Source organism: Macrobrachium rosenbergii, chromosome 3, assembly GCF_040412425.1.
Source record: "Macrobrachium rosenbergii isolate ZJJX-2024 chromosome 3, ASM4041242v1, whole genome shotgun sequence".
NCBI lineage: Eukaryota > Metazoa > Arthropoda > Malacostraca > Decapoda > Palaemonidae > Macrobrachium > Macrobrachium rosenbergii.
The window spans coordinates 11,081,059-11,222,566 of NC_089743.1; the positions used below are offsets into that span (position 1 = coordinate 11,081,059).

The window sequence follows — 141,508 nt, forward strand, 5'->3', positions numbered from 1 at the left end:
ATCGAGCCAGGGGGAGATCCTGTTGAACACCTCTACCAGGAGCGCCACCATGGTGATGTCGGATTTGCTTGCATCGTCTGTTACGCATGCCATACGGAAGTGTACTTCTGCGTGCAGGAACCATGATGTCGTGTTCTCACGCGAGAACTGAGGGAATTTGACCGCATCTGCTTTTGTCGCCGAGAGAGGCGTAATGACGATGCTCACGTGTTCACATTGCATTTCGTCTTCTGCCATCTTTACTGCTCACGCATCAAAATACGGGAAAATGTGCTGTGTTGAGACCATTAATGGTGCTGATTGTAGTGCCAAAACGTTCCCTTTGTTGGGTATGCCATATTTAGTCCGTTAATGGCAAGGTTTCCACCAGGGAAGGAGCTATCAGAGACCTAAACTTGACGCCATGTTTATTCCGTTAAAGGCTCTCTGACGGTAGGCTGCAGCCGTAGTTAGTCTGTTAATGGCTAGGCCAAAACCGCGCTACCTGTCATTATGGGGTCACCAGTGTGAGGTTCAAGAAAGGTCAGAAGTGAGACTGATTCTTTATTGTTTGCGACAGGTACTTATAATGCGGAAAGCGGACAGAAAGGTGGCGGGTGACCTGCAGGCCCCCACTGCGTCCGTACAGAATTGTGTTTGTTGAAAGACATAAAAGGACATACACAGAGCATTACAGAACATGTACAAGGCAGATATATATATCGGTGAATAGGCCATAGAATGATACATATAATGATACATAGAGAATCTGAAACAATAACAAGGACAAATACAACATGATTAATGTACAAATGTAGAGCGAAACACAAGGAACGGAGAGGCAGTTTGATGCCCTTACATCGGCACTATGATTTTATTTACATCCGCTCACTGCAAATGGCTGACAGGCTAACTGTCAACATATCGTCAACAATTTTTCGTAAGTTTGTGATAACAGACTGATAATTCGACTTGTTTTCAATATCTTATTATAAATAACAAAATTACGAAAAATTGCTTATGATACGTCGGCAGTTAGCCTGTCCGCTATTTGCAATGAGTGGATGTGAACAAAATCATAGTGCTGCCCTGGTGGCCTGTCGCGATACCACATAAACATTGTTTATTTATGGTAAATTTCATTTAGTTTCCTCTAAAGGTGAGTGTAAATTTACATATGATTTCATACTTTATTCCAGTATACTCTCACAATATTGTATTTCATGCAGAGAACCAAACATTTTTCCCTACAAAATCACTTTAAAATATCATTCAATAAATGTTTGATGATACAATTTTTTTTTTTCACAAAATATCCTTGTAAAATAAGGGTACGTCTCATGCAAGGGTGTGTCTTACACGCCGGCAAATATGGTACTTTTTTTCAGTGTATCATTTTTGTTCCTGAATATGAATACATTTGTTCAATCGGATACTTTCTGCAGTGATAAACGACGAATAGTATCTTTATTAAGAGATGTCTATGCAATACCAATGAACTAATGGAACTGTTAGGCGAAGACTTCTCTATTACTGTACTTACTGTATTCACTTTTAATTAATTTGAACAAAACACTGAGTACAAGACTATTTCCATCTATTAGCCAAGTAGCGAATAGTAATGTATATATAAGGTATAGTGCACATACAAACTATCAGGTCTACTGTAATTACAATAGTCATCTCTAACTGATTTGTAAGAAATTGAAAATACAATGAGAATATTTTTTTTTTAAACAGTTGAAGAAAAGTATGTGGTTTATATAAAAATTTAACCAGAAGAAATTGCTTTTTCACCTTTATTTGAATGTCTCAAACATGATTTCTAGTCTAATTAGTACTATACAAATATCCATTGCTATACAAGTGAGCAAAAGGCCTGTGAAGATAAATTTAATGTAACTAATAAAAAAGAATACTATAAGGCCTGAGAGTTAAGAATTCTACCTAAACTGCTTGCTGACAAACGTCCTAAGCTCTTAAGCGTTTCTAATACGAGTGATCAACAGATCCTCATTTAAGATCAACATTCTTTTCTTAATCTACATTTACTTACCATTGTGACTTAATAATAAGCTCAAGACCATGATACCAGATTTTGTCTTTTCTCAGTGATTCATTTCATAATCTGTATGTCTTATAAATTCTATAAAAGTCTTCAATCAACAATTTATATAATTTCTGTCTACATTATTCATCTATGCCTTTTACAATGGCATTGTTCTTTATAGTTAACTTGAGATTATATTGTACTGTAGTTTTGAACATTCGTACCTATAATGAATCTGTGCGCAAACTGTTTACTAGAAAGCAAAATCAGTTTCAAAAGTTCATACAAACTATTTCACGGATTCGTATGTAAGGTCCTGCCCCACATGCAGAAGTTCCAAAAACACTCTATGGAATTAGCTGGCCAATTGTAATATATAGAAATTAGATAAATTTTGAAATATGGTTTTTACAAGAAATCTTAATTTGTACATGCAAATCACTGCCTTACATAGCCTACACTTAGGAGCAAAAAGTGTGACTGCACACACACACACACACACACAAGCGAAAAGTGAAGTTAATTTCCCTTTGAGATTATGAGAGACCACTTAGTAAGGTAAGGACTCCCACACCTCTGGCCGAATCAATTCAGTATCAATCTTTGCTCTAGAAGAAAGTCATCCGCACGCTACCAAAAGGAGGAAGGGGAAACTTGGTGAAAGCAATGGTTTGTGTACAATTTTTAGGAGGTGGATTCTCTATACAAGTATCGATTACGATATTAGCTATACCAGTAAGTACTGCATATAAGATTTCGAACCATATTTTTAAAATATCTAAGAATTAAATGCTTGGGCTTACAAATATATTCCACTAAATACCTTACCCTGGTTAAGTTCAGGAAATTTCCAGTGCCCATTTGCTGGATAGCCTACCACAGCATATCGCTAAGATTTTTACACATCACCTCAAGTGTGGCAATACCATGTAGATAATAACCACAACATTAAACAAGTAAAAAATAAGCCGAATTTTCTTCGGCGCAATCGAATTTTCTGTACAGTGTATAATGCTGTATGAATCTCTCAGCCATGGCCCATTAAACTCTCAGCCGCGGCCCATGAAACTTTCAGCCATGGCCCGCTGGTGGCCTGTGTTGTTGGCACCTATAGTGGTGCCAGACGCACGATCATGGCTAACTTTAACCTTAAACAGAATAAAAACTACCGAGGCTTGGGGGCTGCAATTTGGTATGTTTGATGATTGGAGGATGGATGATCAACATACCAGTTTGCAGCCCTCTACCCTCAGTAGTTTTTAAGATCTGAGGGTGGACAGAAAAAGTGCAGATGGACAGACAAATAGCCACCTCAGTTTTCTTTTGCAGAAAAGTAAAAAGTATATTGTTGATGTAATGTGAACTAAGCCTAATCTAACCTAAAATAAGAACATTTATCAGCTTTGAGAACCTTGGACTCAGCAGTCCTATTTTCTTGAAAAGTTCAATATCAATATCAAAATATAATGAATAAAACCTTCCAAAAACACTGTAAGCGGTGCATGTAATCATGTCTTGGTACAAATAACGCTTTGCTTACCTTTAACACAGTAATCAGTTCCCTTATCATATAGAAGTAAGTGGAAAGCAGTATTTAATTATAAAATATCACATTTTTAATGTATATCTTAAGATCTTCACACGGTTCTGCCCCATCACAAGTTTACCTTAATGAAAACAGGATCATATAAAACTTAACGTAAAAACTTGGACCTTGCATTGGGTCTCAATGGACGTTTTCAAAAGAGAGTTGCACTGATGTTTTCACACTCTGATATTTTTATGATACACTATAATTTTTAGTTCCAAAGTACATGCATAGTAGAGAATAACAACCCAAGAATATTTTAAGAACTTCCCGTTTTGCCCAAATTTCCCCCAAATTGGCGGACTTCTTGACAAACACTGTGGTTTCCTAAAATATTACAAATTCCTAGAACTTTTGTTTTCCATTATGCGTTGGGGGAAAAAACTTTGCGGTATATGGTGTCAGATTAATCTGTGGTATGAATTTAACAATTTTATTGGTAGGCAAGATAGGGTAAGTTTCCTGATAACTGTAAGGAATAATTACTGATAAGAAAATTTAATCATATTTTTCATAATTGGGAGCAGAATGCCACTAGGTTTGTGTCATTAGTATACTTGATAATACTAAAGTTAGGCAATTCCTTCAAGTAATACAGGTACTCAGTACCAAATTACTAGGAATCCTATTTCTTCAGTCTTGTGATAATTCAACTGTGATGGAGCAAAGAGTTGCACTATTGAGTTCATAAATACATATCCATAACCCTACACACACACACACACACACACACACACACACACACACACACACAGGCGCACCCATTAAGTGTCCATTTCTCCTGTGAGCTACCCATGCTGAATATGTGTAATTTTCCTATAAGATTCTGCTGCATTGATAGCAAAATTTCATGAACTGGCCTTCTCAAAACGTTTGTTGGTTAAAAGACTCGTGAGACTCCAGGAGAAAAGGAAAAGGTCCAATCAAGATAAGAAACCTGTAATGGCATCCTCTGTCTATCTGGTTTGCTGAAAGCAATACCTAATAACCTAGTTATTGGTAATCTGTAGGATACAATTCTGGTGAAGAGAAATTTGAGAAGAGCCTACCTACAACTCCTGAAGACCTCAAGGATGGAGGGTTTTTTTTGAAGTGAAGAGTCAAAAAAGCCCTCTATTTTGGAGAGCTGACTAGGATGCCTTAGAGATTGAAGATAGAGGATATAGATTTTGATTAAACATTGACATGGCATAGGTAAAGACGATGTGATGACAACAGATCTGCTGGGAGGCAAAAGGATCCTGCATACCAGCCTTAATAGGCCTTTTCAAGTTATAATTTACTTAGGATTTTGGGTGCTATTTCCAGTGTTGTACCAGAATCCACAATTTCCAAGCCCAAGTCCACAACACCCATGACCAAAAACAAGTCAAAGCCCACATCACCCAAGACCTCTTTCATTTTTTTAAAGTTAAACTGACTAGTTTAGATTTATGGCTCTGTGAAATTAGGAATCTCGTACTTTTACAGACTATTTTACGTTTTTGGGTTCATGAAATTAGGAATCTTTTACTTAACTGTGATGCTTATGGAGGTGTGGATCCAAATGGTATTTTTCCTTATTTTATTTTTCTTTGTGAAACTTGCTGATTACTTAGCTGTAAAGTTGTCTGTTATTTTTTGTAAGTTAGCTAGAAGAGGATCTATTTTGCACTTGTTGGAAAATAACGAATTGCATTTACAGCGTGAAGACCTTAGTATGGAAAGTACATTAGGCCCTATTTGCGAAGTAATTTAAACATAATTTCAAGTATATGATGCTTATAAATAAGCCTCTTTTAACACTAAAAATGTATGTTTGATATGCAAATTATTTTTTTCTCGTTTTTGACAATAATCGTCATTACACTATTCAGAAGATATCCATGTTCATATGGAACAAACCTACAGGGGCCATTAACTTGAAATTCAAACTTCCAAAGAGTATAGTGTTCATTTAAAGAAAATACAGATGATAACAGAAAATAGAAAAAGAAGAGAAATCATAAGTACAAGGTGAACTGTTTTATGGTAGTAACGTATTGTGTCTTTACTGAAACTTTTGAGGTTCTAATTGCACAACATCCTCAGGGAGACTGTTCCACAGTCTAACATTTTGAGGAATAAAAGGCCTCTGGGACTCAAAAGTTTGACAGCATGGCACATCTACTACATAATGCTGCTGCTGTTCAACAAATTATCAACTGTAATGGCAAATGTTCTGTTAAAATACAACAAATGAAAAACTGAAAAACATGAGATCATCTACCGATGGTCCAAGCCATAACTGCTAGCATTAGGAAACACAAATCTACCACTGCCAACCACTTTATCTAAAAGAAATAAATCTCTGGAAGAAACAGACATCCACACCAGAGAACTATTCTAGTAAAGGTAGGAAAAATGGTCAGAACAGGCTGCACTGATTTTATCACTTAAAATTTATGAGGCCTTGCTTATAATACCTAACTTCCATGCAACATCTGCTAACGCTATTAGGTGTTTCTCAAGGTAAGAGGTGTGTCAAAAGTTACACCAAGTATAGTCAAAGCTTCAAACTCATTTAGCAGAGTTCCATACTTTCTTATTATTTATTTTATTTGTTGCCCATGTAAAGAAGTTTGTTATTTCCTTTGGTTGTTTTATCGTTTCTGGCTTTGTTGTTATAGTAGCGTTTGAGTCCCAGGAGGCTTTAGGAAGACACAGTGTAGTTTTCTTACTTCATTATCACACTAGTACGTCAAAATAACACTGTACATATACAAGTTAAATATATATACAAGTTAAGTAGTAAGAATACGAATTGAAGTGTGAGCCTTGCTTTCTTCTCAACCCACAACTGGTCAGACTCTTGGATCTTCTCTCTGCTTCTCTCTATCTTTTCTGTTCTCTCCTTCTCTTCCTTCCTTCCTTGCCTTCTTCAAGGTTTTTCAAAAGAAATGCCCATCCCATCAATAGGCGGGCAATAGCTTCTGTCTCTACTTGTTAGGTGTCTAATTGGCTGAGATTATCTAACAACGTCCCTCTGCGTGTAATTAGATGAATTAATCCCTCCTACGAAGGAGGGGACTTATGACGTCACCGGAAGTCTTAGTTCCCGGCGAGAGTGGAACAGAAAGCACACAGGTGAGACAGGTAAATATTCCTTAATGATTACCATAGATTAAACTTGTGCCCGCATTTTGGCTATGCCATCATAACACTTGCTGTTTCTTCTCTCTCTCTTCTTCTCTCTCTCTCTCTCTCTCTCTCTCTCTCTCTCTCTCTCGTTTCATTATTATTCCATTCTCTTTCTATATCAATGGTTCTCTTCTCATTTCTTTTTCTCTCTCTCATTTTTATGCTATTCATAATTAATATTCTCCTAGCTATCATTACATCACTCAGTCACCTACCAAACATTGTCTTCAATGTTTAATTAAACATAATAAAATGGATACAATAATAATTAAATTGGCAATAAAACATAATAATGGATATAGTAAAAACTGTTTCTCCAGTTGTGGAGGAAAAGACATAAGTTCATCAAAGCATTCTCAAAAACAATCATATTAAAATATCAGACACATCAAATTATAAGTATGTCAATTCACAAGTATATTAAATGAATATATGGACAAACATATGAACAATAAACATATGAAATCATTATTATGTAACAATTAATGTTAACACCAATTTTTAATTATTGTTATTATTGAGTTCTGTCAATAGCCCTTGTATTTTTCTGATAACAAGATTTCTCACTATTATTATAAACAAAATAACAGTAATTACCATTACCATTAGATTTACTAATGATAAAATTGCGGAGACAGTTTCTTTATAGTAGAAATATTCATCAACATAGTTCAAATTTTCAAGCTTCTTTAATTCTAACTGAGAAAACTTAAATTCATTTATTTTTTATGAGTAATTCTTATATGGCACATGCTTGTTGAAGTTATATGTTGTGAAAAGATGAGGTTCATAATATAATTGGTTTGCTGTCACTAACTGACATGATGCTGTAAAAGATTTAACATTTTTAAACCTTATTTCTGTGCTAATGTTGTGACATTCAATTTTAGCTACAACAGTATTTAGTGAAAATACGAAGATTTCTTGATCAATTATAAATGCTTCAAATGTTTTATCATAATTTGTGGTACATACATCTTTTTCTTGGTTTTGGTTTAACACAATTTCTTGAATACAGGGATAAGCATTAGCATTCTTATACAAGTTATCAAAATTACATATATATTCTTGTTCTTTTAACAGAATATATTCAGTAAATTGTTTTTCTGTGAAGAATGACAATAGTAGAGCGTGTTCTTCTAATACAAAATGTTTGATTGTTCCATTTTGAATGATTGTTTGATCATTAACAGTCATAGGAAATGGGTACACGGTGATTAATGTGTTTGTGATCCTAGTATTGAAAGGTACAAACTAAAATAATTTTATCATAAAGCACTTGACCTTTTAAGAGCGGTATTTTCTATTTCTGTGCTTAATTTTTTTAACAAGTGCATAACTGTGTTATTATCACCCCTCTGTAAGATTGATTCAATGTTCCTCTGAATTGCACTTAATGTTTTCTCACTATTTAACACTGATGATATGTCTATACTAATGATTCCTAAGTCTTTAATAATCATTTTGACTTTTCCATGTATTTTTAACAATGATTCCTTTCTTATCTCCACCTCTGAAGAGATGAGTCCAATTATGACTAGTGCTATGAGGAGCCGCATTTTTGCATCTGTAAGAACAGACTTTTATCAGATTTTCTTTATATATATATATATATAGGTTCACTACATACAGTACATTATATTTATGATATTTTCAGACCAACACCAATATACATATACATACACATATTTAACTCTGTCAGTTAGAACTTGGTTTATAAGTGGTTATTTGACACTTATTTATTTCGTAAAATTCATATATTTTCTTTAAAAGATCACCAGTAAGTTCAGCAGCATTATCAGAAAGAAGAACTTGTGGACATGAATGCCTTGTGATAATTCTAGATTTAAGAGCTTCTGCTACTGTGGCTGCATCTCTGTTTCTTACTGGTACGATTTCTACATATCTAGTTAGATAGTCTAAGAAGACTAATATTTGTTTATTTCCTCTAAAAGTCCTTGGAAATGGACCTAAAAAGTCCTAGTTACTACTTGGAATGGATTTAATTCCGATGGATATTTTTCAAGTGGAGCTTAAGACTTACGTTACCTTTATACTGATTACAAACTATACAGTTTTGTACAAAATTTTTGGCATCTTCACTACAATTTGGCCAAAAATAATTTCTGGTTATGATTCTGCTTGTCTTTTTAATTTCTGGATGTCCTGCTAACTTATTTGAATGTGAGTTCTAAAACTGCTCTGATTAGTGTTTTTGGGATGTATAGTCATGAACAACCATTCTTCTCTGTTGGCCTTTTATACAACAATCCATTTATTAATTGAAAATCAGGTTTTAAGGATTCATCTAGTATTAACTGTCCTACTATTTGTCTGATTTCTGCATCGTTTTCTTGTTGTATTTTTACTCTTTCTAAATCTAAATCTACTACTTGACAACTAAAACAAAAGATATTAGTGGTAATGTAAAGTCCCCACTAAACGGGTTTTCTGTGAAAAACCTCCCGTTTTCTACGGTGCCTTCTCACCTGACCCTAGGTCAGGGCAATCAGCCCTATTTTTACTATGTAATTGTACATTCATTACCTGTTCATTGTTGCCCTTGTATATTGAGTATGTGTCAGAGTATCTTTGTGTTTAATCTACTACTTTTATTGTCACGTTATCTGTATGTACCTGTCTTGTTTTGCATAGAGAACGATTGACCTCGGGTCACTTGTATGTCTTTGTACTGACGTCCGCACGCCGCTTTATAAGCGGGCTGCTTCCTCAATAAACTAGCAGTATTTGTCTACCTGCTCTTTCTTTCGCACCCTCTCACAGTGGTGACCCCCGGAGTGGTTCTCGGAGCCATTAACGGATCCAAACGGCGACTTAGTCTTGGCCCCATGAACCACCCCATGCCCCTAACAGACTAACTATGGTGCTCTAACAAAGCGTTCGGGCATTACCGACCCTCGTCAGCAAATCACCGGTGTCATTAGCGGACCCACACTGCACGCTCCCAAGCGTGTGTTGACGAAAGTGTTAACTCACACTCCAAGTGAAAGGGCGGAAATGAGCATGGACACAGACATTTCCTCCCACATACAAATAACTGCAAACCTCTCGGAGACAGATATCTCCCTCTCGCAACCCCCACTTGCGCCCTCCCCCACGCCAGTACCCGCTCCTTGCGCGATGCCCCTCCCAACGGATCAACCAAGAGCTCCCCTCACCATAAAGCTGCCGCCCTCACAACCTGGCATCATGGCTCTACAGGGTCGAGGGGCAGTTCAGGGTGGCAGGCCTGACTGACGAGGTGCTGCAGGCAGACATAGTGATCAACGCCCTACCGGAGGAGATTTACAGGAAGGTTGCCCCATGGGTGACATCAACTTCGAGCCCTGCCACCTACCAGCACCTGAAGGCCTCTCTCGTCGAGACCTGCTCCCTGCCAGTCTCCAAGAGAGCCGCCCGCTCCCTCAACCTCGCCATCAACCCCCGGCAGGACACGAACTTCCTGGAGACGTGGCACGCCCTCCAGGACCTCCTCCTCCTCCCCAAGATGTACAGCAGCGACAGGCACAAGGCCTGTCAAGGGAGATCCTCCTGCAGCAGCTCCTCCCGGAGGTTTGGGGTCAGATTGAGGAGCCCTACACCCTGCCGGTCGAGGGTCTCATCAGAATGGCGCAGCAGCTAACTGACTCCACGAGGGCAGCGAAGCAGGCATCACGGCCGCACACCCTGTCAACTGCCTTAAGTCCCCACTAAATGGGTTTTCTGTGAAGAACCTCCCGTTTTCTACAGTGCCTTCTCACCTGACCCTAGGTCAGGGCAATCAGCCCTATTTTTACTATGTAGTTGTATATTCATTACCTGTTCATTGTTGCCCTTGTGTATTGTGTATGTGTCAGAGTATCTTTGTGTTTAATCTACTATTTTTATTGTCATATTATCTGTATGTACCTGTCTTGTTTTGCATACGGAATGATTGACCTCGGGTCACTTGTATGTCTTTGTACTGACGTCCGCACACCGCTTTATAAGCGGGCTGCTACCTCTATAAACTAGCAGTATTTGTCTACCTGCTCTTTCTTTCGCACCCTCTCACAGTAATACATTTTTCTGTTTCTTCTTGAGACGTGGATAATGCATCTGCCAAGGTGTTAAATTTTCCTTGATATATCTGAATTCCGGGGCAAATTCTAATACACTAATGAACCATCTATTGAACTTCATGTTGTTGGTAAAGGCTCTCTTTTCAAATAAGTTACAAATGGGTTTGTGATCAGTAAGCACACTAACCTTATAACCTAAAAGTATGCGTCTAAATTTCTTTTGACCCCAATATAAAGCTAAACACTCTCTTTCTGTGGTACTATAGTTTCTTTCTGCTGGATTTAAAACTCTACTAGCATAATATACTGCCCTCATTCTAATTTTGGCCTTTTGCAGCAATACAACTCCTAGTCCTGTGCTTGAGGCATCACAAACTAAGTAAAAGTCTTTGGAAAAATCTGGGTGAACTAAAACAGGGTTCCTGGTCATTTTACTCTTTAGTGATTGAAAGGCTGTTTCTTGTTCATCTTCCATTCATAATTAACATCCTTCTTTGTTAGTTCTGTCAAAGGTTTGGCTGTAGTAGCAAAACGTTTTATAAAAGGTCTATAATAACCTACCATACCTAGGAACCTTCTAAATGCTTTCAAATTAGTGGGAGCTGGGTAATCAATTATCGCCTTTACTTTACCTGCCTACGTGCGCAGTCCATCTTCACTAATTACAAGACCCAAGTATTCTAGGGATTTCATTAGGAATTGACATTTCTTTAATTTTATTTTTAGTCCTACAATTCTTAATCTCTCTAGGACCATTTCTAATGTTCTGAGGTGACTTTCTAAGTCTTTGCTAAAAATGATTACATCGTCCGAGTATACTGCAAAATTTTCTATATCTCCTAGAATTTGTAACACTAATCTGGCAAATGTTAATGGGGCTGATGTGAGTCCAAATGGCATTACTTCAAACTGTAAATGTTCTTTATGTGTGCTGAAGGCTGTGAATTGTTTCGATTCTTCATCTAGAAGTACTTGCCAATATCCACTAAGCAAATCTAAGGATGAAAATATTTTGGCCCCTCCTAATTGAGCTAACATATCTTGAACTGAACTGTGTTGGAATTTAACTTCTTGTAATCTATTACAAGTCTCCAACTACCATCCTTCTTTGGAACAAGTAACAACAGGGAATTATATGGAGATTTAGAAGGAATTACTACTCCATCTCTTTTCATTTCCTCTATCAAATTATCAACTATGGGTCTCTGGCTTATTGGTAATCTGTAATTAGGAATAAAAAATGGCTTGGCTCCATCATCTAACAAAATTCTATGTTGTAGAACATTTATTCTTCCTAGTTTACCTCCTTCTATAGCTATTACATTTTTGTATTTCTCTAACACATGAATTAACCTGTCTATTTTTTTTGGAAAATCTGTTTTGTTTACTTCTGGATTTATTTGTGAGTTTTGGCCATTTATAGAGAAAAATGCTTTTTCTTCTACTGTTAGTAAAGGATTGTTAATAGGAATTCCTATGCAAAAGACAATGCCTGCGTATTGTGTTAGTATTATCTGAATAGTTTTGGACATAAACTTCGCTGTTATCGCCATTCATGTGGACGAGAGAATTATCCATTCTGACAAAATCTGGCAATTCTTCATTCAATAGAACATCCTTATCCTTTACATCCTCTTTTGATCTCAATATATATTTTTGTTAAACATTTTGGATACAAAGTTACTGTTCTGTTGAGTATAAATTGTACTTACTGCAAAATCTTTGTTGTGGGTATCATATTTTTTTCTTTAGTTCCTCAAAAAGTAAGAGCACCTTTGTTTGAATGGTCAAGTGTCATACGCTTTTGTATCTGGTCCCCCATCCACATGACCAATAACTGCTCCATTTCTTCCAAAGGCCCTGTCCTCTTCTTTGTTATAATCATGGAATGAACTGAAGCAGATGTCTTTATAGCTTCCATTATCTGTTTCTTGTCCTTAATGATGGTGGATACTAATGACTGCAATAGATGCTCATCACGAGTGATCACTATGACTGCCTTTACTCCAGCATGCTGGTTGATAATTATCGTTTTCTGCTCTACAGTAATGGAATGCCTCTTCTTCTTGGCACTACCAGCAGGAGACTCACTTGGGCGTTTGGCAGACATACTGATATGCACTAATTTGAGTTTTAAACAGTTTATACATGTGGACAAACACACAAAAATTGCACACGAACACTGACCTTATTTAACTTCGTAGACAGAAAGCACGAGTTAGGTCAAGTTAGGGAAAGAGACACGCCCATCCCAGCCTCTTGGGCCAACATATTGTACACCGTACGCTGACTGACTGTATGCTGCTGCCTGCGCCCGTCACATGCAAAATTTAAAAATATTTTCAAAATATTGTCATATCAGTATCGCATCATAATTTCAACAACATCGGAACTGCTTACTCCATCGCAAACTCGATTTATCGTAAAATGAACCATCGTAAATGGGGATGTACCTGTAGTCTCCTTACAAAAATGATTATGGAACCAACTGGTTACAATCTTGGTGGTGAACCAAGACTTTATCTAAAGTTTCAAATCACTGGGAGCCTATCCATCACCACATGCAGGACATGTGGTAGCTTTGCATATCCAACTACTACTGGTTTGCAACAAAGCCCACCAGTAGAATTTGCACATAAAGCAGAAATGCATTGCTTAGAAAACTTTTAACTGGGTAAATTCTTTTCGTTCTCTTCAGCCAAGGTGTTAGTGGGTAAGGAGAATAGAATTGGCCAGTTTCATCAGCATTGTAGATTTGTCCTAAAACAATACCTTTCCTTCTCATCAAATCTTGCAATGTCTGGCAGAATTTCTCTATTCCCTCCTTGAAGGTATCCAAAGCTTCACCATGAGTCTTCTTGTTAAAATCTCATGTCGAATTTTGAATCAAAACTGCCAACCTTCGGACACCTTAAAGTTCACAACTTTATACAAGCCTACGAACTTCATAGCTGCAGCCTTCACCTCAGCACCTCTTATGTTCACACCAGTAGCCCTTTATTATTATTATTATTATTATTATTATTATTATTATTATTATTATTATTATTATTAAAGTAGTTTAACCAGGCTACTAAGATGACTTTCAGCTCTCATAGGGCTGGCCCGAAGAATTAGAATAAAATGCGAGGTCCAGGCCTAAGGCCTAGCACTGGGGCCCAATAGGTCATTCATGATGAGGGAATTAAAATTAAATTAAAAACTGCTCATAGGCACATGCTCTCATACTTGAACACATACATACAACAATACATTTACTAATGCTTCCATTGGTATTCACTAAAAAGGTATATTAATATTCGGAATAAGTAATTTCTAATTTTTTTTTTAAATTCGACAGATCCTATTTAAAATTTTTTTTTTAAATTCAACAAATCCTATAAGGGTTTTCGTGCTTTTGTTATTTACTTATTTTTATACTTTATCAATTAAATCACAGTTCCTCATGAACATCAAAATTGGAACAACTGAAAATGTAAAAGATTCTGACAAAATCTCCTTCACTGATTTATTTCCAAAAGTTGGCAGTTGCTATTGGTCATACTTTGGACACACAACACATGTCTGACCATTATTAGCACCTTGCACTCTGAGCACTCGGGAGCCGGTCCACGTGGGCTGCTCATTAAGTGCCCATGTGTCAGATGAGTATGACCTATTCTGAGAAGTGTCAGGATTACTTGTGCATGTCTCTCTCTCTGATATGATGAACTCCATTTTTTAACACTAGGTTTTATTTGTTTTAATTTATTATTTTCAGGTTCTTCATTCCTTATATATTGCCATTTATGATACCCACCTTTATGTGTGTTACATAATCAGTAACAGGCATACAGTATTCATATTTGATCTTGTCAAGTGGGTTGCTTCTTTGGCTGCTTATCTGCCTCTTCATTTCCTTTGATCCCTACATGGGCAGGGATCCAACATATTTCTACATTTTTCTCATTATTATGGAGAAATCATTTAATTTGTTGTACATTATTTTTTTATTTGTAACTCTGAATAGCTTCTATAGCGCTTCTCAAGTCACTAAAAATCACAAAATTATTGAATGCTGTTTCTTTAATGATTTTTATAGCTGATGCAATTGCACACAATTCTGCTGTGAATACTGAAGCATTATTAGGTAGAGAGAACTGGTAAGTTTTGTCTTGGGACAATGCAGCATATCCACTCCGTGCGTAATGTCGACCTTTTCGGCTTATATGCTCTACTGTATGTTGGCTGGTGCATATGAGTAACTTTTGATAAATATTTCAGGTGTGTACAAATTCTCATTTTATTCATTGTCCAAGGAGGAGGTGATTTTACTATTAGAGGCACTTGTATATTTATATTCAGTGACTGTTGCTTTATCCAGTACAGTAAGGGTATGTCTATTGGCTTCCCAAGCAGTGTTTGAAAGTTTTTTAATGGGATTTAATGCTCTTTTGCATTTTGATTTTATGTATGTTATGTGGGCTTTCCAGTTCAAGTGAGTATTGAACACTAATCCCAAAAATTTTGCTGTTTGGCCAATTGGTATACTATGGTTTCTGATTTTTAAATCTATTTCTTCACCTTTTTTCCATTTTTTATTTCTATAAAAAATGATTGCTTGAGTTTTATCTATGGAAAATTTAAAAACTACAGATGAGGTTCATTCATCTATTTTTACTATACTTTTATTAATGATTCGTTCTGCATGTTTTATTCAAGATGCTGAATAATATATAGCAAAATCATCCATATACAGGTTACTTATAATTCCAATAGGTAGATTATTACTGATATCATTATTTGCTAAAGTAAACAGTGTGTCACTAAGGACACTTCCCTGTGGACCACCATTTTCAAATGGAAATTTTCTGGACAGAACATCATCAATTCTCACCTGAAAACTGCGATTTGTCAAAAAGTTTTGGATAAACCTAGGTAAATGTCCACCGATGTTGTTTTGTAAAGTTTTTAATACAGCATACCTTCATGCAGTATTGAATGCTTTTTCAATGTCAAAAAAGACAGCTACAGTAATTTGTTTTTGTTCAAAGCCTCTACGTATATGGTCTTCCAAGTCAGAGAGAAAATCTAATGCAGATCTGTTACATTGTGACCTGAACTGAGTGGGAGTCAGAATTTTATTTTCTCGAATGTGCCAATGAGAGTCAAGCATTCACCATTTTCTCTACTTTGCATAAGCAGCTTGTTAAAGAAATTGTTCTGTAATTATTTACATTACTGGGATCCTTTCCAGGTTTGGGGATAGGAATTATTATAGCTTTATGCCATCCATCAGGAAATAAATTTCGAAGTTGTAAATGATTATAAAACTGTCATGACTATGCCAAAGGTGCTAAGTGGCAGATCATCTCAAAACATATTGTCACCTCCAGGAGCAGATTTATTGCTGTTCGAGAGAGCATATTTCAATTTTTCCATATTATATTTTCTATTATAATATATATCTTCTATTGTTTCAAAATTTGTTATTAGTTCTATATTATTTTTCTTTGTGAGGAAGTGTTCATTTAAATTTTCTATCACTACTTACATTTGCTAAGTTATCTCCTGTTATATTACTTATTTCTTTTGGATGAAGTATTTACTTCCCATCTTTTAATATGGCATGTCTAGGTGGTTTAACATGGGTACCACTCATTTTCGTGAATTTTTCCCATATTTTTTGTATGGGAGTATTATTAGAGAGATCTAATACACATTTCCTCCATGAAATGATTCTTCCTTGAATTACTTCCTTTTTAAATTTTGCAGATATTTTGTTGTATAGAGGTTTTAATGTATCAATTTCTAGTAATAATACCGTCATTTTTTGTAAAGTTCCTTCTAATACTGGTAATGTTTTATTTATTTTACTGAACTTTCCATTCTAATTATCTAATCGTCTTCCTATTGTTTTATATTTATTAAAATTCTGTTAGCTTATCAGACCACCATGGAACTTTGTGTTTTGTTGGATGGGGTTTAGAGTTTGGTATTGCTTTATCAGCAGCATTTTTAATGAAATCAACAAGAAATTTATTAGTTTCATTATGGTCTTTTAAATACTGAACTGGTGGGGTATTTCTAGTGTGCATTCCATATTGTTCCCAATCTGCTTTATAAATGCTATTGTGAGGGACATGTTTTACAGGATTATTTTGTAATAAGGAAATTAATACTGTGAAATAACCACTGGTGTGCAAGTCATCAACTGTATTTCAATCTAATCTGTCAACTATACTTGTTGTACATACAGTTAAGTCTACTGACGAAAATGTTCCATGTGCTTTTGAAAAATATGTGCTAATTTCAACGTCATTTATACATAACATGTCGTCTGAATCCATGAACTCTTCTATTTTACTCCCTGTTCTATTTGAGTTTGTTCAATTACAGTCCCATATCTGGTTGTGAGCATTAAAATCGCCAACTATTAATATAGGTTCCTTGGTACTGTTAAGTAAATCTTTAAGTTTATCAATGTCGTAATTTTTATTATGTTGGTTGTATCAATTATAAATTATGTAATTAACGTTTTTATTCGTATTTTAATACTTGATATTTGCAAGTCTGTAAACTTTACTGATGGGTATTCTCTCATAACATACTTTGTTATGTATATACACAGCAGTACCTAAATTTTCTTCTTCCTCTCTAGATGTAGATACTAAGGTATATTTACCTACTGTTGAACTGTTTTGTTGACATGTTGTAAACATATCATTTGTTCATATTCCCTTAGTAATCGTTGTATTTCTCTCAAATGTAATCTGGTCTGTAGACCATTTACGTTCCATTGTATAATGTAATTACTGAAAATATTATTTTAATGCGTTCAAGTATTATTTTCTTTTTGTGGATCAGCAATTTGAATTTTTTCTAAAATTTTATTTACGACATTTATTTGTTTTTCTTTATAAGACATTAGGTGTCTAATTCACATACAGACCTTTTCGTGAATGTCTAAACTAGTAATTTCTTTATTTCTATATCTTACAAAATTTCGTATAGTGTTTGTTAAACTGTCTTTTGTTATGCTTTTGTTTTTGTTGCACAGTTCAATGAAACATTTATTACATCAACATGTGTTTTCATGTGTCGTTTTTTCGTTTACTCCTTCTCCCATTACATAATCATTCTTGTCAATGGTTTGTTCCTCTACTATTTATCTGATGTTCTGGGTATGTGTTTCCATTGGTTTTATTATTACTTTAGGAGAAAAAGGTATACTATATTTTTTGGTTTATGTTCTTTCTTCGGGTTTCCCGCCTTGAGTTTATTTGATGTAACTCTAATAATAGTCGGTTTTTTGGTCTTGGGTGGAGTTCTCTCTACAGGCCTTTTTTTTTTTTAGCTTCTAATTCATCATAAATTTCTTCTAATATTTCTGTGGTACTTGTATTATCTTCTTGTTTCCATTTCTCTTTATATCTGAAATGAATTTGAACAAATGTCTGTATACGTTTCTTGGTTCTTTGCTTTATTAGTTTCCTCTTGCAAAGTAGTTATTTTTCCTGGAGATTCATCTATCAGGGTTCTGTTACTTTTATCTATCTCCATTTTTATTTCATTCCTCTAACTTTTAATTTTAATTTGGCCTCTTTTATAGGCATTCCTGTTCTCTCCTGAAGTAATTTTAATTCTGTATTGTATATATAATACATACACTCCTTAGATCTTGCATGGTGATTTTGTCCACAGTTTTGGTTCACCACACCTCCCCTGTGGTATATTTGTCAGATCCACAAAACGCACATATAGATGTATTACGACAATTTTTCCTTGTATGTCCATACATACTACAGTTCTGGCACTGTAGTGGTTTTGGAACATACGGTCTCAGTTCTCTGCTTTGGCGCATAATTTTAATTTTTAAGAGAAATTCATAACTTTTAAATTTTATCTTTGCTATTCTCAGTGTTTTTCCATTACTCCGTCTACTAGCTATGTTGTATATTTCGCAATTTTGCACATTGTTGTAGCTTTTTTTAAGGGAATCCAGCAATATATTCTTTTCTGCTGGTTCTTCATCATTATCAGGGAGTACTATGGTACCCTGTACACTGATCATGTTGTCATGTTTTTTTATATGTACCTTTATATTATCAACAGTTTTCATAGTTAAGTAATTTTCCGATTGATTTTTTGTTGTGGTTTCTATCAACCGCATCTGGTCTTTTATTTGTCTGAATGGCTTTTCAGTAGTTGAATATCGATTCAACGCGAAGTTTTCTTTTTTCAATTCTGATATCTTCTTCCCCGTTTCTAATGTCAGGAATCTTGACCAACTTCCACTTCCAAAGAGGGAGTCGAAGTAAGTCAAGGTTGGGTCAAGATATTTTTTTTTTTGTACTAGAGCATTGGGTTCCAGTGTAATTACACTAAGATTTTTTTTACATTTTTCTAAACAGTTGTCAGAAGAGGTTCCAGCAGTCGTCAAATGCGTCTAGTTCGTACCATCAAAAGGCTCAGGGTACCTGAATCTTTTATTGTTACCTATCATAAAGATTGGAGAGGGAAAAAAAATTAACCTGAAAACCTTAAAAAGATATCATCAGCTTTTCATGGAGTTTATTCTTCCACCAATGGCACAAGTGAGAACCGACTCCCAAATGTCCGCGTTCCTACCCTACCCTACCCTGCAGGGGATGGCACAACATGATTAGAGTGGCACAAGTGTAAGCCAAACCCGTTTGCTAGGACTGAGAGTATTACAAGAATACAATCATCCCCACCCTAATTATGTTATGGGGCAAACTGATAGAATGCCAGGAGTCCTATCCCTAGAACCAGACCCCCCTGGAATCCGTGGTCCAGCCCTAAAGAATAGTTCCGCCTTTGAGATATCAAGCTTATAGCTCTCAGATCCAAACATTATTGGGCAGTTGATGGTCCTACCACAGCTCCCATTATTTAGCTTCGGATATAAACCCAACCCCAGCTATGATATCTTTTCCTATTTATCAGGTACAATAAATTTTACAAAAAGTGGAAAATTCCACAAAATTAGTCCAAAGGAATACATAATAATATATGAGACTCTTGGACTCAAACCCTGGAACAAATTCCTGGTGTTCAAGAGCCCCCTCACCACGTCAAGTTGGTCCCACATCGAGGGGGAGCAGCCCTTTATTGACGACACCAGATCAAGGTAGACTGGTCTATGGTCTATATCCTCATAATGGCCTTTTGCCATGACCTTGCAGGCTTGACTTCTGGTTGTCTTCTTCCTGACGTCTGCTGTGTACCTCTTCAGCTCGTCCTGGGAAGTCTTGATAGCATGCAAGGTTGACTGGGCAATGCCATATTCCTCCATTAATGTGACCTAGAACAACCTGCCTCCATTCTCCCAATGATTTCTAGTTTCCGTTGAAGGGTCAGCACCCTTCTCACTCTCTTAGGACGAGATGGGGCCATACAAAAAATTACAAGCACCACACACAACACAAGCAGGACTTCCAATTCTGCAGGCACTGCAATGAAAGCCACATGCTTGGGTTATATCATTGCATTAGCAATGCACTCACGAACAGTTCAAAACAAGTGACTGATCACGTACTACTATACAAAGAGGGAAAACGGTCTATGTTACCGAGTGCATTGAAACTTTCCGAATTAGTGTAAGATATGTTTATGATGCATACTGTATGCCTATCGCCCATTAAAAATAAAATTATCATAATGACGCATACATTCCTGCCAATAACGAGAAAAGCTTAAAAAAATGTGTGGTGGTCCAAACCTCACACCTTCTACCACACACTGTTAAACTGATGACATTCATATCAGCCAATAAAGAGTGACGTTGCAGGACGTGTTAAGTGACGCCGTGCTTATAAGCCAAGAACAATCTCCCTACATACCTCTTTCACTCTGTGTATGTCATAGCGCAGTAACCATTGCCTTTATTTTTTGCTTTGCTTGATTTACTGTACAGTATTTCATTACAAGTTTAGATGACTCTAAGTATGATTATCACACATATCATAACAATACACAAGAGAATATTTTATCACTGTTGATGTTTCATCTCTAATCAAAAATACTTAAAATGCAAATTTGTAAATGTTGGCAACACAATGCGATTTATAACTTGTCTCGATGCCATCAGCCAAAGCGAATTTGTGTGCGTGAGTGCTGTATATGCACACTCTAGGGATATCAAATGCATTTATCTCTGTTGGGTAGAAGTTTGATTCCTTTTTCATCTTTTATGTAGTGAAAATAAAAATAAGAATAGTGTAGCGTAAGATAAAAATAAATAAGGAAAGGAGTGACTGTGTTATAGGCTTTAACATAATGCGAAGCCTCAGTTGTTGTTCTCTCTCTTTCTCTTTCTATACCAAATCTCTCCTTATTTTTGCTTTATGCTTGGTGTATTTCAATACAGTTTACAGCACAGTACTGTACATGTCCTTTAATAAAATTTGGAATAAGCATAAACGTAAAAAAAAAAAAAAAAAAAAAGCTTTATCGAAGCCAAATGCCTGCCTACCCCTCTCCACCCATCCTACACTGCATTCTCCCCCACCCCCTCTCCCAGCCAGGGAAATTCCTTCCCTGCTCTACCCACCTTCCAAAACAACACTTTCTGTGTTGTGAGAACATGTAAACAGCCTTACTACTGCTACCCTCCCATGGCACCCAGCCATCTGACGCCCACCTTGGAAACTTTCCCAGTCCTACCACATCCCCAGACCCTTTCTGTCTCTATATTACAAGGATTTAAAAAGACTTTCTCTTGGGAATCCACATCAAATTACGTTTCAACTAACAGAGTTGACTGATCGTGAGTGTCACAGAAGAGGAAAAGAGAGAAGAAATTTAATTTAATACTGATTGTATAGTGTGGATGTTGAATGAAACTAACAAAGCTCTCTCACTGAACTGTATATTGTGCAACCTCACCAGGATTCAGATATTTCCCGATGTAAAAAAGTACTGTTTAAACTGGAGAGTATACACTATTTGAAGAAATCAATGACTTTTGGTCATTTTACAAAATAGTAATCTAAATATTAAATCATTTTTTATTTATTAACATTTTCTTCTCACAAGGAAGTGATATTCAGCCATGGAACTGCTAATCAAATGCCCTGGCCATAGAGGCATGTAGTAGCAGTGTTGTAAACATGGAATGAATGGCGGTATAACTTAATTCAACTGCACAATTTATATGAATCTTGTATCATTATACAATTGTGATTCTGTAATATGAAATACTTTCCAGCTGTACCACACCACCAATTCTACAAAAATTTCTTGTCCTCTTCCAACGTATGGAGATATCTGTCAAAAAGAATCTGATATTAACAATGACTTAAGCTTCACTGAATGATCTCTTAAGTTTGTGTCACTCAACCTACCTACAAACTGTTATGCAAAACGGCAAGGCTTAAAATTAACGATTTAAAATTGATACAGAAAACCCTCAGCAAGAACTCAGAGGGTTTTCAGAAGTTTCTAGACCAATATAATTAAGATTACTTAAAAACTAATAATATTCACCATTCTTCTATATGAGGTATCGACTTTTCTCCTAACCTTTAACCCATACATGTAATTTTTGAATTTCAGCAAGGTCCAACTCACAAAACCAGTTTACTACTCTATCCTAAACACAAAAGGTGCACATGGCTACATATGCTACTTGGTGGCTGTAACTTTGTTCCCAATGTGCATGACAATTTATTAAATTGTTTTACTACTGTAATCAATGGACAGTTAGCCTACAAATACAAATTTCCTCATACAAAATGTGTATACCATGATTCTCAATGAAAACTGTCTAACAGCCATTCCTATCATGTTTTTTTAGAGTGATGCCTAAATTACTTTGCTAGCTGCGCTAGATATTTCAACTACTTTTCTGATAACAACATGTATCCCTCACATTACAATTCATCCTTTAGCACATCACTTTAAGTGCATCCAAAGCTTATGCTGCTAACTGAAAAGACTGAACTAGAAACAATAGTGAGCGTGACAGCCTATATTATCAAGAAATATTTTCGGATAAATTATCAGTGGTATCAAAAATGGCGTGTCAAGAATTAAAATGTCTTAAGCCAAGAGTATTGCAGAATTCTTTTGTATAAGTAAGAGGGGATAAAAATTTAAGCAACCAGGACTGATACCAACTGTTGAAAAAATAAAGCTCTTGATTCTTAGCCCTACTCTGATGTCTTCCAATACTCTGAGGCAAAGTAAAGTCCCTGCATAGTTTTATGAGTCATCATCGTTATCAACGTTTTTGCTTTAGATTTTCTCTAAGCAGGTTCTCTCACTGTCTTTTCTATAGCCTGCCTCCAGTTCCTTCCGAAGCTACTATTTTTCTGATGAACTGGTCCTCACCTTTCCTCAACAAATATTCGAACCTTCTCAATCTTTGATATTTACGACCGCGTTTACAATAAAATCTTGCAGATATATTTTCATGCATAAATTACTCAAAACAATGGGTTAATTTTGATAAATTTTGGGAGAAAACAATGTTGGAATTCAATTCTGAATGAGAGAAAACAGCAAAATACCAACTCCTATTTACACTCCAGTGAGACTCAGTAAGTCTATCCGTAAAAAATTACGATGCCAACAGCTAATAACTAATACTGGATTTCTAACTTCATCATAATAATTTTATAAGTCATGAAATTCTAATACTGGACTTCTAACTTCATCATAATAATCTTATAAGTCATGAAATTCCTTATTATGATTTACAACTTACACATGAAAGTGCAATATACTATAGCTCAAAGCAATGGCGATAGCAGAAGTGAGTTATTGAAGAATAAGAGTAAACAGTCACACAAAATTGAGGAAAAGTATAGAGATAAAGAACAAAAATAAAGAACAAGCAATGGAGTGGCATGTTACTCAAGACTGTGGCGCTTAATGCAAGCACTGTCCATATGACACTGTCCATATGGCACTGTCCCTAAGGATGATCGCACACTAGTAGAACAAACGCAGAGCACACATGCACTATAGTGTTTAGTAATGGAAGGTGTAAGGGTATATAAATTCACATGCGGCTAAGTATAAAAAATTAAGTGCCTTAAACAAAAGCGCATTCCTGCTTTACATTTAAAAAAGGAACAGGGAAATGGATATAACTTAATCTACATGCAGAAAAGCTTTCTGGATATATAAAAAGATGGAAGTGCCATTACACATTTATATGCATAAGAGTTCTGGAACTTGAAAATCCATGAAAATAGGGCTATTTTTAATTGGTGCTCGAAGTGCTTTCAAATTTTCCACTTTTCAACTTACTATATTGTCACCAGAATTAAAACAACCAAGGCATGGTTTGTAAGACATCTTTTGTGCCAAAAAGTAATTTCTAAGTGCTATTGTGCATAGAAGTTTTAATGTAGGCTTACACTGCAAGGCTTCATAGTCATTTACCTTATGGTTGCTCCCCAATACACAGCATTAAAAAGGAAAAAGATGACAGGGATTAAAATCCTGCTTCTGATAAGCAAGGAAATATTAACTTTGGGAGACATCACTTTTCCATAGGCAAATTGCCCATAAGCATCAAGTGGAGGCTCATTCTTGTCATCCCAGCAATTGGTTTTCATCTTAGTCCCACGTGCATGGTCCTGTGGCTCCTGGACATTTACCCGGGTAACATCTGACTGAGTTTTACCTGAAGGGATGCCTCGGGATTGTTTTTCTTTCATCCCAAATATGCTTCTCTGGAAGATAAATATTTTCCTCATAAATCCAGCAATAACTTACAACTGATGCTATTATGGGAGTGCACAATTAAACGTTATATTAAGAGAGATTTTACTTTTACCCTTCCATTATCCTAACAGAATATAAAAATATGTCAATAAAATAAGGTTTCTACATCACTATCACTACTTTACTCAAGTTGCTGTGCTCCTAAAAAAGGATATCTTCTCAATAAAGCTTAGCTATAACAATAAAATCCGAGTGGATATTGTTTGTCCTCCCCCAGGTGACAGCAGGGGACTTTTTTTTATGACACAGCCACCCACCCCTGCAAACTGGTTTGTCAGCCCCGGGTGGGAGCAGGGTAGAAAGGGGGAACGGGAGGGTAAAAGAGACATCCACCCTCCTCCTACAAGCCTGTTTGTCAGCACATAGGATTCAACTAATTATGCAATGAATACAGCAGAAATTTGTAACAGAGTGCTAAGTTTTACACTGGAAGCTATTGAATTTATAGTTCCACCTTGGGTCTTGGAGTCTCTGGTATTCACTAGTTTCTGGGGTTCTAAACTGCTTGAGAACTATATTTTTTGGGTCGTTAGTTACATGCAGTTTAGTTTATGAGCCTAGGCTCCAGTCAGAGATTGCAGACTCGTCAAGGATTTTTAAACAAAGTTTTGCATTACATCGTTGATGCTATCGAGCATCCAATTAAACCTCTTTAGGAAGATCTCTTGACATTTATTATTCATTAATAACAATTATTATTCATTAATAAAAAATTTTTAGGAAACTTCCGAACTATTTTCCCCATTAGCTAGCTGTCTATGGAAATAATGTACCATTTAAAATTCTGAATTTACTTAGCTAGAAACCTCTAGCAAAAACGTCAAAAGAAAAATAAGGGACCGCCAGCTGATCATCTGGGATATCAACTGCATCCTTTTGTACTGTATATACTTTATTTACCAAAGTACAATTTATAATTCAAATCCCAGTTTCTCTAACCCTCCCTCCTATCCTTGAATTTATGTGTTCGCCAAATACTGTTTATCAAGACAGAACACCCCTATGTAATATTACGAACCCATTCATTTTCAGGCAGCAGGCAAAATCAACTTGTTGTACAGAAAAGTAAATGCACCACTAAATTACAGTAAATCTGGAATTATTCAAGGAATGTCTGGCTATCATTTTAAGGAATTTTTATCTCTTACAAGATTCCCACTCCATGGCGAGGTCTGTTATTTATAAAAAATTCATAATTATAAGCAGTGACTTCTTTAGAGAATTTTTTCCCCACAATCAAAGGGAAACGTAATACCCTCTGTATGGGATACATATCTCACTTTAACATTATTTAACTGTGGCACCAATCTCGAAAGACAAAATTCAAAATTTGGTAGGATTATCTTAGAGTAATCTGTGGCTATCTTTTCTTAGTTGCATTGGTCAGCATGACCGCATCGGGAGTAAAGTAAAATTGGTTCATCTGAGCGCCAGAAAGCCAAATTTAGTATTCTTCAATAATTATGTTCAGCTCATTAAACGAATGTTCACCATTATAGTTACCAAAGATCTAGGGCAATTTCTTTCACTCTTTTATCTAGGAGTTTGTCTTAGTTTTCACCCTTGGCAAAAGTCTTCTATATGTACTTCTTTTTCATTTTTGTCTCGCTTTAGTCATCTGGAAGGTTCAGTTTAGATTGCAAGTTTAGAAGTCAAAGACTGTTATAAATGTAAAGAGCTCTTATATCATGCGCCTTCTGAACTGACTTATTGTCATAAACCTGTTTACGAGAACATGCACAATTTTTTCAATCACCATTCTTGAATGATGACCTTGATGTAAAAATTCCTGACTAAAAAAATCAGTAAACCCAGAAATAAAAGCAAAAACAATACTAACGGGAGGGGGGGGGGGAATGGAGTACTACATGTCCTAAACTTATCACACTGGAATAATAAAATAACAGATAAGATAAGAGGACAATATCCTTACCCGAAATTGGATGTAAACTTCCAGCAACACCTAACAACCCTAGTTTGACCAAGGTATGGCTGAAATTATGTTACCTAAACAAAACTCCCCCAGAGAACTAAGAACTAAAAGACTAACCCTAGTGTGTACCGAGTTTTAAAATTTAGCACATATTTAAATGGCTACCATATAAAGAACCACGTTTGTATGAGTGACTGGTACTGGCAGAAGTGGTAAAGGCAGAAATTTTATGTACAAAGGTATCTTGGCCTTTAAATGCAGTCCATATTCCTGGCTACCTATTAAATGAACACCCAGCATCATCTGACCCAGAGTCAGTGCCCCGTAGGCCATAACTTTAAACTTTTAACTTTTTTATGAGTGATTCAGGTGGGCTTCATTCATTAGTACCAGTATAAAATTTTTAAGGTATACCACGGCCCTCAGCCAACTGAGTGCATTCAAATGCACTGACCATGCTGGCCATTTTTAACAAATACCTCGTCTACTGTGTAAGCCACACCAACCAATGCTCAGTTCATTGTAGTACTCCTGAAAGTTTATCATAATCTCTGTTTTCCCTTACAGTTAGCAGTTTTGGTAACATACATGAAATGCTGTTTCCTGTGGTAACATCTAGCCTATTCATCTAACCACAGCTGTAGATGTACACTATCATGTAAGGCACTTTAAGCCTCAAAGCAAGAGCCATAACTGTTCAAGCAAAATCACGGAACTTCTGTTATATTAATCAGCTTATGTGTGCATTTCATGTTTTCCATTTCCATTGTAACAGTCACTGTACCTCCAGCCTAGTCTAACTTCTTCCTGACTAGATTTATAATTGATAAATTAAAAAAGTAATGAACCTTTATAGTATTGTTAATTTCATACACTACTGACCTTTTACTAGCTTCAGTGGAATAATCATCATTATATTGTTTGGTGCCAGCACCTATCCTTATAATGGCTCCTCCCATTTTTCCTATCCGAGATGAGTGGCCTCAGGAAACGCTATTTATAGTTCCATGTTTTAAATGCCTCCATGCTCTCGGCAGTAATGCAACTGTTCTATGACTTTGGCGGATACTACATTCCCTCCTCTTATATTTGTATCACATTACCGAAATGTGTCCTAAATTAGTTCTTAGGAGTTTTGGTTAAGATTTCAAGTTAATATTTAACCACTTACCATCCAACCCATTCAAATCCCCTACCCATACCCATGATATTTATACAAACAAATTTTGTCAATTCAGTTTGTTTCACTATAAACCCATGACACTTATAAGAGCCCTTTTTTGTGGCCTGCAAATACCCCATTTACTGCAATTTTTTGCAGAGGCAGTAGTCCCATGCATTCACACTAGGATTCCATGTCCACAGCAGGCAACTGCCTTTTTTTTTTTATATGTATGCAGTACTGTCAACAGCTCAACAGGTACTAATACTAATTAAAATCATTGAATCATCTTATTCTTCTCTGTATAGTGATGACACAGGCATAGATCCAAAGAGCCCCAGCTATTCTAAAGGAGTGTGCAACTTCTCCAATGTCTCTGTCTTTCCCAGAGTGTTCAAGCGCCAGAAATCCATACATATTCACTTCAACACAGGACAGGCAGTCATACTGACCGAGACTGTTCCTGGATTAGTAGTAAAGACAAGAGACAGGCTAAGAAACACTCAAGCCAGCACAGGACAGACCCACAGTAGAAACATGATGGTCACTGCATCATTAGAAGTTTCAGGATTGGCAAACTGACTGTGGCACCATGAGACCATGACTGCACAGATGTTAGGAAACATCCTTCAGCACTGAGATCACTTGGTACCATGAAGGTAGGCACGATTTCCAGTGATTTTCAGTACAGTGGGAACAGGAGTTATGACAAACAGCATGCTATCAGGCAGCACTGTAAGCTGACCATGGATTCATGCCAGGAAGGCCCATACAGATTAGGCAGGACACAGATGAATAAGGGCCTTAGACCACTACATCCCAGCATCGTAATTTAAGGGCATCTTAAACATATGTTCTTCTCTATGACTGCCTTTCACCTTATCTTTCTTTTATATTCGTTGGGTGTATTATACCCTTCCCTATGGGAAAACTAGTTTTCAAAGCATTGCATGTATCAAGAACAAATTTATGGAACAAAGCTCTCAAAACATAAAAATCCAGTACAAAACCTTTCATGATCTTGTTGGCATAATCTATCAAGTGATAATCAAGCATGATAAAAAATATTGACATGTTGTCAGTTGTTACACTGCTCGACTGTCTTGTCATACCATATAATGCCTTTTTTTTTTTTTTACAAAATACTTTTCCCTTTATGGGTAGTTTATTTACATAAAGACATATATATATATACATACAGTAAGCTCTTGATTATCCGGATTAATAGAGGCAAGACCCTTTCGGATAAGGGAGAAATCCGGATAAACACGGGTGAAAAACTCCACTGGTGAAAAATGGCAACTCCACACCCCTACCCCCACCACCTTGTCAATACCACATAAGCATATACACTCAGTATGCTTATAAACAACAACCATCACACTTTCAAGTGAAAACTTTATGCACAAGGCAATTATCTACCTTTTACTCCCATATGTTCAACAAAATACAATGTATAAATACACTTTGAAAAAAAAAAAAAAAAACCCTTGCTTTTGCTCTCTCATAAATGACAATTTCGTAGGTAGGTAGCCTATCTGAATTTATCTACAAACTACCACGGTTTTATTACCATTAATGTATTTTTACAGCAACTTCTTTATCAGTTGTCACTGTACTGTATTGCCATACACAAGATATAAAATGTGTATGTATGAACTATTGGCCTAGGCTGGGTGTTACATTTACGGTATCCATTTGTATAAGCCAAATAGTCTATTACAGCTGCATTTAAGAACAAGGTAATGGTAATGAAACTGATATTTTACTTACTAAATCCATTTATGCTATATTATTATCATGTTATTATATCATCATTTTTTATTTATATATATAATCACTTCAGTTTACTGTAAGTCAGATAGCTAATTGGATTGCCATATCCCTAATACATGGGTTTGGACAGCAAGTTTACTTCTTTAATATAAGTTGAAATGAATGATTTTTTTAGTTTGGCAGTCATATTGGTCCTCCATCTTAGTTTTTATATATATGTAGTCACTGTAATATACTGTGATTTAAATAAATTTACTGGATTCGTAGATTCCCAAAACAGGGGTTTGGACAGTAAATTTACTTGTGTAAAATGGGTTAAAATACGTAATTATTTTTGTTTTGTTTGACAGCCATATTGATCTTCCATATTAAATTGTGTATATATGTAATTAAACTTTCCTCAATACTCTGTAATTCAGATATACTCCTTAGATTCCCAGATCACCAAAACAGGTGTTTAGACACTAAATTTACTTGTATAAAATAAATTAGAATGAATAATGGAGATTTTCATAGTATGGTGGCCATACTATGAAAATCTTGGATTTTGTGAGTGTATAATCACTTCAGTATTATGTAGATATGCTAATTGGGCTTCCAGATCCCAAAAATAAGGTGTTAGGCACCAGCATTACTTGTCTATTTTGAATAATAGGGTAACAGGCATTTTAAGGATTCAGGGGCTATTATAGACGCCATCTTGGAAATCAGACCTTTTGCATGGTCAGATTGTGGCAGACTTTTGATATGTTATTAAGCACACCTGATACTAAAACAAACAGTTGAGATACCTTTTGTAGCAATTTTTGGGGGTAAGGTGCTTTTTTTTCATAAATGCAGCCGACTAATACAAGCACAGTCTACTACAGTATGATCTCAGTAAATGAAATTTGCTGCACATACATAGTATAATCTACCGAAAATGAAATTCGCTCAGTAAGTAAAGCCTACTTGTATTTTCTTTACTTAACAAGATGGAATTACAGAAAAAAGGGCTTAGCCTAATGTTTACTGAAAATGCAAGTCGCATGATACACGAGATATAGGATGGAGTCATGTTTTGGGGACGAAATTTTAAGGGTTGCATGATACATGAGATCAGATGATACGCCAGTATATACAGGATATTCAATTTTTCTCACAATTTGAACAATTTTTTTATTCACATTCTTCCTTTAGCCTGAATTACGCCCAGTATTGCATCTTTCACATTGCACTGTAGATTAGGCTCTTTTAATATGCTATTTTCATGAGCATTATTCAAGAGGTTATCATTAATCGTCTGTTTTATTGTGATCATTGATTTCTCATTTTGTCTTATCATAGAAACTGTATATGTGTGTGTGTATGAGTGTATATATGAGTGTGTAAAACACAGTGTTTACATCTTTTGTACACAAGGCATTTCTCAATGATGATGTGTCCAAAGCAAATTCATTTCAAGAACACTATTAAAAAGTAGTTAATCAATCCAGAGGAGGCTTGGGTACCTCTCTCATGGATTCTACTACAAAATTAAGTAAGATGTAACTGGTTAGAATTGCCTTCTAGCCTTTGTTTTATTGAAATTAATGATTTTTCATTTCGTCTCACAATATCAGGGAAGCTTTACTTGTAAGCCTGTGTATATTTGGCATTTCATCTATGTTGATGTCACCGGTTTAGCTCTTTCTTCTTTAGTCCGACTCTAATATGATTATCACACATATAACAGTGCACAAGAGAACATTTTATCACTGTTGATACATCATCTCAAACCTAATGCTGACATTCACTGGCAAATATTTATTCAAAATATATATCCACTAACGCAACATTCGTCATGTTTTGACATGGTTACATAGCTGTTGCCAACATGATGAACTATTTATAACTCTTTTCATCCTTCCTAAATCAAAGGAAAGGAGTGTACATGTGTGTTCTTGTGTATAACTCTACACACACACACACACACCAGGGAATATCGTATGCGTTTGTCTGTCTCTCAAATTTAGAAAATGCAGTAAAAATGAGAATAGCATAAAATAAAAATAAAAAAAAGGAAGGGAGTGTGTGTTAAACACCCACATGCTAGGGGATATCAAAAGCGTTGTCTTCTTCAGGTTGTAAATTTGATTCTTTTTCATCTTTCACGGCAAGACCATGCTGTAATTATGGCACATATTTGGTTCCGGCCTAAAGGCAAAACAGAGAAAAACAAAAGGTAATAATACAGCATAGGTCTTGCCAAGTGGGAATGGTCACCTCTAGTCTTCCTTGTAATCTGTACAGCTATTGCTGTCTGATAGTTTAAGCACTAAATCAGGCTATGAGACCCATAAGAATATATCACCTGTTATTACATAAATTCTGTAAGGGATGAGCATGCTACAAGGAAACAAACACTGTAGGCAGTTATTATTCTTTGTAACGTTTCTTCTGTGTCTTCTTCACTGTCTACCTTTTACTTATCATCCATACCCTCAGGAGTTTTTTACACTTAACTGTTCAACTTCTTTAGCTCGGTCTTGCTTCAAGATTCACTCATCATTAAAAACATGTCCCTTAGTTCATCCCATGAACCTAGGAAACTTGGTGGTCTGGTTAAACGTTTGAATATAAAGATTAAAGAACAGTCATTGATAACTTGGTTGATGTAAGTCTACATTTGTGAAGACAGAAAATTTTTATGCAGGCTACTCTAAGATTTGGCAAATGACAACTCTACAAGCACAGCACCCATAATAGAACCTTCATCGCACTGCATCAACTTTATATTTTCATGACTGCTATATTTCAGTATTCAGCAGCATACAAATCATGACATGAGTTTAATACTGGACGCTATGGGCCAACATCGATCGATTCTGTTAAGTGCTATAACAAACCCAGTGTCGAACAATCGCATTTTCAGTTTTCCGTTTAGAATTTACGGGCTAACAGCTCATAACTACAGCAGTTACGAGATGAAAAAAGAAAGAAAAGAGAACCACTACCATTATACAGTATAAAGTAACACATCCTTACCATGAGTTTGTAGATACATGAGTCTTCACTAAATTCGGCCTGTTCTGAGAAGTCAATCAGAGTTTGCAGCAGAACAACAATGAAGATCATAACAATAGCGAAGAAGAGCCATATGTCGACCAGCTTAAAATATGATGTTTTGGGCAATGAATTCGAGGTCTGGAGATTTGGTAAAACATTGAATGAAGTAATAAATCACTTACATATAATTTATCGTAGCAAACTAAAATTACACACCTTAAACTTATTACTGCAATAAAAACCTGCTGAACTATCATCATCACCAGACTATTAATAAATATCAAAGTACACAACAAAACAGCGGCTTCTTCACAGAGGATTTATATATGTTTGTCATTAAGAGGTAAACAAAAAGTAAAAACATTGCATGATGTAGTGACGGTGTCTCAAAAATACGAAGTATTTAAAATGTGGAGTTCATTGAATCATGTCTGACAGTCTGTTATGCTAAAACAAAGGTCTCTGCCAATTACTGTAAACTTTACTGAATTAGATTTGGTTAGTAAAGCTCCCTTACAAGTTTATAACTACCTTGAAAAATCACATGATCATTCAATTCAAACAGTATGATTTCGCATTTAACAAAAAGTAGTATGAACATTTTAGTTATGGTATACAATGTAGTGGGGACAATGATGGATTTCAAATAAAGAAATCTCATTAGCAACTTTGTGGTTCAAATCATTTCCTAGTATCCCAATCAATTGACTAAAAATGAGACCGTCAGTTCAAAACTGACTTTTGAAAAAAATCTTGATATAGAATCGTGTATATGAATGGAAGACAAACTACTCCTTACAATAGTAGTATCTTAGTCAGAACAAAAAGTATTGTATGTGGGATCTGATTAGTGCTGCATGCAGTCAGCACCACGAACCAGCTAACCCGCAAACAGGAAAAGGAAAGGTACAATCTTTAGCCGAGAGTGGTCAACCTCTGAAGTGTGCAAACCCAAATCTGACATCTTTGACACAAAATTTGCTCAAGTGGCAACTGAATTTTTTGTAGAGTGTATAATTACGTCTTTTCACAAGCCTTTCAGTGTACTTCTAGTTGCCATATACATCCAAACACTTTCACGATGCTATCTTCAGCATCGGCAAAACAGACGTTTTTTTCCTCTTGTCTTATCGATAAATCAGCCATTACTTTTTCCAACTTTCACCAGTACATTACGACCCCCTATCTCATAACCGTTTTACTTAATAAACTTCAATAAAAGGATACCAAATTAGAGATGTTCTTTTATTGATTTAAATACCTTATGAATGATGCATATAAACTACATAGGAAGTACTATATAACGCTATTTTACCAGCATATCTAGATATTATAACAAGCAAAGACGAATCTTAACAATTTTTAGCAGAAAACATAAAATAAAAATCTGAGAAAGAAACAAATTTAGCCTATTTTTTTTTAACCATCAGCGAGACTTCTACTGCATAATTTGTAAAGGATATATCCTCTATTTTTTTTAGGGGGAGCCTCGGGTTTTGCATCCATATATAAATCTTCAGTACCACTTTTGGCAAACAAACTAGAGTTGCCCACCCCAGTTTTAGGCTACACTAACTGTCCCAGTATTACAACAGGTCATAGACATGAAAAGGCAAATCAGAAAGCTGTAGTGAACAAAGTAATTTGCTGTCAGCTATATCTCCTTGAGGGTAAAAGTCCTTTCTCATTAAGGTGGATTATTATTATCAATATAAAACTGTTTAACCAAACTACATGGTCACGTATGCACTCTCACACAGCTGACCAGAAAGATTTGTCCCATAGTAGTAGGCAAGATGGATCAAGACAGTTAGGTTGGGTGAAAACAAGTTAATAAACGAAGAATAAAAGATGGAATCAATAAAGCTAGAAATTTATGACTACAAAACCTCCATATCATCTGAAGTGCACTAAACGGTAGAAAAATGCAGGATACATCAGGTGCAGCCAGATAAAGTATCACTGTAAATTATATTAATGAGGTAGAATTAAACCGTCAGATTAGCTCTTTAACAGCTACATCAGCATCTTGGGGAAAAGGGTGTGACTTGTGCTCCAGCAACAAGGAACAAGATCATAGAACCCTTCGGAGAACCTAAATTTTAATAGACTACTTCTGAATGGTGACAATGAAGACCAAGAGGGGAAACCTATAGTTTCTATCAAATTCGTAGACGTTCAAGACAGAGCCCTTCTATAAGTCTCATTGAGACACTTACTCTCAACACTTTGACAAAATCCCTGTTTGGTTAAAAGGAACCCTAATTTAAAGTCGAGTTTCAAGGCTTGGGTTGAAAACGCCCTTGAGGCTCTGATGGTCCATAACCCGACTGGGAATGCTAAAGGGGTGACAATGCAGTGACTAATACAAATATTATTTGAAACGAAGTATTCTTTCTTCACTGTTCATGAGGAATTTTATACCTCTAATAACTGGGACAATAAAGAAGATGAGAAGAAATCAAGAAGAGAAAAAAGAGAAAAGAAGAAAGGAAGGTTAAGACAAAAAAGGGAAAAAAGGAAAAAATTAGGCAAAAAAGGAAAAAATTAAGCAAAAATGGAAGACCAAAAAAGGAGAATGAAATAAGCTGAATGAGGAATAAAAGGACGAGGAATCAGCATAAGGAGGAAGGAAAGAAGAAGAAAAAAGAGGAGTAAAAATAGACAGAAGAGGAAGAAAGAGAGGATATGGAAAAAGGAACAAAGAAATGGACAAACAAACTATAGAGGAGGAAAGAGGAAGGGAGGGAAGAGATGAAGGCGACGGAAAAAGAGGGTGCGGAATAAAATGGAGAGAAGGCAGAGAAGACGAAAATCAGAAGACTATGGACTTCACTTATTATTACATGGAATTAGTTGCCACTTAAGGCATTATACTTATAAATCTTACGTTGTAATGGCTATGGTCACTGAAACTCTCAAATTTATATGTTTGGTTGCAGATATAATTGGAATAAGAAAATAAACTACTGATAAGAGTAATATGAACATTCATACACTCACGTGTATACTTTACAAATATTGCTTATTGAAAACATAACATATATGGAAATTTTAAAAAACTGGCAATAGTAACAGAAAACCATCTCCTTCAGCAAACCTACAAATGCCAGCAGTTTCTATGCAAATCACTTTTGGTAACTTCAGAGGAAAGGATGTTGGCCCATCCTCTTGGCTATCGATAAAGCCACTTATCAGATTCACAATTTGGACACTCACCTAACATGTGCTGTACTGTACAGTGGAATCATTTCAAAATAATAGAGGCGCCCAACTGCTGAAGATCCATGAATCAGTATATCCATCCAGTTATTAGATGACAACTTTTTCTCACTGTATCCCTGTACACAGTAGGAAAGCTGATTGTCATTTCTTTTCTAGTTATTACCATGCCAAATCTCCAATAAAATTTTACTGAGACTCTCTCTTTTCTTCATTTATTTGGGAAGGGATCCTTAAAAGGCAAAGAAAGCCTTGATAGTTGGCTATCCTCTCATTTCATTGCACGGTTGCGTGCCTATACCCAACAAAAATTTGACCAGTACTTTCTTCTATTGCCTCATATACAGCATAGCATGTTTTGGCATGAATACACATTTTTAAGTGAAATTACAGTATAAAATCTAAATTTCTATTAGTTTTGCCTTATCTTAAACTTCTCTCTCTGTTAGATTTGGTTACTATACAGAATGTATAAACCACTAAGTTTGTGCAGATTTTCTGTTGCAACATCCAACGTTGAGGATTTGGATATTTTAAATTTGAGCGTATTTCCAGTATTTACAGTGGACCAGCATTGCTGAAGTCTTTACATGATTTCGCTACTTCTTAGTGCAAAGTTCAAATGCGTACTGAAGGTGCGCCTCCCTCCCAAAGCACTTGTAGCTGGAATACTTATGCCCGTATGCATTCTTGACAGTCTACACAGATTTTTTGGATATTATGTCTTTTATTACTTTTGTTACTGTACTTTCAGAATAAAACTAAAATAAGGTTTGTTCTACAGATGTATTGTGAAAAACGTGCTCGACAATTTTGATACAGTGAAGGTTTACGTAATAAACCTTCACTGGGAATAAAAGATGTTCCCTAAAGGGCTTCCAGCTGAGAAGTCTAGTTTAGTGTGAAGATTTAGTGTGAAGATCAATCTAACATGTCTTACATAAGGCTAGGATATGCTTTCAGAAACTCCCAGTTTTTAAAATAAGGTGTTCTGCTTTACACATCCATGGGGAAAACATTAATGCGAATATTTTTACCTTTTCAACAGAAACTCAGGATATTTTCAGTGATGAAAAGGGCTACCCTGGATTCATTACAATGTGATGATCATCAGTGTTTGGACATTTTCAGTCTTCACATGACATAGATAAAAATTCTTTTCTAGGCATTTTCTTGTGGCTAACATGAGAATTATATTTTAAGAACACACTATATATACCCATCTTGTAATGGCCTCCATCAGTCTTATGATGCATCTAGATATATGAAATGCTCACAGACCCTTAAGTCATCAGTCCGTGCCACTAGCTAGCCCAAGTCAGATGTTTGAATTCTAAAGGTAGCCTAAGGCGGCATGCCATCCACTTTCATCCCCATTCATACTTTAAGTGCCATCAGAACCGTGTAACAGTCCACGCAGAATTATTCAGCTAAGATCAGCCCAAAATGTCCATACAAAAAGATATGCTGGAAAAAAATGTCAAAAATGCCCTCATTAGTTTGCTTTGAGATACCCCATAATTCTAAGTTCAGTAATGGGAAATGAATATTGACATTTAACCCCTCCACCCACATATAGGAGCCAGGATTTGAAGAAAGTGACTTTCCACGTGTAATTGTAGTTCATGTGAAACTTAACATGTGTACAACAGCTCTCATGCTATAAATGCAGTTCAAAAAGAAAATAAGTCCTAAACACTCTCTAAATTAATCATTTTATATAAAAGATACTAAAAGAATATTATATCAATAAAACCAAAAGACTTCAGGGTATGAGTTAAAGGGCCAGATTGCAAAATACAATCGAGTTTTTATCTACAGGTATAGAAAAATAACTTCGACTTACTTGAGTGTATAATGAAGACAGGACAAGGAGTGATGTTAGAGCCACTTGAATTCTTGAGTTAAAATCATATGGATTGAAGAAAAAGGTGGCATAGGCGGTTATGATAAGAAATGTAGTTGGAATATAAAGAGTGAGCATGTAAAATCCATAACGTCGTCTGAATCGCACTTGCACTTCAATAGTTGAAAACTCCCCCTCTAGAATTGTCTCTGTGCTTACCTCACCTGGATAGAAAAGTAGATAAAATACTATATTGTAAATAGCCCATGATAACAGCAATGATAACAGCAGTGCCCACTGAATTTACAAAATTATTTGCAAAATTAAATCTTTCCTTAAATACGAAATCTTATTCTGTAAACAACATTTAGAGTATCAACTGGTTTGCAGAGCAAGTCGCAAGCTAAGCAGTGCCCCCTCTTTACTATGGAACTAGTGCTAACAGGTGGGTGTGTTTTAAAATATGAAAACATATGCAAGTTTACTGGTATCTCGAGCCTCTAATGGACTTTTCAGCAGACTGGTACAAGCCCAGAACCAAAATTTAAAAATAAAACTATTGCACGGCCGTTTTATGCTAACTGAAAAATTACAAAATATGTATTTGGATTATCATAAGAATGTTTTTTTAAAAATTAATGCAGACCTTGTATGACTCACTTATGGATTCAAATGTGATGGGTCATTTGATCCCTTTGAACAGCTGTATTGCCACTTTCATTCTACATTAATTTTGTTTTCTTTGGTCTTCTCTCACCTAATTGTTCAACTTTTTAGCTTTACCCTGCTCCACTTTTCATCCCTAACTGTAGAAAAAATCCCCAAGGAAAGCTCACTGTAACTCTTTAAATGACTCATGGTCTCATTAATCTACTTAATAATAATAATGCTAACCCTCATTTCAGCAGGAAACTGAAAAAACTTCATCACATACAGCATTTTAGCTACCTCATTTCAGAGAAAAATCAAAATTGATACTACTGATCAATCTAGTTTTGGCAATACATCTACCAATGAGAACCAATAAACTTAAAATTCTCAGTAACCTGTGGGGCTTCCTGTACCAGCACCCTGGTAAAAGATGTAAAAATTTATTGCAGTAAATGAAATAAAAACTTTGGAATATATTACTCTTAGGACTACAGTGTGCTATAACACCTGGAACTAAATAGCAACTAAATACACCTTGAGCAATGGCCGAAGAAGGATGGTGCATCACTACTGTGTATACCTGTAAGTTTGAAGAGATCAATTTGGTAATGAAATAACAGGTTTGACAAAGGAATAACTTATTTTTGGTAGTCGCTGTGAGTCCTCAAAGGGGGTACTCTTTTGGTCGCCCCCCCACCCCAGGGCTCCATAAGGCAGACCAACCAATATAAACAAAATCCCTTAGCTGGTCCTGGCCCAAATAGCGCCTTTGATTTGACGCAGTGATAGAGTACAAAGGGACTCAAGGCAAGAGGGTTTTTCCCTTGCCTGCAACATCTACCTGGTTTTCCAATTTGTCCTTCTCACACAGATGCGCCCAACAGCGTGCAGGCTGGCAGAAGCTCCCCACTGCTCACCTGGTCAGCGAAAGAAAAACACTCACCACAAATCCCCATGCCTTTCCATCAAGGAAAGCAGGTGGTAGTGGAGCGGGATAATGGGAAAAAAGTGCAAATGGTGATACAAGCAACAGATTTGGCATGAGAACTCTTATTATCCCCATAAATCAAAATCAACTTCCGGCCACCTCAGTATTTGGCTATTTAGAAGGTGGCTGACACCTTCCCAAAATGGTGGCAAATTTGCTGTATATTTCAAATATTTTCATAAGCCTATAAAAGTTGCATACTGTCCATATAATGATTGTGAATTTGTATTTTGGCATTCTTACTGTCATGAAGAGATAAAGCGAACCCATCTCTCTAATATGGCCACCATATGAACACCATATTTCCAAAATGGCCACCAAAGATAAAAATATATGTATCTCCTGAGAGAAACCAATATGTTTTGTGTATCAATTAGTTTTAGCAAGTGCAGCTGCGAAGAACTGTGCAGCTAAGTCAATTTTGTAGCACTTGCACCTGTAACGTTCCTTTTCAGCACATAATGAAGTTCTTGGCAAGATTTTGCTGCTATTGGCAAATCTGTCCAATACACAAACCAGGTGCCATCAATTTGTTGCCATCCCCAGTGTCTTGGACTGGGCAAAACTGGATGACATAGTAAAGACTGGCGCCAAATGTGCCCTGCTTGAAAGGCAGCTCTCTTGCAATGCTCTCTAAGAGCAGCCCTTGTAGAGGGGAATGCAATCATAGCTTTGCTTTCTTGCAAAGAGATCAAGTCTAAACCTCATTACATTTTTTTTTTTTTATGAAGATGCTTCTGTCATACATTAGCACCACAGACTCTTCATCTTCACAGCTGCTGGTGTTGAACTTAGTTTAGTGAAGGTGGGTGTAGCACGTTGAAACACAGTCCATCTTTGCCTGAACATCTTCCACTGTAAGGCAGGCCACCGTCACACCCGCTAAATGCATGGAAAAAGGGAAGGGCTGAGGCTTTTGGTTCCATGGCTGCTGCAATTTCATGGATAGGTATCCACCTCATGTCTTTTCCTCTACCAAATTTAATTCATAGTTTGTCCAAACATTGATGACAAGCTAATTTCAAATGGGGCCTGTCACTTCTGAGAAGCGTGATGTGCTGCCCAAGATATGGACACAGCATTTTCACTCCTGTCCGACAGCCTGACTTTCTCAAGCCATTCATACCTAAAAATATATTCCCAGTTTTTCTTGAGCTCATAAATGCAAGAATAAAAGAATAATAAAAGCATGTTATGATGATTTTAATTTAAGTCATACCTATAGAGTACTCAATAAGATTGGGTGGCCCTGTGTAATTAGCATTCCCGGGTATCAGCTCCATGTACGAAGTTGTAGCCGACACTAAAGTAAATCGAAGACCACAAACCTGAAAAAGATATTATTATTCACATAAGTAGCAGCAGCATGCATAAGCAGACATCCTATTAAAAAAGTAAGTACAATGTACCTAGGATACTTGGGAAGAGTACTCTTCCTTCCATGCCTCCAGAGAGGTATGGTTACAGGAGGAGTCGGAGCTAGTTCTGCCTTTAGAAATATATGAGGTATGCCGTGTCAAAATAGGGATTAGCAACATCCTAACTATTTTTTTATTTCATGGTGGATAACATGATTTCAACTATACCCTCTAACAATTCATAGTAGAGAATACCCAAAGAACACACTATGTACGACTGAAGAATGCCTAAAAAATCGTTTAGCCTTAATTCCCTCCTAAAGTGAACATTTTCTATTCAATGTTTAGCTGAGTTAAGTCAATAAACATAATCTTGTTTGTCTCATCTTCTGACTGGCGCAGCAAAGTGGCAAGCTGGGAAACAAAGTAAACATGGCATATCTCTCTGTCCCTCTCTCTCTCTCACACATAGCATATTTGTTCATTCATTCTTTTGTGTGAATTACAGTCACAGAAATTGCTCATTATTACCATACTCCCTACTTACTAATGCAAAGACGCTATTAGATACGTGCTTTGTTATATGTCCTTGGGAATTTAGTAGTCTGAACTGGAAGCAAAGGGAAAAAGAAAGTTTAGGAGAGAAACCATCTGGATGTTTTGGGAAAAGTGTGAGGTTAAACTCAGCACTGTGTACATGTTTGCAACAGATGGTAACACAAGAAATGCTCAGGATTGCAATAAATGCATGGAATATAAGATTTTTGATACCCAGTAGGTCGTAAAAAAGACCAAATGATGAAGGAAGGAAGTAGATGTCCACATTGTGATGAAAAGAAGAGACTTACGAGAGGTAAGATATTTTTGTTGCCTTCAGGACATACTACACTGTGAGGCAGGTATTGAGAGAGCAGTAAAAACATGAAAAACCTAGCAACAGCCTCGATGAGATAGAAAGAGGCTGTGAGACTACTGGTAAATAAAAATACCTTATTAGTAAAAACAGTTAAGAATTCTGATGTATACACAAAGCCTGTACTATTCTAGGCTGCAGAAACAGACACTGACAAAGAAAATGGAGATCTGAAAAGGCGTAGCTATAAAATGATTAAGATTCATGCCGATGGTGTGGTGCAAGTATCATATGCATGACAAAGTGGCGGAAAGAAGTCATGTCGAGAAATTGGAAAATATGGTGAGATCTCAGATGCGATGGTTAAAGCATGCAATATGTGCTGTTATGAACCGCATCTCGGTTCATCAGGTTCTATCATCAATTAGAGAAATGGACTGGAAAGACTGGCAGAAGCAGAGACAACCACGGGAAAAGGGGAACAACAAAACCAGCAAAACCTTATACTAATTTTATTAACATTACATGTCTCCATATTTACAAGTGAGTTAAGTCTGGCGTAAATCAATAAATAAATGTAGAACATCAAACAACCAAAGAGCCAGTAAAAAAACAAAGATGTAGCAAAACTAGTTAAAAATAAAACATTACCATCAAAACATCAAAATCAAAGTAAACACTCACGCTGCATCAAGAAAATACAAACATTTCCAGACAGCATAATGATTACAATTAGTAATTAACATAAATCCAAATAACTGAATCATTAAAATTAACAATCAAACAAATTATCATAAATACCAATTACACTGATAAATAAGCATCTATAATGATAATTAACAAGCTTCCTACAGATAATACGCAAACATCTGCAGAGATGTCAAGACCACTAAACAAGGGTCTGAGATGACCACCAAACAACTGCCGTGAAGTCGTCAAAACTGCCCCATGACGGCAAACAGGAACATCTCCACAAACCTGGTGTTCGCAGAGTGGTACGACAATAGTTGCTATCCCAAGAGATACCCTCCTCTCCACAGATGACTAGGGTTAGCCATCAACTCATCCTCCAGACTCGAAGTCGAACTCCACATCCTCAAAACTGTATCCAGGGCCAACAGGTATAACTACCTATCCATGCTGCTATGGTGTCTGGACCCTGACTCAGTGAGTGCCAGACTTGACTATACGCTGCAAGCTGAACAGACGTAAACTGTAAAAATAACCACACCGGGAGAAAGTGCACCCTCAACAAGGAACAATCGTTTCCACAGACAAAACAGGCACTAAACCTCACGGTGTAGTATGGTTCTCATCCCTGAAGACAAGGTATCAGTTCAGATCAGCATATCAAAATACCACATAGCATATATGACTACTAAAGCTAAGAACGTGGTTTAGCATGTAAATCTCTGCCTGAACTGTAACATGAATCAGTCCACCTGGTGACAGTGAACACCATCTTCTGGTCGTGTTGTGGCATAGGAGGAGGAAGGGGTGGTAGTAAAGTTACTTTTGTCTCTCCTTGAAGACCAAAAATAAACCATTACGTGAGCTAAACTGGTTTATATGCTTCCTCTCTAACAGAGGGCAGGAGAGACACTTGGTTATACTGTACTGAGCTTTGCTTCTCTGAAAGAGGAACCTTGAGAAATAGTGGCACAGAAGCTCTCAATGACATGTGAATCTGACCAGATTCATACCACAAAATTATTCATTACATATATAAACTGCTAACAATGCACATCCTTTAATAAGCTGTGAAGAACCAATGGAAAACTTAGTCTCGATGTTCTGTCTACCACTTTTTAAAATTTAATAAAGACTATGAAGGAACCAATCTGTGAAATTACTACACAATAAACTAAGTCGAACGTAAAATTGTTGGAGCTGGAAAAATAAACATCTAGAACTGTTATGAATATGCAATAAAGTACAATAATGCAAACAAAACATACTGCCTAAAATAATCTTAAAACTACTAAATCTCCATAGCCTTAATCTACATGCCTTGGCTAATCAGCAATTAAGTGAAAATTGATGCTACCTAGGTTGGATAAAGGAGAGCCTACTTATACATAGGGCCTCATTAAGCAGGCACCTATGCCTTCTTGACTGGCATCTGTCTCTAACAAGCAAGGGAGAGTAAAATCCGGGAACTTTCTGAAAAACTATCTGCTGCCACTTGCCCCATGAAAATTTTACATCATTCCTTAAAACATCTGTCAAGGGAGCTGAAAACGTGGAAAAACCTTTCACAAACCTGCAGAAAAATCCTGCATTCCCATAAATAACCTAACCCGTTTCTTCATTTCGGGGACAGTAAAATCTACAATCGTTCACTTGAACACCTTCCCTAGAGATGACGTGACCTAAATATGCAATAATCTTCTTCAAAAAATCACATTTGGCTAGTTTAACCTTCAAACCAGCTAAACTAAGTCTCCTTAGAACCTCCCTAAGCACCTCTAAATGTTCCATGTAAATGAAGACAGTCTTCCCTAACCTTGTAAAAGTCATAGGACTACCTGACAAACCAAAAGGCATTTGTGTAAACTCATAATGCCATTTCGGTATAGAAAAAGCAGTGAACTCCCGACTCTCTCGCTAAGTGACACTTGTAAAAACCCTTACATAAGATCAATTGATGAGTAAATATTTTTAACCCCAATTTCCACAAATAAATTTAGCAGACATGCAACCGGATACCTATCAGGAACGGTCTCCTCATTTAAGTTACGGAAATCCATACACACACGCAGATCAAGCCATTCTTCTTAGGCACTGCCAGCAGTGGAAAATTAAAAGGTGAGGAACTAGGCCTAATTATACCATCCTCTTCCCACTTATTAACCTCTTGCTCCACCTGTTCCCTAATCTTAAAAGGTATCCCGTATGACGGGACATAAATAGGCTTTGTGGCATCCTCCAAGCGCACCTTGCATTCTAACACATTAGTTAACCCTAACTTATCTCCTTTAAGTGTGACTATATCTGCAAAGTCAGCCAGAACATTACCTAACCCCTCTGTATATTCTTTATAATCAGCTTCATCTAAATGCTCCCTAAAAACCTTTCTCCTAACTTGCATTTCTGCCTCAGAAAACTCATTTCGCTCCCCTACAACAGCCACTGAATCAGTATCATCACCCCCGTATTCGAGATCAACCACGTCCCACAAACACGACCTGATCCTAAAACCATAAAATGCTGTAGCAAACCCCATATAATGTTCTAAATTAACAAAGAAAACTCACACAAGGAAAAAGATAAAATAATGATTTCCCAACAATTCGACAAAAAATCCAAAACTCTAAGGGAGCAAACCACACCTATATGGCCGCGTGAAACAGCTGATTGCAAAATGTAGTTCAAGGAAAAAGCCCCAAGTCTTTTCCAAGGGAAAAAACACATCAGATCCCCTTCAAGGTCAAGAGGAGGAAGAAGGAAAGGAGAGGAATCCCCCCAACCCAGTACAAAAAGTTCAGCCTCCCCCCACAAGGAAAGAAGGTGGAAAAAAAAAGAAATGGTCTGTTGCGATGCAATGCTCTAGCTGAGTGCACGTAAATCAGGGCATGACAGCCCAGAGCTATCTCCAAGCCAAAATCGCAACCTAAGCGCACCCCACAACCTGGTCCCCCTTACATACATGTATGCAATCAAAATAAAATGCGTTGCAGTCATAGAAAACAATTTAACATGAAAGCATGCAATATAAGGGAAAGTAAAAAACGATTCATAATAAGAGAAAAATATCTCACAAGAATCGTAACAGAAATCAAAATGAATATTCACACTGTATTCCTAAAAACGAAAATGAACACTTTCTTTATTTCATCCTCCCCTGCATGCCCACTACTGCAAGAGTACGCACACTCAAACACTTGCGCTGCACAAAAACAAACACACCACCATGTATATACACACGCCCACGCACATTATTATCACCTAGAGACAGCCCTTCGTTGGGTGAGTCGGTAGAGCTTCGGACTGTCACTCAATTCCCCCGGCCGGCTGATGAAGAGTTAGAGGAATTTATTTCTGGTGATAGAAATTCATTTCTCGCTATAATGTGGTTCGGATTCCACAATAAGCTGTAGGTCCCGTTGCTAAGTAACAATTAGTTCTTAGCCACGTAAAATAAGTCTAATCCTTCGGGCCAGCCCTAGGAGAGCTGTTAATCAGCTCAGTGGTCTGGTAAAACTAAGGTATACTTTACACGATCGAGTTTCACTATAAACCCGCGACGCAACGTATCTATAAACCCACTGAGTGTGATAAAACTGAGAAACGCAATTCTCCCAGCTGCTTCCAAGACCTAAAACTGCCGACCCAATCGAATATTCTTCTCAGTTACAGCATACCAACTGAGACAATGCTTCCCAAAAATACATTTCCTAATGACCTATGGATACCCCTATTGCACTTATAACAGTCCCTTCGGAGTGGGAACAGACCTTGGACCACAGCAACAGCTACTTGCCCTTTCACGATAAGCCACCGTCTATTTACATCTTCTAAAGATGTACCCATTTTTTTAACCACCTGAAGTTTTGCTGGTACCTGGCTGGCAGGGTGTCATTTCAGAATTTTGATGAGGCAAGAGAAATGGACTGGCAGTGACAAACCTAATCACCTAGTTTTTTTTTTTTTATTTTGAGCTATTTTATGTGCTTTTTCAGAGCACATAAAATGAATGAATGAAGAGACCAGATATAACTTAACGTGTTGGCACATTTGAATTTCGGTGGAATAATGGAAAACCAGCTGTTGTTGTTACTTCTTGAGGCTTGGTGGGGTGAGGGCAAGCTGAGGCTGGGGGCAACTTGAGTCTTGGGGGGCAGTTGCCCCCAGCCCCCCCTAAATGATGCCCCTGCTGGCTAGCTGAGGAACAAAAACTACAAACCCTCTTTATCTCTATCGGATCTCATAACTGACTAAGACCATTGAATTATATTCAAGATACCAAAAAATAGAATTTATTCGTCTAATTTAACATGACACTGGTGATTAAAAGAAACGGGTCACAAACCCTAGCTTCAAAATAAAATACGCAAATACAGAATGGAAATTTAAAACGAAAACAGAGAATGAATGGAAATTTAAAACGAAAACAGAGAATGAGAAATCAAAATAGAAATGAGTAACTAAACAGAAAACATAAATTAAATTCCTTTGTAATCATCCAACAATGCTTCCATAGGCGCAGGAGGTGGTGGTCTGTAGTCTGGTCAATTATTTCCGTATACAGGATTATGTCTTTTCTTGTAATTCTCTGGTTATGGGCAGTCCTGGCGTGGTTAAAGATGGCTCCTTCTTGGGCAGGGTAGGAAATCCTCTTGGAGAAACGTATGATGGTCATACTGATGCAAGAGCTCAGGCATCCTCGGATGAGGCATGTGTATCTGTAGACCACGCTGGTTTTCTTCAAGGGGTCCTGCTGAGGGGTAGCTGAACTGTACATATCCGCAGGCTGCTTGTCTTACTTTGTAATGCATGTAGTGAATGAGTATTATTGGGGTCAGCGGGGCAGACATCATCCTCGATGATGTTCTTGAGGGCACATTCATCTTCTTTATATTTCTGGTGGAATTGTCCTTTATAGAAGAGCTCTATTCGTTCAGGGATGTTGGGGCGAGGTTCCTGCCGGCACCATCTATCAATGTTCCTCTTGATAGATTCTTCTGTATTCCGGTTTGGATGTCCATTGTCAATGAGGACCTGGGCTACACGTTCCATTTCTTCGTGTGTCATTCCAGGAGGAGCAGTGTGAGAGGGCCCTCCTGACGTAGACGCTGATGGTGGAGTGCTTATACCTCTCAGGGCACTATCTCGCTCCATTCATACACATGCCCAGGTTTGTCAGCTTCATGTAGACCTTCATGGAGAATAGGGCCTCCCTTTGCTCAACAAGTTCATCAAGGAAGGGGAGGCAGTGGTCTTGGCTATGTTCGATGATGAAACTGAGGCAGCAGTGGTTGTGGAAACCAAGCCTCATGTTCTCAATTTCCCCTCGTGAATTGGCGCTGACCTGGTTATCATTAATATAGCACATGTACATCCTTGACTGGTCAATACTTTCGAAGACCCTCTGTTCCACCGTGCCCATACAGAAATTGGCGAAGAGGACTCCAAGGGGAGAACCAACCGCCACCCCACCCAACTGGGTGTACATATGGCCATGGTGGTTACAGAAAGAAGCCTTTTTAGTGCATATTTCCAGGGGGGTGTAGAGGGTATGCTCAGGGATGTTCAGGGATGGGGTGGTGGGTTCAAGACCATTTGGATGGTCCCATTGACAGGGACGTTGGTGAAGAGGGACTCCACATCCATCGAAGCAAAAATCCTCCGGGGGGGTCGCACTCTTGGGGCCTCAGAAGAGGATGGAGCAACAGACAACACCCTCCAAGAGCACTGCAATGACATCATCGATTGCCTACGTTGCTTGGGGGAGAAACATGTGGAAAAGAAGATGAGAACCATCACCAAGAAGCTGATCGCCCTTCATGGGGGCAAGCTACGTCTCCCACAAGAAAAAGAGGGACATATTAATCTTATGACCTATACTCAGACTCCTGAGAAGACGAAATCCTGAATATGGGCCTTAATTGCCACTATATCACCCGACTGAGGCCCTGGATAAGTGCCTTGAGATTGAATATCTCATGGATACTATCCAGAACCAAGGGGACCTTGGCAATCTCCGTACAACGGATGCCCTTCAACCTCTCCTGCTGGCTGAGGACCCTACTGACTGGGGCGACTACAAGAGTAACATCATCGACTGGCACCTGAGGGAGGCAGTGAAGCAGTTGAGGGAGAGGGAGGACATCACCGTTTGTAGAGCTGACAAGACTATCACTTTTGTCCTCATAAACACTGAGGACTATCATTAGAAGTGGACAAAATCCATAAGCGAGGTAACCCCCTGTGCCCCATCATTAGTCAGATTCCTGCCCGACATACCAGCTGGCCAAGAGGCTCAGTGCCATTCTAACCCCTTCAGTCCCGGACAGCCACAGCCTGAAGCCGTCAGCAGAGTACCTGGAGGCCCTAAGAGCGATGCCCCCCCTCCCCCCGGAAGATTTAGTGCTTCAATGGATGTGGGGTCCCTCTTCACGAACGGCCCTGTCGATGAGACCATCCAGATGATCTTGGACTGTGTACAGGGACCCCACCATCCCATCCCTGAACATCCCTGAGCATGCCCTATGTGTCCTCCTGGAAATATGTACAAAAAAGGCTCCTTTCCTCTAAACACCATGGCCATAATATGTACACCCAGATCGTGGGGTAGTGATGGAGTTCTCCTTGAGTCCTCTTCGCCAATTTCTATATGGACACTGTGAAATAGAGGGTCTTTTGAAAGTCTTGACCAGCCAAGGATGTACGTGCTACATCGATGATACCTTCGTCATTGCCAATTCACGAGAGGAAATCGGGAACCTGAGGCGTGCTTTCCACAACCATAGCTGCCTCAGTTTCACCACCGAACATAGCCAAGATCGCTGCCTCCCCTTCCATGATGAACTTGTGGAGCAAAGTGAGGTCCCATTCTCTATGAAGGTCTACACAAGGGAGACGAACCTAGGCATGTGTATGAACAGGAGCAAGTGAGTCCCCAAAGTGAAGTGCTCACCATGCCTCATCAGGAGGGCCCTCCACCTCACTCCTGAAGTGACACACTGCGACGGAAATGGAATGCGTAGCCCAGGTCATATGCGACAATGGACACCCAAACTGGAATACAGAAGAATCTATCAAGAACATCGATAGATGGTGCCAGCAGAAACCTTGCCCCAATGTCCTGGAACGCATACAGCTCTTCTATAAAGGACAATTCCATCAGAAATACAAAAAAGATGAACATGCCCTCAAGATCATCATCGAGGGTAATGTCTGTACTGCTGACCCCCATAAGGCTATTCATCTGGTTATTCACTACAAAATTAAAAAGACAAGCAGCCTGGTGATGTGTAACAATCCAGCTGCCCCTCAACAGGAACCCCCCTTGAAGAAAACCGACGTGGTCTGCAGTATATATTGCCTCATCCAAGAATGCCTCCCACTCCTTACATCAATTATGACCATTATATGTTTCTCAAGAATAATTGACCTGACTTCTGGATATACCATCTGTGCCTCAGGAAGAATTACACATTGGGAAGGAGAAGCCAACCCTCAATATTACACAGGAAACCTTTCTCCTCCCACAGCCACTGGGGAGACCCACACCGGCCCCATAGCGAGCAGCGAATCAAATTCTGCATCTACAGGATCAAAATTCTCCACATTCATCCCCAGCACTACAATATATATATATATATAATATATATATATATATATATATATATATATATATATATATATATATATATATATATATATATATATATATATATATATATATATATAATATATTTCCGCATTCCATCTGTCCTTATACAATATGAATATTGGCCAGTTGCTGACCAACATCGCTGAGCCTGAAAAGTGAATTATAAGGAAAACAGAAAAGATCCAGTAAAAGATAAATTCGCAAAATAAAGTCATCCTTTTCAACAAGACTTGTTTGAAAGAGGGTCTGCTTCTTTCATATACTTCCCTTCAGTTGCATGATCCCGCTGCCCAGTGAGAACCAGGCATGAGAAACTTCAGGAGGACTCTACTGCAGTGGCAAAAAGTATACCTTACTTTAACCAGACCACTGAGCTGAATAACAGCTCTCCTAGGGCTGGCCCGAAGGATTAGACTTATTTTACGTGGCTAAGAACCAATTGGTTACCTAGCAACGGGACCTACAGCTTATTGTGGAATCCGAACCACATTATGCCGAGAAATGAATTTCTATCACCAGAAATAAATTCCTCTAATTCTTCATTGGCCAGCTGGAAGATTCGAACTCCGGGCCTAGCAAGTGCTATCGAGAACTCTGCCGACTCTTCAACGAGGAATTTTGCAGTGGCAGCTGGATCGTACAGGAGAAAGTGGCACTCGTTGAGGAGAAAAGACCCTTCACTCCAGGTGGGAGACTCCTGCTGTTGCAGCAGCAGCATGAAGCAGCTCCTTTGAGTGCCTCAGAGAGGAGTGGAGCCAACAGAAAACGCCCTCAAAGAGCACTGTAACAGCATCATTGATTGCCTAAGTTGCTTGAAGAAGAAAGGTGAGGGAAAGATATGAGAACCATCATCAAGTAGCTGATCGCCCTTAACAGGGGCAAGCTATGTCTCCCGCAAGAAAAAGAGGGACATATCAATCTTACAACCTATACTCTGACTCCCAAGGAAGATGAAATCCTCAAGATGGGCCTTAATTGCCACTACATCACCTAATCAGGCCCCTATTAAGCACCTATAGATTGAATATCTCATGGATACTGTCAGAAGCAAGAGGAACTTAAAACTCATGCAGATGATACCCTTCAACCCCTCCTGCTGGCTGAGGCCACTTGCAGGCGCTACAAGAGTAACATCATTGACCAGTTCCTGAGGGGTAGAAGCAGCTGAGGGAGAGGAGGGTTTATCCTGTTCCATGACCGACAGACTGCTGCCTTTTGTTCTCAGACACGAGGACTACCATCAGAAGTTATGAAGCACTATTGGACAACACCAAATTCCCTAGAATTAACAAAATTCTGTTGGCGAGATCATGGGAGGTGAACAAGATCATAGAGATGGTCAACGCCGCCTCTAACGCCCTTCACCTACCACCAATCACAGGAGACTATGACCTGGGGTACATCTACGGGAACACCAAAACGTACAAGCGGGTTAACCACCTGCACCCCATCATTAGATACCTGCCTTGACACACCAGTTGGCCAAAAGGTTCAATGCCATTCTAACCCCTTACATCCTGGACAGCCCTTCCCCTGATCGTCAGAGAGTTCCTGGAGGCCATAGTAGCGCTCCTCAGAGGGTTATTGCTTTGATGGATGTGCGATCCCTCTTCACCAACATCCCTGTCAATGAACCCATCCGGATAAGTTTTGGACCATGTACAGGGCCCCACCACCCCCATCACTGGGTATTCTGAGCATGCCCTCTGCCCCTCCTGAAATATGCTCCCAAATAGGCCTCTTCCTCCCCAACCTGTGGCCATATCTTTTAGAACAACAGGTCAGTGATGGGTTCTCCTAGATCCTCTTGCCAATTTCTGGGCACTGTGGAACACAGAGGAGTGAGCAAACTAAATCAAAATTCTGCATATAGATGTCAAAAATTCTCCCATTCATCACTTTTCTGTGTACTTGCATGAATGAGCCCCATTTAATAACATAGGAGAGAAAATCTGAAGACCCACGCCGAGCGATCACCATTCTGGCACTGACCAAGACCCCTATAAATGTCCGACCTGAAGCGCCTTGTTTCTCAGATCTGTCAGCCATGTCCTGGGGATGGCCACTGAGCTTGTCAAAACATGTTGACGGTACCTGAACTAGGAGAAAAACCCTGATCCAGACCACCAAACGAGACCACGGAGAAATCCACGGATTTCTGATTGAATATTTCAATAAATATAAAAATAATTCCTGCATTCATCTGTCCTTTTCAATGTAATTTTAATGTTGCTATTAACATCGCAAGCCTGAAAGAAGTAGTGCCAGGAAAATAAAGGTCTGTATAAGATAAATTTGTAAAATACAATATCTTTTCAACAGACTTGTTTGAAAGATGGTCTGCGCTTCCTTCGCATACTTCAGCTAGCTGCGTTATACCACAAGACAGGCACTGAAACCTTAGAAGGACGCTGCAGCAGCTGTCGTCAGGAGAAGTGCGCAATCATCGAGGAAAAAGAAGTTGTACTCAGTGGGAGGACTTCTACGCCCATAGCAGCAACTGAAACAGTTCACTCTGAGTGCCTCAGAAAACATGGAGCAACAGACAACGCCACAAGAGCACATGGCGGCAGCCTCAGTAATTGCCTATATACAACGGAGGAGAAAATGCAGAAAAAATGGGAATATCACCAAGAAGCTTAATGGGGGCAGCTACATCTCCTGCAAGAAAAAGGATATATCAATCTTGACCTGCTCTCCGCTCCATTAAAGACAAATCCTGAGTAGGCCTTAATTGCCCACCATGCCTGACCAAGATCCTGGATAAGTGCCTATAGATTGAATATCACATGGGTGCTATCCGGAAGCAGGGATCTTAGCAACCTCTATATGAATGGGGCCTTCAGCCTCCTGTTAACAGAAGGCCACACATAGCAGCAGGCAGCTAAGAGTAACATTATCAACCAGTGCCTGAGGAGGTGGTGAAGCAGCTGAAAGAGGGTCAACACCGTTATGAACTAGCAAGGAGTCCCTCTTTTGTCCTCATGGTATATGGACTGCCATCAGAAGTTGTACGAAATCCCGTGGTTGCCTTATTCAATTACAAGGCCCTGTCAGCGAGATCGGGCAAAGAGCCAAGCAGGATCATGAGACTGATCGCGCGCTCGCGCCATGCACTACCACCGTCATGGGAGATTATGACCTGGGGTATCTATGAACGTCAAAACGCACAAACAAGTGCCCCATACCCTTGCATCATTAGTCAGATTCCTGCCCTGACATAGCGAAGTTGGCCGACAAGTTCATTCTAACTCCTTACGTCCTTGTGTTTGCTGATTGTGTGAGTTCTGACGGCGTCCCCAAGGATTTATAGCGTTGATGGATGTGGGTCCTCCTTAACTAATGCCCTGTCAGTGGATATCCACATAATCTTGGACGTTTGTACAGGACCCCTACCCCATCCTGAACATCTCTGGTAACACCTCTGCCTAGAAATATGCACCTAAAAAGTAGCTACTCGCCACATTGTTGACATATGTACACCCAGATCGATGGGGTGGTGATGGGTTCTCCCCTTGGAGTAGTCCTCTTTGCCAATTTCTATATGGGCACTGTGGAACCAGGGTCTTCATAAGTATTGATCAACCAAGGATGTATGCACCACTCAGCAACACCTTTGGCAGTGCCAATTCAGAGAGAAATCGAGAACCTGGTGCTCCACAGCCATAGCTGCCTCAGATTTTACACCACTGAACATAGCCAGACTGTTGCCTCCTTCAGCCAGCGTCTTGTTTGAGAGCCTGTTCTCGGAGATCTGACTGACAGGCACAAGTCAGCCGCATATGAAAGGAGCAGGCAAGTCCCTCAGAAGTATAAGTCTCCACCATCGCAGCGCCTACATGGGGAGCCCTAACTTTCTCTTCCTGGAATGACACACAGAAATGGAATATGTAGCCCAGGTCCTCGTCTATTGGACATCCAAACTGGAATACAGAAGAATCTATCAAGAGTAAGATCAATAGATGGTACTGGCAGGAACCTCGCCATAACGTCCCTGAACACTTACAGCTCTTCTATAGGGGACAATTCCATCAGAAATACAAAGAAGATGAACATGCACTCAAAAACATAATTGAGGATAATAACTGCCCCGCTGACCCCAATAAGTAAAAAGACAATCAGCCTGGTGATGTGTAACAATCCAGCCAACCCTCAGCAGGACTCCTTGAAGAAAACCAACGTGGTCTATCAGTACCCATGCCCCATCCAAGGATGCCTCGGCTCATGCATCAGTATGACCACCATGCATTTCTCCAAGAGGATTTCCTGCCGCCAGCTGTGCCTCCTGGAAGCATTGCACATTGGGAAGGAGAAACCAACCCTCAACATTACACAGAAACATACTCCTCCCGGCCACCAGAACCGCACTGGCGACGCCCATAACAACAGGCAGATCAAAGAATTCATCAGGGGATCAAAATTCTCCCGTTCATCCTGCACTACAACACTCCTTGGCGCCAGGCAGGCCACGAACATCAACATGGGAGAGAGGGCTCCGCCCGAGACGACCCGCCCCAGGCAGCCAATCATAATTCAGCACTGACCAAGACCAACCTATAAATACCAACCTGAGCACCTTGTTTCTCCAGATCCTTCTCAACCACATCCCGAGGAAGACCACTGAGCTAGTCAAAACATGTCGACGGTACCTGAACTAGAAGAACTAGAATCCAGACCACCAAACGAGACCAAGAAGGAATCCACGGATTTCTGATTGAATATTTCAATAAAAATAAAAATATTTCCTGCATTCCACGGTCTTTCATCTCTGAATATAGCGGTTGACCAACATCGCTGAGCTTGAAAGCGAATTATAAGAGAAACGAAAAGATCCTCTGTATTATTGTATTATTATTATTTATTATTATTATTATTATTATTATTATTATTATTATTATTACCTAGCAAAAGAAATTTACGTTACCTAATTGTATTATAAATAAATATAATAGAAAGACTTGACTGTATTATACTAAGAATCATTTATATTTTGTTTACTAGTTATGATTAAATATTTTCATAATGCATTCATTCATCCATCCATTTTCTGGCACATTATTGCAAAAAGCCATGGCAGTCTCATTTGACAACAATTTCTAACTTAACAAGCCAAAAGGCAAAGGAGTGTAAAATAAATAAGACGTACAAAGGAAAATATACAGTAAATAGCATCGAGAAACAGGATCTTGATGCAAAGGAAACAGAGATTGCTTAAAATCACTTACAGTTGTTGCAGAAGCAAACCAAACCCAACTGAAAAACACCATCCTCAATGAAACACATACTAGGTGGAAAGCAAAGGATGATTGACATCAGAGGCAATGAAGTCAAACTAGAGACCAGTTAGCGCTTTATGCATAAGAGGGAGAGCACATAGATCCACCAAGTCAAGTTTGCAGCCCTAGATACCCAGGAACTCTCACTGGCCTTATTACAACATCTTTTAATCTATAGTTCTATTTATTGGCTAAAAATAACCTTCAGATGAGCACCAGAATCCTAACAATGGTCTATCAAGTACAAAATGTGAGCATTTATAAGAGGTAAGTCAGGAGCAGCGGGTGCCACAGCTACAGTATGACATCATAACAATTTACTTTAAAAATATATAACAAAATGTTCTTGAAAATCTGAAGCTGAGTTTCCAATGTAAAATGTGTGAGTTCCACAGGCTAATGTTATGAAAGTTTTGGATAAAAATTAAGCGAATACACATCACAATATACTTAACATAGTGCCTACATTACCCATTGCACCTTTGTAGATCTAATTTAATCAGAATGTTAAGTAATAACTGGCAGCTAAAAAGATAAAATACATATGCATACAAACCTGAGCGTCAAATGGAAACATGGAAGATTGAAACCGCAAGTGTAAGTCACTCCATACAGTTGGCTCATTTCTAAGCTGTTTTCACTTCCAGGGAAGAGGTTCACTGAAATTCAAGTTATACCGTAAAAAATCAGTAGTCTTGCTATCCTAACTTTATATATCAATAAGATCATATAAACTTAAAGTAATATTTATGTTGAAAAAATAAAACAATTTCATTTTACTTTTGCTTTAACACCTGGTAAAACAAGTTCCCCAAGAGATCTCTAGTCTACAAGACAAAAGAAATTGAGTTATCATCTCAATCAGAGAACACCATAAAGAAACAGCCCTCTTATTAACAATGTTCTAAACATCATTTGATGCCTTGGTAAACTGAAGCAAATGTGAATAACACCTATAAAAGTTGTGAGAAGGGAGCTATAAATTAAATGGAGAAGTTCATTTAACTGAACATAAATGCACAAAAAATACAAAATACACAACTTCAGTCTCTCTTTTGTGTTGCATTCTAATAACAAACTGATATCACAATTCTTTGGCTTCCTCATCTTATGTGAGTCTGATTAGGTTAGTTGGAAGTACTATGACAAGATGATGACCAATCCTAAGAACTTACGCAAAAGTTAGCGAAAGTGCAGTAAAATATGTCGTGTGTTATATGAATCTCTTGTATACAGTCTGGTAGAATAAAAACTGGTGATAGAGGCTAATTGATTACTACACTCCTTCAGCGACTAATTTTACTGATAAGTCAAAGAAACAACGCGATGTCTTAGACTAAATCATGAAAAATTGAATGTCATTTTCAAAGTGGCAGCAATCACTTTTGTAGAAATATTGCAGACAATGAGCTGAGAAAGAAATCTTTCGTATCATATATAATGACCTTAGTCAGAACCTGAACAATGAAGTGAACCCCTCGTAAAGTATAGCCCCTTTATCAGGAAATATATGATATATCAGGAAATATATGATATATGATATATCAGGAATTATATGATATATGCAAATGGAGTTTAAACAGACTTATATATAACACGCTTACAGACACAAAATCTCAAGTAATCTTATTGACATTCCTTGCCCTCTTCAGATAATTCTCCAGTGCCCTCCCAGGCCACAGAGATAATTCTCCAGTGCCCTCCCAGGCCACAGAAGAGTTTTTTTTTTAAATTCTTATGAAGACCACCAACCTGTAATGGCAAAGGGTGCTACGATTTCATGGGATTTTTGACAACTAGTTCATTACTTTGAAGTAAAGAGGGAAGCAGACAAATTTGGAAGTACTCATAACGTAAGAAGCTTGGCCTGATCCAGTTGGTAGAAGCAATAAAGGAACATCCTCAACACTTGATGGATTAATTCTCAATTCCTATGCAAAACAAGAGGAACCTTTATATAAGAACGCATTCACCTTCATCAGATGGAGCCATCCCCAAAAGCCATCACTAGTACTGGCTCTATAGTATTCTGAGACATCGCTGGGACTTGTTACTCTTCTTTGAGGGACAAGATTCATGTTCATGATCACAAGGAGCTCTGCGCTGGGACTCATACCCATAACCAGGGCCATGAACAGAGAAATATCACTCAATGGGATCAGGGATATAACAATGATCGACGCTGTTGCCAGAACAGTGAGACCTTTTACAGCTGTGATCAGTGCCTTGTGAGCATAGAGAACTCTGATCAATAACAGGCCCTGTGCTGGCAAAGCCATGCAGGTGCCGGGATCATGACTAAAACGTCCAGTCCCAAGAAGGTTGTGCTGATATGTAAGTAGACCAAATCTCTTACTTCTGAAGCTTAACAAGACTCCATACTAAAGTGTCCAAAGCTTTGTTATGAGTTTTATGGATAGTAAGACCATACAGAAGTTTGTACGAAAACCAAACATCAGAAGACTTACAATTAAAGTCCTTGCAGTTGCATGAACTACTTACCAGACATCTTCAGACAGGTAAGTTTCTAGCAGGCAGCACTCTAAACTACAGTATCCTTTGGGTCCTCAACAGCAATATGAAGACATGAAGACTTTGGCTTGCTAGGTGTCATTATTATGTGTTGGCTTTGTTGAAGCAAACGAAGATAAAAAGATTCATTCTAACCACTTCAGTGGGAAGCAGTTATTAGAGGATACCCAAACATTAGAACAGTAGGATGTGGTTTTATTCTGGTTCTAAGGAGCTTTATAAACTGGAGCAAAAGACTTAAAACCTGAATGTTTTCTAGAGTAATTTCTCTACAGAGATCCCATCGGTCTGCTAACCAAAAATGGCAGCTCAAACAGGTGACAAGAGTAGACCTGATCCCAATAACTGCTGCCATTAAACTCTTGCAGTGGCATTCATCAGAATGACAGATTAATATGCATGATTAAAAATATAAAGACACAAAAAATTGTAAGATACGCAAAATTAAATTAACAGAGAAAACTTCTTAGTAAGCACAAATCACTAAACCCAAAAATACAGGTAAGGCAAAAATATTAACAAGCATTAATAAATGTGAAAATGATAGAGAAGTTACTTATCACACCAAATCACAGGAAATCCCCAAAAACACACTGAAATTCTAAACATATCGTCGACCTAACGAGAAGAAATGTCAAGTAAACACATTAGTTTGTAAGTCTTATTTCTAACAAAATAAGCCTCTTAATAAATTAAAAATATAAACCTAAATAAACTTAATCCAAAGAACTTGCGCTATCAGCTAGCCTAAAACCAACCAAGAGCTAATTAGCCTAATGAAGATCATTAATTATCCTTTAATGACACCAGTAACCTGGCATACAAAAGCACCCAAATACAAAAATAAGTACCTAGAAGGACGATACCTAACACTAGCTGAAAAGAGGTGACGGGAATGTTTTTCTTCAGAATAAAAGGAAGAAATTCTTATAGCAAACTAGAGTATCGCTTTACCCAGCAAAGCAGCTATTAAACTAAAAAAAAAAAAAATAATAAAAATCATCTTACGTGAATGGAAGTAAACCCAACGATACTGAAAGAAGAATGCTGCCAAACTGTGAAATAAGACAATTCCTTGAGGAAACGCCGTAGCAAGTTTGGGGAGCCTTGTAAGAAGTAAACCTTAACACAGTCACAATGAGATCTCAATGAGGTCTTTCTTTTACAAGGAATAAAGCATCCGGGCAATTTATTGACCCCAAAGTTAGGCCATAACAAATGATGTGTTTATTACGAAACGATTAAAATTGTATTCTTTATCCTATAAACATTAAAGCTTTACAAAGTTGCCTTTTAGTAACTGCTTTTATAATCATAAACGTTAATAATACAGTAATGTGCATTCTAAAAGACTCAACAGATGCAAAGAAGAAAAGGCACACTAAGGTCAGAATCGGAGATTGCATGATCTATTCCATACATCTTCTATATATCTAGTGAAACCCTTCTTTGAACAGTAGAGTGGCAATTTTCCCTCCAACAACAGACTGTTTTATGATTATGACGCGATACCTGAAGGAATCTATGGACTTTTGGATGAAACCAGTATTATACTTCTCTAGTGACTCTAGTTATACTGAAAGCTATATGTTTCATAATGTTAATAAGGTAAATATGAAAAATTAATATATAACTAGATTTCTATTGTTACTCCAAAGTTTTCTGGATTTACTTTTGAGTGATAATGATTCTACCGGTTTTACTGACCAAGCTCAGATGAAAACTTGCAAGAATAATTATCACAAATTGTATCCTGCTTTTTTTCTGGGGTGTAACTGTGACCACAGTGAACCAATCTCCGGCTGATCCGGGGTGAGTTTTTAGATTTCCTCATTCATTGCTCTATGTAAAGTTAGTTTTAATGCTAGGATACTGATTTTGAGGTTAATTCAAAGATTAATTGTATTTGAATTTAGAATGTTCAAAAAACCTAAAAAAAAAAACATAAGATGTCAAAATAATGAATTGAGGTTCTCATACAGAGAAGTCTTATACTTCACTATAAAAATATTTTCCTAAACGTACACCAGACCACTGAGCCGACTATCAGCTCTCAGAGGGCTGGCCCGAAGCATTTGGATGAAATGACAGGTCGAGGCTAGAAGCCTGGCACTGGGACCAAATAGGTCACTCGGTAGTGATAAATGAATGAAAATGAAATTGAAAGCTGCACAAAGGCATACACTCTCATACTGGAACACACTCACACAATATATACATTTATACTCATGTTTTCATATATACTCACTAAAAAGTTATTAAAATTCAAAATAAATTAAGTAAAATTTTAAAATTTAATTGTTTTAAAATTCATTAGACGTCTAAGGGTATTCGTATTTCTGTTATTTACTTTTTATATTTTATCAATTAAATCACAGCTTCTCATAAACATTAAAATGGGTATTACTGAAAATGTTGAAGATTCCGACAAAATTTCTTTTATTGATCTATTTACAAAATTTGATAATCGTTGCAGGTTATATTTTGGACATTCACACAATACATGTTCACCGTTATCAACACTTTGCAATCTGGGCATTTGAGAGGAGGGCCACATGGACTATTCATTAGTGTCCATGTGTCAAACGAGTATGGCCTATTCGAAGACTCTTCAGAATTACTTGTGTGTCCCTCTCTCTCTCTCTGATATGACGAACTCCATTTTCCAACACTGGATTTTATCTGTTTTAATTTATTATTTCCAGATTCTTCATTCCGTATATTTTGCCATTTACTTACAATACATCTTATTTAGTCACTAATAGGGATGTCTACATTTGCTCTTGTCATGTGGACTGCTTCTTTAGCTACTTTTTCAGCCTCTTCATTTCCTTTTAATCCCTGCATGGGCAGGGATCCAACATATTTCAATATTTTTTCCATTATTATACAATTTATGGAGTGAAAACTTAATTTGTTGTACAATATTATTTTTTTATTATAGCTTTGAATGGCTGCTATAGCGCTTCTGGAGTCGTTATATATCACAAAATTATTACATGAGGCTTCTCTAATTATCTTTATGGCTGATGCTATTGCACATAACTCAGCTTTAAATACTGAGGCATTATCTGGTAGAGAGAACTGATACATTTTGTCCGGGGATACTGCAGCATATCCCACTCTGTATTTTGACTTAGATCCGTCGGTGTATATTGCGCAATGTGAACCTTTTCGGATTATATATTCTACTGTATGTTGTCTATGGTGTTCTGGGGTATATGAATAACTTTTTGATAAATATTTTAAGTGTGTACAAATTCTCATTTTATTCATTGTCCACGGAGGAGGTAATTTTAATATTAAAGGTAATTGTATATTTATATTTAGCGACTCAAACAATCTCCTGACTCTAATTGGGAAAGGAGGTGGATGATTGTTCATAAACAGATCTCTTAATCCAAATAATTTTTTGGTTGGAGAATCATTTGTCTGAATTATCAGAACACTCTTCATTGTTACTAGCTCTCTATGGAAAGAGAGGTAGTTCACCACATTCAACTTGTAAAGAAGACGGTGATGATCGAAAAGCTACTGAACATATTCTAAGGCTTTCATTACGAACTGTGTCTAACGTTTTCAGCGTTGCATCTGATGCTAATCCATATATTTCGCTTCCATAATCAATGCTAGACAGCACTGTTGCTTTATACATTTTCATCCTCACTTAGAAAAAAAAATGGGTAATAAGCTTAATGTAAAAGTGTAATAGTGTAGTGTCAGTGTACTACCAGGGCACACTGGTTGACACTATAGCTGTGAAACTCAGCATGGGGTTCAGTGCTAGCTAATGGCAGAGATTTGTTATTAGTTTCCCAAATGCTGTTTAGCCTACCCCACTTCGAAGCTAAACTGCTGCACCTGAATTGAGCCAAGGAAGATGGGGCTTTACTCTTCTAGATGGTGTACAGGTCACATAAGAATTACATATACGTTATATAGGTGGTAAAGGGATAAACCCTCGGCCTATAGAACAAAAGCAATGGCTAGAACTTCTAGCACTTGTTTTCATCAGGTCATACCGAGAGTCTAATTTCCAATTGTACAAAGATGTGCTGCAGGAACTCATTCCTTTCTTCTTTGCCCTGGACCATGTACATTATGTCAGGTGGCTTTCAATTCATTTGAGGGACATGGAGACTCTCCAAAATGGCACATTTGATGAATTCACAAAGGGAAATTTAACTGTCCGCAAAACCACTCGGCCTTTTTCCTCAATGGCTATAGACCAAGCACACGGGCAGAATAATGCTCATGTGAGAGGAGATGGGGGAGCCGTTGGCTTATTTGAAGATGAAGATGCTCTCAGAAGGTGAACAGTGGCTGGTCCTGAAGTAAGCCACCTGATCGTTGAGTTTGAGACTAGAAGTGATGCTGATCCAAAATCTGAGGGTAGGCATCATGATGAAACTGAAACTGTGCAGAAAAGGTTTCTTGAAATGATTGAAAATCTGGCAAAAGTAATCAAAGAAATGGGCAACCCTTTTGAGGAAGATTCAGTGGATCTGATTGTGCTAGACAGTCATGAAATTATGGACAGCAAAGCTAGTGAATCCTTGAGATCTATGAAGGGCCTTGGACAAACACAATTCACAAACTTTATTGAGAGGATCAAGACACCAAGCAAATTCTATGAACAGTACACAAGAACAAAATTCTATTGTTCAGTCGCAAGATGTCTACTACAAAACCCAAGGGCAAACAGTCACTGCAAACCATAAAGGATGATTGTAATCTATTCTCATGCCTCTTCATATCATGCCAAAACAGACAGTGTGATTTAATTATTTCTTTCAACATGAAAATCAAAGTTGCCCACCATCACTGGCACAGAATGGACAGATGCATCAGGGCACCAAGTCACAGCTGCTGCCTCTACTAGAACAGCATGCATCAGACATCCCTGACAAAGAGCGTACCGCTGATGTTATCATAATGGATGGTGCAGCTCTTATAAATGCTCTAAGACCAACCAAGGGGTCTACATTTGAGTCTTATGCTAAAGAAGTCCTATCCAAGATTCAGGAGCACATACAGAAGTACAAGCAAACACACATTGTATTTGATGTGTATAGGACAGACAGTATGAAAGCACAAACAAGACAAAAAAAGAGGCACAGGAATTCGCCAGAGAGTAATTACCACAGCGAAAACACCTGGCAATTGGCCCAGCTTCCTCAAGAATGACCACAACAAAACTGAACTATTTGCATATTTGGCAGACACAATCATTTCATCTCAAGCAGATGATACTTCATGCATAATTGTCACTAAAGGGGATGCTGCACTTTGTAGCAAAGCTGAACAAGTCACTGTTGACCTACAAGGCTGCACTCACGAAGAGGCAGATACGTGCTGCATATGCTGCAAAGCATGAAGATATCTCAAGTGCAATCATATGTAGTACAGACACTGATGTTGTCATCATGGCAGTATCTAGCAGAGAAAAAACTGATTTGGACAAACTATGGATTAAATCTGGTAGAGGAAAAGACATGAGGTGGATACCTATCCATGAAATTGCAGAAGCCATGGGACCAAAAGCCTCAGCCCTTCCCTTTTTCCATGCATTTAGCGGGTGTGACACGGTGTCTGCCTTTCATGGAAAGGGGAAGAAGTCTGCATGGCAAACATGGACTGTGTTTCAGAGTGCCGCACCCACCTTCACCGAACTAAGTTCAACACCAGCAGCTGTAGAAGATGAAGACCTGCAAATTACTGAAGGGTTCGTGGTGCTAATGTGCGACAGAAGCAGTTCTTATAAAAATGAAAATGAGGCTAGACTTGATCTCTTTCAAGACAGCAAAGAGCTTATGATTGCATTACCCCTACAAGGGCTGCTCTTAGAGAGCATTGCAAGTTTTTTCTATGCTAGATACTGCCATGATGACAATGTCAGTGTCTGTACTACATGTGATTGCACTTGAGATATCTTCATGCTTTGCAGCATATGCAGCATGTAAAAGGACTCTAGTATCTGCCTCTTCGTGAGTGCAGCCTTGTAGGTCAGCAGACTTGTTCAGCTTTGCTACAAAGTGCAGCATCCCCTTTAGTGACAATTATGCATGAAGTATCATCTGCCTTTCAAGCAGCGCACATTTGGTGCCAGTCTTTAGTATGTCATCCAGTTTTGCCCAGTCCAAGACACTGGGGATGGCAACAGATTGACGGCACCTAGTTTCCGCATGGGACAGATTTACCAATATTAGCAAAATCTTGCCAAGAACTGAATGAGTGTGGCTGCAAAAAGGAATGCCATGGCAGATGCAAGTGCTACAAATCTGGACTTAGCTGCACAGCTCTCTGCAACTGCACTTGCTAAAACTAATTGATACACAAAACTTACTGGTTTCTCTCAGGAGATACATACTTTTTTATCTTTGGCGGCCATTTTGGGAATATGGTGTTCATATGGTGGCCATATTGGAAAGATGGATTCATTTTACCTCTTCATGATAGTAAGAATGCCAAAATACAAATTCTCAATCATTATATGGACAGTATGCAATTTTTATAGGCTTATGAAATGAAAATATTTGAAATATGCAGCAAATCTGCCACCATTTTGGAAAAGTGTCAGCCATCTTGGAAATAGCCAAATATTGAGGTGGCCGGAGGTTGATTTTGATTTATGGGGATAATAAGAGTTATTATGCCAAAGCTGTTGATTGTATCACCATTTGCAATTTTTTCCAATTGTCCCACTCCACTATCAGAAAATTTGTTCTGGAAGCTTTTATGGCGTGACCGGGAAGGGGCAGTTATTAAGGAACCAATCATTATGTATAAAATCAAAACACTCCTTATATGGGAATGACGACTGCCTGTCGTCATTAGCTCTGCCCATACAGTGGTATATACAATTCTAGAATAGACTTCCCAAGACAGAGATATAAACAGACAGAGACAGAGAGGGCAATCAGTGGTCGGACAAAGCAAGGTTCCGACGGGAGTACCCCCTTCAGACGACTTTTACTCTCACCCCCATAAAAATCTTGTTCTGCCTAAAACGAAGAGAAGCAGCCAGCCCTTCCTGCTTGTGATGCAAAGTTCGTAAGTCCTCCATGTTCGAGATGAGGTGAAGCAGCGAGCCCTACATACCAATGACAGAGAAAAATAGTCAGCCTTTCCTGCTTGTGTGGAAGAGAAGTCGCTAAGCCCTTCCTGCCTGAAACAAGGTGAAGTAGTCAACCATTCCTGCCTGCAGTGAGGACGAGCCGCCAGCCCTTCCTGTCCTCCATTTGCACAATCTACGGATTCTTGGAGAAACAGCATTTGCTGCCTCATCCTGAAGACATCCCTTTTGTGATGTCTATATGCCCGTGGTCATCGTACCAGCAACATCCCTGCTGAGTTCCCAGCCGCCCTTCTGTGACGTCTTCAAGCCCGAGGTCATCGTGCCAGCATCATCTCTTCAGCTGGAACCCCAGTCACGAAAGGATAACTCACCAACTCACCATCATTTAAGTATTAAGACTGCTCTACCTTGCAACCTGTTCTCCCTGTATATAACTGCTTAGATTTGTTTTGTTTAGTGTTTCGTTGTATGAGAGCAAAAGGGAAACATTTCTTTTTCTTTGTAAAAAAGGTTGTGAATAATGTGTTGTAGTGTTGTGAGTTTCTTTTTATATTCATTTCCCATATTTCAACTGCTGGTGTTGAAACATTACTGTTTAGAGTTTGAAAGAACTGGAACGATTCTTGGATCGTGACAATATGCATTTTATTTTATATATATATATATATATATATATATATATATATATATATATATATATATATATATATATATATATATATATATATATATATATATATATATATATATATATATATATATATATATATATATATATATATATATATATATATATGTAACCGGAATTGTGTTACAGTTATTGTTACATGTTTATCTTATCACCTTCAAAGTAATTTGAAATGCACTTTCAGACGTGTTTTCCACTGTTGAAAGCAATTCTGGAACTCTTGTGAAGGTTATGAATGACTCCGTCGTTTTCTTCTGAACCTCTTCAACGTCTGCAAACGGTTTCCTTTGAGGCTTTCTTCATTCAGGAGCAAGATCGGGTGAATAGGAGGGTGGGTTGTGGTCATTTCTTGGTCATATCACACTCAAGGCAGTGTGCGCTGGTGCATTGTCGTGATGAAGCCACCACCCTCCACTTTGCCAGACAGTTTCTGACCAAGAATGGCATGACCACACTTACCCACCCTATTCACCTGATCTTGCTCCCTGTGACTTCTTTTTGTTCCCCGAATGAAGAAAGCCCTCAAAGGAAACCGTTTTGCAGACGTTGAAGAGGTTCAGAAGAAAACGACGGAGTCATTAAAAGCCATAACTTCACAAGAGTTCCAGAATTGCTTTCAACAGTGGAAAACACGTCTGGATAAGTGCATTGCTTCAAATGGAGAATACTTTGAAGGTGATAAGACTGTAAACATGTAACAATAACTGAATAAAATTCTAATACACAATTCCGTTACTTTTGGGTCCCCTCGTATGTATATATATATATATATATATATATATATATATATATATATATATATATATATATATATATATATATATATATACATATATGTAGCCTATATACTGTATATACATGTAAACAGTTTAATCTGAAATATAAAGAGAATTAAAAAGTCTTCATATGTGATAGTTTCATTTATTCCTTGCCAACGAATAAAAGAAAAGCTTTATCATCAGGACCAAAATCAAAACTAGTAAGAAATGCGACGATTGATATATCATATGAAACAAAAGATAAGAAAGAACAAAAGATGTTTAACATAGATTTAGAAGGAAGTCAACGGATTCACCTCATAACAATTCCAAAGATATCTTAATTTTGTGTCTGGGACTTAACGCACATACAGACGTAAAAATGGCGTTCTTGCAGGTGTACGATTATCAAGCAACAAAAGTTCATCTCTTGTTCAGACTTAAAAGGAATGTCAACATAAATCGCATTCAACTACTGTCATGATGATGACGGTCATTTGGTTCGGAAGGCAGATAGTAGGCTAACATGGTTCGCTCATTTTCAGGAAACCTAAATGTGCGCACCCTGTCAGCAGTAATGATTTCTAGAGAAATTTACATTCGCAAAAAATCTGTTTTGTTTCAGTTGTTGTCCACTGCTGTCTAATCTTTAATCCAGAGGAGAATACGAAATGTTTTTTCGTCTTGAAACCTGCCCTGCTATTCATGCATTCTCCCCTTCTCATTTATAACTTTATTTCTTCCCCCATTCTCATCTGTTTATTCTCTTCACTCCTTGATGCGGTAAATTTTGGTTTCCTCTTCCCCTGCCCTTCTCAAGCACCACTTTCAACGCTGCAATCTCTCTCTCTCTCTCTCTCTCTCTCTCTCTCTCTCTCTCTCTCTCTCTCTCTCTCTCTCTCTCTCTCTCTCTCGTTTCAACTTTCAAACTTTTAAGTGTTTCCCTTATTTAATTTGGTAGGTGAAATTTAAATAGCTGAATTAGCAAACACTTTTTTCAATAAATATTATTTCTATACAAATTATGCAGCATTAAAGCGAGAATTCTAGGAACATTTTTTCTTGGAGATGCATAATTTCAAGGATGATCGAAATCGTTGACAAAATTTTGGGCTGTTTTATATGTAAATAAACATTTCCTGAAGTGTTGTTGCTCAAAAAATATTTTAGATGGGTTTACTGACAATTTTGTTCATCGTTTTTATCACCCCGTGAGCGACAAATTGTCGCAAAAATTGTAAAAATTTTTCAATCCTGTTTAGTTCGGAATATTTGACATACTTGCGTTACCCACTAAAATACCTCCGTTTTCTCTTGTGATACCATCGAGGAAACCGTAAGATTACAATGACTCGCCCAAATTTCCCTCTCCACTCGGCACTCGTCAAAATGGCACCACAGATGTACTACGCCAAACAATATCCATATAATGTTTTGTATTTCTTATTTTCACAGTTTTGTATTGCTAGACTTGTTTTTATAGGTTTGTTTGCTTAACTTATTAGTAAAATAACCACGATATGTAAATCAACATACTAGCAATATACAATTATACAAACATATGCAAATGAATAGCAATCTTCCTCATCAAACATTCAATGAATAGCAATCTTCCTCAACCATTTGTTATCATAAATGAACTCATTTACAAGTCAATTTTTTTATAAATGGTAAAAACAGAATGAATATTACGTTTTATTTCCTCAGGATATCTTTACAGGGTGTCTATTCACGAAAAAAAATATGAGTCCTGCCAACATTTCCTTCGGGGCGTTTAGTGCATTTACTTCAAGTACAATTTTTCTCTGTCAAAATGGGAGCAATGAATAGATCTATTATAAAAGAAATATATACAACTGTATGCGCTATGAAAATTGAAAAGACAGAAAGAAATTAGAACAGAAGGCAAGAGTCTCCAATGGAGATATGTCACGAAAGTTAATCACCCTTGAGGAAACCAAGCAGGGAGCCAGTTGCTTTTCATCCGATCATTTTGAACATTTCAGGGAATGTTTCTTATACGAAGAATTACTTTTACTGCGAAAATCAGCTTACTACCCATCAAAGTTTGATAGGTATTACAAAATAAAAAAAAAATAATTTTGCTGTTTTCCCAAAACGTATATTTCAAAACAGTGAATGAACATACCTCGAAGAAGACTGAACAAAATATTATATCTTTGGTCTCTCGTAAGGAAAACTTTTTTTTTACTGCAAATTGTTTTATGTATATTATTTATGAAAAGTGACATTACTTTTTTTTAACTGCAAAATTTATAAATTGAGAGGTCGAATATTTATATTTCCTTGCGCAGGTACTTTCAGTTTTAGTTGTTTAATAAATGGTAAAAATATGAAGTAAATCTCTTCAATAATAAGGCAGCAATGCTCACCTACTTTATAATGGGGCCTTATGGCAGCAGCGCACCCCTTAAACTTAAGTCAAATACACGTTAAAAACAGAAACGCGTAACTAAAACCAACCTAAAGATTCAAAATGTGAACATAAGGGCACAGAAAATAATTCCACGAACGAGAAAAGATTTTAAGCTCTAAACAGCGGCCAGAAGAGGACTGACGGACTATACAGTGATGGAAGGAATTGTTTGATCCTTAGCAACTACTGCTCGATTTTTAAATCAGAATTTTTAAGGAGATTTATCAGTGCTTTCTCGTTCACTAACGCTGAAAAACTAGCAGCTTGTTCTAAGGCTGAGTCCGCGAAAGGAATCAATATACATCTTCCTCTTCCTTTTGATGGAACGTAGATAAGTCTCAAGATTACATCTCAGGCAAGAATATTTTTAATCCACCAAAGAGCGCATGATTAGGAACGATGTCATTAAACTTCAAAAGAGAGCCAACTGTCTTTTCATTCATTATAACTAGTTTCGGCATGATTCATAAAGACAAAGAAACATAAAAATCAAGATGACGTTGATTAGGAACAAAAATTACTGATTGAAGGTTATTTCTAAATTTATAAAGATATCTGACGACTGATGATATTTCTAGGAAATTTTGAACACCGTACACGACCTTCGAACTTTCCCAATTGATTACAAGGTTAAAATCATTGCTATGTAAATAGAGAGCAGACATTGGTCCCGTCTTTATACTGTTTCTTATTAGTAAGAGAACTTACCGGTAAAATAATCGCAGTGATTTTTACAAGGAAACATCACTGCAACCCAGTGAGTATTTTGATATATTCATAATCACAATGTTTTCTAAATCATTCGAAAACACATATCACTTCTAATTTTAATTATAAAATAAACTCAAAATGTCTACTTTCTTGTTCACGATTTTTAGAACCTTACGCGTGTTTGTAACCGTAAATGTCTTCAGAAAATATCACTAATATTTTCAGTATTAATGTAAAGTTAAAATGCCTGCATGATTCTGTAACCTGTTACTCTACAAACAACAAAAGCATCCTGTTCCTCACCATCAAATTGGCTGGTTTTTGCTTGACGACGTTCACAAGACCGTTTCTCAATTTCATACGACTTCCAATATTATCACGGAACTTATTACTTGCAGCCTATTGCTGCTATGTATACAAACATACATACAAATATATATATATATATATATATATATATATATATATATATATATATATATATATATATATATATATATATATATATATATACGGTACACATTTCGTTTTTATTATTACCTCCATCAACTAGGGTGGAGAAGGTTGTTTTTATTCAGTTGCTTGTTTGTTAATTTCTTAAAGGGTTGCGCAAAATATTTGTCTGGTTGGTTACGAGAATTTTACTAAAAGGTAAGCCACATGACTGACGATAAGGACTGCATTTCGGGAGATAAAGAAATGTAACTTTGGTGGGAGAAATGGACTCAAGGGTATGAATCAAACCAGGAGCACCATGATATCTGTCGTGATTTTGGCTCGGTTTCTCTCTTTGTCTGTGTCCTTAGGCCTGTCAATTTGTCAGCAGGATTATGCACAAAGTTGTGTGTAGCTTTTAATGAACATTTCACCAAAGGTGGGACTCGTGATTAGCAAGTCATTATATTTTGGGAGACAGGAATGTAACTTCTGGGAAGATAGGACCTTTCAGGTGTTGGACTGCTCAGACTTCGTTAAGGTTCCTGGTCTCCGAACGCTGTTGAAATATTATTTGAATTCTTGTGTTTTACTCAGCGAGTTTTACTTATTTGTGTACCGTTTGCCATCTGCTAGTCATTACTTTAAATTTGAATTCTTGTGTTTTACTCAGCGAGTTTTACTTATTTGTGTACCGTTTGCCATCTGCTAGTCATTACTTCATAAGACTACTGGAGTGGTTGGTCAGCACTGACCTACGCCAATTCAAGTGTTAATTTTTCCAAATCATATATACGTACATAAGTATGTAAATATGTGTGTGTATATATGTATATATTTGTATGTTATGTATATATATATATATATATATATATATATATATATATATATATATATATATATATATATATATATATATATAAATGCGTGCGTTTATATCTGCAAATCTGGACCATTAACTGTTATGAGAAAGGTAAATGGTGCTCAATATTTACTCTTGACGTTGTACGACTTAACGGAGCACTAATATACCTTTTTTGGACCGTTTTTAGTAACTGAGTTCAGGCACGGCCAAATACTTTCCCTTCGGGTGGCCGTGGTTCAGGCTAACAGTACAAATGAAAACTCAGTTCAGTTTTGAAAACTATAATTTAAACTATTATATTTTTTTTTCAAAACTATAATAAAATATAGTTTTATTATAGATTTTAAAAACTGAACTGAGTTTTCATTTGTAATGTTAGCCTGAACTCAATTACTAACAAAGGCCCAAAAAAGGTGTATTTGGTGGTCCAGCAAGTCGTGCAACGTCAAGAGTAAATACTGAGCACCATTTACCTTTCTCATTACAGTTAATGGTCCAGATTTATTGACTTACCCTCTCTTTTTAAAATTTGTCTCAAAAGACATCCCATGATATTTTGCAATACAAATGTGGAAATTAACCTAGAAACTGGTAGTATTAGGTTATTTATAACTTCTTTAATATTTGTTCATCACTTGTTATCATTACCGGGCTACAAAATGATTTAGGAGATTGTATGTAACTATTTTCCCTTTTTAGTGATGACATGCAATGAGTCAACTGAGTGGGTGAATGATGAGGTGGGCCACTTGTTAAAAAGTAAGGTGAGAGAGAAAAAATTTTAACAGCAGTAACAGCCATGCATAAAGGAAAGATTTCACCATAAAATTAAATGCTTTATATTTACGTAATGACTTCAGAACAATTTAACTTGTCCTGGCAACAAACCGGTATACACTTACCTTCCTCTGAAAGATGAGGGGGGCCTGGTACCGAATCCCCATCACGAACACACTCTATCCGGGATCCCTCATTTAAGTTGGTGTATACATTGCCTTGCGCATTACTGAAAAAAACCCGGGGCTTCCAAATACTTTTCCACGGAGGACTGTGAGAGCACGTTCAGGGACCTATCGTCTTTCAGATTGCGGTAAGTGAGCCTAGTGTCTTGCCATCTCAGTTTAAGCTCCAGTGTTGTTATAAAAGTGAGGTCCTCAGTCTCTATAGATGTAAAAGAGATGATATTGACATATAATAAAATTGGCAATGAGTTTGTGTCAGGAGCTGGGGGAGGAGGAATGGTCGTTCTGTAGCCTGATGGTATGTCAACCAAGGAACACCTCGCTTCGTCACTCTGGTCTTCACAATCAGCCCTCAAGTCACATCGATGCTCTAGGTTGATGCAAGTGCCGTCTTCACACGTGAATTTCCCTCTCCCACAGGCAGATATGGTCAGGTTAACACTCTCACCCTCCATCATGTCGCAAATCTTGGAACCCAGAGTCCAAGAGTGGGTTCCAAAAGGGTACATTCCTTCTTCAGGAGGCTTCCACCAAGCCATCTCCTTCACCTGCTTAGTTAGGGAAAGGTAGTATATTAAATTCAAGAAATACTTTAACTTGTTCAATCATTTATTTACTGCCAATTGCTTCTTAATGGTACAACTGAGAAAAATGCAATTATAATGTAACATTACTAGAATTTTAGATGAAGATATTTCCTCTTAAAGTAAAATTGTCTGTTTTAAACCACTTGCTTAACATATCATACACCAGAAAATAAAATTTAGAAATGAAGTGTATTCATTTTATAAAAAAAAACACTCTTGAACCCAATTACGTTATTCAAAAGGCTGCCAAGACTGATTTAAAGGAATAGCAAAGTTCAAAAATCAAATAAATGTTTGAATTCTAGAATTACCATAATGCGGTACTTGTTCAGGTGAACTAGTATATTCACATAATGTTACAACCAAAGAAGGTTTTACATGCAATGGTATATTTCACCAATAAAAATCAAGTATTTGATGAAACGATTTTAAAAGATGCAAAAACTGAACTAAAACCACTAGAATTTGAAAGATGAGTGCTAAAATAGACACCTTTTACCCTTACGCATAATAATGAACATAAATAAGCCACCCAATTAAGTAGCATGAAATAAAAACCAGGCTTACATTGTTCTTCTAAATACTGAAGCAAGCACTTTTAATAAGTACTACGTGGGATAATATCACCGTACGAATCATAAATTCTTTCACAAAATCGTTAATAAACATTACATTATCTTACAACCGTTCCTAAGAAATCTAAGGTAGTGGTCTCAAAATTCTACTACATAAGCAAATTTAGTAATTTTCCCATAATTTACCAAATGTGGATATTTCACTAAAGATTGGCACAAATGCAATTTTTGGTATCTCTTCCTGTCGAGTAATAAAACAAATGAAGAGAAAATAAAGTATTAGCAAATTTTCAGAAAAAAAATAAGGAACTGATTGGAGAAAGCATCTGTTACATACTTTCACACTCCTTTTATAGCTTTCTAATAATAAAAGAGACTACAGTAATAATAAAATAGAGAAAATATATATATATATATATATATATATATATATATATATATATATATATATATATATATATATATATATATATATATATATATATATATATATATATATATATATATATATATATATATAGATATATATATATATATATATATATATATATAGAAATATATAATAAGAAAAAATGTAAGCCAGTTTTTATTTTATGCTGCTTAACAGGGCTAATTATCTATGTTCATTATGATAATATAATGTAATGTTTATCATCTTTCAAGTATATATATATATATATATATATATATATATATATATATATATATATATATATATATATATATATATATATATATATATATATATATATATATATATATATATATATATATATATATATATATATATATATATATATATATATATACTTACTTTCAAGGACTGCAACATCCACACCTTCAAGTCGTTATCCCAGAATATATCAGAGTGAAAAAAACCAAGCAAAGTGGGTCGACCGCCTCGGTTTTCCCCTATGATGTACTCTAAGTTGAATGGAGATTCAGGGCAAACAGCAGGTCCTTTCAAATACAACGCCGTCAGTTTATCAAATTCACAGGGAACACAAAAAGCATAACTTTCTAGGCAAGCTATGTCCGACCACCGTGCGGGAAAACTTCCAGCAAGCATAACAAGGCAGTTCTCCACACTTCCGCCGTTTGGTCCATCTCCTCTCCACAAACTTTGCCAAGAAAGAACTGCGTTTGACTCCCAGTACCTCCAGACTCCTTCCTCTCTTATGTCATTAGCACCCAACCACAGGTAAGATGCTCCAACATTCCCAGAGCAGTACTGAGCTCGACGCTTGGAGATATCGAAAAGCCAAGCGTTCTCTTCTTTGTTGCGTGGCACGGCCAAGACTCCTCCCAAAACCTGAAATATAGAATGATGATTTCTTTCCAGCTCCTTTAAATCTACGAACAAAACCAAAGATGAGAAGTTTTCAGTCATGGCAAATGTAATTTTGAAAACATTTCTGTCCAAAGTCACTGCACTAGCAAGCAATTCCTTTAGATTCAAAGGAAAACTGTCAGAACAAAAAAAAATAAACCCCATCATGACTTTCAAGTTTACTCTTTGAAAATAATGCATCTGAGCATTTCACAGTCAAGAATTAAGTTTTGTTCTGCAAGTAACGCCATAAGCGGAAAGGGTGAAAACATTTTAATTAATATGACCTCATGCAACAGCGTGGAAGTGTACATTTCAATTCAGTTTCATTTCTCACATTTCCTACTTGCTGACACTTCCATTCGCATACTCAAATCATTCCTTCCATCTTCTTGTTTCCGGCAGCATGCCCGGGCTGGAAAATACCATAAAATTTCCCATTCTAACAGGTTCTGCACTAACAAGTTTTTCTGAAGCTTGTATTTCTCTCTTCAAGATGTCTTTGAATCTACAGCATGCAAAAACATCAATCTGATGTTGCACAGTCTACATATCACAACCACGGTGCCAAGGCATCAACCTTCCGTTGATATTAGCTCAACATTCTGAAGACAGATCCTTTTCCTTTGTCTACACATACACTGAGTTGTCTGGCATACTGTTTACACACACTTCTTTCCTCACACACGTGGCACCATGTTCTTATCATAGTGAGTAATGACTGTTAATGATGCAATTCACTGGCTGCTTCAGGCAGTGTAGAACTTGCCCACATATTTAGTGTCAGTCACATTTGCCACTTTCTCAAGCAAAATCCTGCCATACCCGTTAACCATGGTAAAATTAGTAACCTCGTAGTTGCACATCCACAGTGTGACCTTTTATTCTTTACAGAAACTTGTTTCTCAGGTAAGGTTCGCATCCTAGCTCCTAATTCTAGGCATTAATAGACAAATATTTTGTAAACGTGATGCCATTCCTAAGACAAGGAGAGTGTATATGAAAAATGAGCACCCAGCTACTCAAAGCTTCTCATATGAATATTGGTGTCAAAAAATCCAAGTTATAAAAGCGGTTCGTGGCAAGCGTAACAATTTTGGTGTTCTGTCCGATGCATCCAGACCTAAATGATGTTATTTTTGGCTATATCCTTATCATCATGACACAGGAGGCTGACAGAAATCCCTTTTGTATCTGGTGGCAATTTCAATGCTCACCATATGCAGTGGTTGAGTTCTGCATCTTTTACTGATTGACATGGCCGAAGAGTTTTTTCCTATTGAACCTGGCTTTGAGAAAATTATGAGATCTTAGTATTCAATAAATCCCTTGGCATTATAGCAAGAGCAACTGATCCTCCAGTTGGCACATCTGATCATGTTCAAGTTTCTTTAATTATTTAAACTTAGTATGCTGTTCCTGATGCGGATTATATTCGTAAGATAAAATTTTTGAACATTCTTTCACTTTTGAATTGGTCACGGTTGTCTAAGAATTTTGAGCCTATTGTTACTTAAAATTTAAGTTTTGTAAACCTCATAAACAGGTGAATTCCTCCTCATTTGCTGAATTATCATATTAAAGACAATGCTTCGTTCAATGACAACTGCAGAAACAGGTGGATTATAATTTTTGGGAAAGAAATAGACCTGACTTTAATATGAAATAATTATACTCGACAAAGAGCTGGGACCCAGATTTTATGCTTTAGCAAAGAACAATAACAATTTGACTATCAAAGAAACCATTTCTAGTAAAACTCGGAAACATAAAATGGGGCTACTCTCAAATCTTGCACTTATTAGTCTGTTCACTTTTTACTTGATAAAAGAAGGGCTTTGTCGGTCCCTGTTCAAAAGAAATGCTATCATTTTGACTGAGCAATAAAAAAAAACTCAATATATAGCGTTCCTGTTTTCATGAAGCTAGACTAAATAGTCTGAATTTTGTATTCCATGAAATTAAAGATCTTACCCAACCTTGATGCTTATAAAGGTGTAAAACTAAATGGCGTTTTTCTTATTATTACTTGGTTCCTAAGATATCTCTTAATTTTTATATGCTAGCCAGGAGTTCTTTTTTGCATTTATTGGAGAATGGCAACGTGACTCCATTTGGTAAATATGTTTGTGGTAGTTCTAGCCATGTCAAATACTGCCCAGTTGCTATATCTCTAATATTATCTAAGTTTTTAATATCTGTTGGCAAAATGTCTGAATGTCTATGGTGAAAGTTATCATCTTGTAATAAGGTAAACCTTGCACACGCTATCTCATCATCCAAGAAGTAGAGTAAAGATACAATATAAGAACATTTCACGTTCTATTGAAATAATGTATAATGTTTTAATTTAAACAGTAAAAGGTTAGCTGTGGGCAAGATTCACCCCTATTGACTCCTCTCACCACTACCCTTCTGGGTAAGGCCTTAATCCCTTTTCTTTGTCCAAGTGACTGCCCATAGACCTTGATTTCAGGTGCTGTTCTGTCGGAGATGCTAATCCTGCCTAATGCAAAGCCAGAGAGTAGACAAGTCAAAAGAGCAAGCAACTCCCGCACCTAGTAAATGACCCATGTGTCTGGCTCCATCTTGAAAACCTGGGCAAAGAGGACCCCACATCCCACATGTTGACCCACATAGAAAATGGGATGCCCCATGCAGCGCCAGCTACAAAGAGCAGGATCGTAATCCTCCGAGATAAAAGGGCATCACATGGGCATATCGTTCTTAGAAGACGCTGGAAACTTAACTAGGACACTTCCGACCTCCCTCTTGCTCCCCTGAGCTGCCCCTTGCAGTCCCCCTGTGGCTGTCTAGAGCCTGAGTTACTTTTGTAGTGAGCCCCTTTCACATTACCCTCCATTGCTGGCAGCTCCAGAAGATGAGGAATCCATCTCCCAATGAAGGTAATGTACCAGAGCCAAGGTTCTTATGTCAGTCACGTCCCTGTAAATCTTCTCCTATTTTTCCTTTCATAGTGCGATATAACTACAGCAAGACCTGTATTGCTTTCATTTTGTGTTATGGTAATTTACGAATCAGTGAAGAAAGTGTAATGTCATTGTGTAAAATTACAGTTATCGGAATTGAGTCCTTTTCTAGGCACCTTTTGTGCAATTCCTATATTCCTGAATCAAAGTGCCTTACTTCAACTAAGTAACCACATGTGCTCTCGATTGCAGATAGGAGTTAGCCTGCTGTGGACCTGTTATCATCTTGTGTGCTCAGTGGCATAACCACGGCTCTCCTCCCTTGCTCAGAGAATTAACTTTTTGTTTGTAATCTTATTATAAGACAGGACTTTGTCCCCGTCCTTATTTACGCTTTCATTCTTCTGATATGTGTGTTTTTCTAATGTAAATACAATTAATTAAGTGAAACCTAGGAGTTTACCTAATAACTTCCCCCTTTGAAGAAGGCCCTCAGCCGAACTCCTTTTGCATATGGTTTTAAATGAACCCATTATTAGAGTCAGATTTCGCCTGCCCAAGGTAAGGTAAGTTCCCACAGCCTTCAGCTACAACCATATCAATCGGTTCCATACCTTGCAGTTTAACTGTCGTAAGAACCATCCACCACCAATATTAGATATATATTTAATTCTAATTACAGTTCTTTTCAATGGAATTCACTAACACTGTTGTCTATGGTTTTACTCTTGCTGTGACCAAATTAGGGAAAGATCTTCCTAACCCAGTAGTTGAATGGTTGGAACTTGAGGAATTCAAACTTGGGACAAATGCTTTTTATGTAGGGGCATTTTGAAATGCATCTTCTTAGTTTATTTTATATATTTTATGTATTTTGCTTCGTTACTTATCTTATTTGTTCATATTTGCCGTACCTCTTTTATTGTTCATTCTCTACTTCATAATTTCTTCTTCCATATTGTGCGTCTTTTTCTACTGGGACCCTGTCTGCCAATCAGTCCCACTTTAACCAATTTGTCACAGCATTTTATTTACAACCCCATTATCTTCTAGACTCTTCATCCTCTGAATAGCCTGCTTTACGGCTTGCCAAAATCCATGTAAGTGCAAAGGTGGTGGCCGTAGACTTTCAAAACTTTGCATAAAATAGAAAACATGGTTTTTGTCTTAAATGCTACAAATGGCAAATACTTCGACATAAAAGTATAGAGATGGATTCCTTAAAACACATATCTTAATTTTATTTATCCTCTAGGTTTTGTCTGCATCTATTACCGTTTCTGAAACCACTGCTTGAAAACAAGAGCTGTGACAGATACTACATTCTTTTTAATACACCCTCTAAATATGGTGGAATTTATACTCTATTAAAAGAAATTTTTAAAGATGTTTAACAGTAACCATGGGTGGTTTAACAGGCTGGAAGTATACTCCAGCGCTTAGACATACATCTGCTGTGCTAGAGCTAAAACACTATGATACTATGGTCAGGGTTGGTCTATTTCAGCATTAGCAAGCATGTCCTGAAATAAACTGGATCGTTCCTCATAGAATGATTCAGAGCTTGTAGTGATAATCATATCCAAATAAATGCGAGAAATTCGAGAGGTTCAGAGGCCATTGTGGATAATATGTATGTAAGTAAGAATGTATGATGTATGTATGTATGTATGTATGTATAGATATGCATCCAGGAAAAGGCAGAACGTATATCGAAACAGTTTACTTTGCCGACAACGTTTCGCAATATCTCATTGCATCATCAAGGCTGCAATTTACAAAATCACTTAAAAACTTATAAAGTAGCGTAAAAAACGTGAAAAAATAAAATTTAAAAATCACTACAAAGTCGGACATAATGTAGCTAAACTGATCTAAAAAAAAAAAAAAAAAAAAACTGTATGGGTGTTTAGAGAGGGGATGGCAGTTTTTATTATGATAGACTCTAACTTAGTTACTTCCCCATCTTTTCGCATGGATGATATGATTTTAAAATTTGCATGACTGATGTTGGTCTTGCAGTGCAACGTGTGATTACGTATGTTGGATGCTTCGGGTCTGGTAACAGCGGATTTGGACCTGTAGCAACCATTTTGTGCATCCATTGTAGGTTCCCCGTTCACACTTGGGACATATTTATATACGGTGTTGGATGACAAAAGTGCAGCGAGTCTGTCCTTATACCTGGAAAAAGATCCTATTTTGTCAGAGGGGTTTTTGGAATGAGTTTGAAATTAAGTGTTGGCAATTTTCTGTTTGATAGGCTAATTAACTTGCATCAAAACTTATTATTATAATGAATGGAAATGTTATATAAAAAACCAATTTCGGAACGTTATGCACCAACGGAGAACTATGTAATTTGCAGTGAAGAAATTTCTTGAGGGATCCATAAAAGCACTTTACTGGAAAACTATTGTTTTTGAGATATTGTAAGAGGAAATTAATTTCTTCGTGGAAAGCAATCCAAGAGGATGTCAAGGAAGAAGCCCTGTGGAGGAGAGTGGATAAGGAATTCAATTTAAAATTAAAATAACAGGAACTATAAAAATTAATCCCTAAACCTGTAAAATTATTTTTCCTGAATATACTGGTATGAAACCCAATATTATCTCTGATAACTTGTACATCTAAAAAGGGTAGTGTTTTAAACTTCTCCTTTTCTATTGCGAAATTAATATTTGGATGTTGGTTATTAACGAAATTAAGGAACGAGACAGGGTTAATAAAATCAGACCTAAAAAGGGCAAACGTGTCATCAACGTAACATCTATAAAATAAAGGTCGACAGCTAGAAGGACACTGGTCTACAAAGGACTCCACCAAGAACCATCGTTAAAAATGAAGGCTGTGTCCCTAACGGCCAGGTCTAGAAACTGCTTAGAAAGCGGTCTGCTAAAATTGTTAAAAACAGAATAATCATTGGGAAAGAGTTTGTTTAAAATTATGTTAATACAGTAGTCTCCTCCACAGGTACATTAGTGAACAAAGACTCGACATCAAAAGTGGCCACGCATAGGTCCGAATCCTGTCTTAAAATTTCGTTTTTTAACTCATAAGAGTTCTTCATGGTAAATTTGTTCTTGGTAAGGGGGTCAAGTAGAGGTACTAAGAATTTGGCCAACTTATAAGCAGGAGTGTTAATGGAGGAAAGGATGGGTCTAGTGGAACACCTTCTCTGTGGAATTTGGGAAGTCCATACATGATCCCACACGAAAAATGGGGTCCATTTTGTCCTGATATTATTAAATGTTTGGTGTGCTATAGTTGAAATCTGGGATCTTAAGTATCCTATATTAGCTTTGAGAGGGAAATTTGTAATTCTCAGAAAAAGCATGTCAAGCGGAAGAACAAATTTTCTACTTGTCACAGATCCTTCGTATTGAATCATGTGGACCTATGGACCTCCCAATATCCACAAAGGTGTTCCACTTATACCCATCCTTTCCTCCATTAACACTCCTGTTTATAAGTTGGCCAAATTCTTAGTACCTCTACATGACCCTCTTACCAAGAAAAAATTTACCATAAGGAACTCTCAGTTAAAAAACGAAATTTTAAGACAGGATTCGGACTTGTGCATGGCCAGTTTTGATGTCGGGTCTTTGTTCACTATGTACCTGTGGAGGAGACTATTAACATAATTTTAAACAAATTCTCTCCCAGTGATTATTCTGTTTTTAACAATTTTTGCAGATCACTTTTTAAGCAGTTTCTGGACCTGGCCGTGCAGGACACAGCCTTCATTTCTAACGATGGTTCTTTTACGCAAGTAGAAGGAATGGCAATGGAGAGCCCACTTGGCCCCATATTTGCTAATATTTTTATGAACTCCCTGAAGGAGTCCTTTTTAGACCAGTGTCCTTCCACTTATCGACCTTTATTTTATAGACGTTACGTGGATGACACATCTGCCCTTTTTAGGTCTGATTTTAACCCTGACCCATTCCTTAATTTCATTAATATCTAACATACAAATATTAATTTCCCAATAGAAAAGAAGTTTAAAACACTACCCTTTTTAGATGTACAAGTTATCAGAGATAATATTGGGTTTCATACCAGCATATTCAGGAAAAATACTTTTACAGGTTTAGGGATTAATTTTTATAGTTCCTGTTATTTTAATTTTAAATTGAATTCCATATCCACTCTCCTCCACAGGGCTTCTTCCTTGACATCCTCTTGGATCGCTTTCCACGAAGAAATTAATTTCTTCTTACAATACCTCAAAAACAACAGTATTCCAGTAAAGTGCTTTTATAGATCCCTCAAGAAATTTCTTCACTGCAAATTGCATAGTTCTCCGTTGGTGTATAACGTTCCGAAATTGTTTTTTTATGCAAAATTTCCTTTCATTTACAAAAATAAGTTTTGATGAAAGTTATTCAACCTATCAAACAGGAAATTACCAACGTTTAATTCCAAACTCAATGCAAAAACCCATCTAACAAAATACGATCTTTTTCGAGGTATAAGGACAGACTGGCTCCGCTTTTGTTATCCAACATCGCTTATAAATACGTCCTAAGTGTGAACGGGGAACCTACACTGGATGCACAAAGCGGTTGCTACAGATCCAAGTCCGCTGTCACCAGACTCGAAGCCTCCAACACACGTAATCACACGTTGCACTACAAGACTAACATCAATAATGCAGATTTTAAAACCATATCATCCACGCAAGAAGAGGGGGAAGAGCTACGTTAGTCTATCATAATAAAAACTACCATCACCCCGTTAAACACCCAGACAGCCTCCACAAAGCTATTCATAGCATAACAAGTTGTTTGTTTATATTATGGTCTGCACTTCAACTTTTACTTACCTTCTTTCTTCTTTTAAACGTTCTAGTTTCTTTTTTACCTCAGTTTAGGTAGGTTATGTCCGTCTTTTGGTGGTTTTTAAATGTAATATTTTTACGTTTTTATGCTTTTTTTTATAAGTTTTAAGTGGTTTTATAAATTGCAGCCTTGATGATGCAATGAGATATTGTGAAACGCCGTCCCCAAAATACACTATTATTTTGATATACGTGCTGCCTTTTCCTGGATGCCCCCTTGATAGCTACTATGACTATGTTTATATAAGCTTACAGCTATATGACCTGTTTATATATATATATATATATATATATATATATATATATGTGTGTGTGTGTGTGTGTGTGTGTGTGTGTGTGTGTGTGTGTGTGTGTGTGTTTTACACTTTCTGGAAAGCATATTTACCTTTCTTATTCATCTAAAAGGAATCTATAATCTACCTGGGAAGGAGACCCACCTGTCACCAAGCGGCATCTGGCAACTCGCCGTCATCTGAAATCGATACAGAGCCTAATGGCCAGAGGAATAGTATATATAAGGGTGTCTTGTTGGAAGACGTTAGGTTAGAACCAGGTATGGCTGGTCTGATGAAAGTTCAGGTGAAAAGTGTAAAGGGGAATAATCAGGTGTGTGTGGTGGAAGGTAGCAAGAAGCTCAAAGGTGTGGTAAGTACAGTTTCAGTGGGTAAGGTGTCAAATAATGGTTTCAGTGGGTAAGGTGTCAAATAATGGTTTCAGTGGGTAAGGTGTCAAATAATGGTGTTCCTTGGGTGGAACTGTTAAACTGTAATGATTCAGTTAGGAGATAGAGGAATATTTATATTGTGGATGTGGAAGACTGGGGTAATGATACTGGTTCAGTGGCTCTCGTGGGTGAGCAAAATTAGTTTTCTGAGGCAGGAATGCAGGTTAGGAGAAAGATTTTTTGGGGACATTTAGGTGCAGCTGATTATAAAGAATATACAGAGGGGTTAAGTGAAGTTTTGGCTGACTTCGCAGGCATAGTCACCATTAAAGGTGATAAGCGTTGCGGTTAACTAATGTGTTAGAACACAAAGTGCATTTACAGGAGGGGACCAAACCAATTTATGTCCCATCATATAGGATACCCTTTAGGATTAGAGAGCAAGTTGAGCAAGAGGTTAATAAGTGGGAAGAGGAAGGTATAATTAGGCCTAGTTAGTCTCCTTTTAATTCCCTGTTGTTGGCAGTGCCTAAGAAGGGTGGCTCGATCTGTCTATCTGTGGATTTTGGGAAATTAAATGAGATCATCATTCCTGATAAGTATCCAGTGGCGTGTCTGTCAGATTTATTTGTGGAGATTGGGGGTAAGAATATTTATTCTTCGATTGATCTTATGCAGGGTTTTTTGCAAGTGCCTCTTAGAGAGGAGAATCAAGGGTTTACCGCCCTCTCTTTGCCGAGTGGGCATTTTGAGTTCACACGAATGTCTTTTGGTTTGCCAGGTAGTCGTATGACGTTCACAAGTTTAGTTAATACTGTCTTGCACAGGTTGTTAGGGAAGAAAGTATTTGTTTAGGGAAGAAAGTATTTGTATACGTGGACAATATCTTGATTCCTACAGATTCTATTGAGGAACATTTAGAGGTGCTTAGGGAGGTTCTTAGGAAACTTAGGTCAGCGGGTTTGAAGATTAAACTACCCAAGTGTGATTTCTTGAAGAAAAGTATTACATATTTAGGTTATGTCATCTCTAAGGAAGGGGTTCTAGTTAACGATGACAAAACTAGGGCCCTCGTAGATTTTCCTGTCTCAAAGACCAAGAAACAGGTTAGGTCATTTATGGGGATGTCTGGGTTTTTCAGGTGGTTTGTGAAAGGTTTTCCCAGGTTGTCAGCTCCCTTGGCAGATGTTTTAAGGGACGATGTAGGCTACAATTTTCATGGGGTGAGTCACAGCAGTTAGCCTTTCAGAAAGTCAAAGACGCTTTAATGAGTTCTCCGGTCTTAAAGTTCCCAGATTTAAAGCTTCCTTTCACGTTAGTGACTGATGCCAGTCAGGATGGCATAGGTGTTTGCTTAATGCAGAAATTTGAGGGTAAACTGCACCCAATTGCTTTCTATAGCCATAAGTTCAAGACACGCGGGAGCAATGAAAGTTGATGTCAAGAATTGACAAGGACGCTTTTGCCTTGGTGTCTAGTTTGGTTCATTTTAAGATGTTGTTAATGGGGAATAAAGTGGAAGTTTTTACGGATCATAAGCCGTTGTTGGATCTTTTTAATAAGATGGATCTTCACCCTATGAGGGCTAGGTGGGTTTTGACAATTAGGGGCTACGACGCAAAGCTGAATTATATTGAGGGCAAACATAATACGGTACCAGATGCTCTTGGTAGGAATTTTGTTGACACGGAGGATCACCGTGTGTGTGCTGTAAGTGGTGAATGTATAGACTGGGATATGAGCCTAGTAGAGTCTAAACAAGATGAGGATGAGGTTTTAGCAGACGCAAAGGCGTTTCTAGGAGGTGAATTAGTTAGACTGGGTTATAAGTTGCCTTTTGCTGGTCTGGAGCTAGAGGGTAATTTGTTAGTTAAGAAAATTAGGTATAAGTTGAAGAGTAGTGAGGATAAGGGTATACAACACAGATAGTTGTCCCAAAGAGCCTAGTCCCTAAGGTTTTGGATACTGTCCATTGTAAGTTTGGTAGTCCACATTTGGGGATTGAGAAGACATACCAGAATGTATGGGGCAAATGCTTTTGGAAAAATATGCTCTCATCAGTGGAGAATTTTGTGAAGGGATGTTCAGTTTGTAATGCATGCAAGCCAGCGAGGGTTACTTCTTGTAAGCTGGGTTCTTTTCCTATCCCTAGTAGGTCTTTTCAGAGGGCACATATGGATATTATTGGGAATTTTTGTGAGTTGGGATACGGTTATAGGTATCTGTTGGTTATTGTTGATGAGCTAACTAGGTCTGTAGAGATTTTCCCATTAAAGCACAAATGGCAGAAGAGGTTGCTATTGCATTTTTCAATAGGCATATTTGCTGTTACGGGTTTCCTGAAGTGCTTATTACAGATAATGGGAGAGAATTTGTGAATAAGACTTTAAGAGTGTTTTGCGGAAGTTATGGGGATACAGAAAGTAACTATTATTCTGTATAGACCAGAAGCTAATGGGTTATGTGAACGGGCCAAAAAGAAAGTAATTGAGGCTCTCAGAGTCACTGTAGGTGGGAATGATAAGATTTGGATAGGCACTTAGACACGGTTCGGCACAGCATAAATACAATGGTTATTGACATGATTGGTGTTTTGCCCAGTGAAGCATTATTTGGTTATTTTGCCCAGTGCATGTTTGGTTTGTTGTCTATACCATCTAGTCGTTTTGATGATACAATTAAGTCATCAGTAGCTACAGCTAAAGAGCGTATGTGCACATCTAAGTAGTAATCTCAAGGTGAAGACACAAAAAATCGTTGAGAGAAGCAATGAAAATCTTACTGCATTTAATTGATTCCTGAAAATAAATGTCAGGAATCAAATTACAAATTGGGACCTACGTTTCAAGGCCCATTCGAGTGGTTGAAGTACAGAAAGGAAATAGATTTACTGTCCTTGATGAAAAAACTGGGTTGCCTAGATTAACACACATGTCGAAGATCAAGAGAACAACCTAATTGCAGATGGGGTCCGGTTTGCTTGTTTTTTCTTTTTGTTTTTTCTATCCTTTTCCTCAGTTTTATAGTTAAATTGAGTTGGGCAGCTGTTTACGTTTTTTCCCTGTGTGCAAATGCTGCGATTTAGCATAATTTTGTTTGTTTCTTTTTTTTTAATGAAGAGGGATATCGTGCGGGCTTCGTGAGTTTTGAAATGTGGGGATGGGTGTCCGTAGAGCTTTGGGGGCATTTTTGAGGTTTTAGGTAGTTTGTAATAAATTGTGATTGCCCGTTGGGGATCTGGTTATGACTTGCAAGGGATGGTTTTTTTTTTATATGTGCTCCAATTTTCCAAGTTGAAATGGTGAATAACTGTCCCAGTGTGGTATGAGATTGTGTCTCACGAATATTGTATTCAGTCTATTTTGCTTTTGAAGGTTTTATGTTGGTTTTGTGAGTTTAGTTGTTTTTTAGGTGCTGGTTTGTTTGTAAGTTGTGTAATACATTCAGTTTTCTAGCATGTATAGTTTTGTTTTAGTGGTGTTAGATGGACAAGTTTCAGTCAGTAGCTGTTGGATTCAGAGACAATTGTTCGTTAAGTCCATGAGAGGCATATTTTGCAATGACATAATGTTAGTTCTCACTGACTCACGACATGACTGACGAACATATAAATGCACCATTTCCTCATGGAAAGCTATTAGAGATGTCCTTGAGACAAAATACAATGGATTCAGACTGATGTTGGGGCTGTACGCCATACACCTTTGCCTTTTGGGAGAATCCACAGCCTTCTGGATGGCAATGGGCATGGTTCCTACAATTGCCAAAGCCCACAAAGTGGTGTTCAATTCTTCACCGAAGATCCTTATGCTGCAAGTAGCACAGGCCTGTGCAGTCGTGGGCAATACAGGTTATGTCATCGGAAGTTGCATAGTATGTGAAGAGATGTGTTCTATGCCAAACTAGTGATGTCAATGATTTATTTCATAATACTTACAGCTCTGAGGGTGGCTGTTGTTGTTTTTCATTAGTTTAAATATGATAGACCTTTACTGCCCAGGTCATGCAGCCTTCATGTTGGTGTATATATTTTATGATTTATGAGCCATCCCCAAGTGAACTTATATTATGTTTAATTGTGTATAGGCGTGGGCGCCCATCAGTAGGCGGGCCAAGCTCCTTTTACAGAAATACATAAAAGTGTGGTCATTGTTATAAATAACTGCTATTCAGCTCTCATGCAGGTGTTTCATCATGGAGCTGGAAAATAGCCGTTATCTGAAGGTTCAGCTTTTACTGTTTGAAAACCAAACAAATACCGCTCTCGTGAGATCAGAAACAGTTTCATTCGAATGAGTTCATAGGTAATTCATCACTTTCCAATTGTCGACCTAAGTATGGTCTGATTGGGTACAATGAACTCAGTGTCTCGAGGCGTGACTGATCGGAAGTCAGTACAGTAAACCCCGCATATTTACATATCACGATTCATGGACTCACCGATTCGTGGATTTCTCTATGGAACATATATATACACATTATTCACAGAAAATTCGCCCATTCGCAATATTTTTCACTGAAAAATATTCACTAATTACTTTATTTTCAGATCATTTTCATGACTAAATGCACTTTTTGTGATAAAACTATTAAAATACTCGGGTACCCAGGTAGTGCTCGAGTTATGATAATTTGCCCTACGATAATTCGATTTTGTGATGGGGTAAGCAATTAATACCGATACGACAATATTTTGAAAATATTTTTTAATTTCGCGTGGGTGCAGGCAGCAGCGTACAATCAGGCAGCGAGAGAGAAAAAATTACGATAGACCAACTTCTTTCCCTCCATCTTTTTATCCCATCTTCTAGTTAAAAAAGTAAAAGAGAATGTAAAAGTATTGTTAGTAACATTATACTTTTGCGTCAATGTGTACAGCCATAAACAACCAAACGAAACTGTTGTTTTGCTTATAACCGGATTGGATAACTACAGCTGTTTTGCTTGTATTTCAACCATCGTACGGTAGTAAACAATAACCGTAGTTATGTTACAAATGACGGTAAGTAAAATAGGACTGATATATTTTTATATTATACCCTTATTCACTATGGATAAAAGATCGGCAAGGAAATATACTGCTAAATTTAAGTGGCAAGTTGTAGCTGGAGCTGAGAAAACAATGTTCAAGCTGCTAATGACTATAAATTATCATGCATCGGCAACATGGATGAAACTCGACCGAAAATAAAATTGGAGAGAAAGTATTTTAATCAAAACTACACCTATTACTGCTGTTTTCACGCCGATAAAAGATAAATATGTAAAGCTACTATATTATGATGAAATCAAGTGAAAATAGCAAACGGAATCTTGATTTTTTTACACAAAACAACCTTGCCCCCAAACGGCCAACGTCATCTATTACCGAAAAAAAATTGTTAAATTAATTTCACAACAAGACATATTCAAGTTATATTTCGACTTAAAAACACTTTGTGTAACGAAAAATAACCTTGCCCCATATAAATAAAGTATCTAGAGATTCATTTACGCTAACTAGAAGCAAGAAAAGCGCTCTGAACTGAGTTAAATACGGCAGAATAAACTTACCGTGCAATCGATTTCCAAACCAAAACATTGATCGCAATTTATAATACAAAAGCAATATAAGAATATATACAATATTATTGGATACAGTGAAGTAAAACGTAACATTTCAAAAGATCAATGGAAAAGATGCATATTTGTTATGTTGATGTTGGTATAATACGGTATTTACATGTGAATATGGAGTATAGTATAATGTAGGCTGGGCTATCATGTACATATACGATATACCATATTGTAGGCTAAGATAATTCTTGTTTGTTATTCAATTTCTATTTGTATTGAATTGTCACAAGTCACTCTGCATGAACCTCCAAAATGAGCTGTATAGAGTATACTTTATAGTGTAGGCTAGGCTACCATATCTGTATACATGGTACTGAATACCCTAGTGTAGGTTAGGCTATATGCGAGATACGTTTTTTCCAACAAACGATGGGTTTTTTGCAACCTAACCCCATCGTAAGTAGGATAATATCTGTATAAACATTTTTTTTTTTTTTTTTTTGAACAATCAAAATACGCAGTTCTAAGTGTTTTTAGAAGGGTTTTAAGTATTCACAGAGTTTAGCTATTCGCCGGGGATGGGAAGGGGTGGTACGCATCCCCCGCAAATACGGGGGTTTACTGTATGACATGTAACAGGGCATGACGATCGTTGACCCATATGGCATTGTGGGTACCGGAATCTTCCAGAATGACGTAATGGAATCTTCCCCTCATGCATCATGATGGGCGTGCATGCGTGTGTTCGTCAACGCACGCCTTCTTGCAAAGAAAATGTGTTGGAATTGCGCATTCTCACTCGAACTTTGTCGAAGTATTTTGCAGTGTGTATGTGTGTGTGGGTGCAGCCTTGCACTAAGATGCATATTCGCTATGTTGACAGTCACTTGCAGAGAGAACGATTTTTCTCCTTGTTGAAAGTGAGTTGATCTTAGTTTGTTACAGTTGGTGTCACATTTCTATTTATCTTGTGTCTCATATGATCTTTCTATTATGCACTGACTTTTTATTTTATTATTTGTTTCACATGTGTTTTTTTTTATGCACTATGGGTTTAATGAAGATACTTTTATCTCCTCCCCAGAGATGTCTTATTTGGATCCATGATGGAATCTGGAATAAAAATGTTCAGGGGTAATGAACATTCGGAATGGTACATTTTGCAATTATGATAATGACAGAATTTGTGACCTGACCGATATATATTTTTGGTAGTAATAAAGCATTTTGATCTCGCCACTTAATTTAGTTTCCCAGCCATGTTTTTTTAGGTCCCGTTTTCTTTGAGTCTTTTTCAGACCTGGTTTTGAGCGTTAACACATATGACTCGTTCTTTTTAATTAATTAGTGGTTTGTTGGATTTTAGAAGAAATTCTATTTTTCTGGTATCACTGAGGTTGATTTAGTGACCTCAGTCAATTATGAGATATGTTACAGAGAGAGAGAGAGAGAGAGAGAGAGAGAGAGAGAGAGAGAGAGAGAGAGAGAGAGAGTGATGGTTCAATTTCAGATGATGGCGAGTTGCCAGCCGCCGCTTGGTGACAGGTAGGTCTCCTTCCCAGGTGGATAATATATTCCCTTTCGATGAACAAGAAAGGTAAATGCGCTTTCCAGAAAGCGTAACATATATAGATATACAGATATATACTGTAGACATATATATATATATATATATATATATATATATATATATATATATATATATATATATATATGTGTGTGTGTGTATATATAATGTGAAATTTATCACACCGTGATTTATATACAATCATGAAGCTACAAATGTCGCTTAATATCAAATTCAGGCTACCTCGGGAATATCCCCGATGGAGAATTTATAAGTGATAAATGGACTGGTACCGCCGAGTCTCGATCCCACTACACAGATACTTATACAGCGACTCCAGTCGACGTTCTACCCACTGATAGCTCAGTGGATAGAACGTCGACAGGAGTAGCTGGATAAGTATCTGTGTCGTGGGATCAAGAGTCGGCAATACCAGCCCATTTATCACTTATAAATTCCCCTTCGGTGATAATTCCCCATCGGGGATAATCCCGAGGTAGCGTAAATTTGATATTAAGCGACACTTGTAGCTTCATGAATATATATAATATATATATATATATATATATATATATATATATATATATATATATATATACAGAATTGGTTAATTTTAAGATAAGTATAATGATAAGACAGTTCTAAGAATGAGTTTCGGGGCTCCTGAAATACAAAGACGAACAGAAACTAATATAAACGACATTTCAACAGGCTTCATTTCTGACTTCCCATAACCATGTGATTGCCAATGTGGCCAAAGCAGAACTGTAACTCACGTGGCAAAGCTGTCGTGCAGGCTTCAGGGAAAAGCGATCCGGGAAGAATGTCAGCCTTCTAGTGTTTTTGTCGCAAATGTCCTTCTGAGAGTATGTCACCCAACGGACATCTCCATCTATCTTCCAAGTCTGACCTGACCATGGTAGAGCATCGCCCTCTTCAACATATTTGCAGCTGGCCATCTGTATCCATAATACTTCATTTATTAGGAAACTGTTTAAAGACATTAAGAATTTTTGAAAAAAGAAACCTTTCTTTCCTGTCATATTTTAACAAAGATTGAAGATAAAACTGAGAGCAATGAAAGTGTTGAGAATAACATATAGACGTACATTTTGACTGGAATGGCAAACATTGGATTAGAGACAGCTGTGACAAAAGGTGGTTTACTCTAAAGACGTTATCCTACTGAACTGTAAAGAATATCCTACTGAACTGTAAAGATTTTATCAAAATGATTACGGTCCACGTGCAAAAATATTTACCATGGCAAACGTTTGTTCAAGATGTGAAAAAATCGACTATCTAAGCTATTTTCGAGACCAGTAAATTTATCAAAAATTGGCAGCGACTGTGAATGAAAATGAATGCTGGCACATAGTGTAATAATATATGTCTTTTATGCCAATGTACTATATTCTGTAGAAACATCCTAACAATTATAAAAATAAAGTTATGAAAAACTTGGCCCAGAGTAACACTCGTGAAATCACTACATTCTCCTCGCATTCCGGTGGCTTCGATTTAGGTGTGACAAACACGAAGTCTCAATTGTTTGCCTTGGATTACGTTCCTAGATGCCTGAGTCCTCTCTAAATGTCTCTCATTTTTGTGTCTTTGTGAGTTTCTTTACCTAAAATGATTGTTTGAAAAAGTCAAAGCACAATTTCTTATTTCTCGATACGAGTTATAGTAGAAGGTCAGCATGGGCTTTATTGAAATCTATACATTTCCATACACATGAAACTTTAACGGAAATATGAGTGGTCAATAAATCCATCAAACACTCTGATCGGTGAAATCTGTAAAGACTTACAAGAAATTACTGAACACCTCTGCAACGAGATTTAGACGACTCATTTTCTGTAAAAAAAAAAATTCATTTTCACTTAAATTTTTCCACTGTATACCGTACTGGTCTTGATTTTCAACTGCAGAAACTTGAATGTGTTCTGTAAGTGGTTTTACTGTCATATCATATACAGTTTTCATGAGAGAATGTGCAACTATTTCAATATAACCAATAAAGAAGGCTATTAATTGCCTTGCCTTCATGTCCTTATCTTAGCTTGCTCATCACAATATTAAAAACCGGATAAGAATTTACTCATATTCGCCTGGGTTTTTATGACACTTAAAATTTCAACCTTCACCAAAGAGAATGGGTTAATTAAAATATTAATACATTTAACACTGTTACTGTACTGTGCTACCTTTTCCCTTATAAACTCGCAAAACACGACAAAAACAAAACCCACAGCTTTACTCATCTTTTCCAAGAACGCTCCGTTATCTGGAACTCACGACGACTACAATGTGTATGGTATTTGTCGCACCTAATACATGGAAATTCCCCCCAAACCAGCTGTATTGATATCACAGGGGCTTCCCTGTGAGTGACCAGCGTAATTGTAAGGAATGACTTGTAACGGGGCACCTATCACGCGCAAGTGCTAACTAACTTCAAGGGATGCAAACTGTTTCTGCTTTCTTACCATCTTTATGAGATCCTGGTCGAGATCACGTGACCAGAAATTCAGCTCAGTGATTTCCCCACTAAAGCTTTGGTCCCTCTGAAACCCTCCTCCAAGGGTGTCCTGTTCTTGTCCTGAGGAATATCATGGTGCTTTTAAAGGTTCATGTTTAAGATACATGCATAGAGCCAGTTACCTGGCTAACGGAAAGGACACTACTGTAGGAGCACAGAAGTACAAGAGACGTTAAGAATTACAATGGAAATGGAAAAAAAGTCGGGTAGAGGCTCCTGCTCATTCTGTGCCCCATGAGTCATTTTAAAAAAAAATATACTTGAATACATAAGCTGACTTTTTTAAACAATTAAATAAAAATGAAAATTCATAAAGGGAACTGCCTAAGTCATACTTACACGGTGATAGAAGACAACTCTAAAAAGCATCATTAGATGTGGGAATAGGGTGTCATTATGAATAACAAATACAAAGCGGTTAGATTAAAAGCAATAAACCAGCTTAGCGATAGAGGTCTTATTGCCTTAAACAGCAAATTTAGCTAACACAGCCTCAGCCTAAACTGTTCCATGTACTAGAGCAAAAAGCAAATTCCAGAAGAAAGCAAGGATGTCAAAAATTCATTGAAACAGGAAGAAAGTCTCAAATGAATCTTGACTTTCAGAACTCATGGTGGTGAGTAAATAAGAATCTTGAGCACTAGAATTGCTGAGAGAAGAATTAGAAGATAAATGTTTGCCCACTTAGAAACCAGGACCCATTATATCTTGTCGGCCCCTCATTAAAGAATTAAAGATTATATCATCCACATACATTCCTCCAGTCAATGCCACTTCATACACTCACACACAAATATTAGTGACAGCACATTAACTTCTTTTCTCAGAAAATAAAAACATCCGAATTATAAAAAAAAATTAAAATTTCTCCATTCCCAACATAATTTCAGCATATCCTTATCATGAACCTTTTCATCAAACTTATGCATGTAACCAAGCCACTATAAAAGACCCTTTACTTTTTGTGCATATCCTATATACTGTATATAGCACTTTCTCATCTCCTCAAATGTTTGTACTGTGTAAGTACTGAGGAAAGAAATAATAATGTTTCCACTCGTTTTCTCCGTAATACAATACTGGATAAACAAACAGGTTCGCTGTGCATTCAAACAATTTGCTCGCTGAAACAGACTTTAGTAATCTGCAGATTCTGAGAAACTGTCGTCTTTACTGTTATGTATGTTCTCTACATTTCTTCTCTTTCATGTCCACCACGTTTATCATCTTCTTTACCTTAGATCTAGTATTTTACCCAAGAGTGTCATGCTCCTAGTAATTTAAACTACAAAAAACTAATAATTTTACACGCATATCTTCTAAAGCGCTGCCTTGTCGCTCCAGGATCATGTAAATCCCATACATTCATTCTGCTCTACTCGCAAATCTTTCTGACAAGTTTTGTAATGTAAATATCGTGAACCCAACTAAAGCACTGCTTATAGCGCATGCACTACGTTCAGTCCATTAAATTCTGTTTAAGTACAGCCTTAATGTACAGCCGTAGAATTTGAAAACATATATTATCATCAAAAGATATGGACAAAAATGTCAATAATTTCTAAAATTTGTAACAGTATGCCAATCATACATAATGAATACTATAGATACATAAGATCAGCTGCTATCTGCTTAGTAGGATGTTCAGTACCAATTCTATTTTAGGACTGTCACACTAAAACAGACACAAACTCATTGAAGCCTGTCATTTTATCTTTAGGATTTCATTACCTGATTTTATGAATTAATGATTTGATCTAAAAGATTTCCAGCCAATGATATTAGTTTTTATCCTTGATATGACTTTACTATTCCAATAATTTCAAAGAAGCACAGAATACTTACCAATGATGTATACCCCATCACCCATAAGAGGGCTGTTTTTGAACGGGAAAGTTCCATTTGAATTGAGCTCCCCATTCACGAAGATGGCCCAGTCCCCAGTCGTATAACTAAATCGAAAACAGAAGTGTACCCAATATCTCAGTGGTGTCTGAATAGCGCTCTCTGCCCAGATGCTATGCAGCGACACCTTGTAGCCAGTCAAGCGGTGATCTGATTAAGAAGAACAATGTCATGGTGATACTGAGTGAACTGTTCTATCTCGACAAGAAATTAAAAATTGCAATATGGTAATATGGCATCACACAGTTCACCTGAGGTTCCAGTGCTTGTGGTGGAAATTAGAAAAATGGTACTTAATAATAGAAGAATTGCACTGTTCTCTGGCAAAGTAGCAAAAGTTCAGTCCCAAAGAATGCTATGTATCATCGCTTTGCAATTATCAGCAGCTACCCATACATATAACAACAGGGATGTGTTGTTATGCTGTGATGCCATATAATGAAAAGACCTTCAGCACTCGCAGTAGTATATTCAATATCTCACTCCGAGACAGTTTAGGTATAAACAATCTAAATGAATTAATTATAGCAATAAATAAAAATAAGCGAGTTCATTATAGCAAAGAACCCATTACACCATAGAAGGGTTCAATAACGAGGCAATACCCCTGGTTTCTCGTCTATAATATGAATTTAAATCATCAAAATTAAGTTGCAACAAGATTTGTGGAATTTTGGGTGACATTACGATCACTATTTTTCACAATGATCACATATGAAGAAAAAGATGGATGTTTAATTAGTCAGAACAGAACAAAATGGGGAGCCAGTGAGTAGGAAAGAGGGAAAAATGAAAAGTTAGGATAGAAGCAAATGAAACTGATACGAAAATAAGTGGTTAAAGGTTTAGAAACCAAGAAGAAAAGGAAATACGAGCAACAACGAAATGATGAGTGGAAAATTATGTGCAGAGAGAATTCAAATGCAAGCCTGTGGACAGCCACGATGCAAAGGCTGTGGTGCAGCCAGACTTTGAAAACATCAACTAGGAGTAAAACAACTAAGCTTTCAAGCGATGTGGCCCATCTATCAAGAGTAGCGGCATGGAAGCTCCAGTTTTCTATACAAAGTACATCTAAAAGGAAGTTGAGGCTATTAGACACCTAGCCTCCTGAAGTGTCTCACCTAAAACAGGCACCTGTCTCCACCCCTGCCCCCATCTCTCAATCTCACTTTATCGCAATTTTATAAAAGTGCCCATACTTAATGACTGCCCACTGAAATGATTAATGTTACGGATACAGGAAGGTAACAGTCTTCAAAACCTTTGTACTGAACGTCCCTTGGTAGTGGAACAATTTTCCAGCTTTAAAATTAATAAATCCAGTAACGCTATTGTGACTAACAATATGGGTCAACATGTGCTCCCCTACCTCTGTCACTGAAGGTGACTGAACTAGTGTATTCAACCATGTCTATCTATTTGTCAGTCCATATGATATTTCGAAAGGCTATTGATAACGGACCAAATGAAAGTTGGTTAGATTTTGAAATGACTGTGAAGGTGGATTCAGGAATTTTTATACATACATATACATACATACATACATATATATATATATATATATATATATATATATATATATATATATATATATATATACATACAGTAAACCCCCCATAATCGCGTTCTCATGATTCATTGACTCACGCATTCGCGGATTTCTCTGTGGAACATTATTCATGGAAAATTCGCCCATTCGCTGTATTTTTACTGAGAAATATTCACTAATTACTGTATTTTCATATAATTTTCATGACTAAATGCACTTTTTGTGATAAAACTATTAAAATACTCAGGTATATGCATTTTTACAGGGTTTTTCTCTGTTTAAACTATCAAAATGGGCAGTTCTAAGTGTTTTTAGAGGGGTTTTAAATATTCACGGATTTTAGCTATTTGCGTGGGGGTGTGTGACACATCCCCTGTGAATACTGAGGGTTCACTGTGTGTGTGTGTGTGTGTGTGTGTGTATGTATGTATGTATGTATGTATGTATGTATGTATGTATATATATATATATATATATATATATATATATATATATATATATATATATATATATATATATATATATATATATATATATATATATATGAGTATATAAATTCCTGAATCCACCTTCACATTCATTTCAAAATCTAACCAACTTTCCTTTGGTCCGTTATCGATAATGACCTTTCAAAATATTCACAGACGCACGAACTTTTCATTAGAACCTAACTAATTGTCATACGCGATTTTTTCAGAGACACAACATTTGCAAATCCTCGAAAAACCCTGCAAAAGTGTTTATGATTAATTTTTTATGTATTTTATAAGTTTGCAAGCTTCTATGTGTAAATTAAATAACATTTAAAAATAAAAATAATAATTCTCTCACTCTTTCTCTTACTGAGGTGAGAGAATTTTTATTGTATGTTTATTTGTTTTGTATGATAAATAAATGAATTACCTAATAATAATTACTAACTGTTGAATATTAATAATAATAATAATAATAATAATAATAATAATAATAATATACTGTAATTACACAATTGATACATTTCTATTGTGAATTATGTGATATTTTAAACGCACAAATATCATCCAACAACCTTTTGTGGAAGCTTTGAAGACAGAGGCGAGGGCAAACCCACACAAGCGTAAAAGATGTTGCCATATGAAGGATACTGAAAAATCTCTCTCTCTCTCTCTCACCAAAGGGTAGCATTGTGAGAAATGGATTGATAGATAAATAGATAACCAGTTCAGCCCTTCTCTCTCCCTCTCTCTTTCTGCCTCTCTTGTTCATAGTGTACGTATTTATCTGCACGGCTTTTCTTCTGAGTGAATAAAAAATTGCATTTCATAAATTGGGGGTAACATTAGTATACTAAACTGTACTCAATTTTTACATAGAATAATCCAGCCAAACGGATCAGAGCTAATTTAATCATTTATTAAGTGAACATAGATCAATTTCAGAATATAAACCTGACACGAAAATTATTTTATAAAGGCTCTTCAAACTGCAATATTTATTATTCCTCTGCAGCATCTATTGCTACACATCTTTCTCTTTTTGTCTCCCCTCTCTAACGCCGTATTTCACTCGATGGCCAAAGGATAAATCGACAACAACATGAAGTCGTGTTTTCCAAAGTTGTTTGTAAGATATCCTGCCCAAAGTAACCATGCCGTGTTACACCATAACTGAGAGCACGGAGAAAAATCTAGTATTTGTGGAGGGAACTACGTATTTGAGGGACGATGCGCTTAAAGGAGAGGAGGATTAAGACACAAAGAAGTGATGATCCCGACGGACCATTTCAGCCTTCCCATCCCTTTCGCTACGAAAATAAAAGGATTTGCACAGACTAACGTGATGGGTAATTGTTCACAGTGAACCAATATGAGAGAGAGAGAGAGAGAGAGTATGCGTGTGCAGGTCATGCTCACCTGTGGGTCAGCATATTAAAATACTAGCTAACTGCACGCTCATAAATACATGATAAACTTAGTACTATATTTAACACCTCGTTGTATTGTTATACAGAATGGGATTAAGAAGGGCCACGTAATTACGGGTTTTAATGGGGTAAACTGCAGTATGTCGCTGTTGAGCCCCAATGACCAGGCTATTCAAGATAGTATTCGTGAGTTCAGGTAACTGTAAGCGTATACATATGAGGAAAATAGGATTTTTTATTATATAACTTCTCTCTATTCAGCGAATCTTAACGTTAAGAATGGGGTATGTGACGATACCCTTGCAAAAATTTCTATACGTAAAATGACTGAAAGATGTTCTTCTGCCACCATGAGATCTGGCTCTTAGAATATGCACTACGATGAAACCTTAGCAGACAATACCCAATGGTGAAAACGTCCAGTTGATATAAAAATTTGTATGTATGTATGTGTATGTGTGTATATGTGTGCATGTGTGTATATATATATATATATATATATATATATATATATATATATATATATATATATATACATACATATATACATACATACATGTGTATATATATATACATGCATACATACATATGTATATATTTGTATATACAGTATATATATATATAGTATATATATATAATTTATATATATATATATATAATGTGTGTATATATGTCTATGCACATGTGTATACATACATATATATGTACATATATATATGTATGTACCTATGTATATGATATTTCTGCTTTATAACGCTGTAACAGTTCAGGCTAGTTTGTTTGAAATTAAATTATCAAAGATTAACACTAAAAGCCATGCAGCTGGACAGATTTAAAAGTTAACTGCGTTAGTCCTTGGCTTTGTTATTCTATTAAATTTTAATACAGTTAACAGACATTTGTACTTACGCAAATTAAACATACAGATACGATCGTATATGTAAAATGAAGGTAGAATGTTGCTATGGACGTCATAACCCTCCGCTGGGGATATGACCTACCAGAGGTGGTGGGTAGTCCTCAACCTGGAACTCGAAGGCAGTTCCCAAGGGTACTTAGATTGGTAATGCAACTGCGTTTTACTCTACTTGGAGAGCGAGAGGGACTAATCATGAATATAGTCATCAAAGGAATATTAAACCACTCAGTTGTTTTCGTACCAAACTAATTACTTTTAATAAATTTTATATCATAAACAGCTTATATCCATCGTTAGATTAACGGGATACGGTTCGAATGTCTGATAACGTAATAAGTGTACTTGATAAGAAAAAGGCTGACGAACCCACACTGTACACCATAGAATCCTCCTTTGACCCCGGATCGAATTTTATCTTTACTGTAGCCTAATCCTCTACCTGCTTCGCACAGAAATCCATCCGGGGACTGTAGCTATCAAAGTTTATAAAGGAAATCCCCTCGGAATGTTAAGCCTCTTTTCCAGGAGTAAACAAGCAAATAAACAGAATAGGAAACGACGGTAACACGGTGCTTTCATTTATCTGCTGCCCCAAAGCGATGTAAAAGGGGTTTCCATATGAAAAAACTGAAAACCAACTTATGAACTGCAGTTCATTCCTGCCAAGTTAACTGTATATGGAATCAATTTTACTCTCCTTTATACGCGCAGCGCAAAGAAACTTGACAGCAAGCATACACATATGATATATGCAAACATTAAGCTACAAATAACCCATTAATATCGAATTCCCCTCTACTTTGGGAGTAACATATACTCTAAGGTTAGTGCAAAATATCACTCAATTCCACGTTTCAACACACACACACACACACACACACATATATATATATTAGATATAATTTATATATATATATATATATATATATATATATATATATATATATATATATATATATATATATATTTATATATAGTGTGTGTGTGTGGGTCTGTATGAATCACAAATATAGTTAATATCGAATTCACCATACCTTCAGAAATAAATTACACTCAAGAGGATTTATCCTTGTTAAATGCATCTTTATTTGTGGCCTAATTTTGTGAATATAAAAAGGTCATGTGTGTATAAGTGACAAACGCCATATGCACCACACACACATATACATATATATATATATATATATATATATATAAACATATATATATATATATATATATAAATATATATATATATAATGAAAAACATTTTGAATAATAATGTTATATATTTCATTTTTTTTAGACAACAGTGCCTACGTATTCGGCGAGTCAGTGCTGACAAAGACCTGTCGTCAGTCTTGCTTTCCATGGAGACAAACGGCATCGTACCTTGGGTGATGTTCTGCCATGTCGCCAGAAGTCGTCAAGTTCCGGTAGAGCGTTCGTTCATTTGGGAGTTCGCTTTCATGGGAGTGTCATAGGAAGTGTGAATTTTCCAATTTGAGTACAGGCTAGACATTCAGGACTTGACTCCCTTGTGATAAGATCCGCTTTCCTGGAAGACTTTGTGTACTGCCTGTGAGGTAAACTGAGACTTTGTTTTTCAAAAATCTGGATGGATTTTAATAACTTTGTTTAAAGTGTACTGATTCTTTGCACTGTTACCATGCTTTGAATATCTTTTTCCCCATTTATTTTTATTTGCTATGTTTCTTTGAGTTTTATTGGATTTTCTGAATTTTTATTTTGCCTGTTTTATTATGTGTGTTTGGGGTTAGTAACGTGGGAGATATCCCACATTTATTTTTCTATGTGCCTATTTTTTAAAGTTTTCTTTTCCCTTTGTTTCCTCAGATGTATTGAATTGGAGGTCAAATAAATGGAGGGGAATATGACTTATCATGACTTGGGTCATGTTTGACCTATTTTGACTCTTCATTGTAGAGATTCAATTGGTGGAAGTTGTTAGCACTATGTTATATTTTACTGAGGTCTAATATAGTTCCGTTTTTCCCCATGAATGTTTCAATGGACCCGTGATTGATTGGAAAGGATATGCTCCTCGTTAAGCGAGCATTTAAAATGGCCGATGGGAAAAGTGGTCGTTTTTAACGGAACAGTGACAGAAATTACTTTGAAAGCTATGTGTAACGGACTTGCGTGAAATGGGGGTTAGCTTAGAGACTCGGTGGGAGACAGGAAATGATCCCCACATATCATATATGGCATGCAGTTATTACTTTCTTTATTTCGGTGTGATGCTCAATGGGTTTAGTATCTATCTTCGTTAATTTATTTTGCATGATTTGTTTATCAAGCTTGACTAATAAACTCTGTTTTTGTAGTTCAGGATTTGATTTACACACCTTAGACAGAATAGGTAAATGAGAGAGAGAGAGAGAGAGAGAGAGAGAGAGAGAGAGAGAGAGAGAGAGAGAGAGAGAGAGAGATAATTTTCTCGGCCGCCAGCGACAAGATACCAACTGAACTCAGGTAAGCCCAAAGTGCCCTTGTCAAGGTTCGGCCACCATACATAGGACCCCACATTATATAACATATATATATATATTATATATATATATATATATACATATATAATATATATATATATATATATATATATATAAATTTCATCTAATATAAGTTGCCCATAAAATCACCAAAGAGGGTAGTCTAGATTTTACAGTTATATTTCGGAAATTAGTGTTCCTCTGACCTGACAGTTGACAGACAGCAGTTTCCGAAATAGTGCTGTAAAATCTACCTTCATTGGTGTTTTTATGTGAAACCTTTGTTTCTCTCACACACACACACACACACACATATATTTTATATATATATATATATATATATATATATATATATATATATATATATATATATATATAATATATATATATTATATATATATATATATATATATATATAGAATCAACACACAATCACGTGTTGAACAGAAATAAATTTCTGACTCACATCAGGATCGAACCTAGGTCTTCCTCTTATGACTTGTGTGGCTTGTTTGGCAGCAGTCTTGTCTTTCAATGAAAGACCTAGGTTCAATCCTGATGTGAATCAGAAATTTATTTCTGTTCCACACGTGACTGTGTTTTGATTACTTCTATCTTATTCACCCAGCAAGGATAATTCGAATGAAGTGCTGTCAATTGGGTCACTGCTGAGACAGGAAGTTGGGGAAAACGGTGGTATGCGAGGCAGTTAGCCTCCCAAGTAAAGCCTTAGGTACATTGGTACTTAAGTTCCAACTTCGTTTATGACTTGTGTGGCTTGGTTGGCGGCAATCCTGTCTTTCAATTGAAAGACCTGGGTTCTGATCCTGATGTGAGTCATATATATATATATATATATATATATATATATATATATATATATATATATATATATATATATATATATATATATATATATATATATAGATATAGAGAGAGAGAGAGAGAGAGAGAGAGAGAGAGAGAGAGAGAGAGAGAGAGAATCTACTAGTCACTTTCTAAGGGATGTGTATACAGTTGTAGTAACTACAATACCCTTTTAAATTCTCAAATTCTTCACACTTTTTTGGATACGCTTGTCACTACACAGCCTGAGATCGAAATGCATGAATATGAAGAAATTTTGATATCCGTACCAAGATTCCAACCAGCATCCGGAGTATCAGGTCACTTAAACGACCTGACCACTTGGATCTCTGGTCTTGTAGTAATAAGTGCATCCAAAAAAGGGCTAAGAATTGGAGAAGTTTTGAGATCATTGTGGTTATTACACACACATATATGTATATATATAAATATATATGTGTGTAAATATATATAAACATATAATACACGTGTGTTTTGGGATAAGCATATAACTAAAAGCCTTGAAGACAGAGAAGATATGAATGGCAATGATAGAGAACTAAATGTTACCCATCACAGAAGAAAAGGGTTCCTTCATACACACTGCCCATCTGGATTCAATGCCTGAAGTGATAAGCATGTCCAGAAAGTATGAGAAAATCGTGAAGTGTATGTATATGAATAATATATATATATATATATATATATATATATATATATATATATATATATATATATATATATATATATATATATATATATATATATATATATATAATATATATATATACAACTTTTAGACGGTTCCGCGAGGTTGGGAAATATATTCATCAGAAATTATTTCAACTTACGACAAACTTTCTCTCTCTCCGACGGAAGAAATATGGCCCCAAAATGGCAGAAGAATCATAATTTGAAGGTTTTTTTGATGTAAAACTCAATAATAATGCAGTTTACATCGTTTTCAATGCACCTCTTATGATTTTTGACGATTTTCGACGATGTTCCGGCTTACGACGATTTTCGGGTTACACCTCCGGAACCCTACTCTATATATATATATAAATATACATATATACATATCTAGCACCAACTCAGCACTGCTTGGGATAACTCTGAATGACAGTGATAAACTTTCTCTCTCTCTCTCTCTCTCTCTCTCTCTTTTTTCCCCTCTCTCCTCCCTAACACCTCCTCTACTCTCTCTCTCACTTCCTTTTTCCTCTCACTTTCTCTCCCTCTCACTCTCTCTCTCTCTTAACCAACCCTCCCTGTCTCTTTCCCTCTTTCTTCTCCCTAACATTCCCTCTACTCTCTCTCTCTCACTTCCTCTCCCTCTAACTCTTTCTTTCACTCTCTCCCTTGCTCTCTCTCTCTCTCTCTCTCTTTCTCTCTCCAACCCTCCTTGTCTCTTTCCCTCTTCCTTCTCCCTAACACCCCCTCTACTCTCTCACTCCTCTCCTTGTCTCTCTTCTCTCTCTCTCTCTAACTCTCTCTCTCTGTCAACTATTCCCAACCCCTCCCCATTTGGTGCCACTGATGTTTTCCCCATGTTCTTTTTCCAGATAGTAAGTTAAGTATATTTTAGTTTAAAGACCACTGAGCTGATTAACAGCTCTCCTAGGGCTCCTCGTGGCTAAGAACCAATTGGTTGCCTAGCAACGGGACCTACAGCTTATAAATCATATGTATACCAAAAATTAGGTACGATAAATTTGTAAAGTTAATAAAGTCTCTAACCAGCCCCGTTTCAGGGAAGCACTCCCCACAACCATTGGTGCCCTTTGGTGCTAATGATGTCTTACCCCCACAGTGCTGATTTCTAGACAGTTATTCATATGCATACCGAGGTTGGTTGAAATTGCTCACTCTCTTATGCTGGCTATATACCAACACTCATACATACATTTATATATATATATGTGTGTGTGCTCACACACATATACCACACAGTATGTATATATATATATATATATATATATATATATATATATATATATATATATATATATATATATATGTGTGTGTGTGTGTGATATACATATATATATAAATATAGTCATCCCTGCTGCCCAGGATAACTCTAAATGACAACTACTTTCTTTCTCTCTCTCTCTCTTTTTCCCTCATTCTCCTTCCTAACACCCTCTCTACTCTCTCTTTCACTTCCTCTCCCTCTCACTCTCTCTCACATTTTTCCTATTTCTCCTCTGTAAAACCCTCTCTTCTCTCTCTCTCTCACTTCCTCTCCCTCTCACTCTCTCTCTCGCTTCTTCTCTCTCTTACTCTTTCCCTCTCTCACTCTCTCTCCAACCCTCCTTGTCTCTTTCCCCTCTTTCTTCTCCTTAATACCCTCTCTACTTTCTCTCTCACTTCCTCTCCCTCTCTCTCTTTCTCTCTCTAACCCTCCCTGTCCCTTTCCCTCTTTCTTCTCCCTAACACCCCCTCTAAACTTTCTCTCACTTCCTCTCCCTCTCTCTCTCTCCAACCCTCCTTGTCTCTTTTCCCTCTTTCTTCTCCCTAACACCCTCTCTACTCTCTCTCTTTCTCACTTCCTCGCGCTCTCACACTTCCTCTCCCTCTCTTTCTCTCTCCAACCCTCCCTGTCTCTTTCTCTCATTCTTCTTCCTAACAGCCCCTCTACTCTCTCTCTCACTCTTCCTCTCCCTCTATCTGTCTCTTTCTCTCTCTCTCTCTCTCTCTCTCCCTGTTTCTTTCCCTCTTCCTTCTCCCTAACACTCCCTCTACTCTCTTATCTCACTTCCTCTCTCTCTCTCTCTTTCTGTCACCCCTTTCTGAACCCCCACCCCCTTCGGTGCCACTGATGTCTTACCCCCACAGTATTCTTTTCCAGATAATAAGTCATATATCGAAATTAGGTATGATAAATTCATAAAGTTACTAAGTCTACGAGCATAACCAGCCCCGTTTTAGGGAAACCCTCCCCCTCCATTTGGTGCCAGTGATGTCTTACCCCTACAGTGCTGATTACTAGATAGTAAGTCAAGTCACATCTATACCAACTTTGGTTGAAATTGTTCAATGCGTTTCAGAGTTATGCTGGCACATAAACACACATATACATACATAATAAATCCATTTTTATATATACATATATTAAAGTGTGTGAATTTTAACTGAAAAACAAGCAGTATAGCAGACAGTGACATGATCCAGAGACATAAAGAACTCTTCATTTACTTCCCATAAACAGCCAACAAAAGGGGGCGGGGCATCACATAAATGAATAAATCAATTACCCATCCTCAGCTCATTGTCCTTATCCTCAGATATCGCGTAGGACATCAAGGTGGATTCTTCCCTAAACCGGTTCAGGCGAATCCTATAGCAGACGGTGAAGTCCCTGAGCTCTGGGAAAGGCGTCAGCAACCTGGCAAAGCTGGTGTTGGAAGGGACGCCCTTCTCTTGAAGTATTAATACCCGTAACTCTCCCGGCTTGAGATCGGGCACTCCGTCACTAGGGCTTGGTATTGTGGTAGGGATGGCTTCATCATCTGAAAATATGAATCAGATTATTATTATTATTATTATTATTATTAGTGAACATCAACAACAACGACGACAGAAATAAAGAAACACTAAAATCGATTAAAAATAAATAAAAACAGATCTCTAATCAGTGATAATAAAAAAATAAAGAAGGAAACGACATCGATATACTTACTGAAGGTTTCTATGCTACAATAATCATGATCAATGAAAAAAGTATCGCCAAAGATGGCCGACAATAGTTTGAAATTATTTAGATGACTGTCATTTTGAACGAGGCAACAAAACATGCGAAATAAGTCCATTCTTGAACAACTCGATAAAATAACTTAACAAGTAACAATAATTCCAGTGAATTCATTTTGATGTAACTAGCATACATGTTTGCCATATGCAAACTAAGAAATATGAAGTTTACACTAAACAGAGATAAGATGAAATGGATTACAAAAGGCCAATGGTATCACGATCACTCAATCTTCTTTGGAAAGAAGGAAGTACGACGTGATAAGGAACATAATGCCTATTACGTGTTATCTCTCTCTTTTTACTGTTCGTGATAAAGATTTACAGTCGACAGAAAAAGACAGATACAGATGGTGGATGAAGATAAACAGAAGCGACAGAGTGACGGACAGAAACAATCAATGGAGGTCTTAAAAATGACAGATATCGCTGACAGAGACAAGCAGAAGTTGTGACATATGTAAACAGAGGCGAAAGGTAATGATAATCTAAGGCAACGGATGAAAGTAGACAGATTTGATAAATTAAGATAGACAAAGGTGTTGAACTACGATATCATTCAGGATGATGAACAGGGTTGACTGAAAAAAAATGGTAGGAGATAAACAAGGATCATAGATGATATATCAACAGGTATATCTTGGTGGACTTTGCTACAAGATACTCATAGGTAGAGCACTAGCTTGGATGGAAACCAAGAAGATAGTAGAGGCACTACTTGAAATTCCCAGCAGGGTAAAATTCCCCAGGGAAATGCTCAGAGACTGAGGTACCCAGTTTACTTCTGAAATGATAAAAGAGGTTAGAAACCTAGTGAGCAACAAGCAGATGTCCACTTTGGCATTTAACCTGAATTGCTGAATTGCGTAGAACGTATTCTTGTATCAAGAATTACTGGAATCAGTCACCAGATTTTCACCATTCCATTTATTATATGGAAAGAGTAAGATAACCAATGCAGATTCTCTAGGAATTACAGACCAAAAACTGTAAGGATGAAGTACATAATACCTACTAGTAGGTATTACGTAGCCTTGAAGAGATGTGTGGACTTGGCAAACATAGAGGCACATAGATTGTCAGTTCAAGGTGGGACAAAAGGCTTTTAAGTGCTGTTACCAGTGGAAGCAAACAAGCTGAAGGCACAGTGGCCATATGGAGTCAAGGGAGTGGTTAATCATATGGACTACAGTGTTGAAGTTGGTGGAGAACTGAAGACTCCTCATGAAAACATCCTAACCACTACAATAAGAGAGAAGAGAAAGCAGCAGCAGCAAATGTTGGTGAAGAAGAATTAGATAAGGACCAGGTGATTTTGGGTGAAAGCTGGTGGCTAGAACTTCGACCACAGAAAGAGAAGAAGAGACAATGTTGATGTACTTTGCTTGAAAATATTAACACACAATGCTCAGAAATCCAGGAAAGATTTTGTTGGGAGAGCATCACACTGATGTGATGACAGAGCAGCCAGAATCATTGAAAGGACAACTTCTACTAGTAGAAATAAGGACCGATTAAACTGGTTCTGTGTGCATTACCATAAAGTAAATATCATAACCAAGTCTGACAATGCTCTGGCTATGATGGTGAAATTTCTTAATGACAAGTTTTTCAATGAGGTGGACTTCAACAAAGGATATTGGCCAATTCCTATGGAAGATGTCTCAAAGCAGAGGACAGCTTGCACAATGTCAAGTTAATGTTACAGTTCAATACTGTTTGGACTGATGAACTTGGCAGCAACTTTCAACAGGGTGATGATGCTTTCTGGATACATTGACCATTTTGTGGAGGATGTGTTACCTCATACAGCATCATGCAAAACAAACAACAAGGAACTCAAGGACCTATTCCAAAGAGTAAGGGAAGCAGGACTGACTATCCAAATTTCCAAGTGTTACATACAACACAGTGAGGTAGAATTCCTTGAACACAAGGTCAGCTGTCACAGGGTAGACATGGATGAAGCTAAACTGATGAAGGTTCAGGATACACCAGCATCAAAGACTAAGGCACAAATGAGATCATTCCTAGGATAAATTGGCTGTTAAGGAAATTTGTGAAGAACTACACAAGTCTTGCAGCTCCTCTAACTGACCTAGTGAAGAAGGGGTGACTGAACAAAGGGGATTGGAAGGAACCTCAAAAGAAAGCATTTGATGAACTGAAGCAAGTTTTAGGATATATCAATATGGAACGTAACAGACTTCAATAAGACTTTCATTGTGAGGACAGATACATCAAATGAAGAATGGGGAGCATATTGCTGCAAGAACCTGATGATGGTTTATTTCCAATTGCTTACGCAAGCAGGAAACTCTAGAAAAATGAGCACAACTATTGCACAGTTGAAAAGCTATGCCTAGTAATAGTATCTGCACTTAAAAAGGCTCCATCTATACCTGAATGGCGTGGATTTCACCAACCACTTGCTTACATTTAAAGATGCAAGAATGAAAATCAGTGAATTATGAGGTGGGCCATAGCATTCCACAGCTACAAGTTTTGAGTGAAGAGCATTCCAGGAAAGCTCAAAATTGACCCAGATTACCTCAGCAGAATTAACTGAATAAAAAATCATAAGCTACTTTTCTTTAGTGGTGGTGTTTGTCAGTATATATATCATGTGATTTTCCTATTTCATTTCTAATATGGCTAATTTGCAGTTTTCCTCTATTACCATTTTCTATGTTCCCAAGCTACCTGAGACAGTGTGTGATTGTCGAGAAGAGTTTAGTATTATTTTGGGAATATTCAGAAATTTAATTGATGGTTTATTTCACGAAGATGTATAGTATATTACTGTGAATATATTTGTTTTTTAGGGTGTTAATTCAATTCAGATATATTTAGTTAAGTATAAAATATGTCAATTATGACTGACATACTTTATACTTAGTATGCTGGTTCAAGAGAGTTTCTGGGTTGTGCTGTGTGTTGAGATTACTTCATGTTCTAGTTCTTTGTAGTGTGGTATGTTTGACACAATGTACAAGAGCTGCTGACATTTGTATGAATACCAGCATGTGGTGGGTAGGAAGTAATCTCAAGTCAGGCTTGTCTCGATCTCTTCTGAGTACTTTAGAAATATGAAAATATAATGTTTCCAATTCAGTGTATACAATTTAAAACGTATGAATTTGGGAGTAATTCTATTGAGTTGAAAATATTGAAGAAATTGAAGATCTAATTTAGTTTTCTCAAGTTTGATGGAGGATTTTTCCAGTTGACGACATGTGCATAGAATAGGGGGCCATATCTCGTCCTGATGAGAGCATGGAAGCTGTCCACTTTTCGGAGTCTGAGTCGTAGCAGAAACAAGACAACTACAAGACTGCCAGATCCAGTTCAGGTTTTTATTTTAATATCTTAAGTAAAATACAGGCATTGTTGGTGTTTGAAGTTAAATAATTCGAGCCTGCATATCGGCACCAATCATTTGGTAAGAAAATTTTGAGTGTTCTTTTCCCTAAATTGTAAATCACCGATCAAGTATTGAGTATGAGGTGCGTGAAGTCACCAGTAGCCAACAAAACTCTTTCTCCTGCGCACCCTGTTCCACTTCTCATCGTTCACTCACTGAGTGAAATTCCATTTCTTTTTGCACCCTAACATAAAACTTAAAGAAAAAATTTTTAACAGTAAATTGAAAACCCTTTCCACCATATAACTTGTCAAAGTAAATTTTATAAAGTAACTTAGCGTAATTGCTAAAAGTAAGTTATTTTAAGAACGAATTAGAGTAAATTAAATAAAGCAACGAGTACGTTCCCAAACAAATACGCTCTCCCAGACAGAGGGAGAGAGAGAGAGAGAGAGAGAGAGAGAACTCTAATATTCTTCCATCCTCACCAAAGAAAGTTAATAAAGGGCATAGTAGTAATAACAAGTGAGCATTGGAGAATAAACTCATTAATTCACAAAGCCGAGGGCAATAACCCTTTTCCCTTTAATACCCAAAACTTTGACCTTTCAGATCCCAAATCAATTCTTCCCTTTTACTCATTCACACATAGTGCACGATCTTGTGTATGCACCCATGTCAGTTTTCATCTCCAATACTTATTTTCACATTAAGCGCTCTCAGCCAGTGGAGTGAGCTCTTGTCTGTTTCGAAGAAAGAATGTACAACCATTTAATAACAGTTATTAACTGTCGTGCACAAGTGGATTTTCCTTATCCAAGGCTTGCATATACATCTTGTACCAAATCACAAATTGAAAGCAGCCCCAAAACCTTTCCTCATGTCTGGAAGTAGACTTCCTTTCCTCATGCCAAGAGCAGCCACTAGTTCTTAGAACTAGCCACCCACAAGTTTGCAAGCCAAAGGGTTTCCCTTCCACAGTGCCACTAATCTGAGGCACTGTCAACGACTAGGTTACAGAAACGCTTACCTTTCACTTTCCCTTTTACTCATTTGTTTACTCTGCCTTGGGCAGAGTGCAATTTCCTACAGTGCAATCTGGTTGAATTGCCTCTTAGTGTTGTTCCCTGGAACACACTGGCACACTAGTGCCACCAAGACATGGTCCTCATATCACTGCCACTACACCTGTAACTGAGATACAGAGTGCCAGCATCAGCGTATCCGCCCATAAGGATCACTGACCCCTTCAGGATCACTCCATCAGTGTGACCTCTGCACATCACACTCAGCCAAATTGCCACCTTATTGAGAAGGTGCCATTCCAATAAAGATCAAGTTATGAAGACACTTCCCCTGCCACAGACCACTTAAACTAGTCGTCCTAGAAGACTTGAGCCATGTCATTAGAACAGTGCCAAGCCCTCCGACCCCACACCTGCTATGCCTAATGCTCCAATAGCTAGCATTAATGCTCTGATTCCTAAATGGATAGAGGATGAGCCCGAGGAATGGTTGGAGGAAGTAGAAACACTCTTCGAGAACTACTCCACCATGCTTGCCAAGCATGTGGACGGCAAAGCCAAAACCGCCCTTCGCTTGCTAGATAAAGGTAAAAGAGGGAACCTGGTAGACGTTCGACAAGTGATCACTAAGGCATCTGAGATCACCCCGGAGAGATGGAGACAGCATTTTAGAGGTCTCGCCAAGGAAGTTGGTTGGGCCTGGGCTGAATGGGCCCATCATAAGACCCAATCAGGACAATGCTGGCTCGATGACGCCATGGCGTGCACAGAGTTCAAGGACCTGTTCAACTGGATCATGCTGGACGATCTCTTCCAGTGTGTTCCTGGACCACTCGCTGTGCATCTCAACAACAAGCAACCTAAAACACTCAGTGAATAGTGCCATCTCTCAGGATCAACTCTCCCGAAGAACGGACTCCATGGCAAATCTCCAACGTGCAACTTCTGCAAGAGAGTTGGTCACCCCAAATCTGAGTGTCGCGTCAAGAAGGGAGTTAACCAGCAGCCCCCTCAAAAGGACTCTGATGACTCCTCTCCATCCACAACCATTCAGTCTTCTCCACTGACAGTCACCATACAGAAATCAGCCCATTCAAGGAGCACCTGCAGAGACTGTGGAACTGCAAGGCACTATACTGCCAGATATTCTGGTTGCTCATAACATGTCCACTCTATGAAGCACAAAAATCTGATCAGTGCTACGACCTGCGCGGTCGTGTCGTCCAATATGTCTCACCCCGAGCGGGTGTGGACTCAGTCTGTCTCAGTGGCACCCCTGGATGGCTCTAGCCTACCAGTGAACCTGCCAGTTACAGTAGACACTGGCTCAAATATTTGCCTGACTGACTGGGCCCAAGTGCCAGCCAGTGCCACTTGAGACGAAAAGACCAGGTGGATGATGACTTAGATAGAAGAGCAGACTAACAACCCCTTGGGGGCCGCAACCTCACAGTATTGGCGTGGTGAGCAAAATCAGGCACGGGGTACAGTTCCTGTTGGGACGAGACCTCCTCTGGGGATGTCCTTCACCAATGCCACTCTGTTGCCTAGTTACCTCCACTAGGGAGGCCTTAACTCCAAAATCATCTGACCGGGATACCGCCACCATGACAGGCGTGCCACCACCAGCAGTACCTTCTGCTTACTGAAGTGGTTGACGGAAGGGGCACTCCATGCAACTCCAGGCCCAGTCCTCGCTCCTCATGAAAGGATAGCCACCTAAAGTTTCCTCCCTCACTGCAAAGGAAAACCGCCAGAACTAAGTACAGCTGCAAGACCTGTAATGTAACAGGGCACTCCACGAATTGGTTGGGGTGCCCTAGCAAGCAAAATACAGTGGACACCATAAACGAAAAAATCCCAAGAGGCTCTGCCCTCCACCTGAGACAGGAATCGTCTCACTCTACCTCAGGCACACCTGACTCCCAATCTCTGCCAGTGTCACTTGAGAGCTGAGCCTCCACTAACTTTAAACTTTGTGCCTGGCCCCAAAGTTAGTGCCAGTGCTGGATCCCAATCATGTCACGGATCCTCCTAAGGAGACCCTCCAAACCTCACAGAATTAATCACTGCCAATTGTGAGCCTCTGACCCCTGATGATTCTTCTTCGCAATCACCTTCATCTGTCAAGGATGAACCTCTGGAAGACCTTAACACTACAGCTTCTCTGGTCAACCAGGAACTGTCCGGCCAGGATGCAGAAGGTGTTTCTACCCTTACAACAGTTGTCCCAGCAGCTGAAGTAGGGAGCCGCCCGTTGCTCCTAGGGCTACCTCTGATTCTGCTCCTGTTGGTACTTCTTGTCTTTCCCCAGAGTCAGTGCCCTCATCACCTCCTAGGAATGGCATAGCCAGGCATTGTGGGGAACCCAAAGAGGAAGAGATCCAATTAACCCATAAGAGCCACAAGCTCTTCTTGGCATTTGTGTCCCATTGGTACAGTGCTGTTTCCATCTCAGAGTGATCCTGGCACCTACCCAGAGGAGGTGGCTGGCGTGATCTCTGTCCAAGTAGACTAACACCTAACACCCTATGCAATCTTGTAGGACTAACCTGGTACTAAACTCATGATAAAACTGTCCAATACGCAAGCTGGTACACTCCTGACTGCTTAGCATAATTAACCCTTAAGGTTGCTCATGTCTGAAAATATTGCGTGTGATATTCCGCAAACAATTGTGTAATCTGCATATAACTGCATTTAGTTCGGTCAGCGTCATTTAAGTTAGTGCCAGGGCAGTAGGATAGTAAACCGTGTCAAGAAGAAACAATTTTCCATGTACCCTTTGCCTGGGATAAAGTTCCCCTGTTGTCAGAGACAGCCAGTAGAAGTCTGTAGATACTGTTGTCTAGCGTTAGGCTCTGTTGTAGTAAGTTAGTAAAATTAGTATCCCCTCCTAGCAGTTAGATAAGTCATTTTGGTTAGCTGCATTGCAAAAGTAAGACTCACTTAGGGATGCTAACTGACTAGTCGAGACAAATAACTTACTTAGTTCAGGCCTTCTTAAAGGGGGGAGCTATTAAATATTTGTAGAAATTCGTCTCTCCGGCCCATTCGCTAGGAAGTAAAATTTCATGGCGGCCAGAGAAGACCCCCACTAGGGGGGGACAGAATGTAGGCATCCTACCCACTATCATACGATATTGGGGGGACAGAAACCCGTTAGGGCACAAGGGCAAGTCATGATAATAAATGGGCCACTAGGATGACCCTTAGTTAGTCTTAACTATAAAACCTATTTCCCTTTGACCTTTGTGCTGGATGTTGTTTGCTTCTTTCAGATGTACCGCTGTCCTATGCTAGCTGCGAGAATTAAGGGGACAACTTCGTGACCTGGATCGCTCTCACTCCATGCCCCAAATCTGAAGTGCAAGGTCACTTCACTTTTAACAGCACTAAGCATGGTGCTCTTCTGTCCTCCTCCCGTTGGCCACATGTCGGGACTTCTGCAGCCTGAATCCATTGTTTGCAAGTGAGCTCCATACACAGATGTAATAAGGTACATCTTGAAGTCGCAAATAACACCAGTGTTCTTTTCATATTCCTGAATTTCTCTCAATTTTCAGTATTTCCAACTTCTCATTATCCCAAACAAAGTACCTTTGTCTCCTAAATCTTTGCACACACATTTTCCATAAATTAAGTGTGTTCTGTGATAATAATTAGAGCATTCCCGCCATAGTGTTACCATGTGCTAATTAAATCTAATTAATAATTCCCTCTGACATGAATAATTAATTTCATGTGAGAGAAAGTCTTTGTGTAAGTGAATGCTGACCTGGAATTCTGGCTCTTCGCGTTCTGCCCCTGCCCTTGTGAAACAATTGTCTTAGAAGACTCATTACCATCTTGCCACATGCAAGACACTTCTGCAATCAACAGTCAACAAGGGCCACGTGTTAGACCCTCAGCATTATTGTTGCGCTAATGTAAAGTAATTTTATCAGCCAGTCTTGAGTGGTTTATAAGATTCATGTAAAACTTTTGTTTATTTGCGAAACTGTAGTTACCCTTTTCATGGCACACTGCATGTGCCTTGATTACAGAACTGTCAGCCTGTCCATATTAAAAGGTAAGTCACAATATTAATTACATTTTATTGCCTATGTTCTAAAATCTAGATGTTGGCCCCTAAGGTAAAATGACATTCAAAATTCAACTTAACTCTTCCAACCGGACTCACAACATAATATACTGTGTATATATATATATATATATATATATATATATATATATATATATATATATATATATATATATATATATATATATATATATATATATATATATATATATATATATATATATATATATATATATCTGTGGCGTGGGTTCAAATTATGATCATGAGCTGACCTTGCCTCCGTAGACACCCCGGGATTATGTCTGTCTTCATAAAGAAAATGGGTTGGTGACGCTCTCTTAAAACAAAGCCACTGTTAACAAACATCTCACACGCCTCGAATCCAGCCACCACAGAAGGTGAAAGTGGCTTTGTTTATTCCCATCTCAGATTTAAACCTCAAAAGTGAAAAGAAGGCATCGTGCTTACCAAAAATGTGCAACCAGCTTTAGAATTTAAGAGGCCACTGAGGCCTCTTGTTTATTTGGTAGAGGGTGGTAGTATGTATGTATGTACATATGTATGCATATATTTACATATATACATACATACATTATATATTATACACATACTGTGATACTGTATATATATACATATAGTTGGTAACTTATAAACATATATATTCACATAAATAAAAAAGTGCATATGTGCAACAGCTATACATACACATACATATATATAGGGTATATATATATATATATATATATATATTTACATATATACATATATATATATATATATTATATAATGTATATATATATATACATATATACTATATACATATATATAAATATATATATATATACATACACATAATATATATATATATATATATATATATATATATATATATATATATATATATATATATATATATATATATATATATATATATATATATATATTTAAATATATATATATTAACACTTAAAGCTGACTAATTGCTGGCCTGTGAAAAAGGTGTGTCCGGTGCAGGTGGCCTTTATGTTGACGTCGGTATTTTCCGCAGTTAGATACAGCAGGTATCTGATGCATTCATTTGTGCCTTCTGATCATGGCCAAGATACATGGGGACAACATGACAGATGTATGTGGATGTATGTGGATTCAAAAGGCGGTGTCCTTCAAACATTGAACTTGACAGTGACGTCATGCTTCAAGGGAGGAGTTATTAAGTGAGTGTGTGCATATGTGCACTCTCTAATGTGTATATTATCAAGGAACCATACAATGGGTATTCACTTCGATTTGCAGCTGGTGTGATTTGCTCTTTGAGCTGTGTTAGTGAATAAGAACAGCCACTGTGAGGAATGGTTTCCACAGCCATGGAATGTGAGTAAGATAACTCATTAACACATACCTTTCTAAGACATTGTGTGAAATACCCATTTTACGTTGCAGTGAAACCCCTCTGTTCTCCATTATGTATTTTTCCGTTTTAAGGAATTCTGGTTGAGTACTGTGAGGATGAATATTTTGGAAGTGGTGTTCTTTTAACATACTATATGACATTTATTTTGGTCTTGAATAATTATGATTTTTTTATTTTGTTTGATAACCAGGGTGTTAGTCACTAGTATTGGTTGGTCTAGGATCAGTAATTCGATTGATTGTAAGTCTGAATTTCCTCTAGTTATGACTTCCATTTTTATGGGGAGTGAGACTCCATTTCATGACCGTAGCTTTTGCTGAAATACTTTCATTAAATTTGCAAATAAAGTCTAGTTTTGTATCACGGCATTTTATTCCAGTAGGCCTTTGTTTGACGATACATACAGTGAAAGGAGTCGATGAGAGAGAGAGAACGTGCTGACCCAATGCTGGCCATTGCTACTGGAGGATCTTAGAGATGTAGGATGATATGATATTTTTCTTAAAACAGATGCAGAAAGAGATTATTACCCTATTTGACCTTGTTCTAGGGCATAACAGTTGGCAACAGAAGTGATAGACAGGAATAGATAGTCAAAAGTTATAGGTTATGCTTCCATAGAGACATATCTTATTAACAGTAGTTATTATAATGGTAGTGGCATCTCAGAGGGATGAGGTGCAGTTTGTATGGGGAGATGGACAGCAATCAGCTTTCCAGAGTATTAAGGATGCCTTAGTGAATTCCCCAGTGTTGAAGTTTCCTGATTTGGAATGTCCTTTCACGTTAGTGACACATGCCAGTCACGATGGTATAGGGGCCTGCCTTATGCAGAAGTTTGATGGAAGACTCCATCCAATTGCATTTTACAGTAGGAAGTTTAAGACACGGGGTAGTTATGAGAGGCTATAGTCCATAGTAGAAGTTTCTCTGATACAGATAGTACTCATGTATGTGTTACAAGAACAGAATCAACACTTTTTTGAAAGTGTACGTAACGTGATCTAGCGATCTTACTTCAGGAAAAAGGCGTATAAAGATTCGACCCATGATAACAAAGCATCCTTCCCCCCTCTCTCTCTCTCTCTCTCTCTCTCACCGTGTATCGACTCTCTCTCATCGTTTACCAAAGCTCACCCCACCCTAACCTCACTCATTCTCTCAAAGCAATTAAATGGACTATTTAAAAAACACAATAGTTTCTACAAAAATAGGTTTATTATTCAAATAACCCAACAAGAAATGAATAAAACAAAGCAAAGATTAAAATGCATAATAAATGAATTATTGAGTCAGATAACTAAACTCTAAACTGCAAAACACTTCTGATTAAAGAAGTCTCATTATGGCTAATAGCCTGGAAATCATCAAAATCTCACATACTCACAAATCAATAAATAAAAGTCATGTAAAAAAACAGTCTACCACATAAAGAGATTGACATTGCAAATGACTTGCATGTCCTTTTCTCAAACTCCCAAGTCCACAGACATCTGTCGAAAGAATTAAACATGATAGAAAACTCCCAAAAAATATATGAAATGCAAAACACAATAATGGAAAGTGTAAAATGCATAGCCTAGATATGGCAAACGTAACATAACAAAATAATAATATAAAAGAGGTATGAATATTCATATTAAATCTCCCTTCCAGTTCAAAAGTTCATAATGATTAGAAAATCATGGTAAAAATCACAAGTTCAATTTTCTCCCATAAAACAGAGATTTGAGACTCTAGACAACTGCAGTTCTATCACGTTAATGAACGATCAAACTCACTTTTAGGAAGATTTTGGCATAATCTAGATAAAAGTAACGCACGTACTCACGAATATACATAACGCTTGGAAGATCACCTGACCGGCAACATTGCTGAAGAATCAAACTATTTGCTGAATACAAAGATTTTACATCAAGTCTCTCGCCCTAGTTCCATCTCGCTCCAAAAATTCTTTCATCACATCTTAAAGCATTGAAGCTATAAAATGTATATATGTGTCCTTTAAATAAGCTCGGCCACCCCATAAGAGCGTCTCGCTCTCATAACGGCAAACTAAAACAAAAGCATATGTATAAAACATAACAGATAGTGCTATGCTCAATTAGCAATGTCTACTGCACTGCAGCTTTAAGGACTGCTCTCATGACGCACTTCAAAGTCACTGGGGTTGTGTTCTTAGAGCCTTTACATGCAATCTTACAAACACGAATAAGCTTTTTACTACTCCTACAACAAGAATTATCAGTAAAATAGCTATTAAGACAATTAAAATTGTCGGCATAATATATTCCTGATACTGGAACATCACGGAATCGTCGATGTCTTCCAACGGTGGAACCGTCATTGGCACCTTGGTTGTAGGTACCGCCACTACCAAATGCTCGTTATGCATATGTCGCATAATTATCTTCTCGGAACTGTTGAATACAGCACGGCTAAGTACGAGAAAGTCCGTAGACATCACACGGCATGCAGCATCAAACAGCTTGGACTCTTGAAGAACGAATGATGTCGACTTGTTGCTCTGGCACATCATTGTAACTGCACATTCCTTGCAAAACACGGCAGGAAGCGTTCTGGTGGACTCAATGTGGTAATCTCGCAGGAACTGTCTAAAGTCACATTCTGTCGGAGTCTGTCCATGAACTAATGATAATTCACAACCACCCACAGACACAACTCATAACTGGAAAATACTACTGTCACACACACACTTCTCTCTAACTAAAGTACAACTTGTCTTATAATCAACTCCCAACCTTGATATTGATCTCCCAAAATGAACATGGTCTCTAATCTATCCCATGTCACTACTAAGTCTCCAAAAACACTCGCAAAAAGGTCTAATAACAAAAGGTTTCATGTTACTGAACCAAACAAAACTACTAATGCAAAAGTCAAACACTCACAATGTGAACTAATTCCAAGTGTGTATCTCAGAATAATCACAGTCAACTCACTATTAAACACAATAACTCTACGGAACTCACTCATAAAAAAAACTATCCAACAAAAAAATACTCGAGAATCCTATCAAGCACTAAAATGTATCATATCTCGTAAAAGACATGAAAGTTTAGTGGGTATAATTACTACTCCAGTTAGCAAATATTTCGCAATATCTGACTAAACTCTCAACAAAATAGCAATTGACGTAATGGCAATCGCTCCCATGATCTTAACAACCACAATTACTCACAATACAGCTCCCTTCATTTTTAAAAAAAAGACACTGAAAAAAAAAATCCAAATACTCAAATACGATCTCCCAACCCGAAAAAAAGATCAGACTTGTTCGGTCCGATATACTAAGTACCTCCTCCAAAAAAATCTAAACAACACACATATTGCGTCAGATGATGAAACACATCATAACATAACAACACACTAACACACGGGGTCAAATCTCGTATGAAATTAGCCCATGTCTCAATTCCCAAAATCATTCGAAAACAAATGATTAAGAACTTCAACATCTAAAATGAACAAGAGACAAAAAAAAAATAAATAAATATCATATATATACAAACATCAACCCATTTATCCCTCTAACTATATACAAACGTTCCATTACATGACTATATACAAATGTTCCATTACATCCCAACTTTCTCCAACTTCGAAATATGGGTCAATTTCGTCACTCCAGTATTTACATCTTTGACTACAAATCTATTCCCTCTTTTGATCTCTACAATCTCAAAAGGTCCGTGGAACTTCGGACTTAATTTATAATTCAGATCATTCCGAACATTCACTTTAACAAACACTCTATCACCCATCGAAAAAGCTACTCCCCTCGATTTCGCGTTACTTTTCTCTACCATTGCACGCGAACTAAGTTCAAGTTCTTTACTGATACGTGCAAATCTTTCTCTCGCTGTATTTATCAATGAAGTGACCGTAACATCACCTTGAACTCGCTCTGGTAACAAATCAAAAGGTCCTTTCAACTTGTATCCATACAAAGCTTCTGCTGGAGATATCTTAATTGTGTCATTCATCATAGTATTGATACTATATCGCACTTCATCCAACGATCTGTCCCAATGTGTATCGGAACCACCCACCGTCATGCGCAAAGCTTCGATTACTTTCCGATTCGCCCTCTCACATAACCCATTCGCTTCAGGTCTATACGGGATTATAGATACTTTCTTTATTCCCAATAAATTGGCAAGACCGTCTAAAGTCTTATTGATAAACTCCCTACCATTGTCTGTGATCAGGCATTCAGGAACACCGTATCGACAAATTATCCCCTTAAAAAACGCTATAGCCACTTCCTCAGCTGATTTGTATTTCAGTGGGAAAATCTCGACAAAGCGAGTCAACTCATCAACAACTACTAATAAATGTCTATAACCATAAGCGGACTCTGAGAAGTTACCCAGAATATCCATATGCACTCTCTGAAACGGCCTATGGGTACGGGATATGAACCCAAACGACACGACACCGTCGTCGCTGGCTTATTCGCATTGCAAAAATAGCGCACTTCTTCACAAAGGCTTCTACTGCGGAAAACATATTTTTCCAAAAGAACTTTGACCTGACGTTTTCATACGTCTTGTCCACACCTAAATGAGGCGAACCAAATTTACAATGTACAATGTCTAGAACTTGTGGTACTAGACTCTCTGGCACGATGATTTGTGTAATCTCACCCATGCTTCGAGTACTTCAAAGTTATACTTAACTTTTCTCACCAATAAATTATTCTCCAACTCTAGACCAGAAAAAGGCAACTTATACCCTTTCTTCAATGAAACTCCCCTAAGAAATGCCTTAGCATCTGACAACAATTTGTCTTCATCTTGCTTTTGTTCGAGCAAGCCTATGTCCCAAGTGACATTTTCACCTGTAATATAACACACTGCATTACTCTCACTATCACGAACAACAATCTCTCCCGAGACTGCCGACTCACTATTTCTCCCCGAAGTATGCACTGTAGGAACGTGTATGTCCCCTACATGCGATCTCTCAGAACTACTAATATCAGAGACATTAGACACCAAATATTTACTCTCTTCTCCCACACAGGATTCGGTGTGTATTTCCTCATCCTCAACCGGAAAATATCTGCTCAATGCATCTGCAACTACATTATGCTTACCTTCAATGTATTTGAGGTTTGCATCAAAATCTCTCAATGTTAGGAACCAACGTGCTCTCTTGGGCGACAAATTTGGCTTATTAAAAAGCTCTAACAACGGTTGATGATCTGTAAAATTCTCAACTTTATTTCCCAACAACAACATCTTAAAATGAACAAGGCTAGAGACGACTGCGAAAGCCTCCTTGTCCACAACTGACATCAGCCTTTCGTTACTACCACGCGTTTTGAACTTTCTGCTATAAAAAGCAATTGGGTGTAATTTCCCCTCAAATTTCTGCATCAAACACGCACCTATACCTTCCTGACTCGCGTCAGTCACTAAGGTGAACGGTTGACTAAAATCTGGAAACTTCAAAACTGGTGGGTTCACCAAAATCGTTCTTAAGCTTCTCAAAAGCTAATTGTTGACTATCACCCCATACAAACTTAGCGTCTTCTCATAACAAATCTGTCAATGGAGACGCTATTGTGAAAAATTCCGCACAAAACGGCGAAAGAAACCCGACATACCTAGGAACGAACGATCTGTTTCCTGGTTTTTGGGAACTGGAAAATTCACAATGGCTTTAACTTTCTCATCATTCACTCTGACTCCCTCTTTAGAGATAACATGTCCTAAATAGACAATTTTTCTCTTCAGAAACTCACATTTAAATTTGACCTTTAATCCAGCAACCGTAATCGCTTGAGGACTTCTTTTAACACCTTTAGATGTTCTTCAATTGTATCTGTGCATATGAGAATGTCATCCATGTACACAAACACCGACTTTCCTAACAAGCCACGAAGTACTGTGTTAACCAGTCTAGTAAATGTTATTGGGGACCCTTGTAATCCAAAAGGCATCCTATTAAACTCGTAATGTCCCTTTGGTGCCTCATGATTTTAATGTCTTTAATGGTGGCGAAAGAGGGAGATTACTAATAGACTAATTGATAACGTTGATACCCAAGGCGACTGGGCCGTGAGCGTCAAGAGTGGTTACCACTCAGTCTTAAGATAGCGAGTTTCATAGTGGGTCGGATTACGTGGGTAATACGGGGAACCTTTTTTTTTTTCCGTCTCTATTCGAGTACTGGGAGTGGGGAGTTGTGAAATAGATCTGGATGATCTCTAGAGCAATTATGTATCTGGAGATTGCACAGACTGGGATATTAGTTTAGTAGAAGCTAAACAGGATGAGGATGAGATTTTGGCAGACGCAAAAGCATTTCTTAGAGGGGAATTAGTTAGGAAGGGTTTAAGTTACCTTTTGCAGGGCTTGAATCAGAAGGTAATTTGTTAGTTAGGAAGATTAAATACAGACTGAGAAATAGTGAGGATAAGGGTGACACAACGCAAATAATTGTTCCTAGGAGTTTAGTGCCTATGGTTCTGGATATTGTTCACTGTAGGTCTGGCAGTCCGCATTTGGGTATTGAGAAGATGTATCAGAATATACGGGAACAAATTCTTCTGGAAGAATATGCTCATGTCAGTGGAAGACTTTGTAAGAGGTTGTTCAGTTTGTAATGTGTGTAAGCCATCAAGGGCCGTTTCTTGTAAGTTGGGTTCATTTCCTATTCCCAGCAGGCCATTTTCTAGGGTCCATATGGACTTTATGTCCAATTTCTGTGAATCTAGTAATGGCCATAGGCACCTGTTGGTGGTTGTTGACGAATTAACTAGGTTCGTAGAGATTTTTCCTTTGGAGCATAAAACAGCAGAGGATGTGGCAGTTGCATTCTTTAATGGATATATTTGTCGTTATGGGGTTCCTGAGGTGCTGATTACAGATAATGGGAGAGAATTTGTGAACAAGACGTTAGAGCATCTTGCGGATGTAATGGGCATTCAGAAAGTCAGTATTACTCCCTATATACCTGAAGCTAATGGGTTATGTGAGCAGGCGAATAGAAAGGTAACTGGGGCTCTCAGGTTGACTGCAGGGGGTAATGATGCAAATTGGGATTGATATATTCCACAGGTGCAGCATAGCATCAATTCTATGGTTAGTTGTACCATTGAAAGGTCTCCCAATGAAGCGCTGTTTGGTTGCCCAGCATGGGGCACATTCGATTTGTTACCTATTCCATCGGGGGATGATACTGTAAAGGCCCTTGTCAAGCTGACTAATTGCTGGCTTGTGAAAACTTAGTTTCCTGTGCAAGTGGCTTCTTTGTTGACGTTGGTATTTTCCGTGGTTAGAGACAGTGGGTATCCAAAGCGCTCATTGATGGCTTCTGGTCATGGCCAAGATGCATGGGGAAAAAGTGACAGATGGATGGAAGCTTTGTGATATCTGTGGGTTTAGAAGGTGGAGTTCCTTCGAACCTTGACCCTGATGGTGACATCACGCTTCAAGGGAGGGGTTATCAAGTGGATGTGTGCATACGTACTCTCTCTAATGTGTATATTATAGAAGAACCATAGAATGGGTATTCACTTCAATTTGCAGGTTGGTGCGATTTGCTCTTTGAGCTGTGTTTGTGAATAAGACAGCCACTTTGAGGACAGTTTCCCACATGGCCATAGAATGTGAGTAAGATAACTCATTAACACATACCTTTCTCAAGACACTATGTGAAATACCCATTTTACGTTGCAGTGAAACCCTCTGTTCTCCATTATGTATTTTTATGCCGTTTTAATGTAATTATGTTTCTCTTAACAGTTCTGGTTGAGTACTGTGAGGATGAATATTTTGGAAGTGGTGTTCTTTTTAACATACTATATGACATTTATTTTGGTCTTGAATAATTATGATTTTTAATTTGTTTGATAACCAGGGTGTTAGTCACTAGTATTGGTTGGTCTAGAATCAGTAATTCAATTGATTGTAAGTCTGAATTTCCTCTAGTTATGACTTCCATTTTTATAGGGTGTTAGAGACTCCATTTCATGACTCTAGCTTTTGCTGAAATACTTTCTTTAAATTTACAAATAAAGTCTAGTTTTGTATCTCAACATTTTAATTCAGTAAGCCTTTGTTTGAGGATACATACAGTGAAAGGAGTCGATGAGAGAGAGAACGTGCTGACCAATGCTGGCCATTAACACTGGAGGATCTTAGAGATTTGTCAATGATATGATATTGTTCTTAAAATAGATGCAGAAAGAGATTATTACCTATTTGACCTTGTTCTAGGGCATAACAGTTGGCAACAGAAGTGATAGATAGGAATAGATAGTCAAAAGTTATAACTTATCTTTTATCCGAGACATATCTTATTAACAGTATAATTATTATAATGGTAGTGGCATCTCAGAGGGATGAGGTGCCCTTTATGGAGATGGACACAATCAGCTTTTCTAGAGTATTAAGGATGCCTTAGAACCCCCAGTCATTTCCTGATTTGGAATCTCATGGTTAGTCTCATGCCAGTCACGATGGTAGCCCTAAATTTGCAGAAGTTTCATGGAAGACCCATCCAATTGCATTTTCATGTAGGATTCTTTAAGACTGTGGTAGTTATAAGGCTATAGTCCAAGTATTTTCAAAAAATCTAAAACACAAAACTAAGTTATCAGTGGATGTTAAGTATCTGGAGATTGCACAGAATGGAATATTAGTTTAGTAGAAGTCAAAATAGGATGAGGATGAGATTTTGGCAACGGAAAACATTTCTTAGAAATTAGTTAGGAAGGGTTTAATTACCTTTTGCAGGGCTTGAATTAGAAGGTAATTTGTTAGTTAAAAAGATTAAATACAGACTGAGAAATAGTGAGATAAAAATTTGATCACAACGCCGGGCTAATTGTTCTTCTAGGAGTTTAGTGCCTGAACTGGTTCTGGATATTGTTCCACTGCTGTAGGTCTGGCAGTCCGCATTTGGGTATTGAGTCCATGTATCAGAATATATCAACAAATTCTTCCAAGAATATGCTCATGTCCCTGGAAGACTTTGTAAGAGGTTGTTCAGTTTGTAATCGGTGTAGCCATCAACTGTTTCTTGTATTGGGTTCATTTCCTATTCCCAGCAGGCCATTTTCTAGGGTCCATATGGACTTTATGTCCAATTTCTGTAATCTAGTAATGGCCATAAACTGCACCTGTTGGTGGTTGTTGACAAAACTAGGTTCGTAGAGATTTTTCCTTTTCAGCATAAAACAGCAGAGGATGAAAATGAGTTTTCTTTAATGGATATATTTGTCGTTAACCTTTGGTTCCTGAGGTGCTGATTACAGATAATGGGAGAGAATTTGTAACAAGACGTTAGAGCATCTTGCGATGTAATGGGCATTCGAAAGTCAGTCATTACTCCCTATATACCTTGAAGCTTATGGGTTATGTGCAGGCAAATTCAAAGGTAACTGGGGCTCTCCAGGTTGACTGCAGGGGGTAAATGATGCAAATTGGGATTGATGATTCCACTGGTGCAGCATAGCATCAATTCTATCTTAGTTGTACCATTGAAAGGTCTCCCAATGAAGCGCTGTTTGTTGTTAACTAGCATGGGATTAATTTGTTAAAATTCCATCGGGGATGATACTGTAAAGGCCCTTGTCAAGCTGACTAATTGCTGGCCTGTGAAAACTTTTATTTCCTGTGCAAGTGGCTTCTTTGTTGACGTTGGTTATTTTCCGTAATTAGAGACAGTGGGTATCCAAAGCGCTTACTGATGGCTTCTGGTCATGGCCAAGATGCATGGGGAAAAAGTGTCAGATGGATGGAACCGCATATCTGTGGGTTTAAAAGGTGAATAATGACTTCGTACCTCACCCTGATGGTGACATCAATGAGTCAGAGGGGGGTTATCAATGGATGTTGCAAAATGAAAAGCTAATGTATTTATAGAAGAACCATAGAATGGGTATTAAATAATTTGCAAATTTTAAATTGCCCTTTTAGCTGTGTTAAACTGTTCGAATAAGACAACCACTTTGAGAACAAACAGATTTGCCCCATGGCCATAGGATGTAAGATAACTCATTAACACTTGTATCTTTTCAAACATTATGTGGAATACCCATTTTACATTGCAGTGAAACCCCTCTGTTCTGTTTAGTATTATGCATTGTTCCATTTTAAGTGTTTATTTTTGGCACCATTTCAGGTTTTAATGTAAGCTATGTTTCTTGAATCTTTAACAGGTAATTCAAGAGTCGTAGAGGAAGAGACATTGGAAGTGGTGTTCTTTTAACATACTTTTTTTCTTCCATTTAATTTGGTCTAGAGAAATCATGACCTTTTTAATTTGTTTGGTGACCGCATGTTAGTCACTAGTATCAGTTGGTCTAGAATCACTAATTCAATTGATTGTGAGTCTCGGTTTCCTCTACTTATGACTTCCAGTTTTATAGGGTGTGAGAGACCACATTTCATGACTCTAGCTTATGCTGAAATGCTTTCTTTAATTTTACAAATAAAGTCTAGTTTTGTATCTCAACGTTTTAATTCAGTAAGCCTTTGTTTGAGGATAGATAGAGAGTATGTCGAGCTCTCCAAAATTATATTTTAGCTTTTAAGTGTTTTGTCAATGAATAGAGGCCTTGGTTTTATAATTTATATTTTTATATATATATACTTTTAGTTTTGATAAATATGTAATATATATATATATTATATATATATTCACAAAAGTATATAACTTATCTTTTCCGAGCTGAAGAAGGTTTGAAAAATCCGTAATTCATTGTTATTAATTTATTCCACAGTGCAACACAAAGCCCTCTATGGATTTCCGACACTCGTGGCTATACTATGCTTTCACTTCAAGAACTCTCCAGTCATTTCCGGCCTCCCATCTCATGGTTCTCATCCCGGTAGCCCTAAATTTTCACCGGGACAGGTGCCCAGAAAATTATCATGTACTATTCTTTCTGTGGTGGTGTATAATTATGCAAACAAATTTTCAAAAATATTAAAACACAAAACTAAGTTATCAGTGGAGGAAGAAATTCTGTAAAGTGCCTAAAATCGAAATCCTTTGAAAAGTCAAAATACAAATCTCACGATCTGTTTAACGGACAAACACGAAATATTTACCTTCGATTACTTGGGCTATGACAGCTGAAGTCTCCATTAGCAAAAAGAAGACCAAGGCTGGGAGTGCCAGCATCAGCGAACCGGGCTTCATGGTTCTTCTAGGAGGTTTCAGACTGAACTAACAAAAATCCCTTCCACTGCGATACTCGGGAAATCGAAGTAATTTGCTACATCCATCAGTCCATTTAACCTCCACATTAGGTCAAAAGTTTATCCACTTTACCCAAACCACCCTATCATATTGGTCATACGTTATTCAGTTCTAATCGGCGGAGAAAACTGCTTCTAAGATATTGAAGCAAATAGTTACTCTATTTTAAGGGCCTCCAAAGATTGCCTACAATTGAGTAACTGGACACGCCCTAAACCGAAATAAGTGGATACAACAAAATCATCAAGTAAACTGCTTTTCAATTTTCAGACAAGTAAAATGCATACAAAGAAAATGAGGTTTCTTAAGGAGATATTTCATTAATTTAGTCAACCTTGACTTACAGTTTTCCTATTCTATTGATCAGAGGTATTATGAGACCACAGATTGTTTCAAAGGCCTCACGATGTAAGGTATGTCATTTTACGTCTTGACTTATTTAAGGCTGGAACTTCAGTGATTTGGAACTTCCTACATCGTGCCTGGAATCTCTTCCGTGGCCCTGAATGATTGGGTCACGCACAAGTTCTCTTTTCTGACATCTTCGTTCTATTCTTGACAATTAGAATCTGCTAAGTTATGTGATTAATTTAAAATTAACATGGAACAACGATGCTCTACTCTTGTGATCTGTGATTTGAGCCTAGCAACTTTTATCTTGTACTTATTGACCTCAGTGGTAGGCCGAACGTTATTTCTAATTTGCCCAAAAATCATCATTCAGTTTGAAATAAATTGCGTCTAGGACTACTAACGCATGTCGTTTAAAAGTTGAATAATGACTTGTATTCATGCTGGTGTACAGAAATGAGTCAGAGGGACTGAACAATTTGCATAATGGAAAGCTAATGAATTTCCTCGTATTAAATGAATAGCATTAAATAACTTCTGCAAATTTTAAATTGCTTTTTAACTTATTAAATTGTTCGAAAAGTCAACCGATTAAAGAACAAACAGATTTGCCCCATTCATTTCTCGTCTGATGTGAGAATTGGTCAAAATTTTCATTTCCTTGTGTCATTTGTCTCCATCACCACTTGTTTCAACTGGTTGAGCTTAATCAAAAGTTCAGTCGACATTACTTCCAGGTCTGGAACTTTCCGATTTCTTTCGTTTTTCTTGAATCCTTTATCAGGTACATCAAGACGTAGAGTGAAGAGACCTTAAGAATACCTACATTTTAAGCACTTTTTTCTTCCGTTTTATTAGTGAGATCGAGTGTAAACAAGTTTTACTAGCAATCCAGGCCTGAATCTGGATGTCAGAGCTAAAAATATTGAACTTTGGCAAAAAAAAAACTTTGGACGATTAAGAATGGAAAAAGTAAAAATATTTTTCCAGTTTGAACTGGATTTTCTTATAATTAATCATGTATTTCATAAAATAAAAGTTGTAACTTCCTCAAGATGGAAGGAGATGCTATAAGAAAAGAAACATTTCTTGTGGCATTTCCTTCCATGATTGGATGCCTACTTGACTTTAAATGTAGACATGATTTATCAGACCAATGAACCAAGCTGTTGTAAAAAAATTATATTTTACTTTTTAGTGTTTTAATAAAAGCATGTTTTTTATAATTTATATTTTTATTATACTTTTTAGTTTTGACAAAAACTGTAACCGAATTATGATTATACTGTAGATAACGAAAATGAACGCGTTATCCTGTCGAGCCAAAGAAGGTTTGAAAAATCCGTAGAGTTATTAATTTATTCCACCGAGTCAAAGAAGATATGAAAAATCTTAACTTTCCACCCTCTGCTGACACTTGGAGAGGTCACTGTACGGTCACTGAGGTTTTCTGCTGTTCCACTGATCATGTAACTATATTGTCACTCGGACTGAGTAACCATTCAAAATTTCAAGTCCATCGGACATATTTGAACAGGCCAAAAATTGATATTACATTCGATTTCACTCTCTAAACGCAAAAGCAAGTTAAATAAAAGCGTATAATAATAAACAACACACAGCAAATACTTCCACAAAATAGTCTAGACTTTCATTACTTTATGTAAATAAACCATTAAAAAAGTGCAGGTTTTGCAACTCAGTTTCATATCTCCTATAGTGCTTCACTGGTATCCCCCATCGCCGGCACGTCAAGATTAGGGTCACCAAGGCTGACATATTCAAATGTTCCATGAATATTCGTCTGAATGAAAGAATAAAGACAGAACCGTATAAATGAACAGAAATACGCAACCGATGGCTCCATAAAAGGTTAGGATCCTAGTAAAGTGGTAAAAGCATGGACCAAACTCTCTCTATAAGGCACCCTACAGTAATACCTTCAGTCAAGAACCTGCCTACAGTACACCACGTCAGGCACACTGACGGCATTAACCCCCGTGGAGTCATGAAAGTTTGTCACAGGTTTATTTATTAACTTTATGCTTGATTTCAACCTTAACCCTCGGCTAATGGTAACAAACAGGTTCATGAAAATCTATGTGGTTTGTCTCCGAAATCTGAGGGAGGGATTCTTAGCTCACTTCCGAAATTTCCAAAATGTCTAATGAAAATCTAGCTGGATCATCTTCAAAACCTAATAATTTAGTCTTTGACATCCAACTGACATTTGTAAGCTTCATGACAACGCGTTCAGACTTTTATCTAAACCTAATGAGTCAGTACTTGACATACGGTCTATTTCCTAGTTTCGTGATAATCTATCGGATATACCTACTATAGCTAACAGATTGATGGATGGGTCCTTGACCAACAGTCGACGTCCAAAATATCTCAAGACACTGGAAAACTTCCATCATCTAGTGGATTAGTCTTCAACCCCGTTACCTTTTCACATCATATTTGATGAAAATTTGCCTCCTTGTTAATATCGAAATTTTTACCACATTTCGAATAATCCTAAGGCTTTCATTTATAGCAAAAAAATATAAAAGTTGAAAAATTAAACAGTGTCACGGCAGTGGTGAGCGCCACTGCGTTTTCTCAATAGAGTGCAGCATCGGATTGGTTTTAATGGTAGTATTTGATATAATTAAATATAGTCACATTCGCTCTATTACGTGCGCGTGCACAGTAGGCTCTTGCCACCAGGCATTCAGGCGCCTAAGAGTGTGAATTATCAGAAATTCCCGATAAGCGATTTCGAGATAAGGGCAGAGATACATGTGAAGAGGCATGATACACACAGATGAGTGTAACTAAGGCCATAAGAAACAGATCATTTTGGTAAAATCCTCTGATAAAATCGTTAATTATTGTTGCCATGAAGCCAGCATGTAATTAAAATTAATCACACAGGTACCTCCATAATTCAAATATAGTATTCATCTTAACTATTATCTCCTCCAAATCAATAAAAGTAAACAAAACCTTAGACGCGTTGTGGTGAAATCAGGTTTACAGTTACAGTGCCTGCTAACCTTCGTCACTATTAAAATAAAGGAGAGTCGTGCTGACGTGAAACGTTAAAACGATGACAACTCTTTTTCTTCATGGTCTCACAAAAATACAAATTAAAACAAAGGAACTCAAGTTTTCCTAAATACTGCTCACTATTCCCATGAACAACCCGCTCAAAAACTTATAAGAATGAAGAAACAGAAGTTACGAGATTTACTTCTTCCTCGCAGCTGGTCAAGCCCAGATGGAATTAAGAACCATATTATTCCCTTCTGAACACCTGGTGTTGTTCGTCAACTTACAAAATAAATGAACTAGCAAGCAACTGAGATAAAGCGGCTGTTCTAATAGAGGCAGGTGACGTAGGAATTGAGCTGTTATTATTATTATTATTTATTATTATTATTATTCAGATGATGAACCCTATTCATATGGAACAGGCCCACAGGGGCCATTGACTAGAAAATCAAGCTTCCACAGAATATGGTGTTCATTAGGAAGCAAGAGAAGTTAAAGGGAAATACAGAGAGAAGATATCTCACTTATTAAAAAGAAAAATAAATTAAATTAATACATAAAAATGTACCAAATGCAAGGAGAATAGCACTAGGATAGTAATGCACTGCATCTTCACTTGAACTTTTGAAGTTCTAATTGCACGACATCCTCAGGGAGGCTGTTCCACAGTCCAACGGCGTGAGGAATAAAGGACCTCTGGAACTGAGAAGTTCTACAGCGAGGCACATTTACTGCATATTGGTGCTGCTGTTCAGCGAATCTTGTTGCTCTCGGCAGGAAGTGGGGATCAGTGATCAACTGTGAATGTGAAAGATCTTATGAAAAAGTGACAAACAAGAGACCATACGTCCCTGGTCCAAGTCGTAACTGCTAACATTAGGAAACAGAAACCTACCACCACGAACCTAAAATAGATAAATCTCTGGCAGAAGCAGACATCCACACCGGAGAACAGTACTCCAGTAAAGGAAGCACAAATGACCTGAAACAGGTTGCAGTGATTTTATCACTGTTATAAATATGTCAGGCCTTACGAACAGTACCTAATTTTCGTTCGGCATTTGCTGAAACTTTCATTAGATGTTTCTCGAAAGTAAGATGTGCGTCAAAAGTTACACCTGGAATAGTTAAAGCTTCAGACTCATTCAGCAAAGTCCCATCCACCTGAAGGAGAGGATGGGGTGGAAAATCTGTACGAGATCCGCTTATCATTACTAGAGTTCAGCCTCATACCTCACCGACCACACCACTCCCTGATCTGGTCCATGTCCCAATAGAGGCTGAGGGCAGTTTCGTTTCTCATAAGCGGAGACTTTACTACGCCCACAAGTGTTGCATCATCGGTATACTGAACAATTTTGTTTTCCAGGCCAACAACCATGTCGCTTGTATACACCAAAAATAACAGTGGAATGATATTTAAAATCTAAGCCAGAAGCCAGGCGTTGGGACCTATGAGGTCATTCAGCGCTGAAAGAGAAATTGAGAGTAAAAGGGTTTTAAAGGTGGAACAGGAGGAAAGCCTCGCAGTTGCACTATGAATCAATTGTTAGAAAAGGGTGAAAATTAAGATGGAAGAAAGAGAATTGAACGGAGGTACAGCAAAAGGAATGAAAGGGGTTGCAGCTAGGGGCCGAGGGGACGCTGCAAAGAACCTTAAGTAATGCCTACAGTGCATCTCGTAAGCTACACTGACGGCACTATCCCCTAAGGAAAGGTGGCGCAGGTGAGATTATAAAAGATATTCGGTGCCCTTAACCAGCCTAGTCCTGAAACGTGCAACAAAGAATGAAAGGAAAAAGGAGGAGACAGCCACCACCCCTTTCCCTGTGAAAGAAAAAGTTCCACAGATATAATTCATAACTTGGCAAACGATTTTCCAGAGAAAGGAAACAAGTGTGAAGAAATGCAGCAACATGAATAGAATAGAATAGAATATAGAATTTAGGCCAAAGGCTAAGCGCTGGGACCTATGAGGTAATTCGGGGTTGAAAAGAAATTGACAGTAAGAAGGTTTGAAAGGTGAAACAGGAGGAAAACCTAGCAGTTGCACTAAGAAAGAACTGTTACAGAGGGTGGAAAGTCATATGGAAGAAAGAGATATAACGGAAGTAAAGTAAAAGGAATGAGAGAGGTTGCAGCTAGGGGCCGAAGGGACGCTGCAAAGATCCCTGAGTAATGCCTACAATGCACCACGTGAGGTAAACTGACGGCACTAAAACCCTACGGGGGAGCAACATGAAGACAGGAGTATTCTTAAATTGCTGTATAGGTAAAGTAATGATAGTTCAACGCAAAAACGGCAGTATTTCAGCATTCTGGTTCATCACGAGTCATTTACAACACGAAAGCATGGCTGTTCGGCAGTTTCCCACTAAAAGGAGTAAAGAAATTTTCTAACACATCAAAGGATGTCGGTGCTGTCTATCTGCGCGACGAACTGCAAACAATAGCCCAAAAATCCTGGATAATGGAAGTTCCTACTGAAAGACGATTTGTCTGCTGATGATCTAAATCACAGTATCATTATTATTATTATCTCAGTAGCTGAAACCTAACCACATGGAACAAGCACACAGAAGCCACTGACTTGAAATTCAAGCTTCCAAAGAATGTTGGTTTCAACCTCGCACCGCAGACCAAACACTGCAGCAGTAACTGATCACGTTACAGAGCCAGTGATTTTTGATTGCCCTGAGGAAGACGCAAACCAGCGTGACATCTAAGGGGCATCCACGACACAAACCACTATACCAGCGGACCACCAGCTAAACATCTCCCAGAGAAATTTTGTCGAGATCGTCCGAGATAACCATGACTTCCAGTCTAGAAAGCAATATTCAGACAATAGTAAACAAAGAACTGACACTAACTAGCTTTTTGGCAGTCTCAAGTGGTATGTTGTATGGAAATATTGCAGACAAACATTGACTGATGGATAGAGGCTGCCTCTTAGGATATAACGAGACCAAAACATGAGAATATTCAGACAAAACGAAAAATCAGATTGACTTGCTTTTTCAATTAAGGTTCCCTTGGTTTACGACCTTCTTCGGTCATAATACCTGGACCTATTAGCAGATTACGAAGGTAAATGGTTGTGTGATAAATAAGAAATGACTATTACAGGGTTTGGCAGCATCTGCATTAATTACAGTGAGTGCTGAATTTCGTAAAATAAATTCAATTTTTTTTTTTCAAATATAACTAAATTTTGAAGAACGAAAGCTTGGGCTATGGAAAAAGATATTTGTTGCCAATTCTGTTTATTATTAGCGAAGTAAAGATACCCTTAAGGGCACTTGGTTTCACGTTGTTTATTTTCTACTTCCAGCGAAAATCTAACTAAAAACCCTATCAGAAACTACTTATGTATTACAGTTCCATTCTTCTACCGTTTGCCACCAATACATGAAAAATATTACGATAGATATTTGCCGTTGTCTTACTAGTTCATACTTCCCTCCCTCATATACTGAAAAAAAAATGGTCATACCAACGTTTGTTACTAAAGACTTCTTCACTAATTTATTTAAATCAAGACACGATTTTGGCTAAAAGACTATACAGAGATTGGGGATTTTATAAGCCGCTATTAATTCAATACAAGAATAGCTCATGAATCTTTGAATGGAAAATTAAAATTGATCTCAAAAAAGCATTTTTAGGAACTTCTCTCTCCAACATCCTCAGCTCGCATCATGCAAAAATAACATTTATAAAGTCTTTCCCTATACAGCTAAGTTTTAATATTAATTTCTGGTCATGTTTTTTCAGCAAATTACTAACTCGATATTAATTACCACATTTTCATTTTTTTTTCTTTAGGTGTGGGCTACACCAGGGAATTACAAAGCCGTCCCATCGGACCTCGCACTGATACAAACTTCAAACTTCATAAACTTTTCGAGATTATGCTCTACCTTTATAATTAAAAAAAGACTAAAAGGTGCGCCATTTTTATCGTCAACTAAAACCTAGATATGATCGACGCTTATCTGGAGCAGATATCAAAAGATAAGTTAGTAACTAGCAAGACCTAAGATATGTAGAGTAATACGTTGGCTAAAACGAAGACATGTTTACCATATTAATCTTGATTACAAACTCAAATAGATGTTTTTCACTTACAAACAGCATATATGACAAACCTTGATTACAAATTCAAACAGATGTTTTTTACTTGCAAATAGCATATATGACAAAGTCAAAAACTACATGAATACAATTGCCGTAATCCTCTTATACTATGAATATTAGCCTTTATCTGCTCTTCCATTTCAGATAGTTCTAAGGAAATAAGAGGAATACACCTCATAAATCTGGAATTCATTTTCTATTTCTAAAGCAGCAATTCCTGTTGCCATATCCTTGCAAAACCGATACTAAAGGTGCGTTTAAACGGGGACAGTTTACTGGCGCCAGTAAACTATCCCTGTGTAAAAATAAAGTGAGTGGACTCTCCTGGATAGTTTACTGGTCTGGACAGTGAACAGTAGAGGTGCTGTCCAGGATACTTTCCACTGTCCATAATCACGTGACCTACTGGCGGGCAGAACTTTCCTCGTGTAAATGCCAACTGTCCACTTCGTGGACAGCAATCATCCGAATCTCGCGTAATCAAGATGTCAGAGAAATGGAATTCGGAAGAAACTATTAAATTTGTCGTGAACAAAAATTGGATCCGTTTTTTCCCCGACAATCCTTCACAACGTTCAGGATAAGCGAGAGGAAGTAGAATCAGGTAGCCAAGACTGTGGTTCCCCTTTCTGTAAAAATACATTAGAAAAATTCTTGACATCGAGATTGTTTACGTAAACAGTACCGCGTATACTAATGGAACTCTCCTTTTAGTAAATAAAGAATGATTTTGAATAGCAATACGAGGTGACGCTCCTCTGTCTTTTCTGGGGGCACCACGAGAAGCACCACAGGTAAGAGTCTCCTGTAATTCTCGCTTTCCTCAGCCAAAGAGTTCGTATAGTGTGCTTATGTAATCCCTTTGTATTTTCGCCATCCGCAACTTTGAGTAGTCAAAGTTCATCCAGAGTATTGTTTAATTAATCAGATGTAAAATTAGTGTGAAATTGTAGCGTTTCCAGGTCTATGTTGAGAGTTTTTCTGGGGTTAAATGAAATTTTCCTTTGTTCAATTTGTGCATTTTGTTGCAGACCTTGTGGTCCATTAGTTCAGTAGTTGTTAAATTTAAGACATTTAATTTTGTAATAAAACTGCAAAGAAACCCAATTGAATCTTGCTAGACCTTCTGTTTGATGTTTGTTGGTTTTGCCCTTCAGGCCAGACTATACAAAGTCCAACGCCATCTTTGTGACTAAGAACTAGTTCGTCGGAGGCTAAAATTTCCGACATTTGGTCCTTTGAACTAGTCAGTCTGAACCAGCGAGTGTTAGGAGCATCTAGCTAGTGGTGCTTTTTCGTGGGAAACGACTTGGCTGAGGAAACGGCGAAAGTGACATAGGATGGACTAAGGGCATAATAGAAAGGCTGCGAGAAATTAGAGCAATCATTGCTATTTGTCATGGAGAATTTTGATGTAACTTGAACGACATGGCTGCCTCAGTAGCAAGTAACTTGCAGATTAGTCCATTAATTGCCCTACTGACGGATGTAGTGGCTGAGGCCCATCGTGGACTATTGGAGACGCGCTGCGTAGGTGTACCAAAACCTAGTTGATCACATTAGAACCGATGAACAATTGTTAAGAAACCTCTATTTAACTAGTACAATAAAGTTTGAATCAAGCTTTGAACTATCAATTCATCCAGTGCTCGATGAAGGAAATAAAGTAATTGCCCATCTCCTTACTAGAATTGAATTCCTTGCTAGCACATACAACAACAGACTCGATTCCCAAAGTTGAAAGAAATCCCCCTGCCTGTATTCAACAGCGAAATTAGCGAATACACTACTTTCAAAGAATTGTCTGATGTTCATGTTAACCACCGTCCTGACTTGGATAACGTAACTAAGATTATGTACTTGCTTGATGCCCTCGAAAAAGAACCGCTTAGAGTAGTTAAAGCTTTGAGTGTAATGGCCGCTAATTATGACGTCGCGTTAGAATTGCTAGACTGTTACTACAGTAACCAACAACAAACGCTGGTTTTTCTGCATTGGCAACTTGCCAATATCTTTGTACCAAAGTTTAATCATGTAGATTTGAAGAATTTCCGTATCGATCTGACCGTTTTGTTAGAGCAAATTAAACGTCTCCGTACGGTAGATTTAGGTCAGGGAATGATTATGAGTCTAACCAATCAGAAGCTCTCTCAAGATGATGTATATCTTTAGTAGGTTACTTGCAGAAGTGTGATTGCAATTTAGATGAATTCTTTGAGGCCCTTGATTTCCTTTTCAGAAGTTTAGAAGACGATGCCCTGCAAAAGGGAAACAACAATTCTGTAAGACCAAAGACAGCCGCAATTCACACACCTTGTGCTAGAATGTGTCCCTTCTGTCAAGCCAACGAGTGTGTAAAACACACGTTACTGTCAAAGATCGAGGGCAACAACCAACGTCCAAGCGTTAACTACCGCAATGCCATAGCATAGTTGAATTCTCTAGAATTGAAGTTTGAGAAAGATCCCAGTTATCAAACCGCTTACGAGCAGATCCTTCAGACTTATCTCGACACTGGATTCATAGAAAAAGCACCCAACCCGAGAGTAGAGGGTTACTACATGCCTCATTTCAGTGTTTTAAAAGAGAGTTACACCACCCACCTCAAGATTGTGTTTAATGCCTCCTCAAAGTCAAAGGAAGAAAGCTTGTTGAATGACTGTTTATATTCGGGACCCAATTTAGTCAAGTTATTAAACGATTTGCTGTTGAGATTTAGAGTAAATCCCTATGCCTTGATCTCTGACATATCTAAAGCCTTCCACTGCATCCTCCTTGATTCACAGGATACCAAGTATGCTCAATTCCTGTGGTACAAGGAGCAGACCTTTGCTTTCAGGGTCGTGGTATCTGGGATCACCACAAGTCCCTATCTTCTCCAACAGGTCCTTCAGACCACTTTCGGGGAGCCAGGAGGGAAGAATTAGTAAAGTTATTTTATACTGTCAACTATATTGCCACTTTTGCTGCTGAGGAGGAAATGTGGGATAATTATGAGACAGTTAAACAACTTCTGGATGAAGCTAACATGCCACTGAGAGGGTGGGCGAGTAATAGATTAGCCTTTGATCAATGGGTGGGAGTCACGGAACTAGCTGAGCTTTCTGCGTTACGAATGTTATGGAATAGAAATAGTGATCAAGTGAGCATGAAACCTTTCAAGGGGATAAAGGAGTTTTCACACGACTAGGTTCCCACAAAACACAGGATCCTTTCTTTGTTTGTGTCTAATTTTGATCCATTGGGGTTGACAGGTCCAATATGTGTTCAAGGGAAATTGTTCTTACAAAAACTGTGGGAAGAAAGAATAGGATGGGATGATGTTCTGGACACAGAAAAACAGAAAGAGGCTATGAAAATCTTAGAAGAATTTGTCAATGTGCATAAATTAAAGTTTAAGAGAGGAATTTTGTTATGAGCTCAGAAATTCATGTCTTTGCTGATGCCTCAAGTATGGCATATGAGGCCGCAGCTTATGTAAGGGGAAGTAAGGGAGAAACCACACTGCTGACTAGTAAAATGAGAGTAACCCTTAGGAAACAGCTAAGATTGACTCCACCAAAATTGGAACTATTAGCCTTGTTGTTAGGAATTAGATTAGCTAGAAATTTGAAGGGTCTGTTAAAAGTCAATAGTTGTAATTTGGACCAATAGTAAGGTTGCTATAGCTTGGATAATTAGCAAAGAGGAGAATAGGAATATGTTTATAGCCAACAGGGTAAGAGAGGCTAACTCTATTCTACAGGAGTGTGGGATGATGCTGAAGTATGTGCCAACCAAACACGATCCGGCTGACATCTTGTCATGAGGGACTAGTTTAACAGAGCTTACAGCCAGCCAGTTGTGAGCACCAAGGACCCCAGTTATTTCATTGTGAAGGTCCTGCCGATGCGCCGCAGAGTCTTGATGAAGCGATGAGAAGCCAGGCTAACACACAAGTCATCGCCACCCTCCATGAACTAAATGAAGAAATCACCACAGCTGAACCTGCTGAACTCTGGCCTATGATGGAGGGTATTGTCAAATTTAGTATTTTGTTGGATGTAATGAAACGTGTGTTGAAATTCATAAAAAGTAAAGCTAGTCCATTTTTGAAACTTGCTTGTTTGGAGCAACAACATTATTTGCCTTCAGTTTGTAGTTATTTAGTGGATCTAAAGTGCCCAGTAATATCACTAATTTCATTAACCAGTTAGGAATGGTTTTAATTGATGGTGTAATATACCCTAGAAACAGAATAAAGAATGCTCAAGGAAATAGGGATCATTTAATATTACTGCCTGCAAAGGGAAATTTAGCACAGTCATACCTGAGGCACCTACACACCCTAAACATGCACTGTGGTGTGAACTGGCAAACGGCTATTTTTTGCCAGCAATGTTGGTGTCTGGGGCTAAGATGTTTGGCGAAGAAAGTAGTGGAAGGTTGCATAGCACAAATCAAATCCTTCAAGTCCCCTCTGCACTGTCAATCTCCGCCGCCACTCCCCACTGCACGAACACAGATGTTGCAGCCATTCGCCCAAATCTGCATTGACCACACCGGTCCCTTCCAGGTGGAAGGGGGAATAGACTACATCTTGCTAGTCACCTGTATGAGCAGCCGCGCCGTCAATTTAGATTACTGTTTGACACTTGGTGCTGCCACATTTATTCTGATGTTACAGAAGTTTGCTGCAACACATGGGACACCCTGTAGCACCTACACTGATAACCACTAGACCTTCTGCGATGCCAGTATATTCCCACAGGACATCTACGATGAAGACGACATTCAACAGCTCCAGTGTGAGCGTAGGATTCAGTGGACCTTTCAGACTCACCAAGCTCCTTGAAAAGGAGGTTTTTTCTAACGTCTAATCGGGGTTGTGAAATGCACCCTAGAAGTAACATTCGGGAGCAAAATCGTCAACGAAGAACAGGTCCGAACAACAATCAGAGAGGCAGAAGCAGTAGTGAATAACAGGCCTCTAATGTATATGGGCAATACCCGCTGGAATGAAATTCTTACTCCCTCTCATCTAATCCGAGGAGCCATGATCCGTTTAATGCCTCCAGTTGTGCCACATGAAGATATGTATCACACGTTGACAATGAAGCAGATGCAGCATCAGTATTTCTGCCTCACCGACACCCTGCAAATCTTTCGACATCATTGGCAGGTGGAGAACTTGAGCTCACTGCAGCAGAGACATAACTTCTGACAGGGAGCTAAAACAACACTGGCTGTCAGAGACGTGATGCTGGTTAGACTCGACCAAAGAAAACGAAGTTACTGGACGCTGGATAAAATTGTAGCAACCTACCCCGATGACCATGGCATCATACGGTCAGTCAAAGTGCTCTACGAAGGAGAAGAAAGGTCTGCTAGCTGTGGAGCGCATTATTCCACTTGAGATGAATGTATACGACAACGACGAGGATGAAGAAAGCGACAGACAGCTGATGAACTTATCGATGAAGTGAGTTGGAATGAGGACACCGAACAGTGTCGAAAGTGAGTGATGAGAAAGTGTTGGTTCTTGAGAGAAAGATGAACTTGGACGGGGTGAGACAGAACAATATAGTGATCGTGATGAACAGACAGACTCTATAAGAAGTGAGTGAGCGAGACCTAAAAGGGTAGCGATAGCCCAAAGACTCAGAATGTAGGAATGGGGCAAGAATGATGAATTGTAATGTAAAACCCAAAGATAAGAATTTGTGGAGTGTGAGATGATTGTGGAGAGGGCTTGAAGATTTAGGAAGTGAATAGAAATGAACATTGTCAATATCGTAGCCCTTATGCTGCCTACACTAGCTGTGCACAGGTAAATTTGTATTATATGCTCGTGTTATGTGTAATGTTATGAATCCCAAAGTTTTGTGAGAGTGATTACTCTCATGTCTGAGTAGTGTATCTCAAGTTGTGAGCTGCCTTCCACTGTAGCGCTGCAGTTGACCATAGGTCACGACAGACTTCAGCCCTTAAGCCTCACCTGCCTAAACTTGCTATTGATGCCCTGTTCGGCCAGAATGGCTGGTGTGGAGAATGTTGTGAAAAAAAATTGGATCCATTTTTTTACCCGACAATCCTTCACAATGTTCAGGATAAGCGAGAGGAAGTAGAACCTGGTGGACGAGACTGGTTCCCCTTTCTGTGAAAATACCAAAGAAAAATTCTTGACATCGAGACTGTTTACATAAACAATATCACAAATACCAATGGAACTCTCCTTTTAGTAAATAAAGATTGATTACGAACAAAATAACCTGTGTAAAGAATTTGAATAGCAATACGAGGTCATGAGAGACCATGCAAGGGTGCACTCCTCTGTCTTTTCTGGGGGTACCACAAGAGGCAACACAAGTAGGAGTCTCATGCAATTCTTGCTTTCACCAGCCAAAGAGTTCATATATTGTGCTTATGCAATCCCTTTGTATTTTTGCTATCCACGATTTGGTGCAGTCAAAAGTTCATCCAAAGTATTGTTTAATTAATCAGATGTAAGATTAGTGTAAAATTGTAGCTTTACCAGGTTGATGTTGAGAGTTTTTCTGGGGTTCAATGAAATTTTCCTGTGTTCAATTTGTACACTTTCTTGCAGACCTTGTGGTCCTGCAGTTCAGTAGTTGTTAAATTTCAAATGTTTAATTTTGCAATGAAACTGCAAAGAAACCCAACCGAATCTTGCTAGACCTTCTGTCTGATGTTTGTTGGTTTTGCCCTTTGGGTCAGACTATCCTAAGTCCAACGCCATCTTTGTGACTAAGAACTAGTGAGTCAGAGGCTAAAATTTCTGACATTTGGTCCTTTGAACTAGATAGTCCTCACAGTGCCAAATAATCTGTGCTTACTGTTGTTATAAGCCAGATTGTAAGGATAGCAAACACATTTAAGGACAAGCTCAATGGTACTTGGTTTTAAGTCTATTGGGCCATTAAAAATCCTAAACTTGAGAATAGCTACTTGCTTCCAGCTAATGCTAAAATGAAAACCTCTGAACTGAAACATTGTATTCTTTCTGCTTGCAATGGCTTGGGAAGGGAGTCAAGATTTGTTGTGTGTGTGTCTGCTCTCCGTGTCTCTCACTCCTTCACTGTACTCATACATTTGCCTCCAGTTCTCGATGATTCCAGTATACACCTGCATTACCACAAATAGATGTTACATATTCACGGTCAACTCATGCACTCTGGAAATATCTTCAATAAATAAACTATGTCAAATCTACACGAAAAGCATAATTAACATACTTTTAAATATAACTAAACATCAATAGACTTTCACTATTACTTGGTGAACAATTGTTTCTTCACCATAAACTTATGGGTAAAAGCAATGTATATCATTATAAAGGTTCTCAAGCATAGGGAAAAATTAAAGACCATCTACTCTCGAAACTGCAACATAACATAACTTATGGTT

General features: G+C 37.6%; 1 protein-coding gene across 1 annotated transcript; it reads right to left on the reverse strand.

Moving 5' to 3' along the window:
- Positions 1-21,692: 21,692 nt before the first annotated feature.
- On the reverse strand, positions 21,693-107,220 carry LOC136850587 (uncharacterized). Its single transcript, XM_067124234.1, is given in 14 exon segments — positions 21,693-22,108; positions 32,455-32,613; positions 37,544-37,767; positions 40,402-40,510; positions 55,564-55,586; positions 55,589-55,666; positions 71,414-71,549; positions 71,551-72,024; positions 73,450-73,947; positions 90,302-90,484; positions 92,018-92,130; positions 93,916-94,125; positions 104,948-105,202; positions 107,160-107,220. Coding segments are annotated over 14 exon segments (2,640 nt in total). The 3' UTR covers positions 21,693-21,991.
- Positions 107,221-141,508: the final 34,288 nt, after the last annotated feature.